The sequence below is a fragment of the Ammospiza caudacuta genome, chromosome 13 (genome assembly GCF_027887145.1).
Source record: "Ammospiza caudacuta isolate bAmmCau1 chromosome 13, bAmmCau1.pri, whole genome shotgun sequence".
In the NCBI taxonomy this organism is placed as follows: Eukaryota; Metazoa; Chordata; class Aves; order Passeriformes; family Passerellidae; genus Ammospiza; species Ammospiza caudacuta.
In genome coordinates, this window is record NC_080605.1 from 12,087,170 (window position 1) to 12,231,348 (window position 144,179).

Sequence of the window (144,179 nt, forward strand, 5' to 3'; positions counted from 1 at the left end):
TTTCGGCCTGGCAGTGAAAAGGCAAGCAAATCAGAGCAGGAATGATCCAGGTTTCAACGTATACAATGAACTTATTTAATAAGAATAAAAAAGAAACATTTCAAAAACAATTACCGCTGCCTTTGGATCCTGGAACTTGAAAGCAAACCGCAGCTGCGTTGCTCATTCCAGCAGCTCACAGTTCACAGGGTAAGCAGCGCTCGTCAATATGAATCAGCTGTGAAATGCAGGGCTGTGCTTGGACTTCAGTTTAAATTGGCCAGCCCTGCAATATTGTTATTACAGTTAATAAAAACTGTTGCCTAACACTTTGACCACAGACCAGCGGAGCCGGGGTGGGGCTGGGGAGAGGGTACGTGTCAGGGGGCAACGCTTAATGTGAAAAGTATTTGAGGGAAGGTGGTCCTGCGGGTTACTTCTGGAGGGGACAGGCTCGCTTGAATATTGATTCCCTATGTGACAGAAAATGTGAAAGAGATATTAAATGAATTTCAAGTGTCCTTCAATAGCAGTTTAGCAATAATAAGCAACTAGTGAGGGAGAAGCTTTCTTCCTCTTTGTCAACAAGATATGGGCTATCAAAGGGCAAATAATATATGAGAAAAGCAAAAACATTCTTTTTTTTCCCTTCATTGAGGCCAGGACCCAGCATTATTCTTATGGCTCTTATGATTTCCTCTGTTTAGCTTAACTGTCTCCCATTCTAACTCTCTTTTATAACAATTATATTATTTTTGACTATATATAGAGGATAATAATAATAATAACAATTATTAGCATGATAATGTGCTACAGTTATAGTACACACCAGTGTGCAGGAAGGCTGCAGTACCTGCTGGGTAAGGATTACAGTGGGGCCTTCAATACAGGTGACCAATATGCAGTAGCATTTATGTTGTGTTTCAGGCTCCCTAGGCAGTCTGAAGTGGGGCCACAGACAGAGGAGAGAATCAAATGCTGCCATCAGCCTTCCCCTCTCCTCTTGGTGTGCAGCCACATGGGCACAAATGGAGCTCATGGAGCAGATCATCAAAAAACCACACACTTTGTCCTGAAGAAGCCTCCCACAGCAGAGAAAAATACTGAAAAATACTTCACAAAGCCTGAGCAAATCCAACTGGGAATGGATGCTTGGAGACAACTTCACACCAAATGAAAACAGTGTTGATCCAATACAGCCTGATACTGGAAATGTTTGCTCTGTCAAGGCATAGCCCATTCAAAATGGAAGTTTTGCTAGCAAAACTATTGGCGGTATAACTAATGTGTCCATGGTCTCTGCTCCTGCCTTCACAACACTACATGGTTTAAAAATGTCAGCATCTCATACTCAGAGAGGGAAAAAAAAGAAACACTGTACAAAGGGGCTCAGACTTTCCAGAGGAGAGACACTCAAAGCAAAGCTGTGAGGATGACCAAGATGACAGCTAAAGCCCTTGCCCCAGGAAGCAGCAAACCAGACTTCAAACACACAAAAGTCAACTCCGTTAGCATCAACCTATGGAGGGCCAGGCTGCACACCAGAAACAGAGCAGGTCAGCTCACCTAGAGTGTGTTTACATGGCAGCCAGGGCACTAACAAAGGTGTTTGAGCCAACTGAATATTTGCTGGCCCAAGGGCAGCCCATGGTGAGCAGCACACAGAACCCAGCACTCCAGTGTTTCCCCAGGTGAGCACATTTTGTAACTCACACCTCACACCAAAACAGCTGGATTGCTACCAGTCTTTGAATTGCCCACCCAAATGTTACTCAGCCACATCTAAAAAGGCTGCAATCACTTTTTTGTCATCATTGTGGACATAACCCTTATGGCAGAAAGCGATCTGGAGGATATGCAGTAACAAATTAATACTAAAAGCCAAGCTGTCTTCCATGCCACAAAACAAGCAAAAGAATAAATGTAAAGAACAGATTCCAAAGGGCTGGCAGGTATATCTACAGAGGGAGTGGAGTGAAAATTATCTGCACTTCTTCCAAGAAACTGTATCCAGGATGATTAGTTGGTGTTCATTGAATAAGTTCTGTTGACCAGTTTTTGTTATCTCATCATTATTTTTCTTTACTAGAAAATAGGCTGGTTAAATGCTATCAGTAGGATTATCTATAACCTACTGAGGCAATGGTTCTCTATGCTAATGCAAATGTGATCACTGTGCAAGTTAAACGACCTCTGCCCCTCAGCCCCACTTGCTGCTAATGAAAGAACACATTTAAGAGACAATTATTAGGTTAATTTCCTTACTTGAATGCTGACATTGATGCTGTGCTCCTGTTATTAGATCCACCTCCAGGTAACAGCAATGCAAAGTAAAATAAGAAAGAAGGTAGTTGGTGGGTGCTGGAAAGCTTGAAGTGCACATTATCAAAGGTGAAAAGCCCTATAAATTTAAAAAAACCCCAAAACCCTCAATCATTAAATAACGCAAAGTTTTCAAAGAAGAATCTGTGGAAGACTAATTCAAAAAAAAAGAAATCAAGAATGTGAAACTAGATCCTGCCCCAGTCCTTTGCACCAGCTGACAGTAGAGGCTCCCCATGCTTGAACCTCTTCAGCACCAGCTGTTTGAGCACCTCAGCACCCTGAGCCCTGTTAGCTATCCTCATCACGTGTGTCCACCTAAACCAAAGCTTCCTCAAGGCACAAGAACCAGAGGATGGCCCCAGTTTGCTGCTAGGGAGAGGTACTAATGGCATCACAGAATAAGCATAAGTCAAGCAAAGAAGCAGCAGAACAAAATTGTCCTGCTAGGAGAACCTCTTCATGCACCTATGTTCTTGCAGTCCCTCCCTCCCATACACAGTTTGTTCACCACTTGTGTATATGAATGATTTTCTTTCTAAGAAGAGCAAGAAAAATGTGACTGACTAAAACACCATACCCACACACACTCCCAGTTCTCTATAGCACTGCCACGAGGTTTCTAGCTGCTGTCACTCTCTGTTTATTGTCAGTGAAAGAGCAATGGATTGCTCTTGCTTTCTGCTGGATGGCCTGCTAGCCCCCAAGGGAGAAAACACAGACTAATCTGGAAGATTAGCAGGCTGTGGACCAGGCAATCACAAGCTCCCACCCTGTCTGTAGTGCACTTGAACCAACACCTCGCCTGGCAGGAAATTCTGATCCCTCACATCTTCTGTCAGACCCTGAACAGTCAGATCCCACAGAGGCAAAGATCTGCACTTTTGTCCTGATGACAAGCAGCGAACGTCTATCTCATCCTGAGCAATCCCACACTGCTGGCTAAATTGAAACAAATGGATGCAATGCTTCTTGAAGGGAATCCCCCACAAAATAACGTCTAAATTCATTCACTTCCATTCAATGCAAAGCCAACACTAGTTCTGCAGTGCAGGGCACATTTCCATCTCACCCCAAGCACACAAGTAAAGAGAGCTCTGCTGACACTGCTCATGAGTCCACCAGCAGCCACCAAAGCTCCATCTCCTCCCCACAGCAGTGCCATTCTCAGAACCTTCAGCCATAAAGAGACTTATTCCTGAAAAGGGAATGCTCTAGCTGTGAACCAACAGGACACTGATTGCTCAGATCTTTTCTGGGAAAAAACATATCCTAGGAAACCCAGGTTGTTCTATGAAGGAAGAATGTACTTCACTGGTGCAAATGGTGGCCAGTGCATTGCTCTGCACTGAGAAGATGAAATATGAACATGCCCATTTTTACCCTGCCAGGCTGGTGCTCTGTGCTCTTAAACAAATCTCCTCAGCCCTTGGGATGTAAAGATCTTGGGGCTATGGACCATCGCATTACATCTGGCAAGGAAAACAGGGAAATCCCAAACACAGAAAAAATATGTTAATGATTACCTTAGAAACACTTTTTAAACTTAAATTCTAATATCAACAATTGTTTTTGTACCTTTGGGATTCTCTCTGTCACCCTAGTGCTTGCTCTGCTAAGAAATTTGTAGGGCAGTCCCATTTACAACTATGACAAAATTCCAGCTGAAAAAAGTCACACCAGCCTTTGAAATGCTCATTTTGACTACCCAAAGAGAAAAAAAAAAGCCATAATAAAAACTAATCTGTGTAAATTTGAATTCTATATGGAATAGAAAACCCATTCTCCTGCTTTGCTAAGGCACCAAAATAATTGCAAGTATGACTTTACAAAGGTATCTTTCACTACTAGTTTAGAATTTTGTTTTTTCTGAGCCTTAAATAAAGTAATATAAAATGCAAAATCATTTCACATTAGAATAATTATTTTTTTAATGTATAAGAAAAAAGCCCTTTAAACTTTATAGCCATTTACTATACATAACATTTACTTTTAAATTTACAAATTCTGAAAAGGCAAATGTGTAATACAATTAATACTTAAAGAAAATCTGAGTTTGTGCAAGGGTTTTTTTCCTTACTGTTCTAGCCCTTCAACAGGTATTAGTTTAAGTGGGTTTTACTGTCTATTTTACAGACATACCAGTAGAAAATGAAACATTTAAATATGCAAGCTTTAGCTAATCCTCCAACATACAGCCTATGGACTTGGTAGGATTATCCCTTATTATAACGCCGTTAGAACTGATACAAAATTGCAGTGAGATTAAACACAAGAATTTCTAAAAATGCATCCCACTGTCTCCTCCATTTTATCCTGCAAAAATATTTAACATTTTGAAGCATTCCTTTAAAAGTCTCAAAAAATAATTGGTGCAGCATTCTAACATTTATATAACCGTGCAGCATTACGTTATGCAGTAAACACTATACCTAAACACTTAAAGCTAGAACTTTTCCCCTCAGTCTAATGCAGCATTCTAGAGCTTGAGGAAAACAGTGTCATATTTTAATATATTTTCTGATTTGTTGGAAAAACCATCATATGTGGAAAACCATGCAAAACCACCACTCACTACTTCATCATATGTGGAAATAATATTTTAACTTCTTCATTTAAACATTTTAGAGCTGCTGTATTATTAAAAGTCTCATCTTCTTCCTTATCATGAGCTGCTAAATTTCTTTTCAAATATAATACTGCTAGTTAAGGATCCACTCCACTGAGGGACCCAAGTTCATTTGCATCCATTGGCTATGCTAAATGCTCAGCCTAACAGATGGGAATCTAATTGCAGACCTGTTGTCTGGACATTGTTAACAAATGCAGAAGTAGCAATATACAGGGCTTTTTGGAACTGAATTTGGTCTGGCAGCAGGGGAACTCCAGTTAATTACCAACATCTGAATTTCTTGTTTAATGCAGGCAAAGGCAAAAATAGAAGTACTCAGACTCAGAAGGACTGAAAACTGATCAGAAAAAACACAGACATTAGATCATCCAAAGCAGCTGTTTTGGAAAACTGGGATGAGGGTTCCATGATTATACAGTGCAAAACTCTATTTTTATGAAGTCGCTTCCATGTGAGAAAAAGAGACAACTGTAAATACAACCATGTAAAGAATATTAAACTTGCAAAGAAAGACACTGTCTATAGTGATACATCAACTCGAAACATCAGAAATGGAGGTATTGGTATTAGACTTAACAGAGCTCTAAAAGGCAAGATTGAGTTTATTTGGTGATTTTGCTTTGAGTCTCAGAAACAGCAGGGAGATGAGATTGTCTGCAGAAAGCATTCAAATAACCAAAATCTGTAATTTAAAAAATATTTTCTTTGTTAAATGAAAAGGCATTTACTCTTGTGGAAAATTATTTCTGCTGTTTTCACTCCAACTCTTCAAAATGCTGAAAGAGAAACCAAAACCATTGTGGCAATGTTTACAAACCAACACATCCTCACACCTTTTGTTGTGCTGCAAAATGGAGACCAATTTTCCATGGCACTTCCCTGTTTAAACTACTCTCCTGAGCAATTCTGTTCTTCCAAAGCACACAACCCTGTCATTGTTTAATGATTTGATTTTCCTGCATTTTTTGCAGGGTTTCTGTTGTTGTTGTTTGGGCTTTTTGTTTTGTTTGTGGGGGTTTTGTTTTGGGGTTTGAGTTTTTGGTGTGTTTTTGATTAGTTGGTTGGGGTTTTTCTAAGTCAGGGGTCTAGAAACACACCCAAGGTCTATATCCATCTCTCTTTCAATATTCAAGTGCTTTTATGCAAAAGGTCTATTAGGAACCTGGAAACCTACACAATGTTGTAATATCCAAGTAGAACCTTTAAAAAAATTGTTTTGTTTTTTACTCTGTCAGAATTCATTTTGATGGGTGACAGATTGTAGAACCTCAAAAAGAACAATACAGAGCTAGCATTTAACAAATCCAACAGTCTAGAAATCCTATCTTTTTCTCAATGACAACATCAAAGAAGAATGAAACCAGGGTGTTTCCATGGAATTAATAACTGGATCACAAAAAATTTACTGACTGACTTTTAGACAGCAGATGAAGGGTCTGAAGCTGACACACACCATGCTGAACCCACCACTGGGTTGTTTTATTCTAATAAAATAGATTCTAGAATTCTCTGCAGATTTTCTGGTTTCATTAACTGGAATTAATTGCTGTTCAATCTCAGCTGCTGCTATGGCACAACTTTTCAGATATCAGAGGTATAGAAAATGACAGACATTTGTTTTAATGACAGGAAAGTGATACCAAGAAGTCATGTGGTGTTTCAGAAAATGCAGTTATTGTTCATGAATGAGTTTCAAGTTTTAATACTATTTTGAGCTGCCTGGAATTATTCTGCTGAAGACTATTTGACCAAAACAATCTGATAATTCAGATAAAACACAACAGTACTTTGTCAAGGCTAAAAAAAAAACGTCACACGCTGAACTTGATACAAAGCCCCCAGAGTCAATGGAAGGACTCTGTGCATCATGCTACATATAGCATAACCTGATGTAAGGATCTGTTTCACAATTTGTTAGAGTCATAGAATCACAGAAAGGCTTGGGTTGGAAGGGACCTTAAAGACCATCTAGTCTCACCCTCCTACCATGCACAGGGATGTCACACACTGCATTTGTATCTCATCAACTCATTGGACCAACTCACAAGAACTGCACAGCCCAAGGAGGCAAGCATCAGAAACCTAAACACAAAATGGGGTATTATAAACAAACACAATTTTTATTCTGTTTCCTGCTTTACTTAGATTGCCTCATACACAAATTTCATGAACACTTTATAACATTCATTTCTTAAACATATCAGTGGTACCCATTCCAATTACAGCCTGGAATAAGTTAAAATTATATTTAAAAAAATTCAAAATATTAGAAAACTATGTGAATATCCACTACGAAATACATATAGTGGAGGGAAAAGGGATCACCCTGACTAGAATATTAAATAATCATTAAGATTTGTCACTAAACACATATTTTGCTACCCAGCATATTTAATTTGACTAACCCTGCTTGGTTTTAATGAGCTTTCATAAGAGCATAGGGAAATTGAACTGTCACAATTCAGAGACATTTTTATTTCTTTGCTTGTGGGGTTGAAGTCCCTATTCTCAGCAGTGCTTTTGCTCTTTTATTTTTATATTTCCTGAATACTTCATCCTTTTAAAAGTAATCCATTTCTTTATCAGCCCTTTTTGAGCTCAGGCATGCTGCAGACAGCTGAGTGACGAAGATGACGTGGATTGGAGGTGTTTAGCTTTGTAATTTCATCCTTGAATTTTGTGATTACTAACAGGACAACTTTTTTAATTTGCTCTTTTGTCTCGATTCCCCTGGCTGACAATCTGCTCGGTGAGCTAGGCTTTTTAATCAATCACCTAGATAATCAAATGTCACTGGCTATCTGCTCCGTGTAATTACTTTTGCAATTAAAAATCAACCTCAAGTTGCCTCATCTAATTAGAGGGATGGGCAGATTTTCATCGAGATTGATTTTTTAATAAATATTGACTTAAAATGCCATAATCTCATCATATTCTTTCATTTTCTTTGTACCAAAAATCAAACAAATGGAAGAATTAACAAGCAGAAAGATTCATAGGACTTCAAAGGCTTTTGCTAGTTGAGACATACAAAATTGTGCTATACAGAAGCCTAGCTTATCTCAGTCTAATAACACTCAAAAGCTCCTACCTTTTATTAGAAAAAGAACAAAGCAGTTGCACCATTATATATTTCACTTTCTGAAGTATTCCAAATTAAATGAATAAACTCTATACTTATAATTATGTTATGACAAAAAATATTGCATAGGTTTTACTGAAGTACCATGTATTTCAAAAGCAATTCACTTCAAATAAATAATAATATTGGGAATTCCTTTTTCTCCAATACAACTACCAAGATGTGGTTTTATTTCTTTTTTCCCAAAAGAGCAGTTAATTTGAGGATGCTTTTCTATCCCTTTTCATCAATAAGCGTACAACATCCACTATTTTACTGATCACCAGGAAAATAAGGTTTATGGCAAATAGCTGAGTAGAATATAGAAACAATACCCTAGAAAGAGCTGAAAGATCCTACTTTTATACATAGGAAATGAAAATATTTTTGAATCTATTAAAACATTGATAAAACAGCAAAGCAGTCTGGAAGGCATCACCAGCAGGAGAGCCTACCTTCATTTTGTTATTTCTGACGTGGAGTTAGTCTCTGCCTGACCTTGAACGCTGTGAACTCTCTGAACCTCAGGAGGATGTTTCAACAGCAGCAGTAGCAGGTCCTGGCGGTGCCAAGACCAACACTGCACTTGGAGAAACTCAAGTCCTTGTGCCTGCAGGAGCCATAACCTCCCCGGGGCTCCCGAGGAGTTGGAGCAGCACATCTCCTCTCCTGCAGCTGCAGAGCCAGGCAAGGCAGGCAGGGCAGATCCCCAATCCCTTCCCACCTCCTGTGGGAACTGTTAGTACCTGGGGCAGACCCTTTTGTCAAAGGGATGCAGAAATTTTGCCTGTCTTGTTATCACTGTGCTTGGTGTTGCTTTTTGACACTTCTCTGGAACACACCCAACCTTGCTGAAGTACACAAAGATACAGATGGCAAGACAAAACTGCACAGTGACTCATCCATGAACACAGGAGAAAATTTGTGTCTGTCAACAGTAGATGAATGTTCCATCTTATTTGCTAAAAGAAGCCAGTTTGCTTAATAGTGGTTGATGACCCCGAGATAAGCTCTTTAATGTATATATGTACCTCAGTCATCCAGATCTCTACAAAGCAGTTATTATAGTTTTAAATGAACGAACAAATTCTGAATGTGCTATCCTATTCAGATTATAATGATGGAACAGGATACCACAATTACAGCTGCTGGAGGAGTATGCTCTGCTTTATACTCCAGAATATGGTATTTCCACTGGAAACATCAGCACCTAAAGAGTGCTTCACAATACCTGTTGAGATATTCATTAACCTCTGATTTGCTACTAATAAGAATATATAATTTCAACAGTCATACAAGGTATTTTTCACTGTGGTACAGGGGTCTGAAGTACAATACTTTTCTCAAGTGAAACACTCAGCTCCTTGTTCTCTCCTGATGAGAGTGGGCTACCCTAAACCAAGAGAACAATAAACACCAGATTCTGAAGGGGATAAAGAGGGAGGAAAGAATATCATCCAGTCCTTTTAGATTAACTACATCAAGTCCCTATTACAGCAGTGCTACCAGTCTGGTAACAATATCACAGGCACTTCACAGTGAATAACAAGGCTGTGGTTGTGTCAAGCAAAACAGCACTGGCATCTCTGCTGCCCATACATTTACTTTTGTTGGCCGCAAAGCAAAAATGAAAGTAATTACATCTGGGGAAAAAATAACTCTGCTCAATGTCCTGAATCATGGTATGCTGAGCATGTGCTGGCCAAACCAGCCCCTGTCAGTGGTCTGGAATCTTTGCTCTGGATCAGCCACCTTGACATCATTTCCCAGCCCTTCTGTCCAGAGCTCAGTTTCGGTCCCTGTAGTGACCAGGGAAAAGCAGATGTAGGTGGCACCTCTTGCCTTCTCAGCAGTCACTGCATGCTACCCTGCAGAGGCCTGAGGAAGAGGCTGGAAAGGGCTGTGGACAGAGGAAGAGGTGTTTCAGGAGATCTGCAAGCCATTTGGCTCCCTGTTTATTTGGGGAAAGGAATGCAGATACTAATCAGGCTCTTGGGTTCAGCAGCAGATGTGAAAGTTGCATGCAAATATGCCTTCTCTCCCCCTTGCTAGCAGTATACATCTTCCACACAAAGGCCATCCATATTTACAAAGACTGCATTAGGCCTGGAATTTACATCCTCAGAAAGGATGGGCTGAATAAGGGCTGTGCACTCTTGATGGGAGGTGCTTCAGGACAAGAGCCTCCCACACTATTTCAAGCCTCAAAGCAAGTGGCTTGTCATTTTTGGGGGTTGCTTGTTTGTTTGAAGAGGGGAATCTTGCTAACTTCTTTAATTTCAGTTTGAAAACAAAATCAAAACTGCAGCTTCACACATGTCCCCTGACTCCCTCTGTGGAAGCTGTGCAGATCTGACCCTGTAAACCCCTGAAGTTCTAACTGTGTGCAGAAAGGACCTAATCAGAAGAAAACTTTTTGAGTCATCCAGAACAACAAGTCTTACAGAAACAAGATAAATACAATTCCCTAGAAGACTTTTCAAGTGCCTCCTCTTGTGTATCAATATTCTATCCTTTCTCAAAAGTAGTATAAAATATAAAGTAACATTCAGGTGCATCTGAAACAGATTACTTATGTCCCTCCTCTAGGGTGGCAGAATTTAGAATCAAGGGTTCAATTTTTTGTAAATCCCTAGGTGGGAGAACATTCTGAAAAGAGACCTGCTGCAGATAAGAACATCCAGCCCTGTCAGATGTGACCAAGTCAGCTTTTAAGCTGGAGCTCCAGCAAACCTACAGGTAAGAAGTTGCATCTTTAGGTAATCTGCCCAGACAGCACATAACTTTACTACAATTATACACACCTCTATCCTGGCACAGCATTCCCACACACTGTGGAGACAAGCTTTGCTGTTAGCAAGTGTGCATTCAATATCCTCACCCTGAAAGTAAATTCTATGGCATCTCTTAAATGCATAGAAGCAACTCAGATGGCTCTTCTGGAATTAATTCACTGGAATTTGCCTAATGATTTGAAAAGATTCTTTAGAACAAAGATTTAAGAGTTCCCAGCATCGATTTTTATCTCTAGCAGTGAAGTCCTTGACAAGTTCTTAGCAGCATACTTTCTTCTTAGTATACTTCAGAGCATTCAGTGTCTCAATAAAATCATTATTATAATGTGTTATGTAAAGTACTTACTCTTCTTGCACTTGGCAATAATGTTATAATTTTACTCAACAAGACAGCCTACTAATGTAATAAATTTATGGTAAAATAGAAAAGGAAGATTAAGAATTGTTTTACACTCTATGGTATAAGATTCCTAGTTATATTAGCATTTTGAGAAGGATTTATTTGGAGATTGAGGATTAATTCCCCTGAAATCATTATACAAATTTCAAAATGTCAACTACTTTGATAGAGCTTATGATTTTATCTTCTTATTTTGACAGGCAACTGTGTAAAACAACTTCTGTGTAGAAGCAGCACAGGAAGAAAGCAAGGGTAGGATAAATAAAGACAGAATGATCCTCACAGGTTTTCCGATCAGCTGTCTTTTTATTCTGATTACTTGTAGGACAGAGCAGTAATAGACATTTTCCTTTGCACAAAATAATAAGAGCAGTACTTATCGCTTGTTGCCTACAGCTAGTGGCAAAAGGAAATTAGAAAAGTCCAATGAAGCTGAGTAGTAATTAATCATCATACAGTGGTGCCTGTCAAATCAGAGGGGTCTTTCCAGCTGATAATGCTGCCCAGCACAATTTAGACTGATAGAAATTAGAATTCTTTTTCCTCTGGCAAACACAAAAAATACTAGAGTTAGCACAAATGTGGCCAACTGCTCACTTCAATGACTGCCTGACCCATTTACAGCCGACGTCTGCATTGAGTTTAACTCAACACAGATTTGAAGGAGCACCACTCATTCCTCACAGCAAAAAATAGAAGAGTATCATTCACAACTGCTCTGCCTGTAGTGTTTAAACATCACTAAACTGCTGGTTGATCATTATTTTTTTGAATGCAACATTTCAGTCTTGGCTAAAAGAGAATGGAGAAAAATTCTTTTATTCAAACTTACTGCTTTTCTCCAATTCACAAGAAGGAAACGACAAAACTCACACAGACAACTCAAACTCTTTGAAGGTGAGATAAATAAGAGTCAAGAGTGTCCTCTTCTCTCACTGATGGGCTGCCTCAGCACAGATGGGGAGCAGCACAGTCATTAGGGGGATCGGGGCTGATTTTTGCCCAATGCAGGCAGAGCAGTTTTGCTGCTGCATTTGACAGACACGTTGTTAATCCTGGTGAGACCAGCCCTGACCTGGAGCTGCCCAGGCACGGATGGGGCTGAGCAGAGAGCTGGGGTGCTGCTGTGGGGCCCTTGCTCTGTGGAACCCCATGAGAAAACAAACCTAAAGAAAGGCCTCCAGGAATGAAATGCCAAAGAAAATGAACAAAACTCGGTCATTAAATGTTAAGACCCAAATATTTCTGCTGTGACTCTCTTAAAACCAAACACATTAATGTGATTAAATAAATCCAAGGCAGGATAGAGGACAAGGGCTATCCACTCAAGGAAAAGTCCACCTCTTACCTTGCATATGAGCATATGCTGCCATAAAAATACCAGTACAGCACAGTGTGAGAAGCCAGCAGGCTTTGTTAGCTAAAACTGCTATAGCCAGAGCAGGCAAAAAGTTTTACATGCACACAAAGAAGAGCCCAATATATTAGGGTTTGCATTTGAATAATATGGCTGTATTTCTTCCTTTTCTTCATGGAAGGAAGGGATTCCATATTGTCACAGAAAGTGTGCATGCATGGGTACCTCTCTGACAAACTGGCTTTGTGAACATAAAGGCTCCATAAATCTGATTCTGTGTATCTCAACTTTGGGGGGGTAGAGGAGAGCACAGTATGCGCAGATAACAAAATTAACATCTGAAAAACACTTTGTTTTCCTTTCATCTGAGGTATAACACAGATTCATTAGGAGATCTGCATGCTTCTGTACCTTTCCCCTTAATATTAGAATGAATGAGTGCTATTTACATATGTCATTAGTGGGAAAATCCCCCACAGAGGAGCGTACTGAATCCTAATTTGCACTGAATAAAGTGCTTTATGATGTAAGACTGTCAGGCACCCCCAGGTCGGTGCAAACGAATGTTTAATCATCACAAAGAGTTAGACATGACATAGTGCAAAAAACGTCAGGCAGAATCACAGCCAATATGAACTTCCAATGCTCAATGACTCTTTGATCAGTACAATCAAAATGCATCTCAGCCACTGAAATGCTGCAAAAGTAATAAAATGCTGTCTTGTGATCGTGGAAATTAAACTTATTTCACACACTAATACTTAGGGAGAGCATGCATGACTTGGTGAATAAATGCAACAAGTCTGGAGGTAGTAATGGCAGCACTTCACATTTTACCACTGTGACTAAATGGACCATGTCCCACGGTGTGGGTGGGGATTTATAAAGAGAGTTACAAACCCTGGAGAGGCAGCACTCCCACCCAACCCTTTTCCTGAAGGTTTGCCATCTCTGGAGCTACAGACCTGCTGGTACAGCCATGCTTTCAGCAATCGAAACAACAGCACACTCTTGACTAATACTCTCAATGATTATTTTTCCCCTTGGTATTTTGCTTCTGTATACATAGAGCTATTATAGGGTCCCTCCTGTGACCCTCATCAAATTCTGTGACCTGTGTAATACAGGAAATCAGGCTACAGGGCTTACAGTTGCTGTTGACACATAAACAGCAGAATCCCTTTACGTGGCAGATAACAGCCATGCTATATCATCAACAGTAGCCTTGATGACAGATAAATTTAACACAAAAGCATGAATTTTTCCCTATGAAAAATTCACTGTTAAGAAAAATATGCAAAGAAAGCCATGACAGATATTTTATCTTCCTTATAGAGAAAGCTTAGTGGTACCAAAAGATAATGAAAATAAAACCAAAACAACAGAACACAACCAAAAAACCCCAAACCAAACAAGCAAAAAAAACGCCAAAATCCCAAAAGCAACAAAACCCAAAAAAACCTCCAAAAAAGCCCAAAATCCAAAAAAATAAAGCCAAAACAAAAAAAAAAAAACAAAAAAAAAAACAAAAAAACCCCAGTGAAATAATGTTTTGTGGAGATGTTAATTCTATAACATTTGTGGTTCCTAATTTTTTTTTTTTCAATTGTTTGTGATTCTGCATGGTCTGAAGTGAATTACCAAGCTCTTGTTCATTCCACTGGTATCAGATCTATTATTCAAAATTTACCCCAGTGAAAAAGTCCAGGCCCATCTGTCACAGAGGTGGTCATCCACAGATGTCAGAGTTAGCAGAAGAACTGCACTCCCTCTGAATTCCCAGATAGTGATTTTGTCTTTGAAAAATAAAAATTTTCAATATTGAAAGAATTATCTCAGATTTCATTATTTACATGAATCTGGGAAATAGCCACACACAGCCTTTGATGTGTAAGACATTGGAGCAAAAACCTGTAGAAACAGATTAGTGTTTTAACACAAGATGCACAAAAATTCCTCAGTCAATAAAAGATGAGGAAAGAGGACCTCAGCCATTATTCAGTAATTGCACAGATGATAAAAAAATCTGTAAGGCGCAGCAGAATATCTTTATGAAAGAAACAACAGAGTGTTTCCAGAAAAGTCTTGGAAAGGAAAAACATTTAAACAACCTAAGAATTTGAATAGGGATGTGAGAAGTTATTTAGGCCACCAGAAGATAAACTGCATATAAGCCAAACATATTCATTCTTTCCCCTCCTCTTCCTAAATTAAGTATGCACTTAAATCCCCGGGAAGGCATTTCTGAGGCAGGGTTGTATAGAAATAGGTGCCCTAGACTGATAATACACCCTACTCATAAGTTACATACTGGCTTAGCTGTGAGGCAAAGTAGACTTCATGCTGCTCTTGACCATTCTGTCACTGTAAGTATTCATGTATTTAAAATCAAGCCCACACAAGCATTTTGCTGAACTGGAGCTTTACAGCAACTTAGGATCAAAGTTTGAGTGTCATGAAAGCACATGGCTTCTCTTCCAGAGGGCAGTAGCTTCAAATACTTGCAGTTTAATGCTAAGAAAATTTAATGGAATCCTGCAAGGGAAAATAGATCCCCCCTCAGCCCACAGCAAATGTAAGGTTTGACTCCTGCCTTGTCCTTCACATGTCTCCAAACTGCCTCCACTCCTTTCTTTGTAAGCTTTACTGTGTGGTCAGCATGACACAGGCACTACAGTGAGACACTTTGCTCATAACAAATCCATCCAGAAGGATTCCCTCTCCTTGTGGATAGAACATGAGAAGCTGTTATCCTTCATTACTGTCTCCTAGTCTGATGTACAGAACTGGTGTTCAGGAGCCGTGCTCAGAGCAGCAGCAGTGCACTGTCATGGCAAGGCACAGACACAAGGGCTTGATGGTGTCCTGCCCAGTCTGCCTGGGGACACTCCCTGGTGAGGCAACATGCAGGAAAGACAGCTTCTTCCTTGCTCAAACATATCTTTTGAGCTTTGATTTCCACACTGTTTCAAGCAACATGGCATGGCAAGGGATCCTTATTAACAAACATCTTTGAAAGTCAAAATCTCATAAATCATGATTAGTTGACCTGTTATTGCCTTGCACTCATCCTTTGCAGGTGTCACACAAGAATCAACAACTCAAACTTCCCAATTTAACCATACTGCTCACTCCACCAGACCTAGCTGGCTAAAATTAAAAGTGAGAGAGAGAAAGGCTGAAAGAGGCAAGAAGGAAGTAAAGCAAAACACAAACTTTTTTCTCATTAGGAAGCCATATAATGTTAAAGTAGGCAGCATCTGAAAGCATACATTTATAATGATCCAGTCTACATGAATACCATCCTTCCTTCAGGATACTGTGAGCCAGTTCTCTTGTATTCAACCCTACATTTACATATAGATTGAACCTTTCTAGAAAGCAATTTTACGCATTTTGTCTTAATATTTTTCCCATTAGCATTGCACACAGATTAGGCTTCTTGAGAAGGAAGAGACATACCTGGATATCATTTGCACTATTTCTAGAGATCATGTTTGCTTTTGAAGAAAAATATGTAATAAAAGACTAATAAAAACAAGGCTGGTTACAAGTGAATTTTCAAGAATCAGATTAAAAAAAAATTACAGAAATTGTTCTAGTGCTCTTAAAACAAACACTTTCCTAATTATCTCCTCTGGTGAGAAGTAACAATAGAAGAAAAACAACAGCAAAATTGCCCGTAAAACAAACTTCTCTCACAGGGCTTAGTACTTCAGCAAGGATCATTAGTCCTAATCAATCAGAGCATTTAATCATATGCTTAAGTTTAGGCTTACAGATAAGCATATGTATAGTCAGATAAGACTAGGTATTGTGCTGAACTGGGGCTGAAGTACTCAGCATCCCACAGGATTACCCTGCACTGCTGAAATCTAAATTTTCTTCATGTCTTATTTGCAGACTGGGTGTAGGATTCAAATTAGAGGAAGGATTAAGGAAAAAAAAGTCCTCATGATAGCAGGGCCAGGCTAAGCAAACATTTCATATACACGCCAGGAGAAAGATGAAAGGAAAGCAGCTGCCCTTCCACGGTCAGAAATTCTTATCTGTTGACTGAACCTTTGTTAGTTTGAGAAAGCACAAGTGGTCTGCATTGGCGGAAGGTTCAAAGCAATTTTTTTTTAATAGATAATGCAATCAAAAGTCTGTCTGTCGAAATATTTAGAGGAACAAGATATCTCTTTAACCCCTCTACACCTGAGACCTTTGTCAAAGACTTTAAGAGGTGCCTTACACTTGTTTATGTTTTTTATCTTTAATAGGCTTCTGCATTTTTCAAAGATTAACGTCTTGTGAGCTCCTTTGAGCAAAAAAATATATTCTGTAACTTTTAGCCAGTACTTCTCTATTGACTTCTTCAAAGGAGCTGCATATGAAGGTATGCTACCAAAATAAAAACCAACATGCAAACCACAATGTCATCTGTGGTTGTTGTTGAGGAACATGAGGTTCTGGTCTGCCTGTAGCTGGTGCACATTCAAAACAAAAAATTAATTAACCCAGGCAACTTACTAGAGATAAGGTAAAATGTTCAACACCTTTAAATGCCAATTTGAGAATGGAAAACAGTGTTCTGTCTGGTATAATTATCTCAATATTTACATCTTCTTAGAAAGAATGGTGAAGTAAATAGGAACTTCAGAGAAGAATTCCCCTGAACAAATTTTAACATTCTGGCAAGAGTGGATGATTTCTGAGATTAAATCATGCAGAACAGACTCTTGCAAGTTCCCAGGATAAAAACCAATGGAATAGGATTAATATCTTCTGTGTAGACTTAAAGCAGAGGAATTTGGGTACAGAATAGTCAACTGCCATCTCTTTAGTCTTATATTTACAGTACTGGAAGGGTTCCAGAAAAAATAAATTCAGTTCCTGGGTTTGCCACTTCATCTCGCTACTTACAGGCAGGGGCAGTGCTGCGTGCCTTTCTTAAGAAGTGGCTCAAATGACAAAGAGCAGTAAATGTTATTATTCCATTCCAACTCTACTACTGCCTTTCATTCATTAACTGCTCCTGTTATTGCCTATCATCCTACTTTTTTTTTTCCTTTTATCCAAAGATACTCCAAATGCACTGCTTATACTATAGATGCTGCTTTCTGACAGACCATGCTTTTGTTTTTGTTTCTAATTAAACTCTACACAAGTGTATTTGCTGTCACTGATCCACTCAATACACTCAACATACCTGCCCAAGTTTTCTAAGCTATTTGCAGCAAAAGAAACCAATCTTTTCCCACAGCTTATAATCTATTAGAAGGAAGTGATGTCATACAAGTTATCCTTCTGCCTTTTGTAATGTCCTTGCTGGCTCAAAATATATAGCTTCTCAGTGCTTTATATCCTCACTCCTGAAGCCAAAATTTGCTCTGCTACAAGCAAGTACAGTTCCCCTGAATCCATTTAAGCCAAGACTGAGTTTAGCCCCTATGCCAATAAAATTTCCATTTGTATTAAAATTGTCTACTGCTTTGGAAAGACATGTGAGTTGGAATTACTTAGATTTCTGTGGGTATTTCTCCTCTGATTGGGCCCTCAGGCCAGATTCATCCAGACACCAATACAGTCAGGATCAAGCTGTTTGTGCATTTACTATCTGTGGCTGTGGACTTAGCCAGGACTCCCAAAGCTTCTTAGCTGCTGGAGAACTGGCTGAGGCTATTTTCAGGCAACTGCTGTGGCCACATTAGAGCACAGAACAAGTCAGGGGGTGCTCTGGCACCAAGATTGTTTCTCCCTAAGCCCCTGGGCAGTGTCACCTTGCTGATGCCTTTACACAATGGATGTGCTTGCCTCAGAGGCCATGGGCTGAATTTCCTCCTTACATCAGAGGATGACAAAAAATTCCCAGGGAAAAACATTTCATTATTCCATCATTTTTAGCAGCCTGCTTAGTGCTAGGCAAGCTTCATTTATTTAGAAGCTGGGGAACAGCCGACAACTTTTTAAAGGCCTCTTCATGCATCCTTCACTCTTGTCCCAGTATCACCCAGTGTGACCCAAGACAGAGCCAGTCTGGAGGAAAGTCCTTTTAAATGAAACCTCCTTTCCTGAAGACAGATTAGTTACCAACAGAACATGCAGATGTGTCTCTGTGCTTCACCAAACCCACTATTCATCCATCTCACTGCAAGGACTCACCATAGTGGGGGGATTAATGTCAGTCAGTCCCAGATGGAATTTTTAGTTTTAGTCATTTTGTTGAAAACCAAGAAGCTTCCTGCTGTCCCCTGCAGCCCACTGTGGGAGTACTTTTAATCACCACATGGACTTTTTGTAAGCTAGAGCTGGATGCTGCAGCAGTGGTGCTGCTGGTGGTGTTGCTGCAAAGCACAGGCTGGAATTGTGGGAAAGAAGAGGTAGAGAAGGAACAGGAAGGTGAAGTTTATAATTCAGCAGCAACCACGGGAAAAAGTTAGTGTGACAGATTTATAGATTTAATGAAAAAGAGACTATGAAACAGTAACAAAAATACAACTAAATAGACAGGTACGTAGGATTTTTTTTTTAATTTAGGTAAGTTTAACAAAATGCTTAGACTAACATGATTCTTTTGTTAAGCTGGATAATATTTTTGAGAAACAGCATTACAAAAGGTTAAACATAGAACAGATGTAAGTTATAAAATACAAGCTGATCAAAGCTCAGATTTTGAGACAGATATGTTAGCAAATGATGATAAATCAGTCCCACTAGAATTGTAAGAAGCAGACAAATGTAACTCTGCAGGACTGAAAGTCGGGAGTTGAAAAGAGGGAAGAGGAAAAAAAAAGAGTGGAAACAAATGTTAAAGCTAATTCTAAACAACTTGTACAGAACATAACTGACTATATTCTGTGAGAAGGGAATAATATCTACTGACATGCACCCAATCTGATTTCAGAATAGGACTCAAATGCTTTAAACTCTTAATATTGGCCTAATATATGCAACATTCTATTCATTTCCTATTTAGTAGCTGCTTTTCTCAAAAGTTTTCAAATATCAAGAAGATCTATACTGCCATGGTCAAAGCTATAAAAGAGGCAGAAAATGTTGTAACAAAGGTATGCACTAGAAAGCTGATCTTCAGCTACCTTGTCTATATATTTATTTAAAAACAAAAAACCAAAAAGTTATTAACACACCTAAGTTAGGACAAAATATATAGACATACAGGCATTTGAATGAAAGCTGAAGTTTCAATTTCTTTTCTTTTTGTAGGTAAATAAATAAAGCACAGTGAGAAGCACACTATTTACCAAGACCTAAGTGAAACAGAAAACATTTGAAAGACCAAGAAAAAGGAGGTAATTGTTAGGACTGTCAGCAGGGGACCGCTGTGATAATTTGATCTGAACTCTGCTAACAAATCACTGCACCATTCTTTTTACTTTAGTATCTGTTTATGCTTCTACAAATTGAAACCCCACTGGCAATGCGCTGGAGAACAGAGCTCAGCACAATAACACATCAGCCTGGCGATTAGTTCAAGGTGGGGAAGGATTAGCTGACCATCCCAAACCTACAGTCCTCCTCGATATTTTGTCTTTCCTGCTGAGGTAAAAGGGTGCAGACATATGTAAGTAATAAACTAACAGGCTTCCATCCACTTGAGGTTGAGTGGAAGGAATGCAGAACAAAACTATAAAAAAAATAATAGACAAAGGGGCAGTGAAGACTTGGGGGAACTCAATACCACATCTGCTAGGCTATGCTGGGATGTAGCACCAGGATGCCCATAAGTTTTTAAAGATATAACTATGCCTTTTTGTGATCTTGCAGCACACCGTTATGGCCTGGGTATGCCAACATTTAGACCTGACACAAGATCAAAAGGCTGATAAATGAGAGGAAAGGGGATGTTTGACCCACTAGACCATATTCTACAAGAATTCGAGGCTTTTTAAAGCAATAAAAAGAGTAATATGTTACTGCACCTTGAATATATTGTGACATTCTTTTCCAAGAAAAAACCCTAATATCTAGGTTCATATACTTTTATGCACATATATAAATTCATACATTCATATGTATGAGTACATATGCTCATGTTTATTTAGGTAAACGTATTTTACATTATAACAAGCTTCTGAAATCTAAATTTCTGATGAAAGTTATATTAAAATCCTTTGGAAGTTAACTTAATTTGGGGTGTAGTTATTTATGGGTCCAATTTATTACTAGCAAAAGTGTAACAAGCAACAGAAAAGGAGGGAAATCCAGCAGGGAATTTGTAGCTAAATAAACAAAAAGAAGTTGGCTTTTCAATTTTAGCAAGCCTGTGATATGCACTAAATATCTGCCACTGCTGAATTCAACGTGAATTTTATGATCTAAGCAAAACCAATGTTAGTTTATTTCACCAGAGTCAGGATGCCAGAAGTACCACCAGTCTTGTCATTTCATCAAACTTCCAGAAAAGAGTTCTGAACTCTAACCTAACCCAATCTCATGCTATAAGCAGCAATAACCATTATTACACATCCAAACCCAGTAGTTTTGAAATTTGTATTTAATGAAGAATGCACCAATACCAAATGCTACACATTCAAAAATTTTCTGGAATATTTCTCCTCAGTGTCACATTAGGGGTTGGTATTTCCTACTTTTAAGGGAACAGACGCATCCTAACCCCTAGAATGGAGCTGTGCTATGGTCTACCATGAACGTGGGGTGAGGAGCCACCAGGTTCTGAGGGGCGTGCAGGGAACCACGCAGGGCCATCAGTGATACCAGAGTCCCCCTGCCCGAGTGACAGCCCCCTGCAGATCTCCCAGTATGCAAGAAATCACAGAATCTGCTCTGTTGACAGTCCTTATCTCTCTCTTCCTCATGCCACTGAGCAGTTTGGAAGGGGAGCACAGGGTAGAAGTGGTTTTCTTGTGCCCAGCCCCTCTCAATGACTTTGAGGGAGTGTGTACTCTCCAGAGGAGGAATTCAGTATCAGCAGTTCCTGTGCTAATCTCTCCTAAGAGCTTTAGGTGCTCAGCACTTTTGGAAATCAAGTTAATAACTATTAATGACTTAGAAGGATGAGAACTGAGTTTTCGTGGTATTCCTTATTCAAGCATTTTTCACATCAAATTCAAGTGGAAATTCAGCCTTGTTAAGAGAGAGGATTGCTGAAAAGGATCCAACATCAAAAAAACCTGAGCAACGCAATTAAATTAAATTTGTATGAAAAAGTGATGAGATGTTCTGATTCCCTGAGGATTCAGAAACATTCTCCTCACAAATAAGTTGTATAAATGTATTAGGGCATGAGGAGCAGCCTATAAAAAGGTAAAATGATACTTGAGGAGGCTGAGAAGTGATTTACCTCTTAAGTCCATCTGTAAGGAAGAAGCTTCCAATGTCTTTAGCTTTCAAAACTCATCAATTGCATTATCTAGTATTGGGGTATTGGCACTTTTTAAAATTAAGTAGCTCAGATAAGAGTCACTGTATTGCAGAACTCACCTCAAGCTGACCACCTCCATATTTCCCCATCTTCCAGGCCACTGCAGCAACTCTGCTGCTGATGCCCAGGTTTGTCTGGTGTAGAAGGTAGAATGAGTGTGTCTGTGTAATCACAAGGCTGTGCCCACCAGCCTGTAAATCACTGAGCAAGAAATGCATTATCTGTGTGTGACACCCCATGCCTGCCCTACAGCCAGGGAATTCCCCACTTTGGAATGCTCTTTTCCATCTTGAGCTGCTCTCCTGCCTGGCTCAGTCCCACCTGCCAGCCAGGATGGATGCTGCAGCACAGGCAGGTAGCTGCTGCTGTCTGGGAGCACTGAAGGCAGACTCAGAATCAATTTTTAGAAGTAGGTAAAAATAGCAGTTTTTTATTCTCTACAAAAAAGAGCAGGCAGGAGAGAAGCCTCTTTGTAGACAGATCTGGGTAAATTTGCATCTTGTCAGATGCACAAAACAATTAGTTGAAATAGCGCAGAGAACACCTACAGATTGTAGGCAATGTTATTTCTACATCTGCAGAACAAAGATCAAAGCAGTCAATAATAAACTTCAGAAGACCTGAGGAATTACTTTGCAACGATTCGACTTTTTCCATCAAACCATCCCCCAAACCATTAATAAATGTTAGGAGTCACCTGTTTGTATCAAAGGAGCAGGGCCGAGCACTGAAGCCAGGATTCCTCCACAATTACAAATATATCAGCTGTCAGAGTAAGTGAATCTCTAGTACAAACATAGCAGCACCTATATAAAGCTTCATATTTTAACAAACATGAAAAGGAAATCACTGCCAGGAATGTTAATACAAGTGAATTCTGAGCAAACAGGTTATTTATTCAATTAGTATCAGAAACCTTTCTATCAAATAAGTGTATGACATAGTTAGAGACAGTTTTTCTTCCTTGGGGAGATTTGATTTTGCTTATTTTTAAGGGCACAGAGTGGACTTTATTATTCTTAGTTTTAAAACTCTGGTGTCTGCTTTGTTTTGCTGTCAGATTTTAAATTCTTGGTTTTAACAAAGTTTTTTTTTTTTTCATTAAGACTACTGAGGTTTCTATAGACAAATAAAATTAATCTTATTGATTACTAGCTTTTTCATGGTAAAAATGCATATCTGAAAGTGCTAAGATGCAGGAAATAGAGGGACAGAACTGCTGTGGTGAGTTTTCTGTAATAGGAAAACAAAGCAGCCAAACTCTGACAACGTCCATTGTCCTCACCGTCTGGAGTACACCCACATGATGGACAGACTGCTCACCCCAGCCACCTCTGGGGACAGATGGCTTCGTTCTGGACCCAGCAGAATGTCCATAAAATTAACATTGACTACATGTTCCCTGGTAAACAAATGCAGTTTGATTGATGAAGGAAAACTGCAAGAAATCCTGCAAAATACTCTTTCAAAGTCAGAAAAGCCTCTCTGCATTTTCAACTTCTAGCCCACCAGTCTGGAGCAGCCAAATGATTTAATAAATGTATTTTAATGCAATCTTAAGTGACGTGGTTACATTAAAATCCAGTTATTGCACAACAGAGTTGTATTCCAAGGGAATGCAGTACAGATTTTAACTGATGTGAAAACACACAGATTTTGTTTAATAGCCCCTTAATCCTGCCAATTTTACTAATAAGATTACTGTCTAAACGGCAGCTAAATAAACTCTGCTGTTGACACTTTAAACAAAACAAAAAACACACCCACCTACCCCCTGAAAAGCACAATTTCTCCTGAAACATTCTTTTCCTCTATTATGGCCCCAATCCAGCAATGGGACTACTTATGTGCTTAAAGTTAATCGAGTGCTTAAGTGCTTTGCTGGACTGAAGCCTGCAATAACATAAATCTGAGTGGACAAATTATCATTATGCATAAGAAACCTGCAACAAAATGAAAATAATTAAACAACTGAAGCTGTTTGTAGAGATACTTAAGTGCTGCAAGATGATGTAAAGTATGTGTGCATTTTGCACATTCCAGTTTTGCCATTTTATTTCTGAAGAACACATGCTTCTCACTGTTTTCACTGAACTTTCAGCTGCAATCTTAGCAAGGGAAGTGAACCCCTCTGCCAGCTCTGTATTCTGATAGGTATCGAAATCTGACTGGACAGACACTGAGTATTACTGGGCTACAGGATGGGTCTGTGGGAAAATGATTTGCAACAGTAGGTTTTCACTACAGACTGAGCAGCATTGGCATGGTAGAAGGAAATTATGAAAGAAAGTGAAATGGGAAATTAAAATATCAAAGTAAGGGGGAAATGGGATTTAATGGAGCATTTTTTACATTTCATCTTTTGGGTATTGTCTGAAAATATTTGGACTTCCTTCCCCCCATCAGCCAAGCCTCCTCTTGAGCCTTAATTTTCATTTAGTTTTTATCTCTGTCACACAGTCTGCCTTTATACAGTCTCCTTGCTCCTGGTCTAAGAACATTCAGGCTAATTTCCTTTTCCCTTAGCCATTTATCTTTCCTACACCCATTCAAGTCTATGGATGCATGCATCTCGAAGGAGAAAAAAAAGCTGACTGTGTATGTCATAAATGTGACCAGGAATCAAAAATAGCTTGGGGATTAAAATCCATCAAAACTTCACTGTCCAAAGCAAAGCATCCTGGCTGTCTAGACAAGTAAATGAAAATGAAGAGCTACATTCTGCAGGAGTCTTTTCCCCAAACTCTTTGCCATGGTATAAAATTTCTTCTCTTTCATGAAAGCTCCACCTCAAACATTCTCCAAGACGTTTAGGCAGCATATGAGCAACGAGGGGAGCCAGCACAGGGACCCTTCAGGCTCTGGTCAGTCTGAAAGGCTGCAGTCCAGGTGAGTGTTTGACCCTCACGGGTCTGGGAAATGCAATGTTCCCCAAATTCACACCATACCCTGTCAGGGCATGCACAGCAGCCATCTTGCAGCTCCTCCAGCTGGGCAGCTGGATGTTCAGAAAAGTCAGCAGGTTTTAGTGCCAAAATGTGTCAGCTTTGGAAAGCAGTTCCTGTGAAGCAAAAATCCCCACGGGTCATTCCAGCATGGGGGAACGCTAGCAACGGCCTCACAAAGGGTTCTGAGGAACTCAAGCTTTCTGTGAATCCTCCTAACACAGGGACTGCTTCTCCACCACTCCCCCTTCCCCTGGGGCACGTCTGCAGCTAAACAAGACACAAGAGCTTTTCCTCTCCTGCTGCTGTCCCTCATTCCCCTGTGAGGAGATAAGACAACTGGCATGCGAGGCAGCCACGCCACCATCAGCAGCTTCTGGCCATCAGAGTCTCCTTGACAAGGGGAATGCTCCCGGCCAGACCTCTGCAAAATGAGCGTGGTGGGCTGGAAAATCTGGTCATGTGTATTGATTTCTGGCTTCTATTACAAATGCACTGGCTGTGTGTTGTTCTGGGGCCCTGGCTTTTCTCCAGCTTGGAACTGTCAAGATTAGCTATGGAGTATTTTCATTCAACTTTCTAAACATATAACTTTGTTGAAATCATCTTTTGTGTGTATGTGTGTGTGAGAAATGGATTTTCAAGGAGATCTATGAAAAATGATGGTAACCCTCACAGTGTTAATGCAAGTGAAGTTTTCAACGACTGAGAACCATTTGGTTACAGTGAAAAAAAATGTCTCTTTTTTTGCCCCCACAACTTGACTCTACCATCATAAATCAGACCAAGTAGATGTGCTTTGAAAAATGAAAGGGACTTCAAGAAAAAGAATTAAATACTGGAGTAAATTTCATAAAACTGCCTGGACCCTAAATGAAATTCCCTGATTTTCAAGCAGAGACCCCATTATTGCCCCTTTAGGGCCAAGAAATACAACAGATATGGATCTTAGGGTGGATTAAGAATTACTCATCTAATATCAATATGGCTGCTGTCAACTCAAAAAGCATGAGGGATCAAAAGTAACTATAAACTATGGAGCAGGAAAAGAGGCTGAAGAGGACAAGGTGGCAGCCAAGCCATGCTGAACAGAGAGCTGAAGACAGACAGGACCTACAAAAAAGTGCCAGTAGAAGATGAGAGTGAAAGTGTGATGGCTGGAAAAAATACCCTAATTGCTCCTCAGTCCATGATGAACATGCCAACCTGCAAACCCTTTCCTGGGCATAATATTTCCTTCTATATCTTTGGCAGCACAGCTGCTTTAAGTTCTTCTCTTCATGTGCTCACTGTCACACATCCTCTGCAGCATTGCCTGCTCAGTTGTGTTATTGGTCTGAGTGTGCTCTGCAAGATCATGGATGTGATCTGGACTTGAACAAAAAAAAAAACCCTTCACCCCTCCAAAACAGACACTCAGGAGAAAGCAACAGGTGAGAAAAACCCAGAATGTCAAATTTTATACTTTGAAATTGTAAAATAGTCCCAAAAGGTTTGGTTTGTTATGAAGTGCTTTAGATTAGCAGACAAAATTCATTTATGTTTGGCAGCATTAACTAATTACTGTCTGCAGACTGGCAGCACAGATGCAGCTCCTGCTAAGACCAGCACCACAAAGCATGTTAAGCAAGCAACAGCATAATAGAAAGCACAGCTCCATGGAAAATGTACACTGACAAACTTTCAGTGCTTTTAATTGTGCACTTTTTAATTGGTATTATTCCTAACAAGAAAAAAGGCTATCCTCAGGAGGCGGCAGAATTATATTTGCCTGAAAGCTTATTCTTTAAATAAAAATGGCTGTTCATAGAAAGTCTATTAGTTTCTTCCTTCATCCCACTGAAATATGTTCTGTCCCTTGGGAAATAAATTTTAATTTACTGTAATTTTTCTTGAGGTTTTTCACTTAGTATGTCAATGTACACTTCTCCCTTCTTCCTTTTTTTTTTTTTTCCTTTGTGTAAAGACCAAGCTTTTGAAAAATAGAATTAAATCTGAACAAATGAAAAAGAAATGAGTCAAAAATCTCACAAATAGATGAAAAATTTATGGAGCATTCTTTCCAACACACTTAGTTTTTCTCTGTGTGTCTCCATTTTCTAAACAGCAACAACGACAAGAAAGCCTTCTAGTAAATAACATAAATTAAACAAGCCCTGTTAATATTGCCTGCTGACCTCAGAAAGGCTAAAGTGAGAACAGGGTCCACATTTCTTCTACTGCCAAGTTTGTACATTGATTCACTTGATAAAAAATTAGCCATTTCAAATGGACTGAGGTTCTGTGAAGAACATATCCTGCATAGCACCTCCAGTTACACTTGTGGGTCTGCAAGAATGAATGACTGAAGGAAGGAGCTAATGAATGAAGACAGCCTTGGTATTTAGGACTGCTGAGCATGCACAAAGTGGAAATGCACAGAAAGCAGGCAACAAACTGAATGTGTGAGTGGAGAGGCTCTTCCTAGTGATCAATATGGCAGCCAAACAGCCCTCGTGCCACAAGAGCCAAAGGGTGTTAAAATGAGAGTGATGATAACCTGGACAGGAACTGATATAGAGGTAGCTCAGGATAAGCCATAACCAGAGCTCACTAATGTATAGTAACTTGTTTTTAACACCCACAAAAGATAAAAATCTGGTTCACTGTTCTAATTGAGCAGGGCTGGACACCATTCTAAAGAAAAGAACAAATGTAGAAAATACTGACAATTCGAGAGAAAATGCAAAGATGAATTGGGTGGAGGTTACAAAATTCTGTGGAAGAACTGCATCTTTGAAACCAACCTGTCCTAGCTTGGAGCAGGCTGAAGCCTCCCAAGATCAAACCAAGTTATCTAAGAGCAGAAAGCCCAAAACAGAAACACCCACCTCAAGCCAGTATTGGTGTATGTGCAGCACAGGGCCAAATATGCCCTGCATGGTGCTATTTCCTCCCATTTCAGTCATCATATGGCTGCAGTATCTTCAATACTGGGGTGATGTTCTCCACATCCATCATTAATGTATTCTTTTCTCAACTTACAAAGCCTATACCAATTTTCATCCTCACCAGTTTCACTCCATGCTTCTCAGGGGACAATATACCATGCTTTACTAAATTACAAAGAGCTTAGATCCAACAAATTGCCTTTGTGTACAAAAGGAAATAGAAAAACCAGTTGCCTCATCAAAACAAAAAAAAAAAAAAGTCAGGATAAGTTGGCTTGCTCTACCCTGGGGAAACCCACACTTCCTAGTTTGCATTTAACTCAGTGCCTTCAACCATGTTTTCTTTATAATTTTTAAAAAACTGGTTTACTACTGAGATCTGACTCAAAACCCTGCTGTTTATCAAATCCCTTCTACTCCTCTCCTGTTTTTAAGTACTGATGCTGTATGTCTTATTCTGGATTTCCAGTAGTCCTCTCTCTACATAATAGAATTAACAAACCCATGTTGCTAGATCTCCATTATGATTTACCAGTTCATTCTGTGTTTTGGCATGGATTTTCTCTGGTATGCTTAATTTGATGGTATTCAGCCTTTAAATCTTCCTCTTCAGATTCTGCCACTTCTGCAACTGCATTGTTAGCCATTCTTTCTTTATCTTCCTTTATCCCATTTTTAACATGCTCATTCCCCAAAATAAAGTCTGGTCAGGGTAACATCATTAGGAACAGAATGGTGCTCCTAATAGAGTCTGGAAAATTATACAATATATCCACCCCATCTTTATCTTTAAAATCATGGTGATGCACATTTTTCATTACAAATATATATTTGGTAATAACAATATTAAACTCTTCCCTAGAATTAGCCACAGAGTACTGAACATCAATTTTCGAGCAAAAAAAAAGTAATCTCTCTTAGTAAGTTAAATTTATTTTTCTCCTAGTCTGTGCCTGTGCGTGGTAGGAAACAGTAGTTAAAACCAGGACTAGCAGCTACCATCAGTTGCTCTAGCACGTCATGTACTTCCTGCTGTGTTTTATTAGACAAATATAAAATTAACAACAGAGCTATAATGATTCCCTAAACTGGTTCCAACACAAATTTCCAATTTGAGGTCAGATGTATTGCCTAATAAAGTTTTACAACAGCAGTCAAGTAGTGGTAGTTAGCTCCTCAGAAATACAACTCTTAATTCACCAGATTTAGTTTTAAGACTTGTTCATCACATAAAACAAAAATAAATATTATTATAGCATTACTCAAAATGTTCAGACGATAACCCCCAGATAAGATGGCATTGGGTTACTTTAACTGCAAACAACACAATTAAAGATACTTGATATATTTACATTTGTAGCAAATATCCACTATAACATTTTGATTACTTGACCTGATGCTTGTAAACTGTCATTCTGAAGCTACTTGGCAATTCTATTGCTTACAGAACATGAAACTTTAGATACCAGGCTGCTATGGTCTTGCATTGGGAAACCTTTTGTGTTCTTGATGAAGGAAACTGGGGAAAACAAACACTTTCTTTAACATATCAATAAATTAAACTGAAGGGATAACGTTATAAAACCACAGCTAACAGCAGAATGTGTTCCATAATAACAAAAATAGTTCATCTTCCACAATGGTTGGTTTACACATTTAGGAATTCAGTGTCAGTCCTTAAGTCTTTAATGGGAACCACTGACAAAGTCCATCAGAAATTGTAACAATAACAATAGAAATGTAAGCAAAATTTCCACAGACCCCTATTTAATCTACAGGAAAGCAATTAATCACTGGTTTGGACATGTCTGTTTAAAGTGTACAAATTTAAGGGAGCTGCCCATATTAGAGCAAAAATCTATCCCCAAGGATGACTTGATTTAGCCAGAAGCTTTGTACAACAAAATAAGAAAGATCCACTTCTTCTTGCCCCCAAACTAACTGAACAAATTAAGTGAACTAGGACTTTGTTAAATAATACACATAAAGGTGGTGCCAAGGGAAGTGAACATTAGTGCTGTAATGCACAGGATCAAAAATATACTATTCTTAGTCACACACAAATACTATCTTTCTGCACATTAACAGTAGGATTGTGTAAGAGTACAGCAGTTTATGGCCAAAACCTCCTTGGGATGAATGTAGATGAGCTACAGGGAGAATTTTCACAACAGCAAACAAAGACAAAGTCACCGGCCTTGGAGTAGAATTTATATGCACATATATTTATAAATATCTCTTTAGAGATACTGTATTTATAAATATCTCTTTAGAAAAAAGGTCCTTCAAATCTAACAACCCTTGAGACTGTTTTGCAGAAAAATCAGCTTAAACCATTCTGTGAATACAGAGCACTACACCTGCATTTCTCAATCCATTCATTTTGAGTTGTTCTCAGGTTTCAGGTATAACTACCAACTTAAATATGCACATTAACTAAGAAATTGTGAGCACACACCTTTTGCGTCTCTGGCTTTATGCTATGTTTTTTTAACTACTGAGTCCTCTACAATCAGGAGATAAAATGAGATTGTACTGTCACAAATTAGCTTTCCTTTCCTCCTTCCTCCTGTGCCCCTTCTCCCCACTTAGAAACTCTTTGGGGTTTCATTATTTAACTTTCCCCTCAGGCGTGAGGATAACACCATTGGAGCCATTTTGCAGGCAGCAGGATTCTATAAATGAGGCACTTATTTAAAGAGCTTCACACAGAGTGGATGTCAAAGTTCTTGGCTATTTACAGGTGACATCACAAGAGATGGCTTCTGAAGCACAGCCAAAACAAGTACCATGCACAGATTAATTTTTCTTGTCCAACATACATCAGAAAACAGTCATTCCAGCCTTGCTTCACTTCACTAAACTCTTCCTTCAAGCAAATATATGACAGAGCTGCAAAGCATTTTTTTCTGCCTGTTGAACAGAGCAGAATTCTGTTATTGCTGAGCAAGAACAGGGCAGATTTTTGGGTACAATTCTCTCTCTCCTCACATTTTAGCATCCTTAGTGAGATGCTAGCAAAAATCTCCACATACAAACCAAAAAATGAGGTCAGGTTTCAGCTCTTGATAGACATGGCTAAGTAATCATCATTTAATTAATCTGAATCTGATAGTGCCACCTATAATAATAAACTAGGATGTGAATAAATTAATTCTTACTTTACATTTCTTGGAATCCACCTAAAATACAACAAAGATTCAGGAATAAGATAACCAATACTTTTTTGTTTTAATTATAAGAGTTGATTAAATATATACAGCCTTTAAGTGGGAAATACATAAAAGCCCTGCATTTTCCAAGGTCAAGTGATTTCCTGAGAGCACAATTTCCAAACTGAGGGTGGGAAGGTGCTGGTGTAGGTAGCTCCATTATCCCAGCAGAGCTGCTCCTGTGAAGGCAGCAAATGCAGCAGTACCATTTGCAGGGCCCTAAGTTTTGAAATTTGATGTGCTGACTTAAACAATATACACACATGCTTTGAAACATCTCTCCACTCCTCTGTTAGATATTAATTCTACACAGTAAATTTTGCCATTTATTAGCATACATTTGGAGTTTATTTTCTCAATGTTTAATCACGCATAGTAGTCATTAGCATATATAAACACCCTTTTTCTAGAGCAGTTTGTGTAGAATTCTCATTTGAGTTAATTGCTATGTAAGATAGCTAAATTCTAATTAAAATTCAATGGCACATGTAATGATAATATTTATCAATAGTGTCTTTCTCAGCAGTTACTTTTATTAAATTACTTAGCTTCATTGTTTATTTCTTGAGATTGAGATTCTAAATTAGTCTGGTTTTAACCACTGAAACAATAATTTCACTAGGCTTTAACTGCAATATTTTTACTTCATATTTTAAGGGAGTAAGTGTCTCTCAAGTTTTGTATTAACTTGTTGCTGCTTTGCTATGTCTCTGAAGATATTTATTAACCTCTGTCTCCTGGCACTGAAAACAAAAAAAGCAGCACAGGATTCGGGCTCTTGAAGCTAATGGCAAAACATCCCTTCCTGTCACTGAGCTAGCAGCCAAGCAGTCCACAAGTATCTTGAGCAAAATATAATATGATTAAAATGGATCAAATTTGCCTTCAGATAAAAAACCCAAACCTTTTTAATGAGAACACAGCTCTTTTTCTGCACCACCCCTAGTAATGTCAATTGCTTCACTACCAGACATAATTTACTTTATTTAGTGCAAAACCTTCCCAGTAGAGAGGTCAGGGCAGCAGCCTGGGCTGTTTCTTCAGCTCCCTTCAATGCTGCACTTCCCAAAGTGACCGCTGTGGATGTTTATGTGTATTTGCATAAGCAACTGCAAGCTGAGGAAAACACTCATGCAAACACTTATCCTTTTTGAGAAAATCTATCTCTACTAGGCAAGTCTTGTGGCTGAAAATACAAAAAAAATTCTCTTTGGATCGGTTTCATGTGGGTGGGGTGATATATGTGTAAAAAATACCTGTGTCAGGTTTTAATCTGAGCTCAAGCTTTGCTCCCTGCATGCAGGATGCACTGCTGGAAATAACCTGCTCTGAACGAAAGCAAAAGAACCTTGAGCAGCAAAACCTCCTTTCTGCTGCACCAAATGCAGAAGGCTGTTATTCTCAAACATAAAAATGACTAATCACCCTTAATCAAGTTATGGTTAATAAAGTCATCCAATTTTTGCTTAATCATGTTAATATTCAGACATGTTAAACACTAAATCCCTTCAGGCATGCAAGCCTGTTTGCCAAGTTTCAGCCTACAACAAGGTGTAAATCTCTGAAAACAGCCCTTTGGAAATGCTGACAAACCTTTGGCTATTGTAACAGAAGCTGGCTTCTCTGCAAAAAAAGGAGAAGGCAGAGCTCACTCTCTCTACAAATTTCTACACTAAGATTTGCAGAATGTAATTCCAATGCCCTAGATTTACTCTGTGCAGAACCCCTATTGATATACAAGCCACAGAATGTCACTGAAATAGGCAGGAAGAAGAAAAATTGACTGTAATTAATTATCATTAGAAGATAATATTAATTTAAAAAATATATCTGTACTTCCACCTAAAAGTTTAATTATAATAGATCAGATTCTCAGAGACATTTATAATCAGGTTTATTCAGCTGTTTGTTTTTAAAGGTGCTTTATGACTTTTGAAGCAGAATAAAATGATAAATAATGCATTTTCCTCAGTGTTGGTGGGAAAACTCAGGCTATAATTAGCATACAAAATTAAATATTCTGATACTTGATGTTCAGTTATACCATTTCCGTCATGTCACGCAGCATAAATAAAAAGCTGGCAATCCTAATAGCCCCAATAACTTTATTCTTATAAACAACTATTGCTGTTCCAACACAGCTTATCTTCAATAACTCTTTAAAGTCATAACCCCCGTATATTCCAGCAGCTCCATTGTAGCTGAAACCTGCCCTCTGTGCTGCAGCCTCTGAAAACACCAGATCCCTGCCTGTTCCTAAAGAGCAGCGCAGGAAAAGCTGTGCCACGGTGGCCAGGAAGGCCCCTTGAAAGGGAAAGCCTGGGGAGATGCTGGGCAGGGGCTCCAACAGAGGAGCTTTGTGCTGCCATGCAAATGGATCCTTGCACAGCCCCCAGACAATGCCCAGGGAGAAGGCAGGCAGAGCCAATCCATCTGGGGAGAGCCGGGGAGCTCAGCCTTCCCGACATTCTTTCTCTCACACAAAACACTCCATGTTGACAGCTGTGAATTTTAAACAACTATCCTGTGTATGTTTTTCTAATTTTGTGTATTCAGATAGTTTCCTCGGCGTCAGGGGCTCAAAGAGGAGTGCTTGGATTTCATAATTTAGAGATTTCACGCTTTTCAAGGAGTCACAACTCCTTTTGAAAAACAAAGTGGAAGTGTCTAATGAAGAGAGCATCAAATAGCAAGAAAAGTGATTACTTTAGAGGTATTACAGAAAATAAAATTAATATTTACATAAATTATAATTACAGAGAGTTTCTGTAAGCTAAACTGTGCATGTGATAGATATATTAATAAAAAGTACAAAAAGTTTGCTTGACTAAACATTCTGATTATTCAAAATCCACTCACAATTTGTAGTGCTCCTTTTAAAGTAAAACTGCAGTATTTTGAAGAAAATGTTTGCCTTCAGTCAATTAATCAAATAAAATATTTGGATATCAGCAATTTGTCCATGTAACGAATGAAGTTTTTTTACTAGGTCAAGAACTAACTTAAAACAGATGCCTGGGTAAAAAAAAAATTTCTCTGCATATTGTAAAAAAAAAAAAAAAAATAACAGCTACCACCAAAAAGTCCTAACCACCAGTTAAAAGCCTCCCTGTAAAACAGAAAAACCAAATGAGTTTTCCTTTTCCAGTTAAAAAAAAAAGAAAAAAGAAAAGGCTAGAAAATATTATCCCATGTTGATCCCATCATGAACAGATATATCTGCAAAATAGAAATATTACAGATAGGCTGTCATTACACAATTCTGGCCAAAAATGAGGTTTGGATCTACTCCGTAGAATTCTGTCTAACCAGGGCTGGTGGAGCTGTCTTCACCAGTGCTCTGGGAGGGGAGCAAGCAGGGAACTGGAAATCAGGATGAGCAGCTGCCATTCCTGGCTCTGTCACTTTGAAACCTCCAGAGATTTCTTCCCTGGTTTCCCCTTCCTTAATATCCAATTTTAAAGTGGAGGTGAACAGGAACCCATCCCTTTTTATACAGTGATTTGAGGAGTGCAACCAGTTTTGGACATACCCCAGTCTTTTCTGCAAAGCAGGGCAGTTCTCCGACAGATCCTGCAGACCCCTGCCCATCCTTCCAAGGATCTACCCCTGCTGGGAGGGCAGGCTGGGAAAGCCCCATGAAAATGCAGGAGCCAGGAGGACCCTGCCCTTCCCAGCAGCCAGATCACTGCTACACTCCATCCTGGTGCCAGGCTCTGTGCCTTGCCACAATCACATCCTGTGCCTTTCTCCACCAAGTGTTGAAATTGGCTTCTGCTACAGCCCACCTTTGGCTCTCAAGACCAACAATCAACAGAACTTGAAGCTACTTGGGCAATTCACTGCTCCTTACTTGAGGCACTGACCCCTTGCCTTCACAAGGTGTCTTCAGATCACTCAAAAATCCCTGAAGGGGAGCAGTGCATCATTTCCCTCACTTCACCAGCAGCCTCCACACTGGTGAGACCCATTACTTATTGACATTTTCTCTTCCTAATATCTGCAGGAACCAAACAGCAGCAGCAATGTGGTTTTGCTTAGGGGAGGACAGGAGGTGGGTTCTCTCTAGTCTGGAAATGTATTTTCCCTTCTTCCCAGTCATTTATTGTTCTTCTTTTGGCACAAGAAGAACATATTTTGGACGTGAATTTCTCTGTGGGTGTTACATTGAAAATTAATCTTTCTCCAAGGCATGTACAGTCTGGGACAGTTTTGAAATACGTATGAGAGGATGGAGATGGGAGGGAACGCACGGAAATGAGGCCACTTGGTGGGGCAGGCAGAGTTATCTGGCACGTTCCCACCGCCCTGCCTCACCTCATCCAGCCTGGCTGGTCACAGCACACACCTCCCCACGCTCCTGTGGGCTGGCCAGCCCAGGGACAGTTTCTGGCACGAGGCTGAGATGTACGAGTGCTGATCTACACAGCACGTCACAACGTGTGCCCTAAGTCACTTGTCCCCTCCAAGGGAGCCACCACCCTGCCAGCACAGGAGGGACCTCTCACCAACACACAGCTCAAGGTCTGCCACCATTTCCCGTGTGATCTCCCAGCAAAACATCCCATATGAGCACTGCCTATTCCACTCCTTCCCTCCTTTCACTCCTGTTTGTTCTTTTGTGGTGGGGTATATTCCATTTGTACAGCAATACAACCAAAAAGTACAGCCAGCTTCCACAGCCCCCTGTGCTGGGCACTATGGAGAGAAGAAAAAAAGTAAAAAAAAAAGTTGTAGAGCTTTGATCCAAAAAGGTCAAAGAACCACAAAAAAACCTTTAAGACCGTATGTGTTTTTTTCTGCTTAAATAGGAAAGAATAAAAAGCATAAATGCATCAATTTTCTATAAAACAAATTCTAATGAGTCATGATGAGGCATTAGTAAGTGCCATGTACGTACATATTTAGGCACTCCTCTGGCTCAGAGTTGTGGTTTACGCAAACAAAAGGCTTCTCTACAGATTTACACAATAGCTTTACACTGAGCCATTACGACCTATCATGTAACTGAGCACTTAATGACTCTTTAATTTAAGGATTATTGACACAAAAGATGTAACAGCTGCTCAAGAGTTACTACACAGCAGCAGCTTCCCAAAGATATATCACTTTATAATTTTTTATATTTTCTAAACTAACTAAAGATGCTTACATTCAAGGCAGTGCTGTGAAAGAAAAAAAAAATTCAATGGGAAATAAATTAGAATATACTTGACCTCAATGAACCAGGAAAAAAAAATTAAATTTAATGTTCTCAGTTGAGATCAAATTTCTTCTTATTTATTTCTGACAATGTGAAAGCGTTGAAAAACAAAACTAACCTTCTTATATCTGAAAATAAGCCTTCTAAGCTAAGACCCTGTATTTTCTATTCAAGTCTAAGAATTATTTTTTTTGGGGGAAGTTTAAGGCCCTTGGAAAAAGCCTTACACAAAGGCAGCACTGACAAAAGTTTAAGTACAAGGGGTAGTGGTGTCACTGTAACAGCAAATGCTTGAAAATGGAAGAGCGTTTGTTAGGCTGTGTGCGTGTATACTTCTATATATTTATAACCCCTTAACAATGAATATTCCTGCTGCCAAGCATTTGGAGACAGAGTTGATTTCCTTTCAAGTAATTGATGTAGGCTTTCTTCAGGACCCCGTCCAGACAAGTTCTCCACCGTGGAGCAGGAAATCACACCGTCAAAGGAAAGTTGAGCGCTCCTTCCACACAGCCCGGGTCAGCCCCTCCAAAACACTAGATTTATACGACTGCTGCCAAAAAAACTTGCATTTCCATGCCCTCCTGTTGCTAAGATAAAGGATGTTTCCTACTGCCTCAGAATGCCGTCCTCATTTAAAACTCCAGCTATGTTCTGACAAAACACACTGCTGTCACCCCAAATTGAGCAAATGAGCCTACGTCCTACAGTATAAAGACCAAAAGAGTTATTGAATATCACCCGGGGAGCACAAAATCAAAAGGCTCCCATTTCTTCCTGACCTTTTTGGGGCATTTTTTTCCTGAAATCGGCCGAGCCCTTCAGCCTTCATTTCTCATGCTGTCTGTGGTAGCACAGGAAGGACAGCCTGGACTTTGCAGTTTCAAACAGATCAAGTTTTGTTAAATAACTTTTTCTTTTTTTTTCCTCCTTCTTCAAACCCAAAGCGGAAGGGAACACTGTGAAGAAAATGGAAACTGGCAAAGAGCTTTAACTTCAAATAGCCTTATAAGTCAGCGTTGATGTGCAAAACTAATTCTGTTTTTTTGGCATTCAAATATAACCCGACAGTTGCAGAAGGGAGGGGTGAGGGCGGGAGAAGAGCAAGGCAGATTCCCAGCCAAGTGCAAAATGCGGAGACGTGTACTCTACAACTTCTGTTTATCAAATGAAATAAGGATTAGATTTATTGGCACCACGTTTTGTAGGGGAGACCACAAACTTGACCTGGCAAATTTCAGGAAAAGAATCCTAGGACAAAAAGCAGTTCTGTACTGCTGCTGCCTTGGTGAAAGGCATTTCACTCATGGCAGAAGGGGATGTTTCCCCAGAGGACAATACCAAGCTTCAGCAAAATAGATATGCAAATAACTCCATTCATTAAGGCAAAAAGGAATAACACTGAATATAATGTATCTAAATATTTGTTCAGGGTTAAGTGATGTTGCCTAAACAAGCAGAAAAGCCCTTTTTTATGTAGACAGGCTTTCTCCATTAGGAGTGCCAGCCACATACTTACTACTTGTTAATTTCTATGTTTTAATTTCCTGTAGTTCTCTTGTGTTATTTTACAGATGCATAACGTAAGAAAAATTCTGGCACAGGGTGTTCATGTGAGCCATGCTGTCACTTGCTCAGGCCTAAGCTGAGTAGCCCTTGCTACCACTCACCATAAATGCACTGATGGGAACTTACACACTTATCTAAGGCTGGGGCATGAACCTGAGCTGGTGGTGTTCACCAGCCTGTGGTGACACCTCATGTGGAAGAGCCTGCACTGGATTGTGCTACAGCGCCCACCTGTATGGCCCAGCCTGACCCCCCTGCCTTCACCATGGGCAGCACGCCTGCCTCCAGCACCTGAAACTGTGCCTGTCCTTGTCTCTGGGGCTTTCACTGCTCAATGCTCTTGGCCCAAGGCACCATCCAGAAGAAAGACACAACTAAGGGTAAGAAATTTCTACCTGAAGCGGCCACACATGTGAGGGGTCAACAAACACGGCAGCAGACTCAGGGCTGTGACATGGGGGGACTTGAGGGCCAAACAGGATGCTGAGTGCCCTGAACACTTGACACAGGAGATATATGGGATCACTCAAACAGAAGGGGAGATCTCCAACAGCTCACTCAAAGGGAAAGGAGGGAGTGCTACCATGTTGAACAGGCATCTGTAGGAGGGGCACTGCTCACTTATCCTGCTGGAGGGAAAGCAGCTGTATAAAATGTGCAGGGGCTAAAGAAGCATGAAGAGTTTGGGGGGTGGGCATGTCGGAACAGCATGTAAACATAATGTATGCAATTTCCCTTGATCCTTTTGAAGCATATTTAAAGGAGGTCACTCAAAAACCTACCTCAAGTGGTCACCTGAGCATCTTAACAGGAAAAATGTACCCAAAAATTGATAGTCTCTTTTATCACAAACAGAGAGAGAAGTGTTTACATCCAGTCCTGCATCTACCAAAATCCCAGTTTATTATTGATTAGAGTAAGTAAACTCAAGTCAAAAGCTAATGAACATATTTATTTCTATTTAACATCTGCCACTGTGTAGTGCCATTATTCAACTGCTCCCTTCTAGGGAAAAGCCATTCACAAATCTGTTCTGAAATTAATTTTTCCATATTTGGTATTTGCATGAAATTTTTTCTCATTGATTAGTCACATCAAATCAAGACAGCCCATGATCACAGACAACTCTACCTGGCAAAGGATGGGCGCCTTTTGGTGGGGCCTCTCTCTCAACATCTATTTGTTGGTCATAAAATTAAATTTTCGGCTGAAATTTTCTACTGGAGCCCCAAGCAAATCCCCAAAAGGAAAAGATTACCTTTCAGCCTGTAGGGGACCTTGCTGCTAACCATCAATAGCCGCAACAAAGAAACAGACAAAACAAAATATTTGAAAAGGAAAATGCAGCTTTGTACATAGAACCCATCCCTCAACCTCCTCCCAGCTAAGAGCCCCAGGTTATCACAGAATCTTCTATAAAACTTCACACACAACACTCATTTTCTTTTACCAGTCCTCTTCACCTTTACTTTCATAAACAGCTCTTTTCCTTTCTTCTGGGGAGGAAAGCAATCTACCATGGCCAGGTGGATTTAGTAATGGAAGCCTAATGCAGGGGGTCAAGGAATACGAACGGATTAAAAGATTAGGGAAAAGAGTATGAAGGCTTTCACCTTTCAGGTTTCTGCTCTGAATTTGTCTGATGCCAGCAGTGAGCAAGCAATGAAACCATCGAGGAACTGTGGTAGCATGGAAATCTCTCCTTCAACTTCTAGGAGTTAAACTACGGGATCATTAAAAAGAGTCTGAATATTTTAAAGATATATACTCATTATCAAAGTCCCATGTCTACCTTTCTGTTTCTTCTATTCCTAATGTCTATAAACACACCAAGATGGCTTTTCAGTTAAAAAAACCTCCTCATACTTTTCCCAAATAAATTCAATTCTTTGAGGTATAATTTGTTTTTCTGTGACTTCAAATATCAAAGATACACATCTCTATACACAACTTTCAGTACACCTGACTGTCAACCTGTTGTTCTTCATTTACCAAGTTAAACTTCCTACAAGCAATAATCTGCAGGGGGGAAAAAAAAGAATAAAAAGAGAACAATCTGACTCTGCCAAGTGCTATTCCTGTAGTAATGTTGAAATTTAACTTGACCACTCCATGATTTTGGTGAAATCATGTTTGAGTCGATCATTATGGTATTACCAATGGCTAAAAGTGACAGTTTATGCACATTGAACTTCCATCTGTCTCTTACAAAGGTCACTTCTTCAGCTCCAGAAATTATAGAGAAATTATCTTATTTTTCTCAAGGTAAGGGAAATACAACTGGCAAAGTGTTTGAGAAGTAAATCAGCCACACATACAAGGTCCTCTCTTGGAATGCAAGGAGTGAGCTCAACAAGCAGAAATTCTTCACAGCTAAATGATATATTTGGTTCAGGATTTAGAACCAGCCATGATTACATCCAAAGTGCCCTGAGTTAAGAAAAGCAAGTTGCACAACAAAACCAACAGCCGTGACTGAAGCTGGTTAAATAATAAACTCAAAACTACTTAAAATGAACTTCATGTTTCCATGGTGATGAATACATATCTCCCTCCAGACTGTCTTGTGATGTAGAAAACATTCACCAGTAGTATTTTGGTAGCAATCTTACTAATGGAAAATTCATTAGCATTGTTCAAGATGGCGATAACACTGACTTGGATTAATTTTAGACTGACCTCGGTGAATTGGCAGATGGAGATGAAAGCAGTACAGCACCCAGTGGAAAAGTAAAATTCATGAAGATAGCTGCTTGTGACATATTTTTTAAAAAAGAAGATGACTGGTAGCTGCTAAAACAAGTGTGCAGACCTATTAGTTTACTTAACCTCTATGACACCTGCTGATAAATCCATTTTAGCTTTAGTAAGCTCCCTCACCAGTGAGAAGACTTAAATCTTCTCAAACAGATAGAAAATGTTATCATCTCCTTGGGTTAGCCTTGCTTAATGGCAGTGAGGCATGGGCAGTTGCAGACACCCTCAACATAATACATTTGACAGGTATAGGATCAGGCATATAGAATAGGAGAGGTCCCAAAGCTTGCCTTTACTCACAAGGCTGCTCCGAGGGTATGAACTGCTAAACTCTGTCATCATCCCTTAACTTACAGAGCTCCTTAATGCGATACGGTGTTCTGTTCAGGGGGAAAAAAAACCTCCTTAAGAGCACATATTTGACTTTGATCCAGTGACATGTTCCTGAAGGAAAGCATCTGACAGGACAAAGATGTACAGTAGTTCATTTAGCCTGTGTGCCACATGTGGCAGTTTGAGGATCACTGTCACAGCCCCTTCGGCTGCCATCCAGGATCGCACGGTGTGGCAGAGCAGGGGGATTGCTGCCGGGCTTCAGCAGGAAAAGGCTGGTGAACAGCTTCTCTGGCTCTTCCCAACAAATCTATTTACGTGTTCCACTCAGAAATTTAAAAACAAGACATTTTAACTTGCAATCAAAAGAAAAAAAAAAGAAGTAGTAACTCTTCACGTCATAGAAATGACACTCGTGTTTTCATTCAAAAAGCCCACAAGCATGGGTGTCATTTCAAGCACACAAACAGATGTTAATCAGCCTGCTCAAGGACTTAAAGTTACATACATGCAAAATATTTTGCTAGGAAAAAACCTGCAGATACGTACTACAGACACACATAACTTCTTTCAGTCAATAGAGCCAGAAATCCTGGCAACTGCAGGGTCTGCAGTTTTTAAAACATGATCTCTTCCCAAATATGAATTTTGGGGATGTTTTAATCAGAAACAACTACAGAGTTTCTGAAAATGTAACCAGAAATGAAACACAGAGTTTTTGGTGCACAATTGTCCTTGCAAACATCTGCACAAGTCAAAATACTAACTAACCATGAGCAGGTAGCTCGCATTCATTGTAAATAAAATTTAAATTGATAGATTCTCTGGTGATTTTCTTGAAAACCTGATTTAGATTTAACTTCTCTCTGTGTTGTCAGACATTGCTTTGTGGGTTTCATATCCCTTTTTTTGTTTTATTCACTAAATGTGAAAGCCATTCAGCAGAACAGCACTGTTAGGATATGGTTCTAATTTAGAAAAGAGTAAAGTCATACAGGAGGGGAAGGAAAGGTTCCCTTCAGGAGAGGCATGAGGAGGAGCTGATTAGACAAAGATGTGTCAAAATGGACAGTGTTTATGAAAACAATCAGCACTACATCTAAGTCTCTACTTAGATTTTACAGAGTCTAGTTTCCTACTCTTGCTCCTTCAGAAAGCTACTTGGGATTTCCAATATTAATGTCAGTTTGCTGACTGAGACTTTAGTAAGCATGCCTTTTTTAATTTCAGAAAAGGGAGAAATGTACAATGTTGAGAAGAAATACGAGCAGTATGTTACACTGACATGCAACAAAAAGATTTCTTTTTCTCTTGTGATTGCTGGTAGTCAACACCAGTTCTCTTTTTCCTGTAATCATGAATCTAAAGGCACTGATTATGTCAAGCAAATTCCGTGCATGGGTTTAGAAACTAATTTCTTCAAGTCTCACAGCTTGGTGGCAATATTCAAACATTTATTCAATTACTGCCAGTATTCGTACAATGAAATTGGGGTCTTGAAAGACGATGACTGAACTGAAAAAAAAAAAAGTTTAGGTAACAATTTTCAATTCACCAACTGTACCCAGGTCTCAGTAGTGATGAGTGTGATCTATTCCTCATATTTCCCTTCAAGCAATCAGCATCTTAAATGTATTGCAATTAAACCACAGTCTAATTAAAACACAAAAGACTTTTCGGTAATGAATCTTTCTGGCAAAGAGCATCTTCAACACTTACTTCACAAACAATAGCACTTGTCAAGAGATGTTAAACAAATTTCAGAACTGAGGCTTTTCATAGCAACTTGGACCATTTGGTATTTTGGTCTTTGGTGCTCAGTGTCAGCCAGTTCCTTATGATTCTGAAACAGACTAACAATCTGCAGGCAAATATACACAATTTAAAAAATTCATCAGTGTGCCTGGGATTGCATGTGGTTTTCCAAGGGAAGTGGCTTGGCCTATCACTTTCTGACCTATTTTTGCCTTGTTCCACTTCAGCATGTCCTCTCAGCTGAGTGCTGGAGACTGCACTCATTTCAGTGGGATAAAAATAACAATAAAAACTCAGTGCCTACAGCAACCCTCAAGCTACAGAGGGAGAAAAGAATTACATTTTTAATTCACAAAGCTCTTTTTACATATAATCATTCCTTTTACGTAAAGGTCAAGTTACAAGACTTTCTGCATTATGCATAGTGATTTTCATTTTGGCTTATTATTCAGTGGTATAAAATTTATGATGTCAGATTTCATGACAGTTAAACCTGAGTTTGTTCTGTTTCAGAATGACATCTGGGTATAGTGAATAACAAAGCTTCTATGTTAAAATAGCCCCATATTTTTAGGTTGACTCCTATAAAAGAAATTAGACCAAGAGATACTTGAACAGATGTTCAGAATTATATTTCACTTCAAGTGCTGACAAACTAGAATGGCAGCAGAGTTGCATAATAGGAAATTAATCATTAAAGTCAATCATTAAAAATATTCAATTGTTTGGAATCAAAGTGTTTGGGAAATATTCTTTTCTTTCTGTACTATTGCAGGGAATTTGATATTCAAACCCAAAAAAACCCCTAAGAGACATGCTCGGTGCTGTTGCTTAATCCCTTTATGAGGAAAAACACATTTTTCAAGGTAATAAATGTATAAAAGAGCATTTTATTTGATAATGCATGTACCAGATAATGATTTTTAGCTGCCAGTACAATTATTTATTATGACAATGCAACACCTCTAGTGAAAATTGAGTAGTCTTAAGGTGTTCTGTGCTGTTCATTCATGCAAAGAATTCTTGTCAAATATTTTAATGAGAAGAAAAGTATGGCAGTCAAGATTAAAAGTCAAGGTGACCTTTAACTGTGGAAAACAGTATCTACATATCACCTTACATTTTTTTTTTAAGGTCATCACTTCTCTCTTGAAGAGTCATTCCATAAATGGAAGCAAGCAGTGCAATGAGAAAGTGAGCTATAAAACCATCCTTCCTTCAAAATTAGCCTACACCTATTTTAATATCACATTACACCTATTTTGGTATAAATTCCAAACACTTGCTGTGGTGTCTTCAGCAAAACAAGCACAGAAACCACACGTTACAGAAAACAGGGATATACAAATGCTCCCCAGCCCTCGGTAAAGCAACAGCGCAACAATTTTGGAATTGTCACTCCCCATTATAAAGAACCAACTCATTTGTGACCTGGCCAAGCCAGGATGTGCTGAGTCAGCTGGAAAGCTGCTCTGATGGGCACCTGATGGCCTGTTGTTCTAAAGAGTCTTTGGGGAAACCAAGGATGCTCCCACAGCACAGCCTGGCCTGTTTCCCACGTCGTGTTTCCAGCTGCCGCCGTTAGCCAAGAAGGTGCCCTGCTCATGCCGTGCTGTGCACAGGTTCTGCTGCATGAGCAAAATCAGCACGGCCAATGTGACCTTCAACAAGGCCAGGGAAGCCTGGAAACACTGTTCCAGTTCCCAGAGATTAAATACAAACAAACCATTGGATATTTGGGTGTTCGTGTTTTCCAGTCTACTCACAGCAGATGTGGCCAATGGGGATTGATTCCTGCACTTCACACACCTCTGCTAGAAACCCCCCAGAAAGCATCCAACAGCCCAGCTCACAGGCTGAACCTCACACTTGTAAAATCCTGCATTTGTTCCTCCAGCCTTCTTTTAACTTCCCTTTCCCCTTCTACAACTGGAGGGAAAGACAAACCTGGAAGCAGGGAAAAGTCACCTGCAGTTCACCTCCTAGACCATAGGTATGCTAAAAAGAATTTTTTTCCATCCAATATGGCTGCAAAAAGAAGCATCACACCCCAAGGACTGCTTGAGAGAGACCTCAGGGCTGGTCCTTAATAATGACATGAACCTACTTTCTAATTTCTTTAACTCCAATTTTATTTATCTGCAATCTGTACTGACTTTCCCACAGTGAAAGCAGTTCCGGTATAACATGACATGAGAGTGGAGATAAGGCTTCCAGATTAGCACTGGTTTGGGTACAGCCAGCTTGGCTCATGAGCACAGGCAGCAAAATTAATGTTTACTTGCATCTGTCCACAAAGATACATTCTTAGTTATATATACTAAGAGGATTACTCACAGAGTACCATTAATCATTTTTATCACTACCAAACATAGTATCAAGCACACAGAAAAATGTAGTTCCTAATTGCTACTATGGAGACAAAGCAGTAGAGGAACAGGAGATGAAAATAAAGTACTAGGTGTCATTTCTTCTGTGAAATTATATGTGGAATATTTTAATTAATGGGTGATATCATTTATACAAGGTTCTAAGTAAATCTTAAATAATTATAACAGCCAAACACAGTAAATCAGACTTCTAAATTTCCCAAGAAAAACGTTGTGGATAAAATTGTTAAAACATGTAATAATTGAATAAATTTATTAAAATATGACAACACTAGCACAGCTTCAAGTCAGAGCCTGAACTTGCTGCAGCTCTAGATTTAATAAGATTATTGTTTTTCCCCACTAAGAGTATCCATTTTCTTCTGAAGGCCCATTTGCCACATATCATGTGGCTCAGACAATCCATGCATATATATTTTTTTGTAAAATATTAGAATCTGCTTAAATTAAGTTTTATTAATTCATTGTACTTTACTATTTAATGTGGCACACATATAATTTAAAACAAACTCTTGCAAGTTGGGCAGGTGAACTGTGTCTATTAGGAATCCCCACTGAAATTTATACAAGTTAGACTTGAAAACACTACAGTACTTAAATTTTTACTTTTTCTTATTGGTTGGCAGCTAATATCTGAAAAGTGGATTACATTCCTACAAAGGCTGATGCTATGCCCTTTCTCTGTTTAACACACAACTATATTTAACACACCAGTCTGCTATTTTGGCTTTATTAAAACGTCCACAAAATTTCCTTTTTAGTCACTGAGGAGACTTGGCACGAGCTATAAAGATTTATTGATCTAGTACTAACTAGAGTACATTACAAACAGCCAAGTGCCAAACAGTTGCTTTGCACCAGATTGCGATTTACAAGTGAGGAGAGGAAACTGAGTTCCTAATTATGTACAAAACTCTAAGCTTTAAAAAGTTGTGTACTTATAATTAAGGTCTTGCAAAATAAATCGTCTTTCTCTAATTGAGACAGAATTTACAGAATTTTTTTTTCTATAATATAGATACACACATACCATTTTCTTTAACAGAATGCTGAGCTCAAATATAAAGAAAATTCCTGAACTGGAAAATGTCACCACTCTCCAAAACCAGCATCACCAAGATAAAAAGCAACTTCTAAATTTAGGTATCTAGAAAAATTTCAAGTCATTAAAATCTTGTGTTGTATAGCTTTGATTATGAAAAATATTTACTAAATTATCTGTTCTAGTTTTCTTTTAATTTTTTTCCATATTTCTTTGCATTTATCCATGAGGACACGTGCTCATAAGACATGTAAGAGTATTATGTCACTGCAGTGTAACTAACTCTTAGAAGCTGTCTATGCTTGGGCTAGGTCACAGGTACCACAAAGAAAGAGATCTGACCTGGAAAATTGAAGCAGAACTGGTCCAAGAACCTGTGGCACACACAATACAACCCTTAAATCTAATGAAGGCCACTTGCATCAAATGAAATTAGTCTGGATAAGCCAGCAGCACCAGAGCTCAGAGGGTGACACCTGTTAGCCACAACCTCATACCAACAGTGAGCAGGCTCAACCTGACCATGAACACTTGTGATTTCATCACTGGAACAAGCAAAGTTCCCAGAGTTTATTCTGTTATTTTATAGGGGATTTACCATGACATTGGGTGGTAACAAGGATGTGGTTGAGAGCAGCAAGCTTTTCCAGAAACACCTACTGACACTTCAGGCACTTTGGATCCAGTGTCACTGTCACCACACAGAGACTGATGTGTGCCATCGGCTCACAATAAAGCTAAATCAGACACTGAATAGCAAAAAAACTGACATAAGAAACCCAAAGCAAGAAGAAAGTCCTATGCAAAATAACAGGGGAAAACCATAGCCTTTCATTTACAAAATTATTTTTTAATTATTGCATTTTAATGCAATAGAAAAAAGCTGTAACTAACTAACTACAAGTGCTGTAGCTCACTAGCAACATACGAGGGTGTATTTTGGAGGTCCAGCTCCACAAGTTATGTGTCAACAGCCAAGATTTGCATAGCTTTATTACAACCCCTGGGTAGACAAAGTATGTAGAAAATATAAAACAAAAAGAGGATGTGTAATTAAATATGTAAAGTTCCTTGAGATACACCAATTAAGTTAAATACATTTATAACTAGGCATACTTCTGTATTTAAAACCTTATTAAGAGCAGAGGACACAGAAGAAACAGTCTGTTTGATCTGTTTTGAAGCTATGGTAATAGAAAACAAGTTTTCCTGTAAAGTCTCTCAGGACCATCAAACAGTCCCTTTTTTCCCCAGAATAAATACAGAGCCATATTTGAAACCCTTAACCTCATGCTCACAAAGAAATCTCCCTTGTAGACACAGTTGTTTATTAAGGCTAACCCCAGTTCGCTTTCCAGTCATATTTCAGAGATAAGAAAAAATTATAGAAATAAAAATGTCTAGCAGGTAGTTTCATTTGCCTCTTTTATTACAAATCCATATTCAGATATGTTAATATAAAGATGTACAATATTACATAAAGGGCACAAAACCTGACATTGTGACACTGGTGGCTGAATGGCTCGCTTATTGTAGTGGTTCTTATTCAGCTATTTTCTAGTGCTCTCATCAGTCTTTTGTGTGAAAGTCTTTGGTGGGAGTCAAGTCTGAACTGATAAGGCCTTGGAGACATAATCACTGGCCCTCATTTTCCATTGACAGCCCCACACAGCCAATTCACAAACATTTTCATATTAATATTGAGCAATTTTCCTACATTCTAATCCATCAAAGTAGGCTATTAATCCTTCCCCCGTGCTCTTCTCTATTCAAATGCTAACAATTTTCTTCTCACAAGCTAAAACATTTGTCCTACAGCCCCTCACACAAAGACACTGTATTGTCAGCAGTGATTGATCTGAGTATTAATATGAGGGATGCAATGTACATTGTATCAATGATACCACATGGATGGGGAGGAAAAGGTCTTTTTTAGAGGATAAACCAAATGCAAAATATAATAATTTCTCAAGGAGCAACACTTTAAGTGTTTTGCCTGGTGTATTTTATGGAAATTTATGAAAATATCTAGAGGTGTAAAACGCTTTTGAATTTGGAATGCAAAATAAATGCCAGGGATGTCCTCGGTATTGGGACTTGGGTGAGGAGCACCCTGCAGCTGGGACTGGCTGAGGACTGAGAAGGCAAACAGCAGCAAGGCTACCAAAAGCCACTTGGTCTCCAATACCATATTTTATAGAATTAAAGGGAGCAAGGATAGAATAAAAACAAACACCTAAAAAAAATGAGGTGAGGATAACTCTTTAGTGACAAAAGCCTCTCATCTCCTGGAGTGGGAAAAGTTAAACAAGGGCAAAAAGGAGTTCCAGCCTTTAGCCAGTGGGTTCCTCACTACAGGGCCGCCTGACAATTCCTTCACCCTCATGCATGGCCAAAAGCTCTCCTTGGATAGTAGAAAAGCCAAGGGGCATCTGACAGACCTTTGCTTGTACCCTAGTGTCAAATAACTTGGGGTTATTTATTAAAAGGATGCTCAATCCTAAAATGTTTTAAGTGTAGCTTAGGCCTTCCCTGTAAAAATCACAACTTAACCAGCAGCTTCTGCTGTAACTGCAGGAGACAAGCACAAAAGCAGCTGCAAAAGGGGCACAGTCTGTAAGAGATGCGTTTGTAGGGAGGTGAATGTGCTGCCTGCAGCCAGAGCAGGGGCGTGGGCACGGGGAGCTGTGGATGCACAGAGCCCTTCCACAGCTGATACACCCTGGCACAAATTAGAGCCATTTCAGGGATGCTGTAATTTACAGCAGGTTACAGTGGTTATTGGCACAGAGATCATCCCTCTGCAGACAGAGCCCCCCCGCATCCCAACACGTGTCTTCCTCCTCCTCCTCCTCACAGGGTGTGGGCAGAGGCTCAGATGTGCCAGGTGCTGTCAGCAAGTCAAAGCCATCAAACTCAGCCTCAGGTCCGCCCTAGGATCACTTTGCTGGAGCTGCATGAAGCAATTTAAAAGAACATGCAGCTGGATGACAGAGAAATCCAGACCTCCTCAAACATCCAGCACCCATTCATCCATAAAAAGGAGCAATTTGCTCACTTCCAGTAGCACTCAGTACAGGGAGGGGGTGTGTGTGCACACATGAGTATGGGTAAATAACCTCAAAATAAGATAAACACACACAACTGCTTAATAAATTGTGCTGATAAAATCAGCACAGCAACATTTCAATACAAGAGAATTTTTGAGGCTGAGGGTGTAAGAGACACACTATATTTAAACACATGCGGCTAGCATCTAGTGAGATCACAAATCACAAACTGCAATTTATGCATAATATTCTACAAAAATTAATTTTAATTTCCTCTTCTTATGTACTCCTTCTTTCTCTGAAGGAGCAAAGCAAACCTAAGATTGACAGATATAAACTCAATCCAGCAATATAACAGGACTGGCAGAGCCTAGTGACCAAATGAAACCTTATCACTGGATTTCACTCACATCCCAAAGGAAATCATTCCAGCTCTGAGCACTCTCTGCCATCATGCTAGCACCCATGTCTGAGCATGTGTGTGCCCTCAATGCATCAGGATATGGCAAAATGAGTCCCATAGTTATTAAAATGATTGATTGATTTAAAAATACAATTTGTTCATGAACTTATGAGACAAAGACAGAGAAACAACCAAACCAAAGCGATCTGGAGAGCTACTTTTCTTTTCTGTACCTAAACTGCGTTGGACTCAAAGAGGCCTGAAAGCTGCTGCTGCTTCCCAGGGTGAACTTGCTCTGGGCAGAACAGCCCTGTTTAAAGAGCTTGAGTTTCTATGCACAACATCCTATTCCTGTGCCACTTACTGTTGGTACGTTGTATCTTTACAATGAGCAATTAAAAATATTTGTACTTTGAAGCCACTTAGGAGCTCTTCCAATTACTTTTATTAGCATGCTGGCAAACACTCAAGCCTTTTTAATGTTGAGTCAGACTCCTGAGCCTGCATCAAAAACTCTCCAAAGAGCAATTTTGATTTCCTCCACTTCCAGCCAACCAGAAGGGGTGCCAGGAGCTCTCCTGCTGCCCCACAGCAGGGAGATGATCAGGGGAGGATGGTCAGGGCTAAAACTGCAAAGCACCAAGTGCCACCTCCAGCAGCTCTGAAATGTCTCCAACAGCAGGAGACAGCACAAGGGGCTGAGGAGGGAAATGCTCCCTGGTGTGGCTGAGGCTGGAAGGTGCCCAGGTGGGACGTGCAGGGCTGTGAGTGCTCAGCTCTGAGCTCTGAGGGCTCCTGGGTGGCTCTGGTGACTCAGGGCTGGCTCTGCAGAGCTGTGACTCAGTGTCCCTGCAGCGCAGGGCGGGTGCAGGAGGCACCACTCCGTGCTGCTGAGCCTCTCACAGCAATTCTCCCTAAATCAGGGTGTTAACTCTGCTTGAATGATGGCCAAGGCATCAAGGTTAAGCTTCCATTGATATAAATTAAATTGGATAAAGTATTAGTCATTTCCTGTCCTGTGCTGTTATGCATTGTGATGTACATTATGAAATAGCAATTTTAAACCCAGAAATAGATTGATTTCAGTTTTAATTGAAATAATCTTTGTTTTGTAATTAAGGTATTATGTGCCAGAAGAATGATTTGGTTGGGGTTCAAGCATGAACGTTAGCAATCTTTAGAAAATCCCAAGCTGGATACTGTTTGCTAAGGTTGCTCTTGTGCAAAATATAAAACCCAGAACTAGATAATGATAAAAATAAATCCACTAATATATCAAATAGAAACAGCAGAAAAACCAGATACCATCTATTGAAGAGCTTATTTTCCAAACTAAGGCATATTCACTAATGTATCCACAGATTTAGCAATTCAGAGACCTTAAAATTTAAACGAATTTTATCTAGAGGGCCACATGAAGACTGTTAAACCTGGGATTTAGGGATTTGCATTTGAGAACTTTCCCTCTGTGCCTCCCACCATCACATCAGACAGCAGGAGAGTCTGCCACATCCCGCAGCAGGTTTCCACACCACACCTCTGTCTCTCCTCTCTGGCAAGGTTAGCAAGTTTCAGATCACTACAGACATTCCCTTTAACTAAACTTACGTCAAACATGGTTTCTCTTGTTCTTTGATGAGGAAAAGTTTTTTCCAAGACAGAACTGGTTCTATTTTAAACAGTTTAATGTGTTAAAAATTGTCTTCAGCTACGTTGCAAGTGTTCTAAACCAAAGTAAGTGGAACTTACACTCATCACTGAAGAAAGAGCTGCCATCAGGAATAAAATGTGGGTTTATCCATTTTTCATATGTAAGTCAGATTCACTTTGTCAGTCTGGAGATTTGACAAAGTATAATTCAGAACAGCTCAAGCTCACCTTCCACTGGACTGAGTAATCGGATCAGACGAGGAAACACACCAGTGGCTCTCCAGAACTCACTGCAACACTCCTGAGGAACCTCACAGGGTATGTGTGCCACTCCATCTTCCCAGCAATGCAGGGCTGTCACATATAATTGTGTACACAGGAACCACAACAACATCTCCCAAATTTCCAGGAGCAGAAACCTGCAGCTTAGGAAGGGAAGCTGTAGAGTTTTAACCTTGCTAATGTTTCCAAAGGCCATGGAGGCGTTGCAGAGGCTGTGGAGCAGCTCCAGAGGTGTGCAGGGCTGTGTGAGAGCCCCAGCACAGACAGCAGCTGGTGTCATCTTCCCTGACCCTTCTGTTGGCAGCATTGTTCCTAAAAGACACTGCCTCTGAGGTGATGTCTCAGCACTGCATTCTTAATTAGTTGATTTTTTTGACAGTGGTGCTGCTTCTTAGATATAATACAGTAGATGAAAGACCTTTAAAGGTACTGTGTGTGACACAGTTTAATTTGGCTAAAAGATAAGGGTTTTTTAAAGAAAAATGACAACCATATGAATTCATTCAGTAGTATGGAATGTAGAGTGGCAATTAAAAACAAGTCAGAAAGAAAAAGGTTTATTTTAAAGTTAAATTTCTTAGAAAAATAATGATGTTCTCTTTTCTACAAGGATATCACCATTGATTTTAGCCTAAAAATTAGCATCCAGTGATGAGAGAACACAAATGCAATTCACTGCAAAGGAATACTCATATGTTGATTTTTTGTCTGGATTTTTTGTTTGCTTCCATTTTAATTTTTCCCTATACCTATATGCAAATGTATTTTTGCACCCCCCATAAAAATATGATAGCCTTTCTGATAAAAAAAAAAAAAGTATCTCTTATGTGGTTTAATATAATTCTGAGAAGAATGACTTTGCCCAATTGGTGTAGTGGCTCACTGCACTGGTGAACAGGGGTTTGTGCATCCACTGCTCCTCAGTCTGAGGGCTATGCAGGCTGAATAAGGAGATGAATTTAAAATGTGTAAATGACAAGTCTGAAACTTGACTGAATCAGACAAAAGATGCTATATTTAACACTTTGCCCTCTAGTTTTAGACCACCTTCTTTTTACTCAGCTGAACAGAATATTCACAAGTGGCTTGCAATTCTCTTTGAGGTGTTCAATTTTTCCTGGGTCTCTAACTGAAAACATTAAAAAGTGGGTGATGATTATTCAGGTCAAAATATATCTAAATATACTGTAGGAAGATTCTTAATTAATGACAAGATGGAAAGAGTGAAAATTAATGGGAAGAAGTTTTGAAGTACAGCATATGAAAACACTGGTAATTTACACAATATTATAAAAAGCTTCTCAAATATGACTAGATTTATCTTTGATCCTTCTGAAATATTCCTTAAGGCCTGCTCAGTACAGTACATCAGTCACCTCCTTATTTGACTAAGAGGGAGTGCGGCCTTTTTTTTTTATTTATATTTTAAAATATAGAAAATAGCACACCACAATAAAGGAATCAACCAGCATCCTGTGTGCTCCAGTAACTGGAAAAGATAGAAAGTCAGTGAGTAGATAATTATTCAAGGTCAAACCCTTCTAGTGTGGTGCCAGAAAAAAGCAAACAGTGAGGGTTAGCCAATACTTCACAAACACTTGTTTAAGGATTTCCTAATTACTATAAGTGGTTCCTCTGGCCCTGGCACTTAAAAAGGCAGCTGTATATGCATGATGTCATCCCTGCTGCCCATTATCTCTGCAGTAAATTTAGAGGATTAAGAAGCAAGCAAGGCTAAATAGTCAAAATAATCATGATTTTTCATGTTTCCTACCACTAAAAATTAACTACAGAAAAAAAGGACAAATTTAAAACTTGGATGTAATTAACTACTGAAATGTATTTGAATATTTTGGCCCAAAAATCAGAAAAATATTTAAAGATGACATGTATGCAGCATGGCCACAGCTCCATAATTAAAACACAGGTCTTCAAATATTTTCCTAACTGTTTTTCCAGAAACACTCACTAGCCTTTTTTAGAATTTCTACAAAATTAGTTTATCAAGTGCCACAATGTAGAGGCCCAGAGATTGTCACACAGTCACTTTCCCTGTCCTACACTTTGCCTGTGTGGGAAGTTTTGAGAAATCAACTTTTCTGTCCCTACCTCTTATTTTCTATTAGGGGAAGCTGCTCCTCAGCCCTGGTCATTTCTGTGTTCACCTTCTGTTTGCCCTTGAAACAGGAGCCAGTGAAATCTGTGCTCCTGATTTGACATTGCCAACTTGCACAGCCTCAAGAGAGGTTTCATGGTCATTCTCTTCTTGGTTCTTTTCCTCCTGTTCCCCTTAATTTACAGCTGCATTCCAGGTTAGCGTTTGTCTGGTAAAATTCCTCTCCTGCTTGTCCATTTGTAGCAGAAGTATCTGATTGCTGCCAGGAAAGTTTTAAAACTGTTTTATAACATGTTAGAAGCTCATGTCAACACTATAAGCCAATTTTCTTCTGCAGCATTGTCTAGCTCAAGCAGGATTTGTCCTTTTGTCTCAAGCTTCAGAAACAGCTACCAGTCACCAATTTACCTTCTGTACTTTACTGTGTTTCCTACCTAGTGAAAAAACACTCAGTATTTTTCTTGGATCAGACTTATTTTGCATCTCAAAACTAACAATATAACTTTCCAGCCTTCCAGATCTGGGTAGCTTCTACCACCATCTTTTTAACCATGTGGTCTCTTTTTACCATGATTCTCTCTCCGGGTGGGTGTGAAGTTGGATGTTGTCTCCAACCACATGGAACATCCAGGGGTGGTCATCTTGGTAATATTGGCCTACAAAACACTCCTTGGTCTGGGTCTTACATGAGAAACACTCCAGCTTTAAATGCAGGAGATAATGTCTATCTCTATTTGAGCACCTTCTGATAACTGAAAAGAATTTTGTGCTGTTCCTATACAAAGGTGAGATGCCCCTGAAATCCAAAGCTTTCTATTTTAAGTAAAGATTCTGCATCCATACTGAGCACACCCACTCCATCAGGAGCACTGTGGGACACACAGAGCCTCACCACTCAGCACTTCCCTTCTCACAAGTGCCTGCACACGGAAACTCCTGCACCTAGCCATGGGAATCCTGTGAGCCTCTCCACTGCAGCACACAGCAGGGACAAAGAAACAAAGAGCTGTGGCTGCATATTCACCAGATCCACTGAAGCCCCAGAAGGTTTTCTACTACCTTCCAGGAGCTATGGGTCAAACTAGAAATCAATTTCTAGAAATTAATGAGATGGCTGAGCAGTAAGCTTTCAGAAACAACCCAGATAAGCCCATCTTTATTCTCCCTTGCAGTAGAACTTCCTCAGAGAGCAGCACCTGCAGCTTTTGCAGAGCCCAGCCATGCTCCTGGCCATACTATTGTGCACAGGGTAACTTGGCAAAAGGGAGACACAGGGGGAGGAATGCTGCCATGTTTGAGCATGGAAAGTAAATGTCTTGCACAGATGCACATACCATAGGGGAATGTTAGACCTAGTCTGACCTTCTGTACCACAGAGACCATAAAACATCACCAGCTTCCTCATGCCCTGCTTTGATGAGATGCATGTACAAATCCAAATGGGAAAACACTTACATATAAGCTGTAGGACATATTATGCACAGAATGACACCTGCTTTTTATGCTCTTTCAACATACAAAATTGTCTCTACAAGAAAACATCACTCTTCCCAAGATGACAGAAGTTATATTTCTAATAATAAATATTCTGCCTATGGAGAAGCTGTAGGATATATGTATTTCATAGTTCATGGAGAACTGAAGGGGTAAGAATGAGGCAGCAAACCCAGATGAGCCCTGCTCAGACAGCTCCAGCACAGGATCCCTCTATGCAGACAATGGCTGAATAGTAAATAGTGATGGAGAGAACAGAAAATATGGGGACTTGGAAGCCCTGGAAGCAGGCAATGCAAGAAGAAACAGGAGATGACACAAAATATTGTGTGAAAGAGCAGATGTAGAGGGGCTAGAGAGCTGAAACTTGACTGAAAAAAGCAGCTCAGGACATAAAAAAAATTCCACATTGAAAAAAAGGGACAAGGGGGAGGTGTGGGATCAATTGATATCATCTACCACTAAAGAGACATATTTAAGGGGATACTATTTGAGGCTGAGCAACATGAGAATATTCAAGTACAGAAGAATACGAAATAATTTCGTGCCTTAAGGAAAATAGAAATTATTCAGTCTGGTTCTGTCCAAGTACTACCCCTCATCCCCTCTGCTCAATGCCTCCTTAAACAACCACCGTGGTCCTGCTAATGGAGAGAAACCTTGCCAAAAGCAGTAACAGGTGAAGAATAAGGAGGGAAAGAGGCATATTAACATGGAAAAGTGCTATTAGGAAAAAATAGATCTTTCTCTGTGATTTGGGACTCAGAAAAGAGAAGTTTCTTGGTAAATTCACATTGTTAATTTAGGGTGTATGGAACTGCTTTAGCCATCACCCAAAGGTCAAGAACAGTGCAATCAGGGGCATAAACCAGCACAGCAAGGATGACTTTTATGGTGCATAAACAGAATGAGTAAGATTCCATGACTCCTCATGTAGAATAAGAAAGAGAAAGTTTTATGCTATAATCAGCTGTTGCAAAATGACATGTTTTCAATCCAGCATCCAAAATATTTAGGTTTTCCCTTTGCCTTTTGGATCTCTGTGTCATACCATCACTCTTTGATATCTTAATGGATGCCATTTTGGCAAAAAATAATTTACTCTGAAAAAATTCTGCACCAGCATTAGCTGAGATGAAAAATGACCCCTTAAAAAATCCACATCATGTGAAATAAGCAGATTTTGAAATTATGCAGTTCATGCCATAAGAGTAATAAAATAGCAAAATTAAGGGGCTTTTTTATTTATAAGTAACTGCTTTCTTCTACCTTTTATAATGTCCATCTCTTAGCATAACAAAGCTTTTCATAGCTTACTAATGGCTCCCTGTCACTAGTGTTGAGAACTATTATCACTGCACTGCCCCTTCACATGGGCCTTTCAAACATCACTGTTTCACTTAATTCTTTCACCTCCTTCAGTTCAAATGCAATAAAAACCTTTCACTGGCTGACAACTAGAAAGGCAGAACAGCCTCCAACTGCTGTATAATTCAGGAGGGCTCTTTCTCATTTTAATTGGCTGCCTAATTGGAATGTTTATGGGTTCTGCGATAGCTTGGGATGAAAAGGCAGGGTGAGCAATTATGTGCTCAGCATTCCTATCTGGCAGAGTTAATAGTTTTTTTTTTTAAAAAAGCTAAAGTTCACTGGAATGCCATGTTTTTGTTCTCTAAGAAATACCTTGATTTGAAACAATGTAATCCCCAAGTCAGAAATTATGTCAAGCTGTGCTTATCCAGTAGCAAGTTTGAGCTTTTGGAAGCCTCTTTGCTCCTTTTTGATGTTAGCATAACATGAAGAACAGGAGGCTATCTGGTGGCTGTCGAGTTTTTAACTGCTTGCTCTCTCACTGGCTGGAGATAAGATGTAAGCAGAGCACTTGATGGACTTGATTAATTCTCTGGAACGAAGGTTTGTCTTTCTTGGCTCAATGAATGGCTTCATTCTAGTAGATGAGGTCACCCAAGTCAAGGCAATAAAGTTTCTGATATTCACATGAAAGCCAGTTTTCAAAGCTGGCAGCCCCTAAAAAGAGAAGCAAGTGTTTTCTCATTTACCTACGTTCTAGTGGCAACATCCAGCCTGCTGCCCTATCTGTCCTCTCCAGCACAGGACCGGGCTCCAGCTGAAGAGCAATTCTAGCACAAGATGAGATTTAAAGGAGAGGAAACAAAAAGACACGCTTTGTTCGAAGAAGCAAAGATTTTTGTCAAGTGATTTGTCAAAATGCCAACAGAAAGAGAAAAGTCACTTTCCAGCTTTTTAGCCTGACCAGTACAGTTTCATTTCCACCACTTGCCCTCCCATGCTGTCTCTGTGCCACTCCAGCTGCAAACCTCTGGGGCCAAGGAGCAGCTTTGTGGTCCCCTGTGCAGTGCTGTTGTATTTCAGTGAGAGAACCTAGGCACTGCAAACACAAGGAGCAAACATGGAAGGATGCTCTGCTCTTCTGAACACTTGCACCCTTGCATGCTTTGAGCTTTAAGGGCAAGTTTATGGGCTGTCCTTCACAAAGCAGACTGGTCATGCTTTTTCTTTATCTCTTTTAATAACCACCATTTAGTGCAAAACCAGGAAAACTAGTGAAAAGGGCTGGCTTGGTTGGTAAATTTTCTAATTATCACAAAGGTTTGTTCAAAGATGTTTATTAATCTCATCCTTTTTGCTTTTCAAAACCATGCAAATGATAAGCAGTCCCTCCAGTACTCACTACAGCCTAGCAAGTGCAGCAAACAACCCACACAACAATGCAGTCTCATCTGATGTACAGATTTGTTTTTTCAGATAACTTGAACATCCTTGGTCTAGTACGAGGGACTCTAACTCATTCTACACTTTCTACGCTCCTCCTTCCCAGTTCAGTTGTGTCCTCATCTCCAAGTAACAGAGCACTCATAGTCCTGCGGATTATTAGGGTTGTTTTTGTTGTTTTTCAACTGTTTGAAGCTTCCTTCTAACCCATAGTTCTGTTACTGTGCTGCAGTTTTCCAGCATGTGCAGTTACAGTTGGAAGGTGCTGACAGGAGCATCCATCTCAGGTACAAGTGCAACCAAATTGCCAACCACAGCACATCTGCCAGATCCCTCCCAGCTGCTGCTACCACACAGGAAAAGGCCACGGGGTACAGAGGTTTTGGGACACTGTGGGATTTTCTAAAGGCTTTTCTAGGTGCCATGCAGAAATTAGAAGGGGGTATAAATGTTCCCATTAAACTGTGGAGGCAGAGTTTTACCCCAGGTTTTATTGCCATCCGGAGCCTGGGAACCTGTGGAAGAAGGGCCTTGTTTGGAAGGTCAGAAGCCTGCACCACATCACAGAGCCAGCTCTGCCTAGAACACACTTAGGAAATGTTGATTTGGTGCATGCCAGGAGGGATTTCTGGCCACAGCAGCTCTTAAGAAATTCTTGCCAAAGGACTCATTTTCAGATTCACATACATCAGTTCAACATCCAAATTATACAAAAATAAAATATGACAAGTCATACCCTTGCCACTATAGATGTAGTTAACCTGTAAGAAGTCAGTCAAGCAATTAAATAACACTTTCAAATAAGCTGTTGAGTAAATAACACCACTTTTAAACTAATCTTTTTTCACATTTACCTAAAGATTGTGACTTGCTGATATTAAGCATTTTAGAGGAAAAATCTAACTGCTCAAGATGTCCATCTCATTTTATGGGGAAAGGCGATTCAGAAAATCCCATATGTTTGGTCAGGGTCCAAACATGTGGACGCTTATGCAAACCAACAATTCTTTGAAGTATGCTGCTTTCTAAAGTCCAGGCTGAAACTTAAATTTAATAATCAACAAAACAGGCAGAGCTAAGGCAGCAACTCTGCTAAACTCTGCAGGACTGGGATATGAGAGGAGGCGTCTCTCTGAAGTGACATTATAGGCCCAGATGTGCTGTAAGAGAATAAGAGTCTGCCTTAAGATGGCCTGTAGACCCTGTGAACTTCCTTGTTTCGTGACTTTAAAGCAAGAAGAAAAATAAATAATGAAACATATTAAAGTCATTATTGTAGCTGTGTGCGCCTTCTGAAGGTTTGGGTTTTTAAAAGCTCCAACCTTTGAAAAAAGTGCTCAGTGAAATTAAAGGCAGCAAATCTACACTGACCTGTATTTTTATATACTAACAAATTTACATGTGGAACTCATTGTCCCGAGATATTATTAAAGCCAAGAGCTTAGCAGGATTCAAAAAGGCTTAGACATTTATGTGAATAATAAGAACATCTACAGTTAGACCAGAAAGGAAAAAGACATTTATAAGTGACACTAAAACTCAGAGTTGAGGGCATAGCCAATTACTAGATGTATTGGTTTAGGAAAAAAATCCCAATTGACACTTTTTTCCATAGCTGTCCATTTCTTTGCACCTCTTTTGCACATCTGGTACAGACCAATGTCAGAGGGACCATCCAAATCTGAGCCAGTCCAGCAGGTGTTACATCCAAAACATAAAACTCTTTATTATGTAAAGCTGTCATGAAATATTTTAATAAAAGTCTGCTTATTCCTTGCCTAATCCTTTAGCATTTGGCAGCTCTTAAAAAGGGTAATGGATATTCCACAGTACTTTGTATATCCACAAGAAGAGGGCAGTTGTTTGCAATATTTTCTCATGTCGTGTGCCAGGACCTTTTCCCCTTTATGTGGCATCAGACTCCCTGGTCCCATATGGACATTCCACTCCAGTCAAAACTCTGTTCCACAAAACCTCTGGAGTTTCACAACACCACTGAAAAGTCCCATGATTAGGTGCATGGGATGCACTCCCAAATCCCAACAGAGTCCAGAAACTGGGAGTGCTGAAGGAATCTGCAATTGTAAGCAAAGCCTTACAAGAGCTAAGGATCAACGCTGCAGAAAAGGTCAAATGAATGAGTGCTGTGAGGCCATGAAATTATCCACTTTCATCTGTTAAACACCTGAGAGACATTTATATCACTAATGATCTGTAAACCCATATTGACACAAACACAGCATTTGCTACTAATAAGTGTGTGTTTGTGTCTACAGGAGAAAAATTGAGGCCTCTCTCTTTTCTGCATAAACTTTGCCTGTCTTATTCTAGCCATCCTAATTTGATCTTTGCTGATGTTTATTAAGTTTAAATATCAAATAAAGTGATTTTTCTGCTTGGAATAAAATATCAGGAATGTGATAACATATTCAGAAGAAAAGTCAAAATGACCCTTAAATAAGGAATGCATAAACTCCTAGAATTAAATTTATGCTACTTAGCATCACATTAAAAATATTCAAAATATAAATCAAAATTCAAGGGTATAACTTATATTCAATTTCAAATTTATGGCATTTTAAAATAGGATGATTTCCTTAAATGTGCAATAAATTTGGTTTTGTGGAATTGCACATGCCACCTTATCATGACAGTTGCTTTATCTACACAGTCCACTGAAGCCTAGTCACTTTATATAATCTGAATTCACAAATCAACTGTCGTCTTCACTTCACTGATTCATTGCTGATGGGCCTTTCACAAGGTAAAAAAATCCTCTCCAAGTTGACAAGAGTAATAAATGGAGAGGTGAGAGCTGCCTCTCCATCCTGCTGTTCTATTGTGCTGCCGATAGTGACACATGGCAGAATGAGCTCATAAACCAACCTCATCTTTTGACCTCTGCAGAGCAAACGGAAACACAGGGGCATTTATGATGATGACTATATTTAAAGACCAATAATGACTAGATAAACCCCTGAAATCTAACTAGCTCAAGCAAAGCATGGAAAACTGAGATGGGTTTGTGTATTTAATATGGTGAAAAAAGTGTTGAAAATACAGCTATGAAGTTTTTGGAATAACCTAGAGTACAGCTCAGCTGCACCAGGTTATAAGATGCTTACAACTATTCTATACACACAAGAGAAATCTTGAAAAGATTAATGAAACTATAATTGTACTTTTTTTTTTGTTTTGTTTTTCCAGATTAGGCAGAAACAACACAAATCAACAACTGAACCAGAATAGAATTCTAGGAATAATCGTATCTTTCTAAGTTAGAAGACTTTCTTTGACCAATACTTCTCAGGAGAGAAAGGACAGGTGGCCTTGTACTATACATACACATACAAATACATACATATATATATATATAAATACATATGGCCTTGTACTACCCTTTGCAAGTATTGTAGCACTGAATTTTGGTTTTTTAGGAATATTGTTATTTTAGGAACAAATACTAGTGATTAAACTTCAACCACCTCATTATTTGCCTTCTCTAGTGAGGACACAAACTCCATTACCATTTAAACATGCCTGTGAATACAGACTCACCTGGTTAAAAGTATACTCTGGCTGCCCTCTCTCGTCACACCCCTTCCCAAAAACAGGCCACAATAAAACAGAATAAAATCTATTTGCTCAGAAACACCGATCTCTATCAATATATTATGATGGGGTGATGTGCTCTATTTGCTCACTGAGTCCATCCCAAAAGCCCCACCAACACCACAGCTTTTATTTTTATTGATAAGGCTCAGTTCAAGCTGTGTTTGAGCTGGGTCAGTTTTCAGGTAGAGCTCAGGATTTGGGTTACAAGCAATAGCCAGGCTAGAGGTCATATTCCAATTAGGTAGCTCTGAAACCTCATGAACTCAGGACTGTGAATTAATAAAAATTAACTGAATTTCACTATCAACTACAAATTCCTCTTTTATATCTTGTCGCGGCAACAGTTTAATTTTACCACCCAGTTGTACCTCCCTCATCTAATGCCACAATTTACCATGGCAGGCCACTACACAAAGTTTGTAAGGTAAAGTTCTTTGTTAACAAAAAAAAGGAAAAGAGAAAAGGTTTTGTTTGGGGGGATTGTTACTTTTTTTTCCCCCAAAAACACTTGCCTTTGCAGGAGTATGTAAAACTCAGTTGTTCACGCTGATTATCTCAGGCAGTATCAGTTGGCTTAGTTTGAAAATCAGGTGTACTGTTTCACAATTAAATTATTCAACAAAATCTTGACTGTAAAGCCTTCTCCTAAAACCTAATTAAGAGCATGATTTGATAAAAGCACATTCTGCAATTTTACTTTACATTCCCATAGGAGTGGGAGTGTCATTATTTCATGCTTTACACATGTGGGGCTTCACAGGATTGTTTGTTTTTTTTTGTTTGGCTGGGTTTTCTTTTTCCACCTTTCTTTTCCCAAAGGTGATTTTGAATTATATGAAGTACTCCAAGCTTAGATCACATAAATTCATTAAATGCTGGCAATATTCAGCTCAGATTAAAAAAAAAAAAAAACAGAAACAAAACCAAAAGACACACCCCTAAAAACAAGCCAAAAAAACCCACAAAAAAAACCCCCAAATAACAACAAGACACCCCAAAGCCACAACTCCCTAAAAATACTCCTTATAAATATAAGAGAAAGACATGGTGAAAAGAGCACTAATCAAAAGTTGGCCCTTGTTCAAGCTGCATATGGTCACATAATCTTTTAAAATACATGATTCAAGTCTCAATTTAATTATGTAATAGCACAAATGGAATTACACTGCAGATGAAGTGCAGTATTTCAGCTCAAACACTCACTGGAGTTGTGTGACTGACCCAAGCTTATTTCGTTTGGCCATTGTATTAGAGGGCTTCATCTGGATGCAAGCACACGTTGCAAACAACAATTTCAATGCAATATCTCCTCCCCTCTTGATCCAAATTTCCATGCAGGCTGGGCCAGGTTATGAAGATAATTTGTCAGGCAGCTTGCAATGATTATGACAATGTGATATTAACACGTATTTTTCTTGAACTGTTTCATTTGCCATACATACTCAGGTGTCTGTTTAAAAATGCAGATTCATCTTTTTCCCATGTAAGCACTTGTGTGTGTGTGTTCTTTAAGTGGCAGATAGTTATAGCAACATCTTAGGGAGCAACTGGAAAAAACAAGAATTTTCTCTTTCAACAAATTGGGAATGCAAAACCCTAACTAGCTCATTCCTCAAGGCTTGTGTACTTTCTGTGCTGCAGCAATGGGCACTTCTCCCGCCTGTCCAAGCTGGATCCTCACTCCCTCTCCCAATGGAGGCCTGTAAAAACTGTGGGCAGGGAGCAGGGATGGGCTGATCCATTCCCCATTTTGGCAGTAGGAGGAGAATGAGAAATTTCAGAACTCAGGGACTTGGCTGAGCTGAGAGGCCTCAGAGAATGAGGATGGAATATTTGTACACCTTGTTAGGGTACATTACACCAATGACACTTTGCTTCTGTTTAGAAAACAATTAAAGCTGCTGTACCTAATTGTTGTTATAAAAAATTAGGAACGTAGTCTTGTCAGGCTTTTATGATGTTCATGTACATCATAGCTTGCAGATGCATTCCTGCTAGCCACATCAAAGTGAAAGACAAAGCAGCTCAAGATTTAGATTACAAACATGATTCTACACTGTACAAGGAAAGGTACCTGTCACAGAGACAGCACAGTACAGATCTCAATACACAGGGCACGGCAACCTCTGACATGCTGCAGAAATGGGCTCCAACCAGAACAGCTGAGGAAGATCAAGGAAAAAGCCCCAAGCCAGAGAAGAACAACGTTCTCCTTTTCTAGCCCACCAAAACAAAGCAGGGTGGATAACATCTGTAAATACCAGTGGGGAGAGAGGTGTGAAAGAAATGAGGCTCTAGGGAGGAAAAAGAATCACTTAATTGAGAGAACCAAGTACCAATCAGCAATTAGAAATGCCAGGAAATTGGAAATTAGAAAAAGGTCATTAACCAGCAAAGTGGTGAGATCCTGAAACAGCTGCCAATGAAGGGGGCTGGGGCACAAGAAACCAATCTGAGGTTCGAGTGGAACTTGACAAATAGAAGAGAGGATTACATCATGCTATGGCTTTTAGACTTTTTTTGTCTCCTCATCTTGGAGTTCTGAGATGGATTTTATTTTTGGCTCTGTACTTGACTTTAGGAAAAGCTGCTTTTTTGTAGAAGCTTCTACTTCCTTTTAATATAATTATTCAACTTAATGGATAAAGCTCTTGTACATCTATTGCAATTTAGAGGTCTGAAAGATTGAAAAGCATTACTTTTTTATATTGCACATTTTGTTTTCATAGTAGAATGCATCTATAACACCAATGATTACTTCTGTTCCTTGCAGCTGTGTCAACACACCTTCTCTTTATGTCCCCCCTGACAGGGGTTTATGTGCAGAATAAGAGTCTGTGCTCCCCTTCTCTCCTTTTTTTTCAATTCACACCAGCTCTGTTACCCTACTGTCTCTTTCCTGAAGATATTATGCACTTCCAATCCATCCTCATTGCCCCACACACTGTCCCTCATTCTCAATCCCACATTTCCTTCTGCCCTCTTTTACCTCTGTGCAATAGTTTTATTGCACCATCTGATTGGTTCTTTCCCCACCAGCATTTCCTATTTCTCTTTCTACAGACAGGACAGATAAACATGCACAAAACCTATTTAGATAACTAAGAAATATGACACATATCCAAGCCCCTGCGTTCAGCAGGACTCTGAACTGTAAATTATTAAACTAAAAAATATTGTCTAACAGATACAGAGGCAGCCTATTCTGCTTTCTCCTCAGATGTTTGCTCTAGCCCATGAAGAGAAAGTAACATCTCCATGACATAGACCTGACTTTCTCCCCTCTAGGGTCTTCAGGGAATCAGGTACTAAAAAGATCATACATTTGTTCAGGTTTGAAAAGACCTTTAATATTGAGTCTAACCATTAACCCAGCCCTGCCAGTTCCACCACTAAACCATGTCCTCAAGTGCTTCATTTATATTTCTTTTAAATACTTCCACGGATTGGTAACTCAACCATTTCCTGAGGCTGTCTGCTCCAATGCTTGACCAGCTTTGAAATCCAGAGAGAAGAGGAGACCCAATATCAATGATTACAATTGTACAGGTGACAGAGCAGCCAAAACATTTCCCTTGGAGGCTTCTCAACAAAATGTCTACAAGGCAAGGCTCCACAGTACCCAAGCAGCACAGCAAGACAAACACTGCCTCTGTTATCACCTTCAATGTTTTCTTGGTGCCTTAGATCATCTAGTTAATTTTTTCTTATACCTCTCATACACTTTTTTTAGTCAAAAAATTTTAAAGTATGTATCAGGAGGACAAAGTCATTTGGCTAACAGCAAACAGATGGTCATTAGGAAAGGAAGGAGGAAATCTCCCAGGATTGGGAACCTCTCTCCTCCTTAGACTGACCAACATGGCACTTCCCTCATCCACGGTTTCAAAGCCACTTTTAGATGTGTCATCCACAACCTATTCTCAGAGTACAATCCAGATATTTAATTCCCAAATCGAAAGACTTGACATTAAATACCAAAAAAAAAAAGTCCATATAATTAACCATTTATGTGGAGTGCCAGTCACAGGGAAGTTAAACCTGGGCAGTGTCCCAACTGGTGTTTCATGCATCTTAGTAAAACAAAGTTAAAAAAAATGCCACTGCTGCAAAGGAATCTAAAAATAACCTTCTCCAAAACTGCAAGTGCAAACAACCTACTCCTGCTCAGAACACCACTAGAATCAAGTTCTCTTTGATTATACAGGACCTTGTAATCACAGCCCTCTGAGAAAATTTTTGGCTACTTTCAAAAATGTTTGAAATTCACTCTGTAAAATTAATGCACAGAATCTGAAAATTCTACCTTAGCAAATACAAAAGACCATTTGATTAGCTACAAATAAAACCCCCTTGAGCTAAAATGAATAAGGTTTAAGCTACTTCAAATTATTTTCCTGCCTGATAAAGCCATTATCACATTTAGAGCGTTTACAATGCAGAACTACATTCCTTTGATCATCTTATAAAATTAATTGATCTTGCTTATCTATTGTACTATTTTAAATCATTTTAATTGAGGACATTAGAAGAAGTAATGGTAACAACCAATGCATTTATTAGCTACTGACGTTCAAGGCAGCAATGTCATTTTCATAATCTGAATTTCTCTATAACAAAATTCCATTCTTAATGGAATTTACATATAGATCACCCCCAGCCACAAATAATTTACTGTTACTTTAAGTCCTAAAGGACAGGCAGAAAAACTGTGAAAAATCACTCCAGCCATACTTAATTTTAATTATTCTTTAAAATCAGATAGAGACCCTGAAGTTAAATTCTCATAATTAAATACAAATTAAAAGTTTCTAAAAGCCTTATTTTCAACTCCAATTTTAAATGCAAATGAGCACATAAGAAAATTGTCCCATGAAGAACTGAGTAACGTTCATCTACAATGTTTTGTACCATAGCCCCAACACTTCTCCATCACCCAGAGTCCCATGGAGATCCTCACTGAGTTAAAGGCTACAAAAGGCTGAGTGCAAGATTTGTTCTTGGGAACTCCTGAATCAAGAGAGTCCCATCACAAAAGTACCAGCTCTGCCTTTCCAGGTGCTCCAGAGGAAAGGACCTGTTTGATTTCAGGCTACTCTGAGGCCGTTTCTAATTCCCACAGTCTGAGGCTCTTGACAGGAGAGGTAAACACAAGATCAGCAGAGTTGGAAGGCAAAAGGATAAATAACATGAACTGGTTGGGTGGATATATTTTGAGAAACTAAAAAGATAAGGAAGTAGAGGCAGTTTTTACATAGAAAGCAAAACCAAAACTAAAATTACACAAATTTTAGCTGCTGAGCTCTTAGGCTGTGGGTTTTCCATTGGCCTAGTAACCTCCAGTACACCTTTTTCTGTCTCCTTTACAAGCCCAGACCTGCATCTTCCCTCTATGGCTGTGGTGCATCTGGCACACTAAATTCTGCTTCTATTACCAAAGATCCCATTAATAACAACAGCACTGGCTTCCAGGCTGTCAGAACTGTTTTCATTTCAGATTTTTCTCTTGTTGAAACAGCAAAGTGTCTAAAACAATGCAGCTATGTCTCCCTCTAGTTTATGGTGTGATAGTTTGAACAGCATAGATATGGTTAACATCTTATTACTACAATCTAAAGCAGTAGAGCTCTGTGTTCAAAACTTCCCAGAGTGTATGTTATTAACAATATATTAACATATATGTTACTATATATTATATACTAACAATATATTCCTAACACACAGATTGCTAAAAAGCTACTGTACTTTTTCACCTAGGGAAACTTAACACATTGTAGGTCAGTGTGAAAACATAGTCAAGTTAAACTACCTCTATTTTATTCTCCTGCTTTAGGTGAGGTCAACCACAGGTGTGAAGGTGAATGCTGATCATACCAAGGTGGTATGTCCTGTGGTAAGTAGCTCAAGGATAAAGTCCATTCAGAATTTCATGGCACAATCATCGTCATTCCTGTGTCACCTCACTGGCAATGTCCTTGGGATGGCCAGGATCTCCCTGCCCCAAGCACCTGGCTGCTCCTGAGTGCTCAGCACTTCTGGGGTTTGTCTCCAGCTGCCTTGCAAGGTGGCAACAAATACAATACACCATCCTCCAATAACTCCCTAAAACACAACATTCAATTTGTTTTGTTTGTTTTAAAGACCCCTGAAATCTGAAGGCATCTGTTACTCTGTGTAAGCACCCCAGTAACTCAATCTATCAGCAGTTGCTCCTTTGGTTCCATTCCTACAGGAGCAAATCCCAGCAAAATGCATCCCAGAACACAAATCATGAGTCAGTATAACCACAACATATGATTTTTATAAGATTTTGAGTAAGTAACATGATTGTAAGATTTTATAAGATTTTAATGAGCAATCCATGACAGAATGCTAGACCTTTCATACAGAAAAATGAAAGGTGATTAAGTCAAAGTCTTAATCTTTGGAGTCCTCAGGAATGTGAAAAAATGGTTTGATGGTAAATGGAGCAGTTTAACAATTCCCCTAGTCTATGGCAGGAAGTTCTACAATGACACAACTTGTCCTGATGCCTGAAGTTTTGATTATCTTGCCAGAAACATGAATACGTAGTCAGGCTTTTCAACAAAGCAAATTTTCAAGCAGGCTGCTAAACAGTGAGTATGAAGGATTTCTTTTTTTTTTTTTACCTGAGAAGAAACCTACAATGAAAAGACAGTTAGGGCAACTCTGATCCCGGACATGGTCCTCCAACAGACTATTCCTGGATTTATGGCATTACTGGTTCTTAAGTGCACACAATGAAATCCCTATGACAGTCCTGGCAAACTCCTGCAGAGGAATCAACCCCAGGCTAGTAACAGTCATGACACGCCTCCAGTGGAATGTGTCTGAACACAGCCCTGGGTTTTCAGGCTTGCAAAGCAGTAATCCCAACATGAGAAGCAGTTAGACAGCTATTAACACAAAGTTCTCTCTGACATGGCTTGACCAAGGACTGTGGTGTCAATTGAAAGAAGTGAACACAAGAGGACACAGCAGAAGTGTTCCCTTAGAACACATTTTTGAGGTGAGAAAGTGTGCTAGGATGGATACTAAGGTGGAGTTCAGGAACAGTAATGGCAGCACTAACAGATATTTTAGTCTTTAGATAAAGACTTAAATCTTCAGTATGTACCTTTGTTACATATACCAAACATCCCATCTGCAAAGTATTTACTAAATAATAATTTCATCAAATCTATGAGCCATATCTTCATTTTAATTTTTATTTCTTTCTTATAAAAACATCTACAGAGGTGTCAGTTCGAGGCCCATCACTTGGATTTGATCTCAGTTTATTTAGCAAACAGTAACCTTCAACTTAGATCAGGCTAGGTTTGCATGTTTGACTATCTCACTTGTCTTGCTCTGCCAGCCTCCATAGGGGTCTAAATCACTAATGCTAAATGTCAGCCAGTGTGCAGGACAATGCATCTGGCACCACCACAGACTGCTTGGACCTTGTGGCAAGGCAAGGAAATGCTCCTTCCCTGTTATGGCTGCTTTCCTAATCTGTGAGGGAAAGGATTTGAGCTGCTGGGGTACAGGCAGGGATGGGGGAAGCACAGCTCCCACTCACAGATCCCTCCATGGAAAACAGGCCCTTCCAGCCCCCAGCAGCAGTGCTGGACAACCCAGAGAGATTCAGGAGCATCATGGAGCACAGAGTCACTGCCCTCAGCAAACCACACTCTCCCAGCTCCTTCCATCATGCCTGACATCCCTGGAGAGCCAGCAGAGGCCACAGGGCTGCTCCTCAGGGGACACAGCAGCTCCTGGCTCCAGCTGATAATGCTGGCACTCCCTGAAGCACACACCTTCCAGCACACCTGTGCCACCCCATCAGACTTGTTGCTATGCTCACTCATGCTGGTGTGAAAGAGGAACACAAACAGCCTACGGGAGAAAATGCATGTGAAAAGGACAGTGACCCAAACAGAAGCCTGTCTATGTAAATAATCAGGGATTAACAAAGACAAAAATAAGTCTTTCAAACAAATCTGAACTGCCTCAAGGCTTCACGCTGTGACAGCTCTCTACAGATATTTCCATCCCTTCCACAACTACAGTAAAAGGTAAAAACATTGCAGTTCTAAGCGGAAAAGCCCAAGAGCAGGGGTGGCTGAAGCTGAGCAGCAACGCCTGAAGAGTCCCAAACCTGGCAGAAGGGGAGGAGGTACAGCAGGCAGCCCCTCCAGCTCCTCTCATCCACTGCTACCCACTACTCCTGGCCTCTGGACACAGCACCATGCACACAAATACCCTCTGAAATATCCCTGTGTTCCAGTTCAGCTCCCACCTTTTCCCTTCCGTGGTCTTTGGGAATGAAGGGGGGGTGGAAATTGTCACATAGATAACACAACACATGCAATTCAAATGTGATCTCCTAATGAAGGAGCAGCACTGACTGATCCAAAGAGGAATGTCCCAGCAGGGAGAGCAGACTGTGAAGTTATGTAAATAAAAGGGTCCCAGGGAGAGGCCTCTCCTTTGCCCATGTGGGAGAAACGCTGCTGGGGCAAACACATTCATCTGCAACTGTGGTACTGAGGAGGGGGAGAAGCTGCACAGCAACCTCCTTCAAATGGAGACACACACAAAATACCCCGCTCCTACCGGCACAACTGTGGTGTTTCTACAATCACAACTGCAAATTTTGTAATAAAATGAGACTTCGAATCATAAATTATATGTAAATTGCTTGTGTATAATTTACGAATACCTAGGGCTAGATATTATTATTCTCTGCATTGATGGTTTTCTGCCAAATGCTCAGATTGCTGCTTTGTAGCTTAACATCCTCTCTTCTACTCTGTGACCCCACAAGTGAATACACATATTGTAAAAGAGCAATATTTACTTATGACAAAAGGGGGGAAATATCCTTGTTTTACTGAAAAGCTTATATTTACTATAGGAAATAATAATAATAAAAAGTCTAAATAGCTTTCCTCATAAAAATACTAAAGCAATGTGATCTCTGCTTGCCTATGATTAAGGGTGCTTTGTAAACAGATTGTTGTTCATTTTGTGATTCAGACACCATAATACTGCAAGATAAGGGTCTGTTTTAGTCTGAAAATATTTAGCAACCCTACAAGTTAAACATGATATATATATAAATAGAACTTCCTAATTAACATTTCTCTTTTGTCTGACACTTTATTTGCCTTTATTTTTTTAATGGATAGCAAGCATAATGACAGCATGGTATTCCTCTTGAAATAAACCTGCCAAGACAAAAGCATGTGTCTTGGATTTATTTTTAACAAAAAGAACAGAAGTAGCATCTTTTCCTGAGGTTTGCTTTTGTTCTGTCTGTAGGTTGCTCTGATCGTAGGTTGATTGGTTCGGTACAAAACAATAAGTAGAAAATACTTTTTCTGAAGAGATATTCAGTACTTTAACCTGCCCTCTAGACCTGAGATACATGGAAGATACTTAAGGGTCATCTGTGTTATTTGACAAGTGTTACATCTCTTATGACAGGCAAAGATACAACCTTAGCACTCATCTGATGGTGCCATTTTGAACCTAACTCCGGTGGCAAAATGTTATTTTTTTTTAATACAAGATGTGATAGCTTAGTGCTGAAACACGGATTTGCAGGCAGAAGATAATATCAAAGTGGCCATTTGTGATGTCTGAAATCGTAACCTCCATGTAAGGCTCAAAGACCCATTCCACACAAGAGATACCTACATAAAACACTGCAGGCATTTATGGATGCCCTTTAGCCCAGGTGTCTAAAACTATCCCAGTGAAATACAGCAACCCAAACCTAGGTTTTTGACATTTTGCAGAATGATTATATGGGAAACTAAAATTAGATAGCTATGAGGATGCTCCAGTCACAAGAATGGCTGTCCTCAGCTGCTGCACAGACACTTCAGCTCCACAACACTTTCAAGAAGGAAGAAATGTGAAATGGAAGAAAGATCTTCAGCTTTCCTTGCCTAGGTAGGCACTACCAAATTTCTCCTTCTGATCCATCTCTAAGGTACTTTCTAGACATGGAATATAGCCCAATAACTCCCCTCAAAACCTTGTGTTCCAGAACTCACCTCCTGCCCCTTGCCCCCAGCCCATAAATGTAAGAAAAATGCTTCTTGATGGTTGGGAAAAAAATATTAATTCCTGAGGAAATATCTCCACACACATACTCCCCTTACATATTTTAGGCAATAATTAATTTTAAAAAAATCTTCATTTTAATAAGCCTGAGCTATAAGATTTTTTTCACATGTTGTATAGCCATGGTGGAGTAAACATGGGGACACCCAAGGACAGCCAGGACAGAGGGAGAAAGGTGCATTGCAGCCTGTGCCTGCCTACATGGCTGCATTAAGCTAAGCCACAATCTTGCCTTTAAGCTAATTAATTAACTGCTTTCAACCATAACTGTTTCTTCACAGCTTTCTTAGTCTGGCAGTGATAAATACACAGTAATGATGTTAACAGTTTGGATTTACACAGCTGGTGTAACATACAGAATGGCATTCATATTTATGGACTTGGCAAGGTCCTGAGCTACCCTGCACTAATGTATCACCACTGAAATCACAGCAACTGGGCAGATTTACACCATTGAGGGATCCAATGACCCACTGGGTGTATCAACTCCTATGTGGGCATTAAGCCCAAAAGCAATATTTATATATTCATAAAAGTACATACTCACCAAACAAGCTAAAGGTACTACACTGGAAATCACCTCTCTTCAATTACTGCATGTAATTTTTAATGCTGCTCAAGTTTAATTACAGTGAAGTACTTAGCTGGGCTACAGCTGATTGATCATATTCTTGACTACTTCTCCTCACAACTGCCAGATGGAGAGATCTAGATTAGTTTACACCACATAATGAGAGCTTACTGCTGAAATAGGAATGAATACTGCATAGTTCAACTTGACCTGCTTTATCAAACTTTATTTAAAAAACCCCACCTCTTGCTAATCAATTCTATTTGCCTTTCTCAGTTTACCAGGAATTGCTTTGCATTTAGGTATTTTATTTAAAATGGAAATGAAATCATAATACATTAATTTAGTCAATAACCAAATGCATAAAACATGTCAGGTTTGGGTTTTGTGGGGATTTTTAGTATGACCCTGTTTGCACATTGGTTATGTTCTTTTAATCACTTGTTTCTTTGGAGGAACTTTTGAGTTCCTCAGGATTCATGCTACTAAAGAAAAATTATTGTATTTATAATGTTGCTCATTTGATCCATCTGGGACAGAGTTCAAGAGAGGAGGAGAGGGAAGACCATAAATGAGAATATGTTTTTCTCTCAAGTCCTTGTATTTACTCTAAATTTTTTTTTCTCCTGTATCCCCTCCTTTCAAAACCAATAAGAAAATACTTCCCTAATTTAGTAATTTCAAAAACTTGACTAAGCAATGCCCAAAACACGATGAAATAAAAAAGAAGTATTCTCAGTCAGAACTACAAATCAGTTGCTCATCTTCAGCATAAATATCAAGACAAGACCTAGCTCAGGAGGAATGGGACAGAGACAGAATAGAGCAGGGACCCTTGTAATTCTGCTGTGATTCCAGAAGCAACCTAGAGAGATTTGCAGGGCATAAAGTGTTAACCGCTCCTACAGCTTCAGACAAGTATGTGTTAGTTGTAACATGTTTGAAATCAATTCAAAGTTAACCTCACATCTGTAGCAGACTAAGTGCATTACACAAGCCTATGTTCATGAATTTAGCTTTGGAAGGAGCTTCATAAATTCTGGATGAAGGAGCAAGAAGGAGGCCAGTTTGGAGCTTGCTGGGAAGCAACCATGATGAAAAATATTGAATTTAACCTGTAGTGGCAGAGGCATGGCTGCAATCCACAGCAGAGGGTCACTGTGGGAAGGCAGAGGAGCTGGGATGGTGCATACCAAGGACCAAGCAAGAGCTGTTCTACAAGCAAGGCAAAGACAAGGGTGCCAAGAGTTACACGCTCGTCCCACAAACTCACCAACGCTCCCAGGCTCATCTTTGAAAACAGATCATCACAGCATTACAAGAAATGTTTGGAGGTGTAGCTTTGGCTCTCACTGAACACTGCCAAAGTAATTTCATTCTCTTTATGAACATGTGTACAGATTAATTACCAATGTAAAATGCAGACTGCCTGAAGAATTGCAACGCGTTTCATTTTCGCACCTGGTGCAATCTGGTACACTGATCCCTCCCAGACTGTTGTGTTTTACTGGATGTAACAAAGGAGACTGTAAGCAAAATTATCATTGCAAAACCTTTCAACTGCTTGGAGAAATGAATAGGAGAGCAGTCAGCATCAGATTTCCCACACAGTTCAGTTGCATCAAAGTGTTAATTTGGAATAACTTCTGAAAACCAAATTTTCAGGAGTATAAATGTGATTGAAAGAAAATTGCTGTTTCTTCTGCAAATGTTATTGAGAATGAGAAACTTGCAAAAAAGTTTATACATTTGCTATATAAAACAATCAACTGCAGAACTCCAAAACAGGCAAAGCAGATTTGGCATCTGCCTGTATTCCATTAAATAAATGAGTAAGCAAAGCAGTTGCATAAAAAATTTTTTAAGATGCATAAAACAATGGACTAGAGATAATACTAGAATGGGAGGACAAACCCATTTTACTTTAAAAGGTAGGCAAGTAATTGTTTGTATGAATGGCTGTGTCTATCTGTTAGTGTAATAACTGCCTGCAGAACACATGAAAAAAGCTAGTAGCAATAATTATCTGGAATTAACAATGAACATAAACATTTCTTTGCACTTGCTAAATAAACAGCAACTGCAGCTTAGTATTCACCAATGGTGCAAGTAGAGCACAGCATTTACCATGATGAAGGGGAATAATCATTCCAAAGAAAGCAATAGAGAAGCTTGGTCTCTCCATTAATAATAAATAGATAATTTGAAGCTTTAATTCCACTGGTTCTAAAGCTGCATGAAAAGACTGGATCACAGCCAAAATGCAATAATCACAATGTCTGCAAATCAAAGAAATAAGCCATCAAGAAACTCAAGTTTTTCTGTACCATGTAATTATCAAACAGTACCAATCATTCTCAGTATCTGAACTTTGAAAAAAAGACCTTTTAACAAGCACCAACAAATGGAACAGGGTCCTAAAACTGTGAACTCTTTGTGTCCCACCACTGTCACACAGACTCTGAGAATCAGTTACTATGCTTATTTTTGCCATCACCATAATGAGAAAAGGGTGTCTTTGTGAAAAAGGATTAAATACAAGGGCTTTTGCACCTTTCCTCTATTTGCTTTAGCTCCTTCTCTGTATGGAAGTAGAGAATGTCCTGATTTGGTTTTTTCTTCACTACATCTGCTTGCAGTTTGCATACTGCTTGCCTATCTGATTGGAGATGAGCAGGTGTGTGCTGCACTCTATTCCAATTTACATTCTGTATTTTAAAACAGACCATAACTTGCCATGGGCGTTTTGTTCCAGGACAGAATGCCAAATACAGAACAGGAAGGTTTGCTTCTTAATTGCCTAAGTAAATAAAACTTTCTTGTGAAATGTGTTACTATATAAAACATTGATGAAATACCATAGGGCAGTTCTGCATTTTCCAATCTCCACCCTCACAAATATGATAATTACTGGATTTCCCACACTATCTTAGTAGCCAGAGTAGTTCTTCCTTTTGGTCAGCTAAAAGCATCATGATGACCAGGAAGAGTTCATTTGGGACATCCATGTAGGTTCTGTTGCTTTGTTCAGGGGGTGTAGGGGAATATAGAGAAATATACTTTGATATATTGCAACACAGGCTGCAACAAGGAAATTAAATTATTCATTGTCTCAATTTTTTAGAAAATTTGTTACTGCAGTGCAGAAACCAATACCCACAATGAGCATCACAAATACAAAATGAGTGGCACCCTTCAGATGTGCAGCACCAGTCTGAGATGTTGCTCCTATTGTCTGGTATCGATTGGAAATCAAGGTCTGATTTGGATCCCCTCTCAAACCCATACACCTGAGGGACAGTAATGAAGACTACCCAGACTGTCAAGGCAAAGGCATTACCTAGTTCTGAAAGTTAAAAATTTAGTATGGCTCCAGGGCCTGCAACTGGAATATTTTAGGAGTCATGACACTATTTGGCTTCATCTATTAACACTTCTTTGGTTCTACCCACCTTGACCGTTCATATTAAGAAAAAGTCCATGAAATCTAAATTATCTTGATCAATATTACGGCACAGATTTCTTTAGACTTGCTGTTAACCTACATACAAGCCTTCCACAGGGCTTGAAAGGCCACAGCAAACATTTCTCATCCTGATCTATGCCCAGTACAGATGTCTTGGAGCACAGTATCCCACTTCCAGCAGAAATCCACAGATGTTCTGAGGGTAAAATCAGTCCAGCTCAATGAACTCTGCCATCTTCTTTTACCCTAAGACATTGCCTTTGCATGGTACAATGAGACCCTGAAGAAATTTTCCTATACATTTCAAAAGCATTAATCTCTCTCATCACAAATTTGGCAAATTCAAAGTTGGACACAAATCTGAGAACAGAACTTATCTCTGTTTATGTTCAATGTTTTTTCTTTTCCCTTTCAAAACCTATTCTTATCTATATAATTACAAAGTTTTCAAACCTGTGCTCTTACTTCTGACATTTTCTGCAGAACAGTCTCCCTGCATTTTATTTCTGCTTTTCACAAAACATCATAACAAACAAATAATCATTAATTAATCCAACTATGTTGTTGCTATTACATCATGAATAGCAACTAGGATTAATCTCAGCTATGTTAGTAATGTAAAATTTAAGCATCTACCCTTACCAGCTCCTCAGACAGCCAAGTCAATAAAGACAGGAATCTGTAAAACAGAGTTATACTGTGTCTGAGACATGTGAAATGGAGTATTTCGGCCTGTGAAAGTAAACTCTTCCTATTGCTTGACTGTAAAGGAAACCTTACAGACTGAATTTTAAGGTACATAATATTAAGCAAGATAAATACTACTATTCTCATCTAATTCTTACTTTATTGCTGCTTTGTAATTATACTGAAAAGTTGTTTATTCCTGAACCTACAGTAAATGTTAGTACTCAGTCTCTTGAACTTCCTTGGCCTAAATCAAGTTGGAAAACATTGAAGTTTCTGTTGGAGGAAGTATCCAATATTCTCATACAACCTCTCACTAACAATTATTCAAGTACTAACTAATACAGTGTCAAAACTTTGCATTACCAGGAAGGAGGAATAAATTATGAAATACATCAGTAGTTACTTCAGCTATAATATCTAAAGTATTGTAGAAATGGGGATAAGTTTGGCTAAAGCAATTTTCAGTTGACAGAGATCTGTCAAAGGATTTTTCACTAGAAATAAGCTGGTGGTATAAACAAACTTTTGATCTTTTTTAGTCTTTCATGTTTTTTTCATAGTCTATCCAAATAATATAGAACAGCTTGTACAAATAATTCTATCTTTTGCAATTTGAAATAGCTCTGTTTTAAGGAAGATTTTCTGATTTCAAAAAATAAATTAAAATTGGTCCCAAGTAAGACATTTGTGTTTTAAAGAGGCCTTTAGGAATTCCTAATACCACTGTTGCTCTGTGCAACTGTTATTTCCATCATAAATATGTCACAGATTTTATTAACCAAGAGAAATGTGTGGTAGTTTTACCAGCTGTAGAGGATACTATGAAACAATTTCATTGAACCAATTAAGTTATACTTATAATGTCTTTTCCCCCCATTCTAAAGGGATTTTCATTAAAGTTATTTTCACACTTATTTTTAAAATGATAAAAAAGAAGTATATACACCATTGTTGAATGGGGTATATGCTTCTTTTCATATTCTTTTACCATATTTCAGGTAACTTTGAGTTTATATTTTCAAGATGCACTGACCATATTTTAACACTACATTGACAAGAAGAATCAGTCTGTACACAGCAAGAATGCTCTCTTTTCCTCCATACAGTAATTTATAAAGAAATTTCTTACAAAATGAGGGTAGTTTTAAGACAACAGATGGTCTTGCCTCAGTACAAGAAACAATAAAAGAGTGGATGATATATCATCTGTCTCTAATAACGCCTGTGCAGGCACTTGACTTTCAGATTACTAAAAAGAACAATCTGGAGACATCAGATTTGTAGAACAAGCATGGAGTGAGAAGCTCAGGCAGTGAAGACAGTGAATGAAAACATGTTCTTGTTGGAAAGAGAAGTGTAAAAATATTTTAGAGACAGCCAGTTAAACAATCATTTTTCAAACATCTGTAACTTAATTCTATTGCACTCTGAATTGAAGCTCTGGAACTGAATGATGGAATCCCATAGCTATTTCCTCAGTGCCAAACCAGACCAAGACTTGGGTTCTGTAAAGGCATTTTTGCAGCTGGAATTTTACTTATTCAGCCTCAGAGGTGAATCTCCTTTGGATCAGCTGGATTGCTCATGTGAGCCCAGTCACAGTGACATTCCTGCAAAGTCACCTGGCAGTGGGAGCTCCTTGGGCTATCCGGGAGAAAGATGACCACGGATTTTATTAGTAATCTTATTGATTTGGAGTTGAAATAGAAAACCTAGTCTCACAAAAGAGATGAAACTCTTTCTGCTTAGTTGACATTCTGACCACTTCATTTTAAGCCTGATTTCTCATATTCTTCTGAATTAAACCCTCAAAAGTAAATTTATCCTTGATTATGCTCTGTTAAGCACAGAACTATGTTTATAGGAAAATACGAGGACATACCCTATATCACTTGAATTTTGAATGGGAAAAATGGCATAGTTCCATCTCCTTTTCTGTATTCCTTTAATATTTGAGAGCTTGTTATTCCAACATACACTCTTGGTGTTTTCCATAATTCAAAAGTTCTCCATGTTATTTTAATACATAAATTTTATTAGAAAAAGCTTCCATTTGCCTGAAGTATGACTGAATGCTGATAAATCACTGTGGGCCTATAGCAATTTCTCCAAGCAGTCTCCATGTAAGTGTAAATTTAGTCAAACAAATCAAAATGTGAGTTATGTTCAACTGAAAATAATGATATCTATTGAGTGGTCAAAAACTGTTAGTAGCTATTAATAAATAATCCTCAGCTCACATGGTGATGTCAATCAGCACTATTATTTTACCCATACAGGAGGAGTTTAGTAAGGTAGAACTGCACAGTGATATGCAAGTTAATCATAGTACACAGCACAGTATTGTCAGAGCTCAAGAATGCCTTTGATCCCTACCTGAGTTTCAGAGCATTCGGGGCACCCTTTTGCACAGCATTCAAATGTGGTGCACAAATACTTCAGCACAAATCCAGAATGAGTGACTGAGCTGCACTAGGGCACAGTGCAATCGTGACATTATCAATTATATTAAAAAAAACCCTAAGAAAACCAGCTACCTCACATGTACACACAGCCTTTTTCAATATTTCCCATCAAAACTTTGAGTGTACAGACATGCAGTGAGCACAGACATCAGTCAAAGGCGTTGGGGGCTCTTAGGAGGAGACGTTCTGCGCTGCTGCACCCGTGATGTAAAACCAAGAAGTTGAGATGGGCCTTTGACATAACGGACTTGACAAGAGGAAAACCTGAGCAGAGAGGGCACCTGGAGAGCCCCCAACAGCCCTGTGACATTTTCATTCCCAGACCTGAGCTCTGCCTATCACTGCTGCAAGGTCCCCAGCACCTCTGCCAGTGCAATGCCTCTCACTTCCACATTCCACTTGTTGAAACAACACCAGCCTATGGAAAGCTGATGCTGCAGACCAGCAGCTGGCATCTGAAAGTATGGAAACAGATAGGCTTGTGGCAAATGGCTCTCTGGAAATGTGAGCAATCTAACAAAAACTGGCTGGGAAATTTTGGTTAAAAACCCACTGTGCTGTTGCTGAATATATGCTCTTCAAAAAGCAATGTGTGTAAGGATGAGGCCATAAACTAATGTCTAGCAGAAATACACCTGTGTCAATTTCTAGGACAACATACAGATGGTGTCCACATTGGTATTTTCCTGCTGCTGAGCAAATAACAAATCTATTGAATGTATGTTAATACTGTATTAATATATATTAATGAAATATATATTTCAATGAAACACGAGCATTTCTAGAAGAAACAGGGTTATTTAATTTTAGAAATGCAAAAACTTAATTAAAGTTGTGATGCTGTCTGGGGATTTTGTGTCTAGGAGCTATCAAAACAAAAAAAAACAAAGGAAGAAAGGAAAAGAAAGGTCACTCTCACAGTAAAAAGGACAAAAAAAAAATCTAAAATAGTTCCGTTATTATAATTGAATTGGCTACAACTTTAAGCAGGTATTTATGTTGATTTGTAAACACAAAGCCCATATTTTAATAGAACTATGCTTGCAAAGTTGTGGGATATTAAATGGTTCTAATTCTATTCTACTTTATGACTAGTTCAAGAAATGACCTCTAGCTAGATCTGGCCTTGTTCTATCATGCAACTAGATTTTTCTTACAGAAAATAAATTAAAAAGGTGTGACCTTGCTGAGGGCTTGCAGAGAAAATGAGGTACATCTTGTCACAAGCAGAAGAGCCTATTTGAAACACGGTTTGTTCAATTTGAAAGGCTGCTGCTTTCCTCAGATCAGAAGTTAAGATAAAGGCAGTTGGATGAAAGAGGAGAAACATTTCCAAGGGATGAAATTAAAGAGCTACACTGGGATCCCATTCAGTGACACAGTGCCTTTTTGTGTGGGGGTTTATCTGGACGCATCAGCCACACCTTGTCCCCGCGCAGGGAGGAGCAGCTCCTCGCCCAGCACAAAGCCTGTCGCAGAGGGGAGGATGGGCACTGCTCACCATGGCAATCAGAGGGCATCCTCCCCCACACAGCAGGGCATGGCAGAAATCAAATAACTTGCCTAAATGTTACACATTTTGCGTGGGAGGAAAATCTAAGCCCCTGCTTCTGTTATCTCAGCAGCTCTCTTGTGAGCCCTGTGCTTCCCATCACCAACAAACGTGGCATCAATGGGCAGTGTTCCCAGAGGGTTAACAACTCTGCACTGAAAACTCAAATTTTAAGGAGGTGGTAGAATACCCCACCCAAAAATGGGCATTCAAACCTGTCTCACCTCTATGACAGCTCACACCTGATTAACTTTTAATTTGACCTCCTCAAAATGCACAGCAATTTGTTTAACACCACCTCACTAGAATAGCTTATATTTAATGTCCAAATCAAAAAAGGTTTATCTCATATTTTCCCATCTAATATCCTAAATAATGGCCTCCTCATGATCACAAAAAGTGTCAGGTAGCAGGGCTGTGATGCAGTCATGTCCTGAAGTGCTTCTCTAAGCCTGGCAGGGGCTCGGTCAGGTTTGCCCTCAGCTCACTGCGGTCCAGCAGTGCAGACCAGCAGCACATGGGTGATTCCTCTCTGCAGCTGCAGACCTGCAGCACTGTGAGCCCATGGCTGGCTCCCTCCTGCCCCTGACCAGCACAGCCCAGAGCCACAAAGGGCTCTGGCTCTGCCCTACAGCACAGCAAGCTGTTCCCAGCCCAGAGTCCCGCGCAGCCAGCACCCTCAGCACTGCTGGGGACACCGAGCAAGGAGCAGAACCCCTGAGCCACGCCAGAGCCAGGGGGATGCCACCTCACCTGTCCCATCCCTTTCAGACTCCAAGGCTTCTGGCAGGGGGGATGGATCACTCCCACAGCACAGCAGCATTACCACAGGCTCCTTCCTGCAGTGCTTGAAATGTATTTAACCCCAACATGATTATCAGGTACCCCTGCTTTAGGTATGGTAAAAGCAGAACCACAGCCTGCAAGAGATTGCCTTACAATTATCTCCCAGCAGCTACTTAAGTATTACCCAAGCATATGTTGTGCTAATTCTTATGACCACATACAGTTTCATTTCACTTGTTCAGAACAAACCCTGACTGCGAACAAAGCTTTTGGTGGAGTGACAAGTGGAATTCCAAACGAGTAAGACAAATATTTCCTCCAGAGGCTAAACCTACTGCAAAATATTAATCTCCTCTTCTACACATCTTCACATGTCTTTGGTGAAACACCTGTCTGGAATTGTTAATAACAAATATTTTTCAGGGTATACACTTCAAAGACAGTACTGCAATGTCAAGCCGTGTAAAACTTTTGAAGTAATTTTAGCTAAATACTTCTGTGACAACTGTCTGAATCAATTTGTCTTAGCTGACTATATTCTGGTGTTATAAAAACCTAAGACCCGGCTATCAGCCAAAAATGTAAAAATTTGAGTGAAGATATAGCTAATAAGTTGGACAATCAAACACACACACAAAAAATGATAATGTGTTGTAGTTGATTCAGGAAATGATCAATGCCCTCTGCTTTCTTAACTGCCAACAAAAATGCTATTTTTGCTTAAAAGGATTGAATGAAAGAAAAAATTTAGTCACTAAAGGCCGATTCAATAAAGCAACAAAACAGCAACAACCCAATATTAAGAAATCACAAGATGAGAATATTAATGTCCTTGCTTAGCATAGCAAAAGTTTAGTCCTTAGCAAGGAAAAGGACAAAGATTCAAAGTAAGACGATTCTTAGAAAGGATGGCTATTTTTAATTGCTGAAAAACCTCAAATCGCAGGCAAGTAATAAGGCCAAGAAAAGGAAATAAAAAAGAAATAATTGCGTGCATGTGTTGGAGGGGCAGGGGGAGAAAAGAAAGCAAACTAGGGCTGGAGACTTAGCAAAACTTCTGAGAATTACTCACAATTGTGGTAGCAAAAAAAAAAATTACCACCCAACAAAGAAGGTCAAGCTGACCTCAAGATTCTAAGTCAGGCTCTTGAAATCCTAAATCATACAAAGCACCATCACTTCAAGGCATACAAACATAAGAGGATTAAGGTAAGTGTCCCACCTAAAAGCCTGAGAAAACAAAAATTAGTTTTAAGTACTGAAAAGAAACACAAATCATATGGATACTCCGTGCACAGGAAGGAATAATTGTTAGGATGTCTTAAGAGCACAGTAAAATAAGCACTACATAACATAAGAAAAAATCCAGGTTGCTTGCCACTTTTTGAGTGCAAATATACTCATGTCAAAATGTAACAAATATTAAAGGCTTAAAGAACTGACTCAAAACCCATTGAAGTCCTGGTAAGATTTGTATTGACTTCAGTTAGCCAAGACCTCTGCTTAGAAAGATTAAGTAGAAGACAAATAAAACTATTCTCCTTAGGGGAGGGCAGTAAAACTGCTCCTCTCAGCTCACTGTACCCACCTGAGTGACTTCAGTAACTCACTTATCAACCCAGCCACACAGCAACAAAGGCTTTCCCTATAGGTAAACACTCAGAAACAGTTTATGCTAGTTATGCTATCAGACTCTTGGTCATATTTGCATTTATGCTGCAATTATGCAGCATAGTGACACAGTGCCAAAGGACAAAGTGTGGTGCCTTTTAAAGGATGACATGAGTTTTGGACATTATTCGACAAGTTTGAACTGTAATAGTCATGTCTTGACTTTATGAGATGTCAAATGCAATTCAAGCATGCACTCCAAATTCTGTATTCATTTTCATGTCAGGGAATATTTAAAAATAGTAGTGATACAATTGTTTATGCTCCTAACTACATGGGAAGAAAAGTAATACCCATGATTTATGGGCTGACCAGCTTTCTACCAGTGAACACTACTTCAAGAAGTTATTATTTAATTGAAGAACTCAAGTTTGGAAAATTTCCATTCATCTTCTTGTTTCATACTTGCTGGAAACGATCACTGACTTGTGGCATTACTGAGCACTTATGTTATCCTGTCTCTCTGTTCCAATCCAAGTCAGTGAGACAGAAGCTTGGACTAACCTACCAAACATGAAATTTTCAGATTGACCTATTCATTAAAATTAACACTTGCACCTTTGTCCTGTACTAGTCAAAAAGCCTCTACTGAATCTTCTCAAATATCTATTTATTTAAATGCAAATATGAAAGCAGGAATCTGGGAGATCCCTGGGCTTTTATTAGCACTTAGTCAACTAAAATACTCCCTGACATTAAACAAGTCACTTGCCGAGTGGTCTCTTTTGAACCCAGCTGAGAAGTGGATAAAGGTTTTAGAGCTGAACCAGAGGCAAAGGGCTTGGCAGGTTCCACCACATCTGAACCGTGCCCCCAGTGCTGCCTCCTCTGTGGAAACTAATAAACCACAACTGTTCCAGAGGAAAAAAAATACTCTGACAAGCAATTAAGTCCTGTCAAGTCAATAACCTTTTGTCATGAAGACACTTAATGGGGGAAAAATTCCCTTTTAGTTTATACTTCATTCTTCTTACAGACTGTTTGAGAAAAAGCCACCTATCACATTATAAGCAGAATTGGGTTTTTTCCTAAAGAATTAGGCACAGTCTTGGGTCAATTTTCCACAAGGAAATCAAGACAAGTATGGTTCTACTGGCCAAGGTGACCATTCACTGGGAATTATAGCAATCTGCATTTAATAAAATTAATTTTACCTATATACCAAACACACTCCATTTAACTTCTCTTGTGTTTTCCTCCTAGTCTTATGATGAAAAGAGTGGATATTCTTAACCTTCAGGATGAGAAGTAAGAAGCACATAGCTTAGAGGCACTTCAAGACAATCACCTCTCCCATTTACATTTAGCATCCTAAGCACAATGTAAAAGCTCGTTAACACCAAACCATTTTCAATCACTTTCATAACAATGTTCTCCAGAATTTGTGTAATAAGTTTAGCATTTCTGTTCACCAAACACTAGGCTTCTGCTTAGAAAATGCTGATAATTATTTTAAGACAATTTTGGTAGTGTTTTCAAATAGATGTAGAATTCCCACAAAAGACTAAGTTATCGTTATCTGCAGAATACTGTTTTTGTAACACTAGTGGCTAAACAAAAATAACTTAATTGAATTAACCTGTCTTCTGAGCCATTCCTACTTGTCAGATACAGACAAAAGCTGCCCTGTTCAAACCCATTTTGGCCAGCTGTTGCACAGAAGAACACAAAGTACATCAGGTAGCAGTACACAAGGTCACAGTGCAGAGCAAGCACATATTCAGAGTTTTTCACTGCCATTTCCTACGAGCCTTTGGCACAGGCAGAATTTCAATCTCATTACTAGGTCACCCACTGCTCTCACTTCCCCTGTCAAAGGACTTTCCATGGCAAAAGTGACAGTCATTCAACAGCTACAGTGAGGTCTTGTTGTGTTGCAGGGAGCAGTGTAAAAACACAAGGTTGGACAAATAAATGCTTTGTTTCTTATCAGAACTGCTTCAACACCCAAGGGAAGCACAGCAGGAGCAGGACGCCCTCCCTTTCCCCGTTGAGAGGAATGCAGTGGCTGAGGACTTGCACATCAAATTCCTGAGATGCTGCCAAAGAAAAAACAGCAGCATCCCAGGACCTGGCTCCCACCAAGCATCACAGTGAAGCTCAGCCATGGCAGGGGAGCTGTGGGGGACACAGCCCTGCTCTCCTCCCATGGCCAGCGATGCACAGCTCCTGTGGTGACTCCTCACAGGATCTGTAGCCTTGCAGGGAAACCCCTGAAGGAAATGCAGCAGCAGAGCTATTGCCTATGGCAATGCCATGGAAAGAAGTGGTAGTGACAAGATGACATTGAGAGTCTGACACTGTAGATTAGCCCAGAACCATATCAAAATGACTCGCAGTTATCAGATCTAGATGACAATGAGACTCCAGCATCACTGTCATCTATACTGAAAAAATAAATAAATGCTACATGCCACTAGCCACAGGAATGGACAGGCATTGTAGATATGCTGCAGCAATGCTTTCTATGGCAAGGATGGTTCAAGAGCTTTGATAATTAACCTAAACTCAAATTTACACAATTTTGTCTTTTGCATTAAACGGAAAAATAGATCCATGAATACTATGATTAATCTAGGGATAATTCATCTTACAATAACAGAGAAAAGTGCTGGTAATTGAACAATACCAATTAGGTATCAATAAATATTGAATTAGCACCCATCATTCTGATGTGCAGAATGGCAAGGATGGATGCATCAGGCCAGTAAATTGGGTAGCAGATGGGAAACCTTCTGCATTCCAAATGCCCTCCTGTGAGCAGCATCCAGCAATCCTATCTGGAGGCATTAGGCACAAGGCACATTAACAGTCAGCAAACTCAGGCTACGTGCAAGGGCAAGCACACAAGGGCTCTGTGCTGCACGCAGTGTGGTACCCCCAGATCAGCTCTCTGACAGGCACAGAGCAGTAAGGCAAGTGGCACTGGTGACTGTGGGCAGACAGCAAGGGAGGAGGGACAGCTGCAATTATTAGGAGCAGTCAACAGCAATATCCGACAGGCAAGGAAAGAACACACCCATGTATGAACAGAGGAAAATAAAGAACACTTTTTCTCTCCCCTTTTTCCAATGAAAATATGTTAAATACTAGGTTTCTTTTTCCATTCAAGTAATTTTACCAGAACACTGCTGTAACTGCTGTCCAAAAAACTCAATTTCTCTTCCTACAAAATTTTAGAAGTATTTAAATTTTTATTTCAGAGGAAAAAGAGATGCTTCAGACTGACCACCAAGTCATTTGTCTTTTATTGCCACACTTGTTTTTCTCTTCCTTTTTCTTTTTCATAAAAGTCCTACACGGAAACTACAAGCTAATGAAACAATGATGAACATCTACTTCAATAACACCAAGAATTCTCAAATGTGCTTTGTTTGTTTTGTTTTTTTCTGCAAAATTAACACATTAGAGTATTTACCACTGTACAAAATTCCTTTCTTTATTTATGAAAGCTACATCTTTACTATCATGATATGAAATGAAAAGCCTCCTGTACTTGTTGCATACAATTAAGCTGCAACAAAAGCCAGCCCAAGCCATTTCACATTTCATAGGGCTGCAATTATTCTTTAACTGTTAGAATATGCTGTCCCCCAGGAGCTAATTACAGAGAACCTCTCATCACATACAAGAAACACACAAACAAATCCTTCAAGCACAAAGCAAATGTTCAACATTAAAGAGATGCATTCAGGAAGTCACAGCAATCAGTTTGGTTCAGCTAATTACTAATCTGATTTCTGGAGTAGTTGCATTAGATAATTATGATGCCCATTCACAACTTGAAAGCCAGGACTCTGACTGATTATAATAAAGATCTAGGACTCGAAATAAAAGTAAGGGCAAAGTATGAAATATACATCAGAACGGGGCTGATGGGGTACGTTTGTTTATTGCCGGCACTTCCTTCGGCTCTTTGCTTTGGAAGGCCCCATCCAGAGTTTGCTGAACGCAGCAGGAAGATTTCCATTGATATCACTGCCATTTGGATCAGGCCCAGAATGACAAGGCATGGCTCTGCCTTGCAGATTGCATTCATGGAGAGCCCAGGAAGGAGCTTTCCCTGCTCGGTGTTGGTCGGGCGAGGGCCGCGCTCCCAGGCAGCCGCCGGAGCCGGAGCCCATCCCGCGGCCACTGCCTGGCCCGGGCTCTCAGCTCATCCTCCAGGCCCAGATAAGAATTAAACTCTTCAAAGAATCCATTGTAAATATACTTTAACTCACATTTTGCTAGGTTTAGGCTTCTGCAGGATTTTTTCTTCCTCCAGCAATTGGTTTGCTGGAGTTTGAGCATTTATAAAGGTGCACAACCCAGAATACAAGGTACAATAATTCCTCTAGTTTCTGACCCAGCTGAAACTCTTAATTAGTCCACTGGAGTTTATACCTGAGACTGGCAAAAATTTGCTTGATGAAACACTAATAATTATGCTTTATAGGAAAAACAATTGTCTAATTAAGCATCTGATGAAATAAATATACTGAGTTCAGTTATCAGTCCAGCCCTTAGTTTCTGCTCCCTTTTAAAGACTTCACCAGATACAATGGGAAAAAAGTCTTTTAAGGCCCATTGACACATTTACAGGTAGCAATTCATTGCCAGTGATAACCCAAGTACAGGAGGAAAAAATTAGGAATTAAAACTTTTCACTACATTACAGCCTTGCACATCTCACACTAACCAGAGTACTACTGCTAAGCTATTGTATGCAATAAAATAAATACAAAAAATGCAGAACTTGACCTGTCATTTTCCTCATTATCATATGTAACACCTGAATTTCTGAGGAATGCATGGTGGCATTAAATAACTGTGAAATTTAAACAAATTATGAACTTTAGGTAGGTGAACCAGCTTCAGTAGAACGTACTCAGTGGTCTTTTGCCAAGTTGGAGCAAAAGTAGAGATTAAAACCCCATATTTCAAACTAATTAAAGAACAAATGAAGAAGTTTCAGCTGCAACGTGAGGTTCACATAAAACTCAAGAATCAAGATAATAAAAGAGATAAAGGCTAGAAAAGCAAATATCAGAAGCAAATTTTCCCACAGATCCTTGAGACTAATCAGCAACAGTTTCACCCTGTAGGGTCACAAAACCTGTGTATGTCCTTGAGAGGGTGCCCCTGCTCAGCCCACCATAATAGGGACTGATCACATCACCTTGTGCACCCACATCTACAAAATCACATGAGTAGGTAAAGGTTTTTTTGTTGGTTAAACCCCCCCCCCCAGAATAAAATATCCATTCAGACTGGCATTCCTCTACCTGAGTATCTCAAATAAGGCAGAACTGCACGGTAAATTGTTTGCACATAGCCACGCTGGACACTCTTTTGAAGCATTAAGGTGAAAGGGATTCTTTGCTGCTGTTAAACTAAATGAATGAGAGTTGCAAATCTGTATTTCAAAGTCAATAGGCTACAATATTTACAGGGCTGCCATATGTGATAGCTTAAAATTCAAAACTGAACGAAAATTGTGTGGGATGGAAACTAATGTTATGGAATCTGAACCAAGACTACATTTATATTTCACTTTAATGCTCTAGCTGTTTAATCAAAATATGAATAAAAGGTCTAAAAGACCAACACGCAAAAATATCATAGTTCTGGAATTTAGCTTTAGCTTCCTATTGTCAACCAATTACTGTGTAATTTTTTCCCTGTGACTGAATAACTAACTGTTAGCAAATAATGAAAAGGCAATTACAGCAGAGCTTTGTTCATATTACCTTCTTCATTTTATTCAGGCTATAATTATTGTCAGTGCTGGAGGCTTACTGTACCATGTAAGTGGCACCAGGGAAGAAAATGGAATGGGCTGGTGCATGGAAAATTGCAAATGTCACAGCTACCTTCATCATCACCGTTGGACTTCAGAGATTAAAAAAAATAAGCAGTAAAAAGCTCTCCACGTACGTTTTGCAAATTCTCTACCTCAATCTGTTGCAAAGGATGATGAACTGGTAGAAGGGAAAAAAAATTCAAGTACCATGTTTGTTCCTTTTTTGTTCTTAACCTCTGTTGCCCACCTCCCCCCAACATTTTTATTACTATTTAATTCCCAGACGACAGCTCCTTTTTGCCACAGTGTGCCTGGAAAAAACTCATGGAAATATTCTTATAGCAGCAGTTCTCATTAAGGATGTCCATGCTGTTCTATAACACAGTGGCATATAAATGATGTATTTTATGGGGTTTCATCTTTACTTCTTTGCCACATACAGACATATCCCTAGGGAAAAAAAAAAAAGAACACTATGACCTGTGTGTGCAGATTTAGTGTGCCATACTTAGGGCCTGACATTGACCATTTGTTCTGACCATTGTTATCTGGGCTTCTAGTATGCATCAAAAATTATAGATACAAATCAGAAGGGTAATATTTCATTTTGACTTTTTTTAAAGAAAGAAATAACCTTCTTTTGTATCATTCACATTGTTTTTTATTTACACTGTTGTTTACAAGAGATAAACTCAGTAAAACTATATTTGATGCATTTTATTCATGTGCAGTGTTGCAATTACTTTTAAAATAATGTTAGTCATTATATAGCCAGTTAATTTTTCAGTATAAAGTAAGGCTGACATACATTAAAAGGCATCATAGCTTGATGCTGACTTGTGTTTAAACTTGCTTCCAAACTGACTGGCAAATTTTGGTATAAACTGCTTATTTTAATGCATGATAATTCTTCTGATCTAGGTTAGTAAAAGAAGAAATGCATCTTTATATTTTCATAAAATTGACCTGCTTTGTACTTTCATGGATTTTCCTGTCAGATACATGTATATTCATCATCTTTCTTTAGTATTTTAGTGCTGGTTGTTTATCTTCTACTGCTGTTGCTGTAGTAGACACTTCTACAAACCCTGCATTCATAACCCAACATTTATAATTGTTCCTTCTCCTGATGCAGTATTTGGCCATTCACTATCCCCCAGCATCTGAGCACTCTCATGATTAGAGGAGTGAGGTTTTGGAGACTGCTTCACCCAAAGAAAACAAAGTGAGCTAGAAGGAGACTGTAAGCCTTCCATAAAAATACATGGATGGAAAAGAGAAGCGTAATAGGAAATGGCACCAAGTGAATCCACAAAAACAGAAAACCAGAAGGTGCCTCTCATAGGCTCCTTTGCAGCCCTAATCCATTTTATGCTGCCCTTTTCCTCCCAGGAGGTCCTGCTCATGATAATCAATGCCCTTCTCCAGGTGGTGGGAAGGAGCCTTTGGGAGCCTCCTCCCCTGTGCCCTGGCCCAGTGCTTTGGGGGAGATTCCCCCTCTGTATTTCTGTGAGCACCACTCTGCCCCTTCAGCTGGGACAGCTCTGGGGCTGCTGCCAGGGAACAGCAGTGGGGCTTTTGGCACCCCTTGCATTTATGGACAGGACCAGCCATTAAGCCCAGAATATAAATCACTGCCTTTCTGCTCCCAGTGACTCAGAAACTACACTAAGATAATATGCTTGTCACTTTTATAGCTAATGTCTGCATTTTTAAATGATTTATTTAATTCATTAAGCCTTTCTTAACTTTGATATCAGAAATTGCCACATCCTTGCGAAAATGATCAAAAGGAATCGTATTAGGAAAAATATTAACCACTTATTTTTTGGAGGGTAGAACAACAAATCACAGAAAATTATTTGGAACTAACTACTTAAGAAAAAGTAATTGAAATTAATGTAATTTGGTAGGGACATCCAGCACTACGTTTTTTTCCCCCCCCCTAGATTTAGTCAGCAAAGACTACAGAAACTGCTTTAGTGCAAACTCCCTCTTCCAGACAGGAGAATTAACTATAGAATACCCTTGAGTCAGAACAGTTCACAGAGCAGAGAAAAGGATCAGGATCATACGAGATGCCTTTAAATACCTAAACTTTATTCAGTGTTAATTAGATGGAAAAGAACTGAAAGTAAACACAGGTGGCCATCCTAGGCAAGGGACATATTGGTACATGACACCTAGCCTAGAGTTCATCACCAAGAGAAAAACAGCTCAGTGGATGCAATGTTGCTCTCTCTGAAGGGTCTTATGAGAGTTTCAGGTTTTTGTGCTTTGCTTTAAACACTGACTGCAAAAATCTAAAGATTTCTATTTTCCTACTGAATTTTCACCCAGCAGTTTCATGTGAGTGCCTTTGCACAGTCACTCAGATTTTGCTTTGTCACATGAGTGTGAGGTTAGTCTTACTACTGTGAGGTGACATTGGGGGTGTACCTTGCCTAACTTCATTACTTTAATTTAACTTCCACACTATTAGCTGAAGTTCTAGCTGTGTCTATGCTGATGACTGCAAACAGACATCACCTCACACCAGCCACTCATCCAGCCACCTGGTCCAAGAGCCCTAAAACCCAAATTGGAGTCTTAACCCCACCAGTGCTCTGCCTAATTTGAAGGAAAACCCTTGGCCCTGCCACAGGGAAAGACTGATATGCCACAAACCTTTCCCATGAAGTGTTATTTAAAGCATGGATCAACATTATTCATGGAACATGCTCCCACTTGTCACAGTGGCCTTACATTTAGAAACACTGAGAGCTTTCACGATCTGATTGTGGCGAGCAGCATTTACCAAGAATTATATCCCACATACGAAACACTGCTCCACAGTGAATTTATTCCATCTGAAACGCCCCTGGTGTGGAGGCCCAGATTTCCAGCGTGCCCCCTGTGATGCACTGACGACAGCAAAACTGCCTGTACTCTCACAGGCAGCCTGAGCCCAAGGGGGAGTCAACTCTGGTCATTCTGGAGCTGCAGAAGCCTGTGTGGTACCCATAAGAAAAATTTCTGCCTCTTGGTCTCCAACTACACAACTACAATTGCAGTCATGTATCTGGATAGTCAATTAATGTCTGTAAAATGCAGATGTCTTGACAGAATAATAATAATTTAACTATCCTATAGAAATTATATTAAATTCTTAGTTGAATTCATGATCTATGGGCAAATCAACAGCTTTAACAGTTTGTTTTTGTTTTTCTAAGTAACAGTATATCTGGGAAACAGGAGTAAAATCAATTGCATACAGACAGCACAGTAAGGGCATTTCCCTTTTTATACATTTTCCCTGGCAATGCTTTGGGATCTTTGTGGTCTGTGGTCATTTTTCAGCTCTCTGTGTCAACAAAAACAGACTTTTCAGCTCCAAAAGAAATGCATCACACATTAAATCCTTACCAAATTTAAGTCTACTTTGTCATTTTTTAGATCCTGAATAATATCATAAACTTTTGGGATTACAGAAATAATAATGACCAGAGCCCAAGGCAATTTAAGCCTGCTGTGCTAATCGCAGAGTAGAAAGTCTTTTATAATAACATCTACATGCTAGAAAAATAAAGATTTCCAACCACCCAAAAGCCTGCTCTTTCCATTCCCTGCAACAATGCAGAGGTCATCGCTGAGATAATGACGCACATCCTCCGAGCCATTCAGTTCGTGTCCCAACGCGGATGAAAAATAATCTGATCACTTTTTTTCATTAAAAAAACAAAACCACTACTTCTTAAAACCAAAAATTTTAAAAAAATCCCCTGATTTATGGAAAAACGTAGTATGATGTCAGTGTGAATTAATGTTTCCCATAGGCATACTAATAAGCTCCATGACATAATAACTTGTTATACTACACCAGTGGGACCTTAAAATTATTCCAAAGATAACATAACACAACACTTGAAGCAGCAGGAAACTTCCAGCATGCTTTTAGATGTTTTACAGTGCTACTAATCTTTGAATTGCTTGGAAAAACTGAAAGGAAACAGAATATTTAAAATTGGAAGCACTGCAGCTAGAAAATGACTCCATTCCCAATTCCAAATGTGCACAGGAGATTAATGTCAATGTAAAAAAAAAAGCAGCAGAAGTGGGGAAGTTATTAAATGCACTTTCTAGGTTGGACATGTGCCTTTTGGTAGTCCAGTGAAAATCTGTTTTTATTTGGCTGAGTTATGAGGGTTTAAAAGAACAGACTTGCACACACACCAATTTCTTATTAATGAGAGGTAGGTTTCATTTATTTATTTATTTGCAAACGAAAGTTAAGCTAATGATTGCCCAGCAACAACATCAGGACATGCTTGAGAAAAGAAGCAGAGACTGCTTTTTCTGTAGCACATAAGGATACCATCTAATGTCAAATCCCTATGAACTCAAACTAGAAATTAGTGCAGTGTAAGCTAATAACTGTGCATGGTGAAACAATGTGCTCTCTAGGGCTAAATACTCCAAGCAGACAAAAAAAAAATATAATTAAGTAGTGTGGTTCAGTTCACTAAACTGTCAGAATTTGTATTTTAATCTCCACATTCAAACCATTTATTCAAACAAGCCACTTGAGATGTGAGAGAGGAACCACAGATCTCTCAAAGAAAGGCCATCAAGCAAGTGCTTGGGCAAAGATATCAATGCCCACCTAGGAAGGACAAAAAGATCCTCCAGCTGTGAGACAGAGAGTCCCTAAAGGGCACAGGGAGCATGCAAGGGCTGGCACACTCCAGGTGAGACAGAGGGCCCCTAAAGGGCACAGGGAGCCCCTAAAGGGCACAGGGAGCGTGCCCAGCAAGGGCTGGCATACACCAGGTGAGACAGAGGGCCCCTAAAGGGCACAGGGAGCCCCTAAAGGGCACAGGGAGCAGAGCTCAGCAAGGGCTGGCACACTCCAGGTGAGACACAGAGCCCCTAAAGGGCACAGGGAGAGTGCCCAACAAGGGCTGGCACACTCCAGGTGAGACACAGTGTCCCTAAAGGGCACAGGGAGCGTGCCCAGCAAGGGCTGGCACACACCAGGTGAGACAGAGGGCCCCTAAAGGGCACAGGGAGCCCCTAAAGGGCACAGGGAGCGTGCCCAGCAAGGGCTGGCACACACCAGGTGAGACACAGTGTCCCTAAAGGGCACAGGGAGCCCCTAAAGGGCACAGGGAGCAGAGCCCAGCAAGGGCTGGCACACTCCAGGTGAGACACAGAGCCCCTAAAGGGCACAGGGAGAGTGCCCAACAAGGGCTGGCACACTCCAGGTGAGACACAGTGTCCCTAAAGGGCACAGGGAGCGTGCCCAGCAAGGGCTGGCACACACCAGGTGAGACAGAGGGCCCCTAAAGGGCACAGGGAGCCCCTAAAGGGCACAGGGAGCAGAGCCCAGCAAGGGCTGGCACACTCCAGGTGAGACACAGTGTCCCTAAAGGGCACAGGGAGCGTGCCCAGCAAGGGCTGGCACACACCAGGCAGGCAGGGGCCACTGCTGCAGCCACCCAGGGATGCTCCTGCCCACTCCAGCCTGCACTGGCTCACCTTGGACAGCTCACACAGAGGGGGCTGATGGAGGGGCAGATCCCTTCCCAGGTGATCCCTGGCCCTTATGGCTTATGTGTCTGGGATACAGACACTCTTCCCTTCTCCCACTCATCAAAATTTCTGTGTGTCTGACACCACATTTACTGCACCATCTCTTTGTACCAGCTTCCTTTATGTCCACTTTATGTTCCACCACCATTTCCACTTGGCCTTGCTAAGACATGTACCACAATTCTCTGCTTGTTCATTTCTTAAATGACAACATAACCCTGACCATTGCTCCCTGCTAAACTGTACAGTGTTCAACCAAAGCTAAAAATGAATATTCCATGCAAAAAAATGTTAACCTTTGATCCAGACACATCTCTGGCATAAGTGATCCTGTTGTGCTGCAACCCTTTGATCATTCACAAAAATTGGAACCATTTGCAAAAGTAAAGCTTGTGATTTGCACATAAACCAGATCCGACAGGATGGTTCACAGAAGGCTGGAGTATCCACACGTTATACTGGGAATGCTTGTCCAGTCCTAAAACCATTCCCATTGTGGGTCTAACATGGGTTAAACCCAAGTTTCTACTCAGCAGCCCTGCAGAAGGAAGCAGGATGGTGTGTCTAAAACAATTAATCACCCCACAGTCAATAAGCAAGGATCTCACGTTAGCAGGAACTGCAGGACAGAGCAGCCAGGGCAGCTCTGAAAGCTCCATCAGCCATGGAAGATTCAGTTTCCTATTCATTCACTCAACTGCCTCAACATCATGGGAATCTACAACAACCGTGTGAAACCATTTTCCACAGCGAACCTAGAACACCTGGGGAGCTCTTTGTACTCTCTGCCAAGCAGATATCTTTAAAAGGAAGGATAAACTGCAATCTGAAAATGTCAGATACAGACCACTGCTGGTACAATGGCAAGGCACAGTCAAGCAGAGAGAAGGGGTGCAGTAGGATGGATGCTTTGGGATAGATAAAGAAAAGATGGAAATGAATGTAGGGAATTAGATGGAAAAGGAAGTATTTTAAGAGTATGCAAAGGCTTCCAGAGGATTGAACAAACACAGCAGCAGAGATGAACAGAAAGTGATACATGAGTAATTTTGAAATTTGCTATTCCCACGGTCTGCCAAGAACAGGCAAAAATAAAATAAAAAAAAAGAGGAACTAAGTTATGATCTGGAAAAGTTCTCCCTCCCCCCAAGTAAAAGAGTATTAATGTGATATACCACTGAAAATGGTATGGGAGCTGTGTACTTGTTCGTAATTGAAGATTTTATGTTCATTTGAATGAGCCATGATCCAAGGAAAAATAAAAACCTATACCAAATATATTTTAATTTCCTTTATCTCTTACAATGCGCTAGTGGTGAAGTAGTGAAAGATAAAATTTATTTGAGGAATTCAGTGTGGTTATTTTACAGAAACAACACATTTCCTTCACTGAAAAGCAAAGCATAGTCTGTTTGAGAGTTTCAGACCTAAGAGACAACTCCCCTTAAATTCTGTTTAATTTCTAATGTTTGGGATGGCAAACAACTTTAAACATACAGGAAAGACTCACTAACATCAACTTTTTGTCCATATCAAACATCCCTATATAAGACTCCCCTTTTGATGAGACCCTGCACAGAAAAGCTCCACAGCAATTTCTGGGTTTTTTCTTGTAAAATGGATGCACATAGACAAAATTCAAGTTTCTGAGGTTTTTTTTGCTAAAGATTTTGCATCATCTGTCTGTAGAGATACTCAGATATGTTGCCTGTGCTGCTCACAGACATTTTCACTCACTAATATTAAAATTAAAATATTTTCCTTTTTATAATATTAAAGGATATATTATAGGATATATTGTTATACAATATATTATTTCTTGTTAACAATATCCTAATTATGTGAAAGTTTTCAAAGCAGATTTAATGCTACGTAACAACCCAGAGCACACTTCTACATCTGCTTGGTGCATTCATCACTCACTAAATAAGCACAAACAGAACCTATCAACAGGCACAGAGCAAAACTTCAGTCAGGAAAATGGGTAAAATTAAAATGGTGGAGACTGCAAATGCTGTCATTTGGTTCATTTGAGCCCAGATAACAAATATTTATTTAATTGAGAAACACAGTCCATGACAACTCACAATTGCATTGACTTTTAGTCAGATTGAGAGGGTGTGGTCGGTTTGCCAGTCAGTAGAAGTGTTGCAGGAAACTCTTATAAGCCTGATCTAATTGGACTTTAGAGATTGACTCCAGCAGACCATACAGAGATCCCACCAGCAGTACATTTCTATCTGTATGCATTCCCATAATTGCAGTCTTCTATTCTCATCAGAGCTTATCTTTTGCATGGCAAAATGACATGACTTGGTTATTATGGGGACCAAATAAAATGCAAGTGACAATTAAAATTTAAGTGTAAATTAATTACATGCCTGGCTATTGTCAACTGCATTAAAAGTGTGCTGATGCCATCTAATTGTGAAAAAAACTGAAGTTATGTCTATGTTAAACATCAAGGCTCTAATACAGGTGGCTGATCTAAAACCACTATTTCTGTGGGCCTGTTCCTCTTGTGTTAGACACCAGTATCAACACAGTTTTATTCAGAAGATGATAGGTAATCTCACAGGCTGCTTTAATTTCTCATCATTGATTTTCTGTAGGGTGCACAGGAAGCATCTTCAGGATTTAGATGATTCCCATTAGCAAATATTTCTAGACAACATAGTCATATGCAATTATAGAACTAACCTCCCGGAAACAAACCCATCTTGCAGACCAGTGGAAAGACATTCATTTTCATGATATAAAGTCATGGGTAAGAGAATAAAACATCCTAGAGGGTCCCCTGGTAGCTCTTGTCACATTTTTAGAGACTGATGCTATAAGGGTCTCATTCAAAACTCATTGAGGCTGGGGCAGTTATTCCTATGCATGTCAGCAGATTTCAGAATGAAATAAGAACTTACAATGCAAAACATCTGAGAGATCCTTACAGATGTGGGAATGGTGACCTTAAAAAGGAAGTTCTTGTCTAAAGCAAATTTCTGCAGTCAGCAGATTGGGACTGGGACCAGAGGAACCCACTTTTTTAGAACTACTATCACTCATAAACCACTTTTTTTCCCCCCTCTGGATGGGCTTATCATTATTGGTACAAATATAGACTCCTCTCTCAATCTTCCAACTCAAATTTTCTTTACTTTCCTATTTTCTTCTTGTTTGAGGCAAGTTACCACGCAGTTCTTTTGTGTATGTCACAAGCAAAGTAACAGATGCCCTTGAAGCATCTCCCATGTATATCACAAAGGAAGAAAGAGAGAAAAGAGAGATGAAGGAGAAAAGAGAAGGGAGAAGAGAGAGAAAGGATATATATCAAGGGCACAAGCACCTCTCTAGAAAAGCAATAGCTAGAAAAAAAGAATTCGGCCACAGCATTTTAAAGGATTTCTTATGCTTCAGTAGTAGCAGCACCAAAATTTATGCCCTTCCATACCAAGTTGTTGAAACAAGGCAGGAATGTTATACACTGCTCTGTGCTAATCCATGGCAGTGGATTAGCTTAAAGCCATTGCTGAGGCTGAACTCAGGCATTTCAACTCATTCTGTGCTCAGAACAAACTTTCTGCACAGGAAGGTTGGATGGTGATAAAAAAAGGCAAATGCAGTAACCCAGAGTCCTTCAAACCTTAGCAGCAACCCCCTGTCTCTAAGTGCTTGAGATGGTTGTGTCAATAAGCATAAGCAGTTAATGGGGCTGGCAAATCTTTAAGACAGAAACTGTCACAAATTATGTTTCTGCACATTCTGTTAAAACAGATCCAAGCCTTAATCTGAATCTATTCTACCTCAAGACCCAAGCAGGTCCCTGGGAAACCATGTCTAACAGAAAGAGAAACAATTTAAGAAATACTGGCAGTTGCAAAGAAATTTTAACCTTGGATATATTTTGTTTTAGAAGAAAATGTAAGGCTCAAGAGCCAGAGATCATGGATTTCTCCATGCTTTAACATACTTGCACTGCAGCAAAAGGAAGTGACTAACGACCAAGCAGAGGGTCCATACTCTAAATACCTGTCAGACAGCCATCCCTGTCATGATGACATGACATTTCAAGACTGAACATGAGAAACAAAGTTAATTGTGTCTTTTCTTAATTTCATTAAGCATCCCTAATTCTGAAGGGGAAAAAAATGGGAACACAGTGAAGTATCTGCAAATTACCCACATAAAGGCCACTTAAATGGAACATATACTTAGATCACAATTCTTTTTTACTTTTGATATGCCATGATACAGTACTCTCAGGTGCAGATTCACTTTATGTGGTTTCATTTAACAATAAGTTACAAAACCTTTTTTAAATTGCCGTAAGTGTAAAGGAATCCTAGTAACTGAGACTGTTTGCCAAACTATTGGGCCAAGTCAAAAACTCTATCCAGTTAATTACTTAGGCTTTATTTCAATTAAGATAATATACTAAAAATGTGATCAAGCTAGTCTCTAATGAAAATAGAAAGAGTGTAAAAATTTGGAAAAGAAACCTACAAAGCCACAACCTTCAGGATTTCATGACTAAGAGAAATAATGAGCACATATATTTAATTTTCAAATTTTTGACATCTCAGTTAAAGTCTTGATTACATCACAGAAGTGAGATGAGAGATTTACCAAGGTTTAAATCTGCATTTTGACAGAAATAGCCCATATTGCAAATACTTGAAGTCTAAATGCCATGTTAATCCCTGTATCAGTGCTTCATCTTGGAATAATTGGAGGTATGAACTTTAAAGACCAGGCTTTTCTATGCTTACTTTAAGAAATATCTTCTTGGATAAATCCAAAATCTAGGCCAGCTTTCTGTATCATCCTCAGAGATAAAACCCCACATCCCTCACTAACAAAGCCACTACACTGATAAACCAAAAACTGCTCAGCAGAGCTGATTGGGTAAAACTTTTCATTTATCCAACCCTTGAAACATACAAAGTTTGTTTTAGGAGAGGCTTACACAGATTCTGTACTCCGTAATAGGATATAATTTTTCTAGCAAGTAGCAGAAGTAAGAGATTACCTTGATCATGTCCCCATCCTCATAGATTATTTTTTCTAAAATTACAGAAATATCTGTAGACTGAAGAACTCTGTAAGCAGAACCACCACCAAGCCTTAGTCATCACATATAAGAAAAATTTTCTGAAAGTCATTTTGAGCAAGTGTCTGACTTCGCATTAGTGGAAAAAAAAAGCTTGAACCACAGCTAATGTCACCCGTCTTCCAGCCACAGGGCCTGTAAGGAGATCTGAGCCCATTCCACACCCCAGGCTCTGTGGATGCACAGTCAGGGCAAAGGGGGCACTGCCTGGGTCACCAGGGGTGCTCACACTGACCAGCACCAGAACAGTGCAAAGCAGCACTCTGGCTGCCCACTTTTCACAAGCATTTGAGCTAAAAGTCCATCTCATGCATGTGAAAATAATTATATAAACCCTGGTTATTAGTGCCACATTATTCAAGGATAGCTTGGATGTGTGGGCCAAGGCAGCTGAAATAAATCCTCATAGCTGTGCTATGGGTAATGCATAGACATTAGCATAAATTAGCTGAGGATCTGTCAGATCTGACTCCCTCCATGTAACAGCCTTAGCTCCATGACTATTTTGATGTTTGTCTTTTGAGGGTATTAACCCTAAAATCATCTGTTCTGACCACGTGCTGGAGAACACTGAACTAAAGGTGACAAGGTGAGGAGTGGAGGTGACATCACTGGAAGAGCCAACATTTACATGAACAGCAGGAAACTGTTCTGAAAGCAGTTGCCTCAGCAGCCTCCACCAACATCCTGATGGTTGCACTCAGTCCTGCCAGCAGATGATGTCACAGGCTCTTTCACACACAGGAAAAAAAGCCACATTTCTTTTTGCAAAAGTGTCACCAGCAGCACACAACGTAAAATTTTAGTACCCTCAGGTATTTTATGCATGAATACAAACTTCTCAAATGACCAGTGTGCTTTAGGAGCTGACCCACAGTCCGTGCGCAGGATCACATTGCAGCGTTGTGTGAGCCAGACCCCTTTGGGATCAAATTTAACAGAACTTAATAAAGATTAAATAGAAGATTCCTCCCAGCACCACCCCAATGCCCTGCAACCCATGGGCACTCAGTCCACAGGACAAACAAGAACTCACAAAAATGTACAGCCTGGACTTGGTGTCCACAGCTCCAACTGCTTTGCTCTGTAAATCCTCAACCTGATTCACATCACCTGCAAACATATGCATAACCCCAGAAAAAGTAATGCCAAGTTATAGTTCACCTCAATCTGAGACACCTTTTGCAAACAAATACATGAAAAGAACAAAGTGTGTAAAGTGGCTTTTGCAGATATAAGAATCAAGCCTTTCCTACAAATAAATTGATGTTAGTATTTGAAGCCTATTGTGTACAATTAAAAATGTCTAATTCACCCAAGACAAGATTGTCTCAGTGAAAGCCTGTCACCTTCTATATGGGAAAGACATGCATTATGTATTTTTTGCACTGACTTATCTTTGTTATGCATGAGGTATGTTTTGGCAATATATATAATCTAGAAATATGCATTCAGTTTCTGTCATTCAGAGTTGCTACAATTAGCAGAAGTTAATATTTGACAGCAATTTCCCAAAAAAGCAACAAGGAGAATTTGAGAACAAGCATCCTTGATACAACAAAAACAAAGGTGTTTCTTATGTTTGTCTGTTAAGAGAAAAATCTATCACAACTCCTTGCTAAAATGTGTAGGGGAAGAATTTGCATTTTTAGAATTCAACTTTGAAGGAGCAAGTAGCTTGTTAAAAATTACAGTAATTAAACATAAATTTATAAACAGCTTCTACTTCAAAATTGGTACTGAAGGAGATAGAAAGAGTTCATTGGATATTTAGGCACTTTCATGTAAACAATTAATAAAATATGAAAGGGGATCTGTATAGAAATTAACACAATGTATAGGTGATAGAGCACTAGTCTGAGAATCTGCTTTCATGGTGCATTTTTAGCCAGGCCTTCCATTTAATGGAGCAGGCACTGATCCAGGGCACCAAGTTTCAGGTTTTTATTCTAGCAAGATGGCTGTGAAGGCCCAAAAGTGACATGAGATAAGATAATCAAGTCTTTTTCCTTAAGGCACATAAAGGTCACAAAATAACATTTAATTACCCACTCTTGTAACATTTATAAAGGAGCAAATCAGAATTACTCCAGAGTGAATATCTAGGAATCAACAATGAATCAAAACATAAATGGCAATTATTTTGTGTATCTGAACAAAAAACAAAATAACTTTCTGCCAGAGGAAATCAATTCCCCTTCCACATACTCCAACTGGCCTTGGTATTTCGCAAAAATACTGCTACAACCAGTTTGCTGAATTTTAACATGATTAAAAAACACCCAAACCAACAAAACAAAAACAAACACAGCAAACAAACACCTGTCCAGTTTTTACTAACTAAGGAACTTTTTCCTACTTTTTTTTTCTGATTTTCATGTAAGGCTTAAGTTAAATTGGGGCTGAGCATTCATTTCTATTTTACACTTTGTGACGTGAGAAAAAGACGAGAGTCCAAAACTCAGCCATTCCAGTGGTGTCCATTTCTCTATCTATCCCAAAAACTGTTCACCAATGCCAATGGGGATGGCACAGCCTCAGCCCCACCTCCATCTGTGCATCCTGACATGTGTGAGAAACTCCTGTGACCACTTGGCTATTTCTCAGTCTTTTGGAGCTTCTCTTCTCTTCCTTCAACCTCCACCTGCAAGTTCCTCAGTCCTCTGTGTCCTTGAGGACTCACCATATTAATTATCCTAAAAGACATGAGTAACATTTGGTACCAGGATGCTTCATTTCTAACCACATGGTGCTTCAAAGGCTTGCCAAGAGATACAATGCCCAACAATTTAGAGTCAATAGCCACTCACAGTGGTTTGCCGTTCTACTGCTGGAAGAAATACTAAGAATTGAGAAGGTATCTGCAATGTGAACTTCAGGCAGGAGGAAATGGCTGTGATGAAACAGTTTCAAGTGAGGTTATCAGTTTTGATACAGCTGACATCAAATCCCTGAGGTTACCCAGAAGAAAACTGAACCAAAAAGCCTTATCTGATTCCAGAAATCTGCATGTTGGCAGCCACTGCCTTCATTCTTCTTAAATTACCACAGAACCTTATATGTTTATTTAGTGCTGAGCATTTAAAACAACAGATACTGGAAATGTCTGCTCCCCACATTACATAAGTATCTTAGAAAGCACCTGAGGAAGAAGGGAGTTACTGAAACAGTACAGCCAAAGCAACAAAACATTTGGGAAAAAACAACATGGGAGCTTCTTTTGGAATAGTGAGAGAGGTTTGCAATTCTCTGTTCTCAAACCATTTCCTTGTTTCCATTTCCCTACTAATTCAGATCACAGTTTCTAACACACAGCCCTCATCAAAATGAAGAGCTGAGCATTCTTATCTACAGGCAGACCAGACTGTCTGGAAAATAGCCATAAGACAGGAGTGATCACTGAGTGATGACAGCTTAATTCACAGCTAAGGTGCTATTAAAACAGCTTCCAGTGTTTCCAAAGATGTTCCAAAAATCAACTGTCATAACCCCCACCATGATACCTGGTCATGACAGTAAGAAAATGACCACATAATCCCTGTACTCTTCCTTTAAACACAGGGGATTAGCAGATCATGTATTTCTGTAAATCTTCATTGTACCAGACAGTTAGAAGTCATGATAAGAAAGAACCATGCTCGTAGTCATGACTAATAAAGCAGAGCTTGTCACTTCTTTTGGGGTCACCAGAGCTGGATTAAGCCTATCTAGCTTCCTTTACAAAAATATGTAGGATAGATTTTAAAATGTAAATGACCACTTCAGATTGTGTGAAATTAACTGAAGAGGTACTAAAATTGCATTTATTATCACAATAATACTGCTATTCAAGTGTTGCTGCAATTGAAGCAAGAGCTACCTCTTATAACAACACAGGGAGAAGCCTGAATTACAGTACCAAGCAGTAAAAACAGCTGAATAAATGGACTATACACCTCCTGAAAGAAAATACACTTGGCTTTTGCATAATTTGTTGTTTCATCATGTGGCTCTGCCTGATGTGTGAAAAGTTCAACCACAGATGAATAAAACAGAAATCTCATGATGCCTGATGTCCAGAACAGTGAGCATCTCTCTGTAAAAGTTCTGGGGTACCAAGCCAAAGTGCACCTGTGGGCAGAGCTTCAGCTCACAGCTCCTCCCAAGTGCTTTGAGAACCAGCTACATACCAAGGGAACTCCTACCTATAAAACCAGGAACATTTTCTATGAATTAAGAAAACACACTCAGGTGTCACTACAAGCCTCTGCAAGGCAGAACCCCAAGCAAACAAATCCCAGCTCCCCAGGGACTTGGGTTGGTTCTTGGCAAGGCAGAGCCCAACAGGTCATCAGGAGCATCTGCACAGACCCAGAGAGGGGCAGCTGCTGCTGAGAGCTGACAGAGCCCAGAGCAGCACTGCTCCTTCCCACCTCCCTTGCCAAGCAAAGGATGCTCCCCAGACCTGTGGGTTCAGCTGAGGAGCTCTCCTTGAGCTGCTGGATGAGGAGCTGAACACCCCTGTGAGCCCCCTGGAGCACCAAGAGCTGTGGTTCAATCTTCTAACCTGCTCCAGGCAAGGTCACTTTTTAATCCTGAGAACAAGACATCACTCAGCTGATAGGAAAAACCTTTCTAGAGCTGCATCAATTAAAAAAGAATTTTCCAACACTTAGGCATAGTTAAAAGAATAGTAACTATAACTGATTTGGAGAGATTAAAAGGATAAATCACCGAGGATGTTGGGGAAGATAAAGCCAGTAAAGTGAATAAACGTTCTGGGTGTGGAAGGAGACAGGCTGGTTTTATCAGCCAACAGCATGGAGTCTCAGACCTAAGGCTATTATAAATAATGTTGCTCTGTCCTTTAAAAACCCTCTAATGTATTCAGTGAAATGAAAGAGCAAGAATGTGCCTGAAGTGAGGGAATGTCATGACAGCCCTGGTCTGAGAGCCCTGGAAATGCTGGAACCAAATCTTTCAATTTGGCAGCATCAAAGTCAGGAGGCAGAGTGGCTGTAAATGGTCTGGAGAAGCATTCTTGACACTGTCCTGCTCTTTAAAATGACTCTGGGCTGAGTAGTTGGTTGTTCAAGTACAGAATTAATAATTTTTGTCTCCAGAGATTAGTTTTGCCATTATCACCAAAATCAGCGGAAAATTTTGTAGACAGGAGTGTTGAAAGGGCTACATAAGGCAATGTAGTTGTCTGAATGGTTTTTTAAATTATTATTTCTTTTAGGAGGTGCAAGTATAAAATATTGAACTCCAAATTCATATTATGTTTCAGTTCTATTGACAAAAGCATTTCAAGACTTGCTTTCTGTCTTGAATAAAGGACAAAAATTCCAGCACATAACCCTATATGAAAAATAGCTACATTTGTAGGAGATGGAAAGCCAAGACTGCCCCTTCCCTTCGGTCCTTAGAAAAATATCCTTTAAAATATGATCATTTTGAGCCTCCAGATATCTGGAAATTCACTAATCACTTCCATGTGCAAGTAGCTCAGCATGAAAAAAATACTATTACTCCCTTCCATGGCTTTAGCAAGACAGGTATCAGCATGGCATATTCATATATCCCTCTGTGATTTATATGTAAATATGCAAACATCTTCTTGAAGGTCTCCTATTTTTGAAAGAATCCTTTTGGCAATTTGCTATTAAAGCTGCATCTGTACATATAATATTAGGCTGCCCTTTGGTCTTCACAGTAAAAAGAGGCTGTCATAAAGCTATCTTCCTTTTTCCAGAGGCTTACACAAAGCAGCAACGCTTTCAGGGGTAACAATATTCCTTTTAAAGTGACTTCTACAGATAGTAGCTACTTTTTCCACAAGTAGCTTATACAGTGCTTAAAATGGGCTCTTCATGAAGAAAGACGGAGTGTAATAAAAATACCATTCCTAATCTGAAAATCTAAGAGACTCTGGATGAGCCAGTTACATGTTTTGGGGTTTTGCTGCCAGGAAAAAGCAAAACCTCTCATCTCATCTCCTGGACCACTTAGGATGATTTGGAAGACTAGTCATTATTTCCTTTTGTTTTTTTCTCCTATTAGATCTAGTAGAGCTCCATCTTGGCATGTACAATTCCCCCCGGGTAAGCAGAGAAAGAAGCAATTAAGTACAAAATGCTAACAAGATGTCTGAGTGAGTCAACTGTGTTTCTAAAGTATCCGTGGGTTTTTGTGCACCTAAAAATCATTTCTAGGTCAGAGAAAAATAAAAGTTAGGGTAAACCTAGAAAAAAGTGTCATATTAGGATATTTATATACACTGTCATTCTTGTGTTTTCCCCAAACCTCATGTGCTCTAAGCTATCAATCAACAGCCTCCACAATCAGACTTTGAGTCCTGATGGAGTAGGAAGATGTCATCCAGGGAGGAAAACATGTGGAAAATCTGTTAGCCATGTGTGTCATTACTGATGTCAACATTTAAGTAAATATGCAAGAACTACCTAAGGTTCCTACAGACCTACTGCAACAGAAATAACTGAGAGAGCTTTGCCAGAGTAAATGGTGCCACGTTTATCTCAATCTTTTCTGCAGTTACTGGGTTTTACATGTCTGTAGCACAGGTGTGCTTTCTAGGAGCAATTTGAAAGCTGCTGTGGCAAAGAAATTCCAAATTCCAGAGCAATTTGTTAAATTAATGGAAGTTTTCAGTTTTAATTACTCCCAAAAACTCCTGAAAATAAACATGTATTCTAAGTATTTTCTGAATGTGAGCCATCAGGTAAATAATTTCAAGTGGCAAAAGCAGCATTCAGAGTCTTGAGATTCCCAATGCAGTTTCAGAAAATGAGAGTTACAAAATGCAGATGACATCAGCAGTGATGTGGTATTCAGATCACAGGGAGATCACAGCAATTTTACAAGGAGGAAGAGGGACCAGCCACTTCTCATCAAAATATTACACAAATACTGATGAAGGCATATTCTAGTAAGAATTAGGATTAAACTTTCGAAGACTCCACTCATTTATAGCCACGTACAAGACAGCAATGAATGCTGTAGGATACACATTGAAAATGAGAGATTAGAAATGCAGAAAATTTGTATGAAACAAGAGAAGTGTCCAAAGCTCGGAAGCAAGGCACCCTACACAAAAGCTATTTCAGGCTGCATACATCTCTGCTATGCTGAAACCCAAACGTACTGCCACTAAGTTTTTAAAACTCAAACACAGAGTCCTGAGCAACCTCAAATTTTAAGCCACTAAATCTCAGTAATAGTTTTTAAGGAGAGTTCAAAAGCAAAACAGAGAAGTCAAAGTCCAAAGGTATCATAATGGCAGATCAAAGTGTGAAAAGGGATTAATGGCATCTGCAGCAAATGAAGTTTAAAATTCTAGTGTATTAGGGAAGGTCTTTTTTGAAATGGTAATAGGCTATACCTGAGCTGAAAAGACAATTAAGATAGTGTTAATTTTTTTTATGGTATCTGGCAGTAATATTTTTATCCTGTTAATTATACAGGAGACAGCAAATGTACATAATATGATAGCTCCATGCTGAGATGACATGCCTGCTGCCTAGTTAAGTGGCTACATTTATCCTATAATTAGCTTGCAGGAATGTGATTTGCATTGCATACCTAAGAGTATATATAATGTCAACTATGCCACAAAAGCCTGAAATGGAAACTGACACTCGCTTAGCTTTGACCTCTGGATAAAACAAGGTGATGCCTCTCGTGACCTCCTGCTCTTTGTATTCAACCACACACAAGAAATGCATTGAAGTAATGCTAAATGTATGACAAATTCAAAATGGACAGAAATTTAAAGTCAGGGCAGAAAATCAGTGCTGATGCTTCAGCCTGAACTCGTCCCTTTCAGAGAATGAGGATAATGATGGTTAAAAGGCAGCATCTGTGGTTTATTGGCATTAACTCTAAGAATTTATTCTCTTGCAGGTAGAATTACAGGAGCATTTCCTGGGTATGTATTTAAATGGCAGAAGTACATAGCTTTTCTAGGCAACTACACATGTAAAAATTTGTTATTAAAACTATACTACTGCCTTCTGTATTTTCTGAAAATTCAGAATGGGGTTAGGGTGCACAGGACTTCACTGCTACAAATACTGCACATCTGGGTGAGCAAACACCTGGAATGAAACCTTAAGTTGAAGGTACCATTGTCAGCATTCGCATTTCTGCTGTCATTTAGGGACAGACTCCAATATTCTCATTACAAGCCATCTATCAACTGACCCCTAGTTATTCCACCGATTTCAAGCTGTTTGTCCTTTTGTCAAAACTCTGCTCCTGATCTCAGAACATACAGCACCACATTGTTCTGAGAAGAAAAGAGAAACCAAGCAGCCACGAACAACTCTGAAGCTTCACTGGGTGGCACCAAGTCTTATCCAGACTTGGTACAGTTTGAATTCTAGTTTGCTTTGTAGTCCTACAAGCTCTTGGGAGCCTATTCCTTATCCCTTCCCAGTGCTGGGAGAGGATGGGGAAGCAACAACACCGGGTAACCTCACCAGCCAGACTCCAGCCTCACAGCGGCCATGAAGGGAGAGAACCTGGGGAATTCTGCCCTTGAAACTTGGCCAGGAAAAGTCACCAAATCAGAAAGAGCAAAGCGAGGTGACAGACAGCATCTCAGAGGAGCACACAGAGGAAGGAGGGAGGGAGGGACACAGGGCAGGCTCAGGGATCGTGGGACTGGCTGAGGAAGAGTCTGGATGGAAACAAAAAGCCAGGAGAGTGAGAAACAGTGACAAGAAAAAGCAGAAGGGACCTGAGAGAGATCTGACCCAACCACTCCTCAGACAGAATTCTTTCTGTGCAGTGCCACAAACTCCTCCCACGTGGGACCCCAGGCCTCTGAAACAATGCTAGAAGGGCTGCTACTGATAAAAATGACGATGTAAAATTAACACATGCAAGAAAATATTTACTTGTATTTATTTACTTGATATTTATCTGAACAAATAGTTGTGATTCCAGCAAATCGTTTCCCTGAATTTTTCTTTACTTTTCTACCAAAACAGTGGTAGCCCCTCTGTGTCCTAACACAAGGATTTAGGTGCTTTTTTTATTTTTCTATTTTTGCATTCTCATTTGACTGAAACTAAATCAGTTATGGTTTCTCACACCAAAACTTTGGCCTTTGCAGCAGTTCCAAGCTGTGCTCACTACATTTCAACCAGGTTGGCTCGCAGGTTTTGAAGCCATGTGAAAATCTACAAAGCCCTCTCCATTACATATCTCGTCTTTCACCAACATTTGCATTTGTGCTTGCACAAATACTCCAGCACTATGTGTCTTTAACAGTTTGGCAGCTTCTAAAAAAATTTTCTATTTAAGTACATCTTGTGACTCTTTGTTTCATGAAACTGCTTAACTTGGTGCACTAGGTCTTCTCCAGTCAAGTGTAATGTAGCTCCCAGGACTTGGTCTGATACAAAACTCAGGGAAGACTTGGCTCTCCTCCTTAAAGTTCTGCCTTTTGAAATGAACCCATTATTCTGTCTCTTTCTTTTTGCCCATGATGAAATGATACTCTAAACTTCTCTGATTAAAGTACATGGCATGCTCTCAAGTATGCATTACTACATCTGTTTGCCTTATTGAACAGCTGAAAAGCATTCAAACTATTATTCACTTTTTTATTAGCATTCAGTACATTTTTGTGTATGTTCTGGCCAATATTTTTTTTAATAATAATGTTGATTGCTACAACACCACCTGGTGTTGCTGGCAACTGTGTACTGAGGACAAATCTGGAGATAGCTGGGGTTTAATTTAAAAGCCCAGTTCCTGGAAGCATGTGATTAGATAAGAATTTTTTGTTTTGGTTTGTTCTTGAGGTGGTGGGAGGTGTTTGTTTGCTAAAAAAAAAAAAAAAAAAAAAAAAAGGAAAAAAAAGCCCAATCTTCTGATAAAAACCTAAAAAACCTAAATGTGACCATAGTATACCACCAAAGGACACAAGAGACGTCAGTCTTTTCCTATTTTTCATTTCAGACTTGACTATTTCAGTCCATCCTTAGTCACGGAAGATATCCACAAAATGCACATACATGCTTAGGCATGCAGATGCACAGACTTCACACACAACTTGATGGGATATAGCAACACTAATTTAGCAATTGTCATCAAAAGAATGTTTACAATATAAATCTTCCTCACACCTCTACCCATGGAGCAGCTCCTTTGAACCAGCAGTGTTTCCCAAGAATAAAGCAAAACCAAAATGCTTCTATGTGCATTTGTACTGACTCTGCACCAACTCCAGCAGCTGAGCCAGGACTATGTGTGGAATCACTGCCCACATGTTAGCAAACACATAACAAATAACTGCACAAGAAGTAACACCCTTGAAGAGTAACTCAAGATCAGAAGAAATCAATGATGGACACAATACTACAATTCCTCCAATGCACCTGAGAGGATGAGGCACTGAACTGGCGCTTCAGTTCAGCATGAGATATGAAACAGGCCGCAAAGTTTTCAAATGACCTCCTTACATACAATGCAAATCATGTACAGAAGAATTGGTGACTTTTTGCATACTCTTAGCGCTTGGTTGTACTAAAATACAACTCTATTTCCCCACATGCACAGCAGTTTAAGAGTCTAATTTTCTCCTTTAAATTACACTCTCCAGTTAACCTGATAGGCAAAGGCTTTTCCAAACTCCTACAACATTGTTATCTAAGAATCAACCAGCAGGATGCTGGAGGAGCTGTTTAAACAACAGCTACTTCCAGCCTTGACGGAGCACCTCATTTGCAATATGTTGAAACACAAGCATCTTGATTAATCTTTAGTGGGCACCAAAGAATATAGTCCAGAATTTAGCTTTCAGGATCCTGAAGTCAGTCTATCAGGGAAAAGCAAAATCACCACTTTTATCCCACGCACCCTGAATTAGGCATGTCCATCCAGCTACACAAGCCTCGTTTCTGACCTGCACTTCATGCTGTGTGTCCTCATACCTACAGGCAGCCCCAAGGTGCTCATCCCCTTCTCCTCAGTGATCTTCTGCTGGCAGCACTGGAACCTTCAAACAGGAGCAGCCCCAGGTTCCATCAGTTTCTCAGTTACCAACCAGCTATCAGCCCGACCTCTGCACTAGGGAAGAGACAATCTTTCCGTGGAATATTTCTGCTGGGCTTTACTTTATAAACTTCTCAGTCCTCTGCTCTCAAAGTCACCATTTGGCCATTTAAATGGCAACTTAAAAGTTGCCATAAAGGGTAACTTTTTCCTCAAAGCCAGTCTTGATATGCATAAAGAATCCCTCATCTGTGTACCAAGGTGAGGTACCTACAAATACATTTCAAGCAGGGATGTCATGGATTAACATCACCAACAAGAAGCTTTCCTAGCTTCCTTTGCTAGGACCCTACTTCCTTGCTGTTTTCACAAGGGTCACTTTCTGTTCAACAACGGGGGGAACACAATGTCCAAAATTCAGTAAAAAGATGCACAAAGTGCTATTCTGAGTTCCTGGTTTATACTGATATCAGTATTTAACTGGAAATCAACCCCACTTGATGGTGAGGGAAATATACTTTGTACAGTAGGATGCTGCCCCAGGAAGCGTGAGCAATAAAAGCCATGTACTAGTGGTGTTTTGGATACAATGTGAGCACACCCTGTGGGTTAAGGGTGAGGAGGGGGCTACAGCGAGCTAGTCAGAGTTTGTAAGGCACCTGAAAAAATGTTGGTTTTTGAAGATAACCCCAAGGGGAAAACTTGTGGGAAATCTCCTAAATGGTGTGAAAGAAACACAGCTTTAAGATCTGCCAGTTTAAACAAACATTTTTGTTTTGTCTTTAACTGGAGCTAATGAAGTGCCCCACTTACTCTGAATTGCTAACGGGTTAGAACAACTAATACCAACATAGCCTTAGGTAAAGATTCCTGAGCTCAGCAACCACCTTTGAGTATTCAAGAGCTGCTGCTAAACAAGCACTGAAATCCATTGAAGCTAAGGAAATGGATCCACCTTCAGTTCCACTTTGAATTCGGCTCTATTTACTGAAGGAACAGCAGAGAGTGGAAGGTGTGAATTATCCAGTGGTTTAAGCAGGTGGTGCTGAGATCTGTAAGCAATGCTTCAGAGTCTAACTATGTGAGTGTACCTATGCTTAAACATTATACATTTCATATATATATATATCTCAATAATACCAGTATTTTATATAAATATATATATACCAATGTATATATATATATATATATATATATATATATATATATATATATATATATATATATATAATATCAGTATTAAGGAGTCTGACAATTTTCTAAATAATTGATTTTTTTTCCATTAGGTAGCCTGGATATTATTCTGGATATTTTATATATATATATAAAATACCAGTATATATATATATATACACCTATATATATATATATATATACACCTATATATATATAAAATACTAATATATATATACACATATATAATACCAGTGTATATATATGTATAAAATATCAATATTGCGGAGTCTAACATCTAACACTTTTCTAAATAATTGAAATAATTGATCTTTTTCCATTAGATGCCCTGGATATTATCCTGAAGAAGCAAAACAAGTAAGCAGACAAAAAAAAAACCCTACAGAAGAAAACTCTGACTACAAAAATCCCATGAAGTTCACATTTTCCAGATGTTAGTGTGTTATTACAATATGAGGTTGAGCACTGGGTAGCACTGAACTTGCTTTTGCATTAAAAGTCAGAACCAGTCTGCTTTCCCTGTACAAGAAATATCATCAAGAAAGAACAGTTCTATTTCTTTCTCCCAGAGAAAGTTTCTAGCAGTAATCTTTAGCTGATGAAAGAGATACTGCGGGACCACCTTTGTTTTTTTGTTACCCAACATGAGGGGTCCCCATAACATAATTAGGCATCCACTAAATATTTTTCACACACATACACATTCATAACAAAGCCTGATACAAAAAGCTGCTTTTTTCCTTGCTGTGCAGGAAATCACGTGTGATCACTTGTTTAATCTGAAGGTATGGAGCAAGCAGGCATCCTAAGGCAGTGCTCCCACTGATCCCTACACAAGCTGCACATTGTTTGGTAGCAGAATTAGCATTGCCAGAACAATCCCAGCAAGCTGGTTGGAGGTTTCCTCAACCCTCCTGTGTTGTGAAATGTTCTTCCCCACTGCATTTTGTGATTTGGAGCAAGGGGCGAGGACAACCAGGCTTTGCTCAGAATTGATTTAACTACACTTTAACAAACACCATTTCACTAGCTCAACTTAAAAAAAAAAAAAAAAGGTTGTATTTGCTCTACAAAGCCATACCATCACTCCAAGGAAACAAAACAGAGATAGGACAGCTCATTTCTAACACCAGGACTGTAAAAGTCAATGGAATACCAGGAGAAATGCAATGTGGTTGAGGAAAACTGGCAAACTGACCACGTGCTCTTCCCTAGATGGGTACAACATACACGTGTGGTTGAGAAAGCTTCACATGCATTGGTGGCTGCTGCAGATAACACCCAGGCATTTGCTTTTCTGTTATGTAAGAGGAGCACTCCCCTTCATCCAGCTACCTGCATGAATTCAGCCACACCCTCCAGAAATTCCTCCTGAGCATGCTGCCCATAATCCCACAACCAAAGCAGACAGCTATTTTATTTTTCCAAATTAGTCTCAAAACTATCAGTCTGTTACATATCTTTTCCATATAAATTAAAGAATGACAGTATGAATATTCATATTCAGCAGAAGTCCCTGCACCAAGCAGGGTGAGGGCAGCTGCTCCCTTTGCCTCACATCAGGGTGTGCAGGTGGGGACAAAGCACAGCCAGGGGAGAAGGCTCTGACAGAGCCAAGCACTGATCCTGGGCTGCCTGTGTTTGTCCCTGGGAAGTGGAGACATGCCTAAACACTGTATTTTTTTAGACTTCACCAATAGGCAGCACATAAAACACTCGAAATGCCTTTGATCTTGGCAAAATTAGGAGATAGGACTGTATTTGGGTCAACCACCCCTTCCTTTTGCACCCTTGTAGAAGAAAAAAAATGCTAAAGGAAGAGCAGCACAACAAAGACAGAATTGCTCCTTTGAATAGAAACAATAGAGGCAAGCATCTCTAAAATAAAGATATTGTGATTAGGTTATACACTCTTTTTTTTTTAAACCTGCATTAATTTTGATTTATATTTAAATAAAAATGATTAAATTTTATCTTCTAAGATGGAAATGTTGTGATAAATACTGGCCCATGGCCAAACTAATCTCTAAAGCCTACAGCTTACAGCCCCTGTTGTCTTGTATGGATATTTGAATGGCAATGGGTTTATCAGTATTTCTAAAGGCACTCAATTATGTGGTTGTAAGAATTTTCAAAACCCCAAAGAATTAACACTACCAATACATATTCATATTTCTCAAATTAATTCAACCTGAACATTTGAAAATATTAATTCAAAAAACACACTCATTTATTTTTATTTCTGTAAACACTCAGAGCTCTTTTCTGGTCTTGTTTATGCACTCATTTTATTTTTGTATAATTATGAAAAAACGATGTAGTGAGCTCCCTTCCTTTATAGTTACATAATGCTGGCAATTGATCTATTTACAATGGGGTGCATTACCCAGAAAAAAGAGCCAGAGCCAGAGCTGGTAGCCCACGACAAAGGGCAGGAGCCACGTGCTGGACCCTCGTGCCTGTGCATGGGGGCCGTGCCCTGGTGTCACTGGTGTCCCTCTGCCTGCCACGCTGCGCTGCTCTGCAGAGCTGAGCACTGCGCAGGGCCCCGAGGTTCATTCGTAAATGAAACAGCTTTGTCAATGGAAAATATTCTCACCAAACAAAAAAAGTTGAAGTGCTTTACTTTAAAAAACCCGTTGCAATGAATCACATCTAACTGAAAACAGGGGGTTTAACTTTTGCCAAACTGTTTACTCTCTGTAATGAATTTTGATTTCCCATGTTCTACACACAGCCCATAGCAATACTCTTGCCTAGCAGGAGCCAGAGCACCATTCTTCACAGGCCCCTCTGCACAACAACACACTTGGAGAAAGATGATATTTTAGAAAAAACAAACTTTTCTGCTTGAGCAATTATCAGTCTGACATCACACTGCAGGTATGCAATGTTGTGTCATTTGACAACTGTTTGCCCACTTTGACAGGGCAAATTAGGACTCTTTCTTCTCTACAAGCTCATGAACAATTATTATGGCATCATTCTAACTTATTTACTACACACAGGAGAGAAAATGACATTATCTCTTTTTAGCTGTCACTTAAACTGAACAATTCACAGGTATATATGGTACATATTATTGCTGGAAAAAGGATTACCATTTCTATTAGCAAGCAGAAAAACAGCAAGAAGATTGAACATTTTGAGAAACACAAAATCTGCCCTATTCCTTGGGCATCTACCCTACTTCAAATTCAATAGTGTGTCAGATAACTGAATTTTTTTAGGCTTCGTATAACCCCCATGCTTGTAACAGTTTAAGTAATAAAACTAAATTCCCTCTACCAGCACTAAGGCTGCTTAAAGCACTTGCTTTGCTGCAGAAGCCATGACATAGGGGACTGAAATCTCTAATGAAATGCCTCCTATGTTGATTTATGCAGCTTTAGTGGTACCATTAACTGAAAATTGTTCTTTTCATAGGCTTATAGAGAATCTGGTGGCTGCCATTGTTCATGATTCAGTGAGAACACTGGGTCTGGAATTACTGCTGCATTTGGGTGGATAAATGAAGGATGGAAATCTGCCCTCATTTTGTGTTAATATTTCATATAACAACAAATATATAGCTTCTATATATAATAACATTAGATTCCATCACTAGCACAGCTGTCATTAAGTAATCTCTTTAAAAGTCTTCCTGTTTAGAAGAAAAAAATATTTTCAAGTAAAATATGTTTCTGGGGGAGAAATACATGCACATATATATATATAGACCCGTATACATATATATATATGTATATATATATAAATATATATATGTAATAATAACCGGGCAGTAAGCATTTAAAATTGTATTTCAGACACTAATGCAAGCAGCTAATCCTATTTACATTCATATTAGCCCTGGGTATCTTTTCCCCTAAGATTTACACATTTGTATGCTTGCATGAGTTGAAGTGCTTTTTGCATGATATCAGTACTTTTGTAATTTAAATCTATAAAAGGCAATTTCTTTTAAATATACTTCCTAACAGTGGGTGAAAGAAGCACTAAACTTATTTGAGAGCTGTACACATCAGTAAACATGTGCACTGAACTCCAGGCAATGTGCTGTGAGAGAATTAATCTTATACTGTATTAGCTAAACAGAAAGATTCTGGGACTCCAAGTAACAAGCACGGAAAATGTCCAAACGTTTTCCTCCCACTACCTAGAAAATGTGTATTTTCTAGGATTATGATTTTAAAAATCCAAGCCTTTTTTCAGTGAGTGGTTAATTTGATATTTACTTACTCATTTCAAAATTTGCAACAAAGGTAGTCCATAAATAGCCCTAATGAATTTTACAGATCTCTAATTTTGATTACCTTCCTCTCATTTATCACCTAAATTCCGACCAACAGGACTACCATTTTATTTAAAAGGCTATGATCTCCTTGCACTATCTATAAATATAGAAACTCCAGAGTCAAGAATATCTTCTCAGTTAAATTATCAGGAGTTAGAAAGAATTTTTTTGCCAAGAGATGAAAATCAAGCAATTTGTATGAGAAAGTCTTCAGATACACTTGAGACAGATGCTACCAGAGTAGCACAACTTGAAAGGGATTGCGTGCAGTAACTGTTAATTCCTTTGTGACATTTTCTTTCCTTTATAATTTAATAAAAAACAACAAAATTCAAGCATGGAGGAAAAGATCAATTTTTAAAACCCTTTCTAAAATGGTCAGTAAAATGAATTTTCAACCCTTGTTGACATGTTTCCAGAGGCTGGTGAATAATACATTTCTGCATTTTTTTTTCTAGATTCAGTCCCTCTACTGCCCTCAGTCTCCTTTTTCTCTCTTGCACTCCTTTCTTCTTCCCAGAGCCCAAGCACCCCTGTTCTCTACCCACTTTCCTGTATTTACATGGACTTTCTGGCATGCCCTCCCTTTCCCCTGACTTTTGGAGCCTCTCTCAGATGCCTCTTTGTGCCTGTCAGTGCCATTTGGTAACAATGCCTTTAGAACTGTTACTGTGATTATTCACGCATGGAAAGATGTCGGGAACATGGTGAAGACAAGTATTCTCAGATTTCTTATGCCCTTTCTAAAATAAACAGCCATTTGCAAAAGAAAAGAGGATGTGTGTGTTGTGAGGATTTATTCCTCCTCCAGCTCTAAATTTTGCCAGCACAACCAGTGGTCAAGACAAGGCAGTGTATATTATTTCTCTGACACAATCTGTTGCCACTCGTGGATGTGTGTTTGCTTCTATTTCTGTACACTTAAAAAAAAGATCATGCTGCCTAGAAGAGTACAGTTGATAAAATTTTAATAAATGAGTGAATAGTCTAAAAGTAGATGTGAATTGGACATGATATCTCATTATCTTCAAAAGAAAGGACACACAAACCATCAGTAGTGGCAAGGACATGAAAAGCGAGTCTCAAAAACTGCATTTGATGCCAGCAGCACTAAACTTCTTTTTTTATTTATGTACTTTTTTTGCCTCACCCCTAAAGGAGCCAAGAACACGATTTTCAAAAGCAAATCATACGTTAAGGAGGGCTCCTGCAGGTGGAATGGTCTCTCCCATATGACACACCCAGAGCTGGGTTAATGTGACTTCCCTTCCACCCACCCTTAGGACAGAGCTCAGCACAGCAGCTCTTTTATTCCGGCCCTGGCATTGCAGACTTGAGAACTGGATGCAAATACTGTTTTAGTGATTCCCCAATCACCCAACAGGATCAACCAGAATTGATCTCTGCTCTTTGAAATTAGCAGGTCTTACATGATCTTCCTTCTGTGTCAGAGCTTTTCTTTTTTTGTTCCTCCTCTTTTTTGGGCTGGGGGGAGGTGAAGAGGAGGAGTGATGAAGGGCAAACTGGCAAACAATGGGCAGCAGTGGAAAGGGCCTGCATTGCTAGTTTTAAGCACCTGGGTTTGCTGCAGCCTGTTTCAAGTACTGATATGGATGTGGAGTCACTGGCAAACTAACATCCTCAACTTTAGTTAAAAGAACTATAAATCTGAGATGAATGTATAAATAATATGCAACTGTCTAGACAGTATAGGTCACTTGCAAAGAGACTGGGTCAGGAAAAGATTGTCCATCAGTCAGACAACCATAACTGATTCTGATGCTAAATAATGGTTTAGATATTCAGTATTCTATATATGCGAAAGGCTTCACTGAGCATTGGATCTTCCCAACTAAAGTAGCCTTCTACTTATACATATCTTTATGCAGCCATAAGAAAATGCACTTGCTATTTAAGCATTAAAATTAATGCCCAAAGAAAAAGCTATTTAGCAAGGGACTGGAACCAACCTATGTAATTGGCTTTTGGTAAAGCAAAAATAACCATCATACCTTACCCATGATAAACAACCTAATCTAATCGTAGATGGAATCTTAAAAAGGGAAACAATTAAAACTTCAGGCTGGCAAAGAAACTTATTTCCACTTACAGAGTCAGTTCACAGATATATTCAGGGAATTGTGTGTTGTACAGCCCTGCCTTGCTCTCTGCATTTCAGAGCGCTCCAACTTCCAGGTACCACAAATACAACCCTGCTGACTACATGTGCTTTTGAAATTATTCTCTCCATTCTAATGCATTTTTTGCCACTATTTTAGCAACATAAGTCTTCAAAATAAGGTCTTCAAGGTAACAATGCTGCCATCTTAATGTTTTTCAGGATATAAAAGCAAGTTTTGCAGGATTGGAGATAATAGCAGAGACCTATGCAAAATACTTAATTTTTTGGCAACTTGCAAAGCACATTTATATATATTTGCCAAAAAAGGAAAAAGAAAATGCATGGGTAATAAATCTGGCACACAGAGCAGCTGGCACAGCTGAAAAGCAGGTGTTATAGCTGCGAGACACAACCAAGGGCTGGGTGTGATTCCCAATCCCAACCCAAACACATCCCAGAGTCAGACCCTGCGAGGCAGAGGATGCAGCAGGACACCGACTCCTTCCAGAGGTGCTGTGATTTCAAGGAGGCTCCACATGGTTGCATCACTGAATGCCTGTGCAACACATGGCCAAGCACATTTCAGAGCAGATTTGGGAGCTCAGGAACAGACTTCCATCAAACCAAGCTGCACCATGGGCAGTGTAACAGCTCGTTACACCAGCAGTGTCACAGCGTGCCTTCTAAATCCTACTGCTGTTTATTCTGAGTGCAAATACACAGTGACTATATTTTTAAATGGATGTGGCTTTTGGCTTGATTTATATGTAAAAAAAGAACCCAAACAACAAATATCTTACTACCTTTCTATCTACAAATGGTATCAAACAATTCTGCACAGAGGCTGCAAATTTGGAGGTTGATCTTTTTGTTATGCTGGCCTGCTTTAGTTCACATTGAGTACATCAGCCCAATCACAAATTTTAAATGCTGCATGCAAAGAGCAAAAATCATGAGAATGAATCACTGAGTTCCCTCCTACCAATGCTGTTGCCTGCAGAGACATGACATCCAGCAGTGATGACAACAACCAGTCTCTTGCCACTCACACACCAGTCTCTTGCAACTTTTACCAAGAGGAAGCAACTCAGCACTTCCAAAAGTCACAGCGCCAAGGGCAGGTCAGGAAGCCCCTCACACACACACACATTACATTTTTGTAAATCCAAAGCAAATTCCCTGTGTCTGAGGATTCACATGCTGGCAGAAAACACAATGGCAAGGAGATGGCCAAACATCTTCCAGGGCTTCACTGCAAAATCCTTGCCCAGTTCTACCAATAGAACACCATTACACCCTTCTCTCTCTTAACTAGGCTGCCAAGCTTTTTTCACTCTAAATCCAAAGATGCTCAGAAGTCAATATTGCATACAAGCCTTGAAAATGAAAGACTTGTTTTTAATCAAGGCTAACAAAATGATGAGCACATTGAAGTTATCATTTAAGCCGTCTGGGCTAATCCTGTTCTTAATTAAAAAGACTTTCCATTCGAGGAAAAAAAATAAAATCAAGATATACACAGTTGAATTAAAGTGTTACATTTTGGGAAGTTTTTTTTTCAGGTTTTGGGAGGAAGAGATTTTGTGAGAGATCCTATTAGCTGATACTATTCTTTGTTTCTCCATTAGCAGCCTACAGGCAGAGATTTCAGGCTCGGATACAAATAGATTATGCCAAAATAGCTGTTTCTGAATAACTTCACGTGTGGACACTTTTATTCTGGAATAAGAATACAGTTATTCAGAAATACCTAGGCCTACTTTAAATTCAGACCCTGCATTAATCCAAATTAGCTTTCAAACACAGCCATCCCTTAGGCTATTAGAAGCTTGATTGTGCCTGGTATTACAAAGTTGTGTAAGAGCCCTCTCCAGCCATTCTGCCTGTAATCAAATTTATTCTGAGTTGCACTGTGGGGAAAGCAAACTGAGGCTTACATTATAAATGATTTTGAGGCTTTGAATCCATGTTTTTCTTGTAGCTTTTTCATAATGATCTCTGTCAGCTGTTCAAAGTGCCTCTGTCACTACCATCAGGTATCGCCACTTGCTCTGATTGATTTCATAAACCAGGGTTCAAACATGCACTGCTGGATCAGAATTAAATGTATTTATTGTGAGTCTGTGAGCCTCTATAAACTCAGAGGATATTTGGGGGGCAGTAGAGAGTCTTCAGTGTTGCAGTGCTAATGGAAAGGCTTTTCATTTTGGATGTGTCACTGTCATTTCACTGTTCTTAAAGTATTGTCCAGCCAGGCACAAAGATGGGAGAATTTTTTGTAAAAGTCAAAGTAGAAAAAATATGTAGTTAGTCTGCTTTGGAAAACATTGCCTGTCTCCAAGTGTGTTATTTTCTTCCAGATGCCATAGATACTTTATAAACAGAGTTTAGCAAGCAGCTCCAAGGGCTTGTCTACACTTGAAAATTAATTTGGATCAAGACAGAAATGAGAATTTATAGGACAATATGTCTTTATAAAGTTGTTCTCCTCACATTAAGCCCTCTGGTGCTTTTTCATAAAAAGATGATTTTTGAGGTCCTGTCCAACTCAAGCCATTCTATGATTCTCTGATGTTCGTTAATGAAAACTACCTTGTATTACATGCACAGCACATAAAACAAGGAAGCAGGTAATTTTCACATCTTTTTCTAAACAAAGAAAACCACTGGAACCCAAGTTCCACTTGGGAAAATAAAAAAAAAAAGAGTCCATGTTAATCAGTGCAACATTAAACGAGTTTTAAGTATGTTTCCACCCTCAACGCTTCTCACCCATCACTACATCAGTATAAACCTTGTTCATTACTGACAGCAACCTTAAAGAATGTTTATTTCTTAAAAAATAATAAAAAGCAATTTAAAATGTAGCAGCCATTGACCAGCTGGCAAAGAAAAATGCTGTAACTTATAGTGGAAAAAATACATGAAAAAAGAAAGGAGATATTAGGGCTGCAGAAAATAGACACAAGGAAGTTGCCTCTGCCAAAAGAGTTTAGTAGAGCTTGTGGGGTTTTTTCCAAGATATACTTATTTTTTATATATCTGGGGATTAATCTATCTTTATAATCCAGAATTAGAGCATGCTTGGAATTACTTTTATCTATGAAAAAGCAGCAAAGCAACTTAAAAAGTGACACTCTTCAATGCTTACTTAATATTCTACTTTTCTTTCTAATTGAGTGAGGAAAAGTACCTTCAGCTTTAGTACTTCTTTCTATGGATTTTCACCCTCCACATTCCTAATATTTGAGGCACATTCTACAATCCTGTGAGAGGCTGCTGATTTTAGCCAATAAGGAGAACATCTGTTTCAAACTGAGTGATGGAGAAGGAGGTGCCAGCTTTCCTGCAGGTGGAACATAAAGGCAGTGTCACCAGCTGACCACAGAAAAAGAGAAGGATTTGAAAGTGACAGAGATGTGCAAAACCAGAGGCCTGAGAGGAAAAACTCTCTGGCAAAACTGCTTTGAGTCTAGTGGAATAAGGAGCATCATGTTGTATGGTCATTCAGACCATGATCTCAGAAGGCTGAGTGAGGGCATTTTATGCAGAGTGCCATTGAAAGTCAATGCACAGTATGTAAAATTAAACAAGTATAATCCTTTGCAGAACTGGGGCCATGTTTAGTTAACCTTTTGCAAAAAAAAAGAAAAATCTTAAGGTTATTTTCTAAGATTCTATTAAGTCCTGCTGTATTTTAATAGAAATGAGGATTTTGTTTCATTTTTGCTGCTCAATATTTACACAGTTGAAAAGAAAACAAAATATTAATCCAGTCTAATCTTTTTAGGATCAAAATCCCAAACAACACGTGTGAGAAATGCTGAGGAAGAGATAAGCAAGAGGGAAGGTCTCTCATATACAGCTTTGCATGGAGTCAAATCCATTTCAAGAGTCTAATAAGAGCTTTAGAGATTTAAAAAAAGACAAAAATGTATTTTTTGTGTGTAGAACATTTTGAAGAACAAGTTGCCTTCAAATTTCTGTCACTGATGACAAGACAAGGAGACCATTAGGGAATCATGATCATAGAGATGCCAGAAAAATTAGTCAGAATGGATCATGCTGCCAGATCGATCTGCTTCCCCAAACCAAGAACGTGGTCTGGACAGCAGAGAAAAGGAAAAACACAAACCACATTTTTAGGACCAGGAACTAGCAAAAAAGAAAGTTTTTTTTATTACAAAAAAAAAAAAAAGGAAAGAAAAAAATGCTAGCCTAGTAGCCTAGAAATAAATACCTAAGTTTAAAAAAAGAAATGAGAAATGTGCATTTCACCTAAACTGGCTGTACTGAGCCTTGGAGCCAAGACCTCCATCTACAGCACCTCTACTTTGGCCACAAAGTACAAATCTGATTCCCATCTTCTGAGGACATAAATGTTGCTTTTCCCTAAGAAAATAATCTTTTTAGGATGCAGAGTCCATTTTCTCTTCATCATTGAATGACCTTTTGAAAACAAAGAATTTGGCTGACTAACTAGAGCTCCAACTATTTTATTTTTCAACTTTTATTCAACTACAAACAGTAATGAAAACTCCAAAAGAAGTGGAACCACAAAGACAGCAGCATTCCAACCATCTATGGAAATCTTAGACAGACATGAGCTGAAAGAGTCCAATGAGGTCTCTGGGGAAAAAACTAATTGTGTGTAGGTAAAGGGAGACTTTAGTAGAAAAAACCATCCTTTTCCATTTTGACCATCCATTGTGTTATGGCAGTTCAGTAAATGATGCTCAGGGTGGAAAGATATCTAGGAAGAACACTGTGCATTAATGTTACCAGGAAGCCATAAAAAGCAATATCAAGCAGAAGGAATATGGAAAAATTGATCAGTAAAAGGAAATATTAATTATGCTACTTCAGGCTACAGAATGGAAGTGTTCTGAACCCCCGAGTTCACAGAAAAGAACTACAAATTATCAAGACAGCAAGGAAATCCTGGCCAGAACAGCCACAGCTGAAACAGTTCTGTGTCTCAGCCTGTCCCTGTACCATCAGCAATTCCTCTTCTTCAAACCAAGCCTTTTGGGACAATAGATGAGACCAAAATCATCCCCACCTTGTCTTTTTCTAAGGCAAAGCAGCTCCAGAAGCAGCTTAAAGCAGGTTCAGCCCAAATCTCCCTTGTCATGTGGGAAATGATGCACAATTTTAAGTCAGGCATCCCAAGAGAGTGGCAGGCAAATGGATAGCTGCCTTTGTCCCTGCTACCACGCTCCTTGTCAGACACCCTTCCTGAGAAAGGAGCTTTCAGAGCTTTCAGCAGCTTCCTGACAACGCGTTCTGAAAAGAAATGTGTGATCTAAAGCAAACCAAACGGGGTGCTGTTCTTGGCAGAAAGGGATCAAATCCCACGTCAGTCTGAGCACAGCAAACTCTCTTCCACTCTGTCAGCTACGATTTGCCCATTTCCTTCCAGCCAACTGTCCTCAAAAAGTAAACATCGCTACACAAAAAGCAATTCAAGCTGCATCACCAAGTCAGGTTTAGCTTATTCCCAAGTCACCTCTCCCAGATTCACTGGACTAGATCACTGCATGCAGGGTAATATGGCAGAAGAGAGCACACACAAGCACCACACAGAAGATAATTGCATCCACACAGCCTACTGCAATCAACAAAATTATAAATGGCAAGGTTTTAACTCAAGAAATTAGTTCTCTTTTTCTTCTGACACAATGAGTTAAATGCTGTCTCTAAATTTCCTTCTAAAATAATTAACTTTGCAAATTACATTTCTCAAGTTATCCAAACATGGCTAATTATGTGTATTTCAGAAATACGCACACATAGAATGGCCTGGTAGACTGTATGGCATTGGTTTTCTACAAACTTCCCTCTTGACTGGAAGATAGAAGAGGAAAAGTCATGAGAGCTACTAAAACCTCCCAGCAAGAGGGAACCAAGACCTGACAAAGACACAAGGATGTGTTTAAACCTTTTCTTGGACAAGAGTGGACACAGCCAATCCACGAGACTTTCCTAGGACAATTAAGTGGAATTTAATTCCTTGTTACCTCTATGACAGCACACTGGGTGTGCACAGACACAGTTCTGGTTGCAAGGTTTGACATTTTCCCCGTTTAAGTGCTTCCTTACAGGGAGCAGGGCAGGAGCCTTGCAGACTGTGACCCTTGTGTGTCACAGAGCTTCCCTACAGAGTCCAGGTGACCCCAGTATGAATGTCCAGGGCAGAGAGGTGCACACAGTCCTGGGAGCAGAGCTCTCACACGTTCACAAGCACAGCCAAAGCAGAAGCATTCTCAGCTTTAGGAGAACAGGCAGGGAGTTGCTCATTTATTTGCGTAGCGCTCATCCCAACATCCCATATTGCTTTTGTTTTCTCATTTTTACCTGCAACACCACAACTCTAATCAATGCCACAGAAACATGTCTAAATCGTGGCTAGCCTATGGTAAATTGTCATGGCAAGAACCCACATCAGAGACCACCAAGCTGCTTCTGTGCATCAGCTGAAGCAGGAGGGTCCAGCTCCTACAACATCCAAACACTCACAGAACTGCAAAGCTCAGACATTGCTTTGGTGGCAAACAGAAAATGCTCCATCCACTGGATATGGTCTTCCCAGAATCATGAGGTTATCCAAAGAGAGTTACTTTAGCTTATTAAGTCAAGATTAAGAAATACTTTCTAGGAAAAACCCTGAACAACTCTCATAGTTCATGATGGGAGAAACATTATCATGAATCAGAGCATATATAATTCACACACGTGCCTCAAATAACACACATGATTAAAATGGTCTTTCTTATGAGCAAAATCATGATCCAAAATTTTTATCTATCACTTTACACGCAAACTGGTCAGTAAGAACATATTGCCTGAGAGATAAACATATTGCATAGAACACGGCCCACTTCAATTTCAATCTCTAATCTCTCCAAAAAATGAGCAGTGTCAGTCCATTTCAGGTGGCCACATTAATGCTTTTATATATATATAGTTTGATCATAGTCCTATTTCATCCATCACTGTTACAATTCAACTGGAAATACATCTTTATGTAACATAAATACATGTATGGTTATTATCTGGACAAATATTAGATACTGAGATGCTGACCTGTTTCTTTGTAGACTCCCCACTATGCTCAGGACCTTTGTCCTGTGCCAGTACTTGGTCCATTCTCAGTAGATAAATGGACATGAATCAGAGGAGACATTGCCTCCTTCCACCTGTCCATTTAACTGGAAAGGTTCACAAAGTCTGCATTCAAAGTCTGCATCAATTCCTACATTCAAATTATCACCAACATCGACAAGATGTTGGAAATTTATTTGGAGTGACCAACCTAACTGCTCTCTTTTACTTTGTCATTCTCATATGACTCACTATTTTTGCCATGATTCCCATTTGGCAATGTGTACTCAACAGGAGTGCTCTGTTATTTTTTTTAAATTTGCACTTGTTATAGCATGGTAATGTCCCACTGGCATTTGAAAAAATGTTCTTTTCCCAGATACCAAATATACTCAGCTGTCTGTGAGCAAAGATTGTAAGGTATCTGAGTAGATCAGCTATTTTACTTTTCCCTGCTACATTAAGGAAAAAAAAAGGCAACTACAACATATTAAACACTAAAGCAGACTGCAAGGAGTAAGTTCAAAAGTGAAATGTTCCCAAAATCCAGTAGGTATCTGTAACAGCAGGTTTCACTTAAAGTGGCTATCACTTTACTAGTTTTAACAAACTTCAAAGTAAGTGTCCTAATGCTACTCATTTTGTGTGTCTGTTTTACATCAGTCACAATTCTGTATCATGGTTTCACTTCTGCCTGATGCTTATAATGAATTTTTGTAACTGGAAAGCACATTTAGTGTATGGATTAAATTAAGAATGGTTTCACAAAGCAGCATGATAGCAGACATTTATGTTATTAACTCACTTTTTTACATATCTGTTGATATGTTGTTGGGGCACATTAAAATATGGTATGGTAATCCATACCACATCCATCAGCAAGATAAATATACTTAACTGAAATAAAATCAGAGAATCAGAAATCAGTTTCACGAGGCTCTGTTTCATGTCACTGAAATATGGGAACCTTTTTCAAATAGAACTATTAATTTTTAATTCATTATACCACTTCAATTCAACACAAAGTGGCTAATTTTAATAAACCAAAGTGTCAGTGCTGATGGTGAAATCTTATGAAGATGAAAAGCTATTCTCCTAGGAATGCAGCCTGGGAGTGATACCTTGCATACCAAAAAGGTATTTCCCCAACATGGAATTTTTATGCTATTTGCCAGCACGTGGAGTGTGCTGGGTGATTTCACAGCCCTTGGTCTTTTCCACCCTGAGCTGTGGCAGCACCTGCAGGGCAGTTCAGGGGAGTTAAAGTCTCCTAAAATGAGTTCAGGAGCACTGGGCTCCACCCTTTCTACATTCCCTTAGAAGAAGTCAATCCCAAAAGAAATGTTGTGGCTCTACTTTCTGTAAGTAAAACAGCAAATGAAGAAGGAGCTCCTGATTCTCAGTTACAACTTATTTTGCCTCAGCCTTTTTCCAAAGCCAGCTCTGCTGTGTGCTTGCAGTGACCCCACTGCTCTGGGATAGGGAATGGCCAGCACAACAAGTGCAGACTGGGGCTCCGTGGGCTCATTGGAGATGAGGGGTTGGCACATCTGGCCCACAAGACACTTGGAGTTCAGACACAGCTCTGAAGAAGTGATAACAACTCAGTAAGCAAGGGGAAAAGGTGTTCCATATGCTCTGTCAAAGGGGCAAAGTGTCATCTTATTTTTTCAGTCTGTTCCCTCAGGTGCTAGTGTCCCTCAGTGCATGCACATCCAGTGCCAGGGGAGAACTGTCAAGGTACATTTTAGTCCATTACCTATGCCTTCAATTCAGTCTGGATAGGATATTCATTAAAAATTTTCTCATTTCATCCCAAAACAGAGACGTCCCCTGTTCTTTCCAACACTAAGGTCGCTCTAAGCAGTTACTCATAAAACTTTTAACCTGGAGAATTTTTTTTCCCCAGTCACCTCCCAGTATGTAGACTTATTAAGAGATGGTGTAATTAATTATATTTTTACACCTTTTGTTTTGCTAGAAATACCTGATTCTGCCTGGGCCAGTTACCCTGGTTTTGGGTCCTCTAGGACATGCACACCACGTACACACTGCTGCTGGTCACCAAAGATCACCAGCACTCATTTGTTGAAGGGAAGGCAAAAATCTTCCAATCTGTAAGATTGGAGCAAATGGCCATATCAGATGTATTTCTAAGGCAAAATTAAACTATTCCTTAAGGCTGTAATAAAAACCAGCCATTGGAGCTTATTTTAGGAGCATTTCATTGATCCAACAGTATGAAAAAGAGAGGCTGAACTCCATTAGCAGGAAGAACTTTATCAGGCACACATGTATTTATGCTGCAGGACTGAAACTTGTATTCCCTTCACTACACAGGTCTTGTCCCTGGAAGCAGAGAGGAGTCGTGGAAAGGCTGAGTCCTCTGTCCAAACACACACATCTTTGCCTGCCTTTTATCACAGCAGTCAGGTCTCCAAAGCCTTGTGTGGACATATTTTCATGAAGGACTCACAACGCCTGGCAGAATGCACTGAGGCAGCAGAACCTGACCCCAGGCCAGTCCTTCTCCTCCTTTGTGCCCAACTAAATGGTGGTGGTGAGGGTGAAAATAGAAAATACCCTTCATCTTTGCAGGATAAGTGGAATAAGGGGCGTTTATCTTTGATTTCAGAAGCTAACCAAACCTTCCAGGCAGCTGTTGCTGCTGTTTGCCTCCATCCAGCCTTAGCTGAGGCTGCTGCTGATGGCCCAACACCAGAACTCATAGAGAGCCTGGGTGTGAATCCACAACAGCAGGAATTGTCCATATTTTCCTGTGCCCTCCCCCAGGTACATGCAAGTGTGGTATTTAAAACACTCAGACATCAGCAGTTCTGCATATCCAGACATCATAGCTGCCTCCATCCAAGAGGAATTATGATTTATTGTAACTTTGAGATTATACAACAGTTTAGTCATTTTAGAGTACAAACAACTACTTGAAAAAGCTTACAGATAAGTTATTAGTGTGGTGGAGAACTCCTTTGAAACAGTAATTTAATTACTCCCTCCCTTGGAGGATCTACAACATCTAGCACACATAAAAGGAGCCATCTCAGGTACTGACTTGTCCAACAGTTATAAAGACGTAGGGAGACATGAAAAGATGCTGAAATATGTATAACCACAGAGTTCAACAATGAGAGGAGTCAAAATGATAAGATATCAAGGATCTTCACAGTCTTTAAATACTGCTAGAGGCCACATAAAAAAACCCACCAAAATTATTTTCAACTGTCTGTATCAGTGGTTGAGCCCCATTTAATCAGTGTGGTTTTTGGAGCCAGAATCCTCTGTCTCAGATGCACACAGCTCCACACACCCTGATCCTCACCTGCAGCTATCAGCACACACAAAGAGCAAAAGCAGTTCTGGATGAGGCTTTTAGCTGCCCCCACAAGGTACAGAGGGCTGGAGAACAACAGCCAAGCTACCCAAACATTACAGAGAAAAGAAGGGAAGGTTATCCCAAGGGAGGTATAGCAAATATTTTCATGGCATTTCTATATTTCAAGTTTATGGTGATGAAATAGAGAGTTTATTCAATTCATTTGGGTTCTGGGCCTTGATTGTCCCAGAGACAAGAGCTCCATTTAGCAGTACCTTGCAAGTTTAGGTACTCACAAAATTATTTCAAAGAAATTCTTGACAAATATTTTGTCAACTTTTCTGAATGCAATATTCAAAATGAACACTCTGTAGAAACAATATATAAACAAAGAAACCTGCTAAGAGGAGGAAACATCTTAACACTTAAAAAATAATTAAATGAAGCTATAAGTCTTGGATCTTTTTCAAACAACGAAGCATGTTGCAAATATTTTATGCTCCAGATGAATTTTACTAGATTTTTTATGAATTTACAGTTTTCAAAAGCCTGCAAAAATGAAAGACTGGTGAAAGCTGAGCATTTGATACACATTTAAGTTCCTCTTCTTTTTTTTTTAAACTCAAGTAGGATAGTTCACTGACTGTGTAATAGTTCCTCCCAAGGTAATTTGCTGTGATGCTAAAAATGTTCCCATAATACCAGAGCCAAGATTTTATTTTATGATAAAACTAAAAAGCGTATAAATTATGGGTTGCAAAATAACCAAGGATAACACTAATTTATGTAAATGTGTACTGTACAATACAAAGAAATATTCATTTTTGAACAGCATATAATAAGATTAAAAAATCCTGCTGATTAAACAAATAGCCTTTTTAATGCATTTGGGGTTAGATGGAGAACGTTTCCAACATGAAATAGAATTCTGCTAAATTCAAAACACAAATAAAAGAAAATTAAAGAATGAATTAGAAACAACAAGCTGTATTTCTGATCACGGCCAAGAATACAAACCAGGTAAGACAAAAGAGAATTTCATATGACGTATTGTCTATCACCCACCTCATCTGCCTGTGTGATCACAACCTCTGGCATGCTGCTGCTGTTGTCACCTTTTCATCCTCTTGCCAAGCTTCTCCTGTTGCTCCATGATGCAGGAGATGCAAAGATGCTCAGTCCAGCACTTGAGCTGCACCCTCCTCATCCTCTGGAGCGTCAGTGCTGGCTGAAGGCTCAGTGCCTGCTCCAAAGGCTGACAGGGCCCCTTTGTTGGCACCCTGCACACCTGAGAGCTTACCTGAGCCTCCTCAGAGGTCTTGGTGTCACCATGACAAACTTTGCTCCCTGTAGGACAAAGAAAAGACAAGCCATGAAGGACACTGACTCCTTTAGCTTTGCCATGAGCTGCATTTGATACATGAGGGATTCTAAGCATGTGTGATATAGAGAGACTGCAACATTTTAAAGCCTGTGTAGGATCTTTCTCAGGGAAGGATTCTGCAAAACAGGAATTATTACAGCAACATTCTTCTGTTTCACAGAGAAATCCCTCATGCACACAGAAAAACACCTGCACACATTCTGCATCAAATAAACAAGCAAGTCCCAGCAAGAGGAAGAGGTTTTTCTGAATGCACTCACTGCTACCACAACAGTCAGACTACACTCCCTAGCCAGAGCACTGTGAGGTTTTCTTGCAAACACCAAACACCTGGTGCAGGCTGCTGCTCCCAGCAGCCCTCTGAGCTCTGGAACCCATCAGAGAGCTGAGCACAGCTCTGCAGAAGGGATGCCAGAGTGGTATTGGCACCACAGTAAAACTCCTCTTATTAGCAATGTGTTTATGTACAAAACACAACACATTACACATCCAAGTAATTTAAGCTCGGGGCAGTGTTGTTGAACTCCTTCCTTTCCCACATATGTGATATTCCAGCTCCCACTAAATTCCAAGTTTCAGCATTGTGAGGATTCTCACCTAGAGCATGCAGCACACATCTCTTCAGCCTGCAAGAATTTATTGCTGGACATGTGACCTTTTAAAAGCTATCCACAGACATACACTATGCAACATAGCATTATAAAGACAAATTATTTCATTACAATTATTATTCTAATTGTTTTTACTTGAGTCTCTGACTAAACATAACTTGACATAATTTCCCCCCCCGCAAAAAAAAACTTGGCAGAGTATCACTTTCCAAATGACACATGACATAATTTACTACAAAAGGGAAATGTTCTGTGACTAAAATGACATAATGTTGATTTCCATGCAAAGCATGGTCTCAAGGATTTACAGATAAGACAAAAATGACCACATATAAGTCTAGAGTTTCACTTAATAAATCTGTGTAGCAGATTTACACCAGCCATTTACACCCCAGTGAAGCCATGATGATCCTGCTCACTCAGACACCAAAATTGATATCTGCATTTGGGGACAGTCCACATCTTTGGAAACCACAGTATGGGCCCAAATGCACACAAAACTCATCCTGAAGGAGCACCACCACAATATAAGAAGTAACTTTCCATAACAGTGAATTCACAAGGTATATATGTTCAGCCCTTTATATATGCTGCCCAGTATCAGGGTTACTGGGCAGAGAGCAGCTGTGTTGATTAAAATCTGAACACCAGACACCACTGAGTTACTACTACATATTTTCATGGTACAACTTGCAATTACATCATATCTTGACCCACAAATGGAGCAGGAACTCAGATACTCTATTCATTATTTCCTAAGAATGCTGCAGATGCCCAAACACTTCCAACAGCTTCAGAAAACCAACAGGCAAATTGCAGGACCAGCTCAACTTCTCAGAAACAGGTCCAGCTCAGTTCCTGCCCTTACATCTCCATGAACAATCCCATTTGCTGTCAGTGGTGTTAAATGGGCAACTTTCTTACTAGTCAAGCAGAAAAGATGGGGTGGGGAGGGGTAATCCTGCACACCCAGTGTGACACGGCACCGGAGGAGCGAGCATTAAATTAGAGTGAGAGGTTATAAGTCTGACAGAAATCTGATCTGTATTCCCTAATTATGGAGGCTCACTTCCACAAAACTGACACAAATGTTAAGCCAAATTAAATGTTGTCTAATTAACTATCATACACAAGCCTTCAGAGCGGGATGTCTTCATGTTATTTAGTGAAGGAACACGAGCGCTCGCGGATTATCAGCCGAGGCAGAGCTGCCACCCCAGCTAACTGTTACAAGGTGAAGCCATTCCAGTCCCACACATCCCTTCCACGAGTCCTGCTTGTAATGTTTACAGGAAAAGGCACATCAGTAAACAGGGCTGGGGGAGCTGCGATTCAGTGGCACCACATCCCCAGCTAGGTGCCACAAGCTGTTATGAAAGGCCCAACTGATGGGCTGAGGGCAGATAAAGAGAAAAAAACCACCAGTGCTGGTAATTCATGAAAAACTACACACTGCCATGACAGCTACAAGTGCCAAGTGACAGCTGTCAAGGTAAATGGAGTTTGGGAAGCCTTTCTTAAAGGATCATCTACATGTCCATGTTATTTTGGGGGGGGAGGGAAGAGTTAAGCGTGAAGATTTTTGTATCTATTTCCTCTATTGGGGCACAAGTGAAAAAACTAATTTATGATGCTCTTGATTTCAGCATAATGATTCTGGGTTTTGACTGGGAAAGACAGAAAAGCATTTACTTCCTTAATTTTGCATGGTGCTAAACCCTTCCTGTGTCATCAATACCAGGAAGAGTCTTGAGTATGGCTGAGGCTGGAGGGAAGAAGGTGCCAAGGCTGGAGGAACCTTGGGTGTGGGAAGGGAGAGAACTGAAGGCAAACCATGCTATGACATGGTATTGGAGAGCAGCAAGAGATGCCCTTCACAAGCGCTGCATTATCTGCAAGAGAGACATCACCCAGATTAGTCTCAGTGCTCATCCATAGTCTAGAACTGGGAGGAGCTGAGCGAGACAAAGCAGCATCTCAGCATGGGTCAGGCTGCCTTGGCACTGCAGCTTTCCTAGCAGAGCAGAGCAGGGAAGGGCTGCCCTGGCTCTGACTGGGTAGCAGGGCTCAGCCAACATGGATCTGATTGATTTGAAGGGGTTTTGTTCCTACCACAGGAGGAAACAGCTGCAGCAGCCCGAGCAAATCAGCCACCATTTCCCATACAAATCACTTCTTATCCTGTCTCAGCTTCCTGAAAACATGATTTTGTTTGTTTAGGAGCAGCCACATTAAAATGCAATAGCCAAAGCACTGGAAAATTGATTTGTGAAAATTTTAGAAGATCTGCATCCAGCCATGGTTTAATGGCTAACACTGACCATGCACAATACAAACACACAGAGCTCTACTGTTTACAAGCTCTCAGAGCATGGTAGGAAAGGCAACTCACAAAAAAAGGGAAAACTGGGCAAAGAAAGTGTGAACAAAGTCTGCTATTAACATAATTCTCCCTAATTGTTTTACAACTGTTAAATTGACAGCATAAAAGGCTCTACTATTATTACCAGCTGTAGTCTATCTCTCTCTATCCACCCTAAGCTTCCAAACACTCTAGCTACTCAAAAACAAATAGAGCCAAACATTCAAGCTTAAGTCAAACAAAAAGGAGGATCCTGGAAGTTTAACACCCACTCACACCCAAGAACAAATAAAACCTTGCAAGGACCTATCCTTTCCTGCTGTCTCCAGTAACAAATCCATCTAAGCTGATGAAATTTTGCATTGAGCATCTTCTTGAGCTGCTATTCACACCATTCCCAGGGCCTCACCCATAACAGATTGCTGCCAGCGTTTCCATGTCACTGTTTCTAGGAGATGTGTGTTGGGAGTTCATGCTGATTCCTGACTAACCATCATTAGCCTGACAAGAAACAACAGCACCTCGCTTTAAAACCAAGCACCTGGCCTTGCCCTTGGCTCCTGCCCTGCACAGATCCTCACCTGCAGCTGCTCTGCTCCCCAGCAAGGCAGCCAGGGGGGCAGATCCTCACCCTTGCCCCAGGACAGGGGGTGGCGTCCAAGTTCCTCTGCTGCCACATGACTACTTCACAGAAAAAAATGACACCATATTAAAAGCATTAATGTTGAAGGAAAAGCTATTAATAGAGTCCACCAACTGATTACAGCATCACAGGGTGTGCTGAGTGGGAAGGGTCCCACAAGGATCATGGAGTCCAGCTCCAGCCCTGCACAGGGCCATCCCCAAGACTCACACCATGAGCCTGAGAGCTCCCTACAAAACTCTCTTGAACTCTGTCAGGCTGGTGCTGTGACCACTTCCCTGGGGACCTGTTCCAGTGCTGGCTGGCCCCTGGGAAAAGAACCTTTTTCTAACACCCAACCTAATTACAAGAGGTGAAGCCTGGCTCCCTTTGCAATCCTAATGACTGAGGAGCCCTGTCTGAATGGGATGATGCTGACAGCTCATGGGTGAGACTGTGGCCTGGGGAGCAGCTGAAGGGGTTTTCATCCCTTATGCCTCCCAAAATAGTTATTTCCCAATTGTTGGAAATACCAGGATAAAGAAGAAGTGGTGCAGGTCTGGACATTTCTGTTTATGCTTTCTATTACTCAATGCACCATGCTTCCCAAAAAGAAATAAACTATAACCACTTTTAAACAGATATTCTAAACCCCAGTGTCTGACTGTGCACAGTGGAGTGAGACAGGAATAAGAATAATACACTTATTTGGGGAAGGGGGAAAAACAGTGGAGAAATGGGGTAAAAATGAAAGCAGGATTCCATTTTTCCCATCAAAATGCAGTTTGCCTCCACTCTTACAGGTCTGATCCTCCCAAGATCAACACAAGCACACAAGCTTCTTACACCTGAGCATCAGCATACATGACCTGACTTGTCAAACAAAAGAAACATTTAAAAAAAATAAAAGCATTTTCTCAAGGGAATCAAACACACCCTGTTTCCCCTTTCACCACAGCCTTGCATTGAACTTCAGAGCCTTGCCACAGGCACCTCTCCTTCCCTCCTGTCTCACACAGCTCCTGTGTCCCAGCCCAGGGGAGCTCTGCCCTCCCTGCAGGGTCCCACAGCTGGGAGCCCATCCCACACCCACAGCCTCCCTCCCCACACAAGTGGCTCTGAGCACCTTCCTCTGGTGTGGGTTTGCCAACCATGCCCATCACTTAAACCCTGTGAAAGCAGGGAGAGCACACAGCCTCTCCCATTGTCCTCATCCCCATGCTGGAGGTCCTACACCTACACTGGATTGGATTTGCTCAGGATTATGACAAATAATGCGTAATTAAAGGCAAAGCCCAAGGCCCAAATTGCTCTGGAGAGCAGAGCACTGGCAACTCTCAAAATGCTTCTGAAGCCATCAAACACCTCTCATGTTATGACTGAAAACACCATTTGCAGCTCAGTGAGCAACTCCCTGACATGTGGGGTTCCCTGCATGGTCTTCATTCTCCTTCACAAGAAATTTTCTGTGCTTTCTAGTTTTCCCCAGATATCCAGAATCCTGGTCTGGACCCAATCAGATCCAGATCAACCCTCCCACATCCCCACAGTGCCTAGAGCATTCTGGAAACACAGTGCTCACTATGATGCTTCCTGACAAAATAAATAGGTGTTTTTCTGCCTAGCAAACAAATGTGGTTGGATCTTCAGGTTATGGTTGGGAATGATGAGAATAATGGTCTTCCCCAATGAAGGTCCTTTCCCCACTTGTTGGTAATATCTTGTGAATTGTATCCCAGTTTAAAATTATCCTTTATATTTGGATTACAGCATCACCGCAAAATTAGTAACAAAGTACTCAGAAGATATTGCCAATTATTCAAATTGTAGTGTAAGAAACTCAGAGAAGTAGAGAATGTATTCTGATCATTTTTTTTAAAAAGTGGCTTTAAACAAAAAGAAACCCTTTACAAATATATAACTGAATTTCTTTAGCAGTGAGCATCACAAAGAGGAGATGAACAATTCCCATGTAATTGACTACAGAGACAACAACCTGCTGAAATGCTGAGAGAACTTTACCAACTTACAGTTTGCATGGATAACTTACAGCTAGCTTGTGAAAATCTAGCAAAGGTAGAATAGCACTACAACAAAAGTCTGATAATATCTATTGTTTTAAGGGGGGAAAAAGAATGTTTCAAAGCTTTCCTGCAGTGGCAAACTGCTAAGATCATCAGCCACAAACATTCACTGTGTAGGAGATGGAGGGGAGCTTGCTGCAGCCAGGCAGCCACCAGCAGTCCTTGTGTGATGACTGGAGGCTGAAATACCTTTCTATTGAAGAAAGCAGCAAATAAACCATGTGTCCCTCTTATCGGCTTGTTCATAGCATCATTATCTTGGATTTTAAGCTCAAGACAGTAGCACCACTGAGATTTCCATACCCATGGGATTGCATTCCACTGGAAGCCCAAGGCCAAGTTCAAGCAAGGCTGTGCAGGCACCTCCTGTAAGAGCACCCTCCCCAGCTTCAGCAGTTGTGCCAGAACAGCAAAATCTCTACCCTGAGAGCGCATTTTCCTGGTGGCCATGTAATCACCTTCCTTTTGACCCCTTCCCTCTCCCCCTTCTCCACCTGTTCCCTTTCCAGCCAATCTAAGCTTTCTCAGTGTTCTGTGCAATTTTTCCTTGTCTGACCGTTGCAAACACAAGAGTCTCAAATTATCATATCTTTCAGGACAGATTTTTTATTTTAAAAAACATACCTCAGTGTTCAGAAATTAATATTTTCAACATATAGATAGCACTTATTTTTACAATTCTCTCTGGCTCAAGCTCCGAATTTCTAGAGAGAATAATCTGTGTACTTCACCCTTGCACAAGTAATGTGCCTCTCCTTTTCCACACCAAAAGAAATGTAATAGCAGCCTCAACCACCCAAAGAAGTTTGTAACATTTCCATTACAAACTTATTTCAACCTACAATTACCAAATTACTTAATTATCATAATTAGATACGAAGCTTTACTGTAAATTAAGATTAAACTGGGTTGTTGAAATAAATGCTAATATATTTAATTGTGGTAATTATTTTGGCTTCATTGCTATTCCTCAACAGCAAGTATGACTGAATGATGTCTCTACATGGAGTTACCCAAGATCACCAAGCAGCAGACAGCAGCAGCTCAGTGTCTGAAGCAGAGGGCACTTTTCCTTGTGTACCTTGACTTCCAGTGAACAGATATTGATTTCCACTGGAAGCTAACAGCTCTTCATTTTTACTTTCAAGGTTTCAAATTAATCTGATAATGGTTGAAACCTATTCTCTTCCAAGGCATTACTGGTAGACACAAGGAGTTCCTCCCAGAAACATGGACTGAAGCCAAGGATTGGAAGTGAGCAGGTCTGCTCTCACTTTGTGCGGCTGATGAGGAGAAGTCAAAGCCCTCACAAAGCAAAAGGCAGCAAGGGACTGTTATCAAATGCACTTCTACCCCTGCCCTGTCTTGTCCAAATCTGCATCAGGCTGCCTGTTTCAGCAATTATATTTGAACTGAAGCACAATTCTAGTTGTAGATAATAAAGGATATTGCAAGGCTCACAGGAAAAGGAAACAAACTGTCTGTCCCTCACAACCTGTAGCAGCACTTGAGGCCAGATCTCTGCTGCTGCAGCCACACTGTGTACTAGCCAGATCCATGCTGTTAGTTTGTTTAGTATATACTAAAGACAGGTACAGTAAATTTGATTTGCAACCCGTCTCGTCTCATTTACATGATGAAGGCAGTGCAATAAAATACTTCTGACATATTACACTGGCCTATGACATGATGCCAATGGAAAATGACATGTCCCACCATGCTGAATATGATAACGTTTATCTGAATATCTATGATGCTTTTTTAAAGTCTCAGAACAATTTTAAACTTAGCCAGAAAACATAAGAAGATAAAGCACGGATTGAAAAAAATACTTCTTTTCTCACCATCTCACTTGACTCTTCAAAATCAGCACAGGCTCAGCAGATGGGGTCAAGCCACTTTCAAAAGGCGTTAAGAAGCCTTTAGAGATATTTTTAAAGTAAACATACAAAATCATAAAATAGAAACATTTCAATATTTATTTTCAATATTCTTTGGGATTTTCTTTTATGCAAGTCCTGGAACAGCACAGAGAAGATTTAGGTTCATGCTAAAAATGAACTCATCAGCCACAGTCTTTATCCCAGGTCTAGGGACCCAAGGCCTGACCCCAGAATCTGCACATGAATCAACATTAAGCCTTCATGGGCACACAGCATTTCCCTTCTAAAGGCCTGAGAATGCTTTCTAAGCACTAATGAATTAAGTGTCCAGCACTTGTGTGAGATAGGGAAACACCATCCTTCTTGTAGGGACTGTGGGCAGAAGGAGGTTAAGTGATTTGTACAAGGTCACCAAATAAATCTGTGTAAGGCACAGCAGAACTCATGTATTCTGTCTCCAGGCCACCAGCCCTGGGTGAGGCCATTCCTCATCTCCACCCCAGGCACGAGGGCTGGGGCTTGAGTCACCAGGTGTGGGAGACAGAACCTCTCACACATACAGCTCCCATCTCCCCCTAATTACTGGTACTTGGAAATATCCACATTTTTATTTCTTTCTCCCATGACAAAGTTTTACCAGGCTTAGAAAGGTCAAAGTAATTACATGTAAATGTGTCATACGTGTTAGAACACCCTGCAGGAACCAGTCAGGACTCTTGAAGGCCAAACAGATGAGGAGTCTGTAGGGGACTGGAAGAGGCTCCATCAGAGCCTTTCCAACCTGGCTGTCACCTGCAGGCAATTCCCCTGGAGACACAGAGGGTTTCAGGCTGCTGAGAGCATTCTGAGCAACCAGCAACCCCCTGCTCTGAAAAATATTTTGTTTTTCTTGCCAGCTTCAGTAATGAGATTAAATTAAAGAAAATTTTAAATTGAATACCCAGGGCAAGAAACCAACTTCCTGGTACTCTGGTGTATTGAGCAAGGTAATCTCCCAGAGGAAGTGGCAGAGCCCAGATTGCTCAGAGCCAGACAGGGCCAAACAATCAGTTCCCTTGTCCTGAGACAGAATTTCTCACCTGCAAATGGGCATCTTTCCAGCAGACAAGCTCAGCCTTTAACAAGATAAGATTTTTTTTTTCCCTTTTGTACACTCACAAAGATGAAAAGGCACAGCCAGTGGAAGGGAGACAGAGCAGACAAGAAGGATCCTGTGAGCTTTCCCTACCAGGAGCAGGTGGGCTCACACACAGGAGATGGGACAAATTGGTCAGGAACAGAACTGACTACACAAGTACAAGAAATCCACATAACCTCAAGTGAAAAAGATCATCTGTTAACTGCTTCTGTGACTGCATGCATAGAGCCAAGTGAGATTATTTTACACAACTTTTATTTACTATTCTTGCCATATTTAATTAAAAATGCTTTCACTCATCCAGTTTCATTAAATTATCCATTACCTCAGAAAGGCCAGTTTAGACTTACATTTCAGTTTGAAAGCTCAGAAATCTACTTGTGATCTGCTAGAGCAAGGAAACCAGCAGGAAAAGTTTCAAAATCAGAAGGAATAAAACCCCAGTGCTGCTTATTCTCACTGCTAGCAAACCCAATATATTTAAAACACATGCAGACACTCAGAACTACTCACAAAGTGGGTTTGAGCTGATGCTGGTGAATATCAAATGAATGGTTTTGCAATATGTAAAAGACTCACTGGGAGCCTGGTATGATCTGCCAAAAGCAGCCTTGGAAAGCTGATCTCCAGAATGTCAGTGACCCAGCTGCAGCACTAAACCCCACCAGGCACTGTGGCTCCTGTTACACCCAGCTCAAAGGTTGGGGCTTCACATGTTTGCTCTTGTACAGGGCTTTAGAAACCTGAAAGAATTTCTCAGATGCCTTTTCCAACAAAAGTTTTCACTGGAAAGGAAAAGAAGGCAAAGCAGTTGACACGATGCTACGTGGTTGTTTGTATATAAAAACAGTCCCTGTGCGTTATTTTCCTCCACCTTTTAACCATCAAGTTTTGTCACATCTCTTATTCCCAAGCCACAAGGACCAAAGCAAGCCTCTGCTGGAGAAGCATGGATTGCCTGCACTGCCACGGGCAAGCTCCTGCAGAGATAAGACTTTTTGGGGACTGTAAGGAGAGGAACAGTGCAAAAAGACCAGCGGTGAGACAGAATGAGTTTCCACCATGTTTTTCTTGGTCATACTCCGCAGATTACCCATTCAATCATTATTTTACATTAAAAACATATAAAATCACTATTAAATGACAGATAAGTTCAGAAACTAAAGCTAAGAATTGTAGAGCATCCCGTGCTGTTGGTGTCCAGCCCAACTGGCAGGTCCTCCCTTGTGCTGCCAGAAAAATATCCCTTTTTCTTCTGGCTAAACAATACTGACTACATAAAGCCAAATAAAATGTGTGACCAGAACTTGTGACTACAAATAACTTCAGTCAGTCTGGGAAGGGGAACCATCAGGCTGTAAATATGTCCCTCACACACAGGCTGCCCAAAACCAGCAGGTTGCAGCAGCACTCTTAGTGGCACTGGGAACACCTAAGTGCAGCAAATTCTCAAGGGAGGTGGTTCTCCCCCTCTACAGGTTCTCATGAGAGCCCACCTGAAGCACTGTGCCCAGCTTTGGCACCCACAGCATAAGAAGGACATGGACTTGCTGGAGTGAGTCCAGATGAGGGCCATGGGGATGATCAGAGGGCTGGAGCACACCTGAGAGAGCTGTGGCTGCTCAGACTGGAGCAGGGACAGATCTGGGGAAGCCTCATAGCACCTTCCAGTACCTAAGGGGGCTCCAAGAAAGGTGGAGAGGGACTGCAAGGGCATGGAGTGATGGGACAAGAAGGAACAGCTTCAACCTGACAGAGGGCAGGGTTAAATTAGATATGAGCAAAAATGTACAGAGATGTTTAGATGAGATGTTAGGAACAATTACCACGAGGGTGGTGAAGCCCTGGTACAGGGTGCCCAGGGAAGCTGTGGCTGCCCCATCCCTGGAAGTGTTCCAGGCCAGGCTGGATGGGGCTTTGAGCAACCTGATCTAGTGGAAGGTGTCCATGGCAGAACAGGATGGTCTCTGAGATCTCTTCCAACCCAAACCATTCCAGGACTGCTCATGAGCTGCTTAAAGCTGAACATTTAGCTGGATGATCAGTCCAAATGGTCACATTGTCTCCTCTTCCCCATGGGCACCTAAACCACTGCCAAATCCAGCATACAGAGCTCTGAAGCTCCTTCCCCATTCTTTCCCACCTCCCTGAGAACAGGCTACACCCGCGGTGTGTCTGCACAAAGGCCAGAGACAAGGAGGGGCAGGTCCCCTTGCAGCCCTGTCCTGCCTCAGCCATTCCCCCATGGTGGCACCTGCACCATCCCCAGCTGGGGCAGATTTGCCTGACCACAGGCTGAGGGTCCTGCAGCCTCAGGGCCACAAATGCAGCTCAACTGAAGCAATCTTGTCAAAATTCAGACTCTTCTCCTCAAGAGAGCTCAGAACCTGTACCCAGCTGCTCCAGCTTCTCTTCACCATGGAGCTCACTGCAGGGTTTGTACCTATCCAAACCACAGGTTAACAAAACCCTACAGCTTCTTCCTTTGCCCCACACCAACATAAACCAACATCAGAGGGTGATTCTGCATGGCTTCAGCAGGTAACCCAGATGCAAAACTCCAGCCAAGCCTTCCTTGCAGTTTGCCAAATTTCATCCATTTCACTGCCTGAATCCAGGCTGGGTACATGATTTCAGCTTTTTCAAAGTTCAGCAAGAAATGTGTAATGTTTCTGTCTATCAAGAACACCAAGTTCCTTTGCTGTGTTGTGTCTGATGGGTCAAACCCCACTAAATCAAGCTCATCGTAAAGCAATACTAGCACACATAAATTTGAGCCTTTTAGTGCAGACCTTTCATCAAGTCATAATGCTGTCCATGCAGCAAAATCTAGACATTTTGGAAAGCCTAATTGTAAGTTCAGGCTACGAAATGCTCATTTTCCTATTTACACCTCTTTTTATCACCACTCCTTGTTGCCCTATGCTGTATATTGATTATATATGTTATACAGCAAGAGAGAATTGTGTAAAGACCTGTGTGTCATTTGAGAAAAAGGGAAATAAATACATCTACTTGGCAAGACTGAGACACACTGGGTGAATACATGTCACTCTTCCTACAAAAACACACAGTGATTGCAGGCTCTGCTGTAACCTAACTTGTAACAATTACAAAAGTAATTGTTAAATTACAAAAAGACATCAAACTCTCAGACCTCCCGGGGACCCTGTGCATTTGGCCATCCTCAGCAGTAAAATGAAAGGTGGGTGTCCCCTTTGTCACTATATCATGAAAACCAGACCAGGTGGCTAATCCTCCTCAGGGAACTTGAACCTTGGCAAAGCATCTACCAGAGGCTGAACAGATGCTCAGGAACTCATTAACCAATTCATTTCACCGTCACGCACACAAATGGGAGTGTAACACTGAGAGCTCACAACTCTGCTTCCACCCCCACCAGTGAGACCCAAAACCTGCCCCTTGCTCATTTAACATGGCCAGGTCAGTGACAGGAGTTTAACTTTCCCAGCCATCTGGGAACACTGGTCAGCAGCACAACGCAGCAGGAACCCAATTTCAGAGCTTTTGAAGCAGTTGGATGGAAGTTTTGGAATTATTTCAGGGACTAGCTGCTGTATTTATAACAAAACAGTAGCAAAGCTCTCAGATCCCAGTCTGCAAGCCCTGCTAGATGAGCTGCCACTGCCACAGCACTGGCAGGGGCACTGCTGCAAGCAGGACAGTGGCGACTCCCACCCCATCAGCACTGGCAGGTCATGGGTTTGAGCAGGAGACCCAGCAGCAGCACCAGGACTGGGTCTTGAAAACTGCACAAAGCTCAAAGATGACCTGAAGCATCACATTACAGTATCAGGGTGGCTCTAATACCTCTAGCAATTACCTGAGGATGGGATTGTTAAAAAGAAAAGGAGCAACAGAAAAAAACAACCAAACAAAAACACCCAAACAACAGCAACAAGAAACCTTCCCATCCCCTCCCCCCCAAAAAAACAAAACAATAAACTAAAGCCAACAACAAAAGACACACAATGAAAGCCTTAGGAGATAATCAGAGATCTAAAATACTGCAGGGGTGTGTTTTAAAAATATCATTTCAATAATATAAATGCAACAGGGGATATGAGCAACAAGTCACAAAAAGCAAAGCAAATTTTTTTACTAAGAGTAGCTTTAGAAGTTTAAGCCATGAAATAAGAGGCAATATCTAAAAGAGACACAGAAAAGAAGTTAACTCTGCCTCAAAAGTTATAAACAGAAACAGAAAAACTCTCTTATCCAGCTACTTCATTTTCATGTTAGACAATAACTGAAAGAAGAGCATCAGAAGAAACAAGGAGCAGGACTCCTGTACACAGCTGTACTTTACTTTCAGCTCATTTGCTTTCTCCTAGCATAGCATCAACAGAGAGCTGCTCCATTACCTTGGTAAAACCAACAAGCCACTGGAGCATCATTCAGTCAGGGCTGCAGGAAAACTTCCAGCAGTGCCCAGATATTTTTGCAGGTAAATCTCATTTTTCACACTAGGTTCACTTGTTTAAACAACAGAAACATCCATCAGTATTAATGCTGGGAGTTTGGTCAGTTAGGTGTTTTCAAAAAACGTGGCTTTGACCAACGCCACACCACTACCAACACCACTGCATCTCCTTTTAAAGGTGTTAGCCCAAGTTCATATTAAAAAGCATACTTTGAACACTTATTTCCTGAAAAAATTCTCTTAATTGGTGAAATGTAATGAAACGTGCTAAAAATAAACCCTGCCTTAGGCATCAGGGGCTGTCAGAACAACCAAGGCTGGACTGGAAGGAGGTCCCAAGGAAAAGTTTTGTTTGTCTCTGCCTCTGATCTGCCTGCCTGCCAGAGAGCTCAGAGCACAGTCATACCCACCAGGCAGCAGCCAAGGCTATGGAGAGCCTTAGAAGTAATTTTAATGGTCTTTGGCAGAACAAAGCTTCTCTGAAGTTTATATTTTCAGTCTAATTTTTAAGGTAGAAGTTGGTGATGGAGTAACTTGTAACATGCCTCTGAAGAGGCAATGCTGGTGGATTTTGGAGCCAAATAGGGAATTTTATCCTCAAAGAATAAGAAAACAGCAAAAGTCTGAGGCTGCCTTTGTGTGTTTCACAGCACTGGGCACAGGGGGTACAGAGACTGGAAGAAGAGATTCCAAAGAACAAAAATAAAGCAGAAGGGAGAAATGCCTTTCCAGCTGCCAATCTCCAGGCAACTAAACCCACAGCCCCCCTCCCTCCCCATCCTCAGGGAGAGACAGACCAACTGCTGCAGGACTTACAGCACTGATCCTGCCAATGACAGACACGGCCCAAGCCTCAAAAACCTTAGGAAAGAGCAGCTCTGTAGACACACACTCAAAATAAAGAAATAAATATCTCATCCCAGGCCAGAATAGAGACTTAGACCCCAGATCACTGACAAGACAGGCAGCAGTGGTGCCACTGTCACGTCAGTGCAGCTGTTGGCTCATCCACAGGAGAGGCTCAGCACAGCAAGCTCAGTCCAGGTGCAGCTCGTCCTGCTGCAGTCAGGGCTGCTGGCAAGACCCAGCTCTATTCCCAGGCCTCCTCATTGCATCAAAGGCAAGGAGAGAGGGAAAATGCCACCATTTCATTTTGGAAAGTAAGGGCTGATGAGGATTATTTACACACAGCAGTAATTCACAATTACATCAAACCCTTGGGTACCTTAATTCAGTGCATTGCACAAATTACAGAGCACGAAGGGTTTCTAATTGCAAGTCTCTGGGAAAAAGCTCAGGGAGCTGGATCA